General features: G+C 33.6%; 1 protein-coding gene and 2 pseudogenes across 4 annotated transcripts; all 3 read right to left on the reverse strand.

Moving 5' to 3' along the window:
* Positions 1-6894: 6894 nt before the first annotated feature.
* LOC141552665 (F-box only protein 38-like) lies at positions 6895-7672 on the reverse strand (annotated as a pseudogene).
* Positions 7673-8516: 844 nt separating this feature from the next.
* Positions 8517-11879, reverse strand: LOC141552666 (F-box only protein 38 pseudogene; annotated as a pseudogene).
* A 7639-nt stretch (positions 11880-19518) lies between these two features.
* Positions 19519-86026, reverse strand: EFEMP1 (EGF containing fibulin extracellular matrix protein 1). Of its 4 annotated transcripts, none has more exons than XM_074286969.1 (12): positions 85799-86023; positions 84278-84365; positions 83513-83539; positions 80902-80950; positions 80447-80719; positions 37219-37341; positions 33639-33758; positions 32534-32653; positions 30011-30130; positions 24687-24810; positions 24366-24561; positions 19519-20204 (listed from the first exon to the last, which is right to left on the reverse strand). In XM_074286969.1, the coding sequence occupies exons 2-12, from the start codon at positions 84356-84358 to the stop codon at positions 20043-20045; spliced, it is 1395 nt and encodes a 464-aa protein (XP_074143070.1). In that variant the 5' UTR covers positions 84359-84365; positions 85799-86023; the 3' UTR covers positions 19519-20042. The 4 variants fall into 4 exon arrangements, with proteins under 4 accessions (XP_074143070.1, XP_074143071.1, XP_074143072.1 ...); XM_074286970.1 differs by having other exon boundaries at positions 84278-84359; positions 85799-85895; XM_074286971.1 differs by lacking the exon at positions 83513-83539 and having other exon boundaries at positions 85799-86026.
* Positions 86027-144179: the final 58153 nt, after the last annotated feature.

Below are 144179 nucleotides of genomic sequence, written 5' to 3' on the forward strand. Positions count from 1 at the left end.
AACTGCAAAAATAGGGGGAAAATAATATCAGTACCTTTCAGGGATGTTGTAAGGATTAAATAAAATAATAGTTTTAAAGTGCTTAGCACATGCATGACATGACATGCTACTCTTAATACTTGTTTCCTTCTTTTTCTTTCTTTTTATGCTTTTATACATACATACATACCTATCTATGTATGTATAAAGCTTTTTATCTCTAAGTACTAAAACCTTTCAGAAGTCCTACCTCTGAGAAGATGTGAGATACTGCAAGTTGGTTAATAGAATCATATGGATCTTTCTCCCCATATCATTTTGTTATATTCTTGTCAATGAGGATATTTTAAACACTTGTTAAAATTATACACACAAGGGAGAGACAATCTTTCACCTTTTGTCCTTTCTGAATATTTTCCTCCCATCTTGTGATTGCCCAAAGTTTCTATGACAGAAAAACAAAGTCCTTCATCTTAAAATTAGGAATTACAGGCTGTAATAACATTGATAACAACTCACTTATAATGCACAATCAATCATTGTGTCAGATTCCTCTCTGATTTAGGGAGGAGGGGAATAGTGAACATTTGATACACAGGAAAGGAAGGAGTAACAGCTGGTATTTCTATGGTACTTTATAGAATCACAGCATTTTAGAGTTAGAAGCAGTTATCTAGTTTAGCCTGTACCAAAAAGTTTCCACTACAAAACACTCTATAAATAATGAAAAATCAATAAATGAACAAATATTTATTATGCATATATGTATATGCCAGGTATTGAACTAGATGCTAGGAATACAAAACCAAAAGTGAGATAGTTCCTGCCCTCAAGAGAAATAGAAGAATGTTATACTGGTGACATTCAATAGTTTCACAGATAAGAAAATCCAGGATGTACATAGCCTTTGCTTGAATAACTGTAATAAAAGGGAACCAATTACTTTTCTTTTCTTTTCTTTTCTTTTTTTTTTTTTTTCTGAGGCAATTGGGGTTAAGTAAGAGTCACACAGTTAGGATGTATTAGGTGTCTGAAGCCTGATTTGAACTCAGGTCCTCCTGACTTCAGGGCTGGTGCTCTATCCATTGTTATTTGGAACAACTACAAATCCATTACTTTTCAAGGCAGTCCAATGCCTTTTTTGATGGCTCTAATTGAAAAGAAGTCTCATTTGATCCTTACAATAATCCTGTAAAGTAGATATCATTACTAGTTTTTAGATGAGAAAAATGAATTGAAAAATGGATAGTTGATTTGCTCATTGATCAACATAAGTAAGCGTTGAAGAGAACATTCAAAGCCATTTTTCTCCTGGTTCCAAGTACAGCTGTGTGTTCCAGTACCCTGTGCTACCTTATGTTCACTCTGTTCCTTCTTGAACGTTTAGTTTATAATCCAGAAGATGTATTGGTAATTGACATGCTTCTCTGTGGTAATTGCAAGAAAGAATAATGGAAACATGCTAGATTCCTTTGTTCTCCATAGGGTAGATTTCAGTATTCCCATTTTGCTTTGGTCAGTTTCCCTTTGTCTGTTGCCTAATGTAGCCTGGCTTATTGGCACATCCTAAGGGATGAAATTGTGTTATGTGCAAGCGGGAAACTGCATATATGAAAATCTAGTCAGTTCTGACCAAACTGTGGTTGGAAACTTTGACCAGGAACTATAAAACTGTCAAGAACTAGAAACTGATTTTGCTGCCATACCAAATAGCTTGTTACGGAAACTATTGAGAAGATAAAGAGTCATAGATTTAATTTGCTTTGTGCTCAGCATTGTTTGCTACGGGAGCATCTGGCAGAGTTAAATAGCTTTGCATTACATCATTTTTCATCTCTTGCTTTTCATTTATCATTTCCATTGATTTATTTGACACTGAAACTGGTCCCACCCTCTTCTGAGCACGTCCTGTAGAATAAAAAATGTGCATCGATATCATTCAGTGTCCTCAAGATGAAATATCTTCTTTGATTTGGTTTGGCCCTTTAGAAAAAAAAAAGAGAGAGGTTTCTTTGATGCTTTTTTAGCAGATGGTTTTATTTCTCCATCTTCAGGAGCAAGGGTGAGCAGCTTGTACACTAAAAGTTTTTCAGAGGATTTCAAGTTCTATACTGGACTTTCTATTGTTCTGTTGCTGGCATTCACAATCCTGGGTGTCTTTCTTTGTTGTCTTGTTCTTGCTTTGGGTAGATTACATCCCTTACCATTCATTCACCTTGCCTCCAGAGCTAGATGGGGGCATTGTGAAAACAACACTAGATTAGGAGACTGGAGATCTGCTTTCAAGTCCTGATTCTGACACTTTGAACTAACTGTGTGTGTTCAGTCATATCAATTAACCTCTCTGAATCTCGATTTCCTTACTGATTAAATCGAACAATACTATTGATGTGGCTTACCTGATAGGGATACTGTGGCAATAATATTTTGCAAACTTTAAAGGGCAATAGAAATGTGTGTTATTACCATTGTCTTTGATCCTTTTTTTCTGCCTCAGGTTTCACATCTAGTCCTATCAATTCTGTTTTTGCAACATTTTTCTTCCTCTCTGGTCTAATTGCTGCCACTCAATAGGCCTTGATTAACATCCACATGCAGTATTGCAGTAGCCTTTTAACAAGTCTCCCCATTGTTTCTCCCTCTCTTTTTCAAACCATTCTACAAATTCCTGTCAGACTGAATCAGAGGTAATGGGATTTAATGGAAAGAGCATGGCATTTATCACAAGACCTGGATTTGAATTCAAGTTCTGGTAATAACTGGTGATGTATGATAAGTGGCTTAATCTTTATGAGCCTCAGTTTCTTCATCAGGAAAACTAGAATAATTATAGTCATGGGATATCTATATAACAATGTTGATGTGAGGCAAGCACTTTGTAGATCTTAAAAAGTGCCCTATAAATGTGTATGGTTATTATGTACATACCACATGTCCAAAAAACTTCATTGTCTCTCTTTTGCCTTAGTGATAAAGTTCAAAATGTTTTGAGATATTTTACATAGTTATTTGTGGACCATCTCAGCCATTTTCTTCTCCCCTCCCCCATTATATACTTTAAACCCATAGACCTCCTGAGTGCTTGTCCTGGAGGACTTTCTCTATTCAGCTTTGGAACTCCTGCTGTGGCCTGGAGCTGTCCTGATAATGACCCATTAGACCACGTTTTACATATAATCCAGCTGTCTTCTTTGGCAGTCTTCTTGACATCTGTTCTGCTTCTGGGCATCTTCCTTTTGCCTCACCCTATCCTCATACCCTTTTCACTTCTTGCTCTGGAAACAGTATTCAATCAAAAAAGTACTACCATGGCTTCAAAAAATGAACATCTCAATTCACTACCTCACATCTCTGTGACTTATCAGACTAAAACATCATTCTCTGGACATTATATTTTTCAAAATGATGTCTTATTTCATATTGCTTAACTTTGTACTCTATTCAAGTTGAACTAATATATATTTAAATAGGTTTCTTCCTTTGTAAAAATAAGATTTATGATTTTTATCTTTATATCATAGCCATTTCTGTATTTATCCTGCCCCATCCCCTCTCCCATCCTTCCCCAAACTGATGTTTCTTTTGTAATAAAGAAAATATAATTAAGCAAAGCAGTGATCAGACTGATAATGTATGCAACATCATGGCCCTGTAGTCCATAATTTCACTGCTAAGAAAAGAGAAACATTTCATTTTCTGGTCTAGTACAATGCTCTGAAGATAATAGGTAATTGCTATTTTATTTTATTTTTTCTGAAATGAATTGCATTGAATTTATAATTCATAATTTAATTGCAATCTTATTTTGGGGATGCTTCAGATTTATCTCTACTTTTCTCAAGAGGCAAAATTATTTTTTTCTTTTGGGAAAGGTGAGGAAGTAGAATAAGTTAAATCTAACCAAAATCGGATACTGAACTCTGCAGAAGTGGAGAATTACTGCTAAGGAAAACTCCAAGGTTCACTTTCAAATGGTCCAATCACAAAGAGAAGAATGGAATAAATCCCTGATGATTTGCAAAGTTTCTCCTGTTTGTATTATGCATGAAGCGAAATAGACTAGGCTTGTTATCTATAGATTTCCACAGGGCTAATTAGGCTTGTTCTTACAGATGGGAAGGATGCCAAATCTTGAACATGTTGTAATGAAATTTTCCCTTACTCTTCAACAGGTCTGAATCAATTATAATATAGTATCTTTTGTTTCTTGATCTGGAAATTTTATCCGTGTAATTTTATAGGTGTAGAAATGTTTTCTATTGATGCAAATGGGGACATTCATTTGAAATTTAGTCTCATTCTCTTTTTTCCACTCATATTATCATCCCCTTCTTTAGGCCCTCATCAACTGTTCCTTGGGCTATTCAAATAATGTCTTATTTAATCTCTTTGCATCAAGTCTCTCTCAGTCTCAGTTCATCTCCCATGAAGCAACCAAGTGATTTTCCTAAAATGAGGGTCAGACCTTGTTACTCCCGACTAAAAAAAGTCAAAACAAATCCCTAATAGTTCTAGGATCAAGTATAAAGTTCTCTAGTATGTAAAACTCTTCACAGTTTGGTTTTAGGCAAATGGACCAATTTGCCTGTCCTGTTTACCCTTTTTATTATGCAACTCTTTTGTACTGCCTATCTTCATTAATTTGGATTTTAAAATTATATAAAAACATGTGAGATTCAAGAAACTTCTATATCTCCATATTTCAATTACTTACAAATCTTTCTACATGCTGCTAATCTTCTTATATAATTACTACATACTCTAAACAAAATCAAGTTAGGAATCCTGACTTCTTTTTGAGAATTTGGTTTGAGACATTGGAGTACCCTAAGGTAGTCCAACATATCCTCTTGTTTTCTGCTAGAGAAATAACTGGAAAGTGGGAGTGATCAGTGGTGCGGACTCACACTCAATCCAATCATATGGATCTTCTATTGGTTCTCCAATGCTATTATTACCCTCATTTTACAGATGAGAAAACTGAAGCAGATATTTAAATAACTTAATAGAGGGTCACATCTACTGTGTCACCTATATACTGTATCTGTCTCTATTAGAAAGTGACAATATGCTTCATCATTGGTTCTTTGGAATCTCAGCCCCTCATTGTGTTGATCAAAGTAACTAAAGTTTTTGAAGTTTTTTTTGATAGCATTGTTATTAGTATATAAATTATTCTGGTTTTGTTCATTTCATTCATTCAAATGTTTCCAGGTTTTTCTGAAATCATTCCCTTCATCATTCTTACAACACAATAGCATTCCATCACATTTTTATGTCATGAATTGTTTAGTTATTCCTCAAATGATGGGAGCTCCTTACATCTCCAATTCTTTGATATCATATCTCTTTCTGAACCTTACACAAATTTAGGGCCCTTTGTTCTGGATTTGGAACTTCTTATTTGGTGGATAGCCTTTCCCTGTGAAAGGCCAAGGTCTCCCACTGCATGCAGATTGTCTCCAGTCCCAGTTCCTAGGCCAAGCTCCAATTGGTCATTGTTTGGGCCCTGATCGGAGCAGAGTGAAAGTAAATAGCAATTATTGTAGTTTGGGCCAGAAGACCTGAGGGTCTTTCCCTCCCTGATTATTATTTTTTTTTTTGTCTAAGTAAAAGAGGACACCCTTTGCATCATTTCTTACTTAGCCTTAATCACTGATTGGGGATCAGCTTTAAAAAGGCCAAGGTCTTTCATTGCAACCAGGGCCATCTCTAGTCATTCTGATCTGTATCTTGTCACTGGACTCAGATGGTTCTGGAGGTGAAAATGAAGCTGTTTACTTTGTACAGCCCTTTTAAAATTTAAATCCAATTTATTTGCATGTCATGGAATCACCTTTATGATATCATGGTCCTGCATGACATGGCTTTGGTTGGTAATCTCTGACTCAGATATGAGTGGTACATGGGAACATTTGCTCCTGGTTCTCATTAGAGGTGTTTAAAACTCTCAGATTGGGAACTTTATTTCTTGCTATTACCTGTGGCTCCATAGACATTCTCATTAGTCCTCTTGTCATTGAATGAGCTTGGAGATCCACCAGATGGGAGAGCCCTAAAGGAAAAATTCTGATCCTATGCCATTGGAACCTTTTACAACACAAAGTCTACTGACCAAAGGCAGCTCATTTTTATCAGAATATCTGCTAGTTCTGCTACATGGTTTCTGAAACCTCTTGTAGGAGAAAACTGAGTTTTCTCTTTCAGTGACCCTTGAACACTTAGTTTTACAAAGAGAGCAGATACAAAGAAAAGCTGGGATGGGTCTAGTCCTGTGGTGATGGGTTCACTAGTTCCAGTCACAGCTCTTACAAAGTCAGGGCTTTGAAAAGCAGTATTACATAAGTAGGAATTGCCCACAGGATCTGGACTATTGTCACAACTGGAATAAATATCTTTGTTTTTCTTCTTCTTGGGCATGTTACTGGCTATTTCATATTTGCTTTGATCCACTTGTGATTTGTCAGCCTTTCTCACAGCTATTTTTCTTGACAGAGATAATTTCAAATGGCCCTTTTGATGGGAGCAGTTGCATCTCTTTCAAAATGGCATCTTGCCTTTTTCATTTACTGGGAGTTGCCTGTGTTCTACTGGTTCTCTGATTTTGGCTTCTTTTCAGAGTAGTTCTGAGAATTGTTTTTTAGTAATGCAGGTTTCAAGGACTCCCATATTGTCTTCCTTATCTTTGCAGTCTGAATCAGGAAGGGTAATGATGTTGCTTTTGCAGTATGTTGAAGACTACAGGGTCCTGCTTGTTTTCCATCAACCTCTATGGATTGAGAGACTGATTGGGTTTTTACAGTCTCCATGAGAAAACCGCCTGTCTGTGAACTGGGCCTTCATTTCTACTCTATCACCATGAGGTACTTTTTATATGCCATTCAATGCTTCAGCTGCAATCTACTGCTCTTCAGCCTATTCATCCTGGCAAGTCTTGTTCTCCTCATTCTGGTCATTAACCTTCTGGGAATTATTATTGAGCATATGGAAGTTGATGTTTTGAAGAATGGCATTTTCATTGTTGAATTTCTTGTTCCTCACAAGGGCTGATGAAATGCCTATTCCTGTACCTGAATTCAGATCATAATATGCACAATTCTTGAATGGTTCACAAAACATCTGGTCTAAAGAGATAAATTGCAGGTTTGGCAAAAATTCAACAAACTGACTGAAAGATTAAAATTTTTCTGCATAATGTTTCACCAAGGTAAGATCAACAAATCCTATCCATTTTGAAAGGTCTGTGAGCAAATGAAGGCAATTATAAATGAGCAGGTAGTTGAGGAAAAAACCTTGTTATCTGCGAGGATGCCAGAATCAGCTAAGCCAAATTTCACCAAATCAGTTTGTCTACTTATCTCATGTAGAGGGTTTCAAAATGTGGGAACTTCAATTCTGCCATCTTTAGTGCAGAGAAGATAACATCTTTGGCTAGAAAGCTGAATTCTAACTTCATGTAACTTTTTCAAGTAGCATTTATAATGAGGTAGCAAAGATTTGTTTCAAGAACAGCTCTAAAACAAAAGCATACAAATTAAAAAAAACACAACCTGATCATCAACTATATTCAATTGTATGTTGGATGAGATCTCTTAAAGAAAGGAACTTGAACTAATTCTAATTGTTCCAAGTTTCAGGCAAAAGCTAATACTTCATATTTCATATTACAAAGAGTTTGTTGACTCCCAACCATTCCTCATGACAAAAGTGCATAAATTTATGCAAAATAAATCTTTAAAAGATTGAGATGTGATGAATCTCACTTCAAAATGAAGGGCCCAAATATTGGTGACTGGAGCTTGATAGAGAGACTAAATTACTGTAAACAATCTGGAAGCCTAAGTTCTCTTTTTGACAAACAGGAAGGAGCACTGATAGAAACATTGATGCCTTAAATGGACTTTTTATTCTTAAGTAGGTCTTTCTATTTCTTGTCTTGAATCATCAAAATTACAACCTCTCAGTTACTATATCTCAATTAGAAAACTATCGTGTCAATCCTGAAGATTACATGTCTCCCATAAAACATTTACTATACTGTAATTCTTTTGCTAAATTCTTTGTAGCGTTAGTTCACTTTCTGAGCCTCACAATAGCTAAGACCTTTTAGGACCCTAACTTCTTTTTAGGGTTAGCCTACCAATCAATGGCATAATTCTACACTTGCCAGGATTTAATGGAGTCTTCCTCCTGGTTAGTTGTGAGTTCTGATAGGAAACTTAGCTCTCATCTTTTCCTTGTTAGTTGCTAAACCCTCTCCTGCCCCTCCCCCCTCCCTCTCCCTCCCTTCCTCCCTCCCTTCCCCCCCCCTCTCCTTCTCTCTCCCTCTCTCTCCCTCCCTCTCTCCCTCTCTCTCTCTCTCTCTCTCTCTCTCTCTCTCTCTCTCTCTCTCTCTCTCTCTCTCTCTTTCTCTCTCTTTTTTTTTTTTTTTTTTTGCTAAAAACCCTTATGGATATAGATTTTTGCCTTTTGATTTGGATAAAATCTACTAAGGCTACAGGTTCTTTTGGGACAATCTGTGATACTGGCCTGTAACCTCAATATACTTTTGGAATAATAGCCCATACTCCAACATTTGGTGGCCAGTATAGGGAGATTCTGGCTGCACCTCCATATCCCATAGTTGGAATACAAAGAAGTTCAGAAACATTCATCCCACAGATGCAAGATTTGAATTTTGAATCCTATGGAAATTTTCAGCTTGTGTTCAGAAGAGATGGGAAAAGCTCCATTATGATTACAAAACTTCCCCAAAATATTAACTTGAGGCTTATACATCCAGATGGCTTCTACCAGCTCCAAATGTGAAGTAAGTTTGAGTAAGCCTGCAAAGTCTAGCACATCAGGAATGCTAAAGACCTCATGGCTATGGACCATTGCCTCTCAAGGTGAATAGCATAGAGCTGTTCAATGCTTGGCATCTTCTTAAGTGTTAAAAAACTGGAATTAATAAAGCCAGATGGCATGTATTCCCAGAAGGGATAATCAACCTTTACTATTCTCAATTTACAGAGTTATTGACTTCTTCAGCTTCTGGGAGAGGCATTCTTTATACAGTATTATATAAAAGGATAAACCTAAGAGCTGGTTCATGTAATCTTTTGTTTCATCTGATTTTGCCACCTCAGGGCTTTCCTTCCTTGGGAGACAGATTTTCACAGGTTTCCTTCAAGTAATGACTACAGGAGAAAATGACCAATTATAACTTGATTACTTGAGTTTAAAATCCATTCACCTAGGCTTCAATGGAGGGCCCATGGAGGACCATATTCTGGCTGCGGGGAGACACCAGGACAAAAATAATAAAGGTTCTGCATGAGGTCACCAAGAGAGAGGACTTCCTGAACAAGTGATGTGAGTTAAAGCTTGTCACACATATTTCTTATATGTAGGTCTCACTACTATCATGGCTAAGCTTACTCCTCCCATGGATGCTATATGTACTTGTGGGAAAGAGTGAACCAAGTTCTTAGGAGGTTTGGAGGTTTTGTATTAACTATCTTTACCATGTGATCCAACTTATCAATTGAAACAGAAGTTGGGAAATGCTATTATTTCTTTTCTCCTCCTCTTCTTCCTTCTCCTCCTCCTTTTTTTTTTTTTTTTTTTTGGCTTTTCTTCCTCCCCCTCTTCCTTCTCCTATATATATATATATTTTTTTCAAAAACCTGAGACAATTTACTTTTATCCTATACAGTTTTCATTTTTGTTTTCTTGAAATAAAGTTCTGAAAAACAGACTTAAAAAACCTCATTGTGTTTTAAATAGAGCTACTTAACCAGCCTTTACACCCAAATCATTCTGGCTTTTACTGAATGTCCAATAACCTTGCCTTAGTGGCTCACTGTTTAGGTTTTGATGGCTTAGAATGATTGTAAATAGCATTGTTTTCTGTTCTGGTGAGAAACTCTGAGGGTCTTCCCTTTCCAAATTGATAACTTTGGGATAGTAAATTGAGCTATCTTTTATCTCAGTTCTTACCTAGTCTTTATGCATTGAATGGATGTGACCTCAGATAAACTGAGACCTGGGAAAAATCTTTGTCTATCTGTCTGTCTATCTATCTATCTATCTATCTATCTATCTATCTATCTATCTATCTATCTATCTATCTATCTATGTATCTATCTATCTATCTATGTATCTATCTATCTATCTACTTATCTATCTTGGTGAAGCAGTTAGGATTAAGTGACTTGCCCAGGATCACACAGCTAGGAAGTGTTAAGTGTCTGAGGTTTGAATTTAGGTTCTCCTGACTTCAGGGCTGGTGCTCTCTCCAATGATCCATCTAGCAGTCTTGAAAGGCCTTAATTTAGAAAAACCAAAATCACTCACTTCATTCTGGGACTTGACTTTTATCTTGCTACTGGACTTTAATGAATAAGGAGGAGAGAACAAGGCTGATGATTTTGCTTTAACTCTGCCTCACTCAAATTCAATTCATGAAATCATCCTAATGATGTCATTGTTCTCTTTGAGAATGAAAGACCACCCTCACCACCACCACCAACAGAAGAAAATTGGACTCACAAGAGAGGCAGCTGTCATGGCCACACTCTGTCTAGAGACTCAGGAATCTCTGCTGGTACTTTCATGGTTACTTTTTAGTATTATTAACTTAGTATTATTTAGTATAATACTATTAGTATTTAGTATTAGTAATATGTAATATTTAGTATTAGTATTAGTATTTTTTAGTAAATTTTAGTATTAAATTTAGTATTATAAATTTGGTAATTTAGTATTATGCATTTTAATGAAATGTTATCTTAGAGAACATAAGCCAGGATAATGAAGGTTACTCTTATTGGACCCTGGAGAATAGAAGGGAAATTTTATCATACAAAGGTAGCTAACTACTTGATTAAGCTCCCCAGACTTCTTTGCAGCTAAATAAGGACCAGATTTGTTTGTTTGTTTGTTTTAGAGGACTGAGATGCTATACATCTTGTAAACTAGGAAGACTTAACAAAACAATTTCCTCAAAACATAACAACTTTTGTCTCTTTTAATCCTGCCAGCTTTGATGCAGGCAGAAGTTGGACTCCTCCCAGTTAGAGCCTGGCCTGTGTTTATGCAGCCTTCTTTAAATGTTTTCAGAAATGGAAAGAATTCTCTGAACCATCAATCAAACTTGTGTCATACCTAACTACAGAATTGTAAAAATTGGGCTCTTGGTTGTCATGGACTGCCTCAATTTGCTGATCTTTCTATTAGTTCATAGCTCAGTTCTCAAAAAGGAATTAAATCTGTTGTTGAGATTTTTATGGAAATTTTTTTTCCAATTAGGATGGCTCCACACTTCTCCAGGTGAAATAAAATGAACAAAAATCTATCTCATTTTGATGAGATTTGGAAAGGAGATAGCTTAAGATCAAAAATACCAACAGGAAATTCCTTTTTTGGGGAGAGACTGAAGGAGATAACAATAGAGAATTTTTGTCTTATTTACAATAATAAGAAAATTCTTGTCTTATTTACAACAACAGAGAATTCTTGTATTATTGACAAATATCTCTGAAACCTCTTGATAACATCTCTGTGCAAACACTGTTTTGATGTATATAAGGAAGGCTGAAAAATGAAATCTTTACATTTGGTGTATATCAGCCAAATGCCCATCAACTGACGTCCCCCTTTCAGGCAGTTTGGGTCTTCCTGAAGGTCAAATGCCTGTCTATCCCTTTACTATCAATAAAGACTTTGTTTCCATACAGCATTAAGTAGCAAATTCCTTTGCTGCCGAACCCCACTCTTGGTTACTTTGGGGAAGGAAGGAGAGAGAGAAAAGGAACTGACCCATGTCGGTTTAGAACCTCAGTTTACTCCTCATCAATTTGATTATTTTACCTTTGCTTACCTTTGCTTTTTCTAAACAAGGCCTTATGATAATTCATTTTCACTTCGTGCTTATAACTGAACCAGTCAGTATTTGTGGAATTCTTAAAGCCACATATCTTCTATGTTGACTTTTGTATTTGAAATAATACCAGATTTTTTGGGGGGGCAATTCTGACTGGCATTCCAGAGCAGGTAAATGTGACATATGCTACATATATTAAGATAATAACTTTTTAGGATTTATTTTTCTTCTCTCCCACCCTTCCCTCCTTCCTTTGTTTGCTCATTCATTTGTTCCTTCCTTCCTTCCTTCTTGGTTATCTTCCTCCCTTCCTCCCTCTTTTCCTTCCTCCTTCCCTTTCTGCTTTATTTTCTTCTCTTCCCTTTCTTTTCATTCTCTTTCCTTCCCTTTCCTTCCATTTATTTCCCTTCCCTTCCCTTCCCTTCCTCCTTTCCTCCCTTCCTTTCCTTTCCTCCCTTCCTCCCTTTCACCCTTCCTTCCTCCCTCCCTCCATTCCTCCCTCCTTTCTTTCCTTTCTGCTTTCCTTTCTTTCATATCTTCCTTCCATCCAGACCCTTTCTTCCCAAAACACAAAGATTCTTGGGCATGATGAAAAACTTTCAGCTATACCACATATATTAGAATAATGAAGATGGTTTCAGGAACAAGGTTTAGGCTTCTAGTGTTAGACTTAGCTTTTGAGTCTTTTAACTTACTGTCTAACCATCAAATCTTGGTGGGAAATGAAGGCAAGAAGACTTCTGATGGTAGTCAGTTTTGAAACACTTGAATAACTGTGTTTAGTCCATGAAGAGAGACTGATAGAAATATGGCTCAAAAACCATGCTAACTGAGATAATCATAGCTAGCAAGAACTTTAAAACTTGAAAAGTACTTTACAAATATCCATTTTTTGGATGTCCATCAGTTGGAGAATGGTTGGGTAAATTGTGGTATATGAAGGTTATGGAATATTACTGCTCTGTAAGAAATGACCAGCAGGAGGAATACAGAGAGGGTTGGAGAGACTTAATCAACTGATGCTGAGTGAAATGAGCAGAACCAGAAGATCACTGTATACTTCAACAACAATACTGTATGGGGATGTATTCTGATGGAAGTGGAAATCTTCAACATAAAGAAGATCCAACTCACTTCCAGTTGATCAATGATGGACAGAAATAACTATACCCAGAGAAGGAACACTGGGAAGCGAATGTAAATTGTTAGCACTAATATCTGTCTGCCCAGGTTGCATGTACCTTCGGATTCTAATGTTTATTGTGCAACAAGAAAATGATATTCACACACATGTATTGTACTTAGACTATATTGTAACACATGTAAAATGTATGGTATTGCCTGTCGTCGGGGGGAGGGAATAGAGGGAGGGGGGGCAATTTGGAAAAATGAATACAAGGGATAATATTATAAAATATATATATAATAAAAAAAAAAAAAAAAAAAAACAAATATCCATTTTTATCCTCCTAAGACCTTGCAAAGTAGATGCTATTATTTCTCTCATTTTATACATGAAGAAACCGAGGTACAAGACAACTGGTGGTCTGAAGCTAGTTTTGAACTTGTGTCTGCCTAACCTCAAATCCAACACTCAATCCACACCGTTGGATCATGTCAGTGCAAGGATCCCTCCATCTTGATTTTCAGCATCTGACTGGTATAGAATATTCTCCCTAATTTTCCCCTCTATCCAAAGCTTACTTGTCCTTTAAGTCTCTCCTGAGGTCCTTCTTCCATCAATTTTTTCTGTTATTTCTCATTTCTGAATTCATCTCATATCATCCATTCGACAATTAATCTTCTATTCTTTCCCCTTATATAACATTCTTACATTTAGGATGAGAAGAAACCAGTTATACTTTATGAGGTCAAGATTAGGTAAATTTATCTGATAGGACATCTTGGTTTTTAGCTGTAGAGGTGAGAGATCAACTGAATTTAAAGGAGGCATTATGGTTTCACTATATGTTGAACTTTACCATTTACAAAGTGATTTCATCACAAAAAAATCTCTGAAGCAGAAAGTCAAAGTATTTTTATCCTGTGTTATACAAAAGAGCAAACTAGGGTGCAGAGAAATTAAAACTGAACCCAGGGTTCAATGAAACAGAAATAGGATATTTTATTAGGCAGAAAAGTTTGATTTAAAAGAATTTTAAATTGCTTTGCTGGAGTGAATATGTGTTGTGTCCTCTTGTTAAATGACAATGCTTTGATATGGAGGAACATTTTCTTGTGGAAGGTTAAAATTGAGTTTCTGTATTCATATCTTAAAACTTCTCTTAAATCATATCTGTCTAATAAAATGGCTATGTCTTCTGTTAACAAGTATCTTACCGAGATAGATATTTTTATTGACCAAATAGAAGAAGTTTGTTTATTTATTTTTTTGCTCCAGTTTTGTTCAGTGGACCTGATATCTTGGTCTACTGGCTAGATGAAACAATTCTGATTTTTGATACCAGATGTATCATAGCTTAGGTTTGTGTTCTACAGGTGTTCTCCCAGCTGGGAAATATGGAACCTTGCCATGGTTTTGAGATGATGATTTGGTATAGAAATGTGAGAGTGTTAAAAATAATTTTACATGTTAACAGTGGGCTTTGTCCCTGGTGGGCTCCATATGCATAACATATGACCAGTCCAGCAGCTGTTCTATATTGTAACAGGATAGTTAAAAAGTTAGAGACATGTATGGTTATTCAAAACATAAGCAGTTTCTTGGAGTCATGGAAACAAGATTCAACAATTAAACTTGATTTGTGAAGTTTCCAAAGAAAATAATCTCATCATCCTATGCTCAGGTGGTCTTGGAGTGTTGAATGATCTTTCTTTCTATTTCCATATTTTCAGTTTGCTGAAACATTTACCTTCTAGAGGCAGTGTAGAAGAGAAGCTAACACCATTGGTTTTTTTCTTTTTCTACAATTTTCATTTAACATATCGAAAAGGAAGTAACCGATAGGTTGGGATTCTGCAATAGAATAGAATTGAGGTGAGGCAAGGCATAGTACAGTGGGAATGAAAAATGGAGGTGAAGGGACCATGGATATTGTAGTCATAAAAGGACTGGAGAGACTACTGAGAAATGGTTTGGGAAGAAGGGAAAATGAGGCAATTTAGGGTCAAGGGAATTATGGAGGAGATTTGAGCTTAAGGGAGGAGAGATGAAAATTTCACTTCTTTGTCACTAAGTGTAAAATAAGTGTATTGTAAATAGGAGGTGTTAAGCACATTACCTGTGGCTCATAACACTCTTAAGTGATGCCTAAACTTGATAAAAATGTAATTTGAAAATATTTAACAAATAAATATGCGGTATAGTAAAATGTAGATAATATTACATTTTTATTTTTTGAAAGAAAGTAAAGACAGTTTTATTTTTAAAATATTGTTCAATCTGCATTTAGAATTCATCAGTTCTCTGGAGATGGATAAGCATTTTTCATCATGGGTCCTTTGGAAAATAATATTACATTTTAAAATTAAGTCAATATGTGACTTTAGAGACCCTTATATAGGATTTAATTGTTCCTATTTCTATTTGAATTTGATACCACTGCTTTGAATGAACTCTAAAGTCCTTTCAATCTTTAAATATTCTATGTCTTATGTAGGATTATGATCCTGAGAGAAAGAAGAGAGGAAAATATGTATATTTCAGGCTTGGTTCTTTTGTAGACTTGACTCTGCTTTGGACTTATCTTGTGAATTAATTCTGGAGCTAGTTCAATGCCCTTTCTGTTCAATTATGGGTCTACTCCAAATTCAGTCTTGTGAAAAACCTTTATTCAGTTGTGGAAATTAGGAGAAAACCTTATTGCATTGTTTGAATCTAGCCCTGTGTTACTGGGAAACTGGACCATCTTTGCTATTTAGAAACCCTTAACCAAGGATTTAGGCTTTGTTGACTAGAACTCAAGTCAGCTCCAAAAAGTGATGCAAGTAGTTTTCTCACAATTATCTATCTCAAGCAACCCATATGTCTTATCTGAGAATTGGTCCTGTACTGAACAATCAGTTATTATTTCCATGTTCCTTTGTTCACAGAAACTTTGGAGAAAGTGGGATACCTCTTTTTCTGAATTCAGAGAATTTCATCTGTTTACTCTCCATCTCCCAACTTGGAAGTCTCTAATCTTTCAGTTTAGAAATCAGATCACCTAATGTTGTATTGTAGCTTTTAATAATTGGCTTTATTGAACTATTTGGTATTGGTTAAGAAATAGTCTAGCTGATCAGTGGAATAGGTTAGGTTCACAGGGCAAGATAGTGAATAAAAATAGCAATCTAATGTTTGACAAACCCAAAGATCCCAACTTTTGGGATAAGAATTCATTATTTGACAAAAACTGCTGGGAAAACTGGAAATTAGTATGGCAGAAATTAGGCATGGACCCACACTTAACACCACATACTAAGATAAGATCAAAATGGGTCCAAGATTTAGGCATAAAGAACGAGATCATAAATAAATTAGAGGAACATAGGATAGTTTACCTCTCAGACTTGTGGAGGAGGAAGGAATTTGTGTCCAAAGGAGAACTAGAGATCATTATTGATCGCAAAATAGAAAATTTTGATTACATCAAATTAAAAAGCTTTTGCACAAACAAAACTAATGCAAACAAGATTAGAAGGGAAGTAACAAACTGGGAAAACATTTTTACAGTTAAAGGTTCTGATAAAGGCCTCATCTCCAAAATATACAGAGAATTGACTTTAATTTATAAGAAATCAAGCCATTCTCCAATTGATAAATGGTCAAAGGATATGAACAGACAATTTTAAGATGATGAAATTGAAACTATTTCCACTCATATGGAAGAGTGTTCCAAATCACTATTGATCAAAGAAATGCAAATTAAGACAACTCTGAGCTACCACTACACACCTGTCAGATTGGCTAAGATGACAGGAACAAATAATGATGAATATTGGAGGGGATGTGGAAAAACTGGGACACTGATGCATTGTTGGTGGAGTTGTGAAAGAATCCAACCATTCTGGAGAGCAATCTGGAATTATGCCCCAAAAGTTATCAAACTGTGCATACCTTTTTATCCAGCAGTGCTACTACTGGGCTTATATCCCAAGGAAATACTAAAGCAGGGAAAGGGACCTAGTATGTGCCAAAATGTTTGTGGCAGCCCTTTTTGTAGTGGCTAGAAATTGGAAAATGAACAGATGCCCATCAATTGGAGAATGGTTGGGTAAATTATGGTATATGAATGTTATGGAATATTATTGTTCTGTAAGAAATGACCAACAGGAGGAATACAGAGAGGCTTGGAGAGACTTAAATCAACTGATGCTGAGTGAAACAAGCAGAACTAGGAGATCATTATACACTTCAACAATGATACTGTATGAGGATGTATTCTGATGGAAGTGGATATCTTCAACATAGAGAAGAGCTAATCCAATTCCAATTGATCAATGATGGACAGAATCAGCTACATCCAGAAAAGGAACACTGGGAAATGAGTATAAACTGTGAGCATTTTTTGTTTTTCTCCCTAGATTATTTTTACTGAATACAATTCTTCCTTTGCAACAACAACAACAACAAAATTCGGTTCTGCACACACACACACACACACACACATATATATATATATATATATATTGCACCTAGGATATACTACAAGATATTTAATATGTATGGGAATGCCTGCCATCTAGGGGAGGGGGTGAAGGGAAGGAGGGAAAAATTCAGAACAGAAGGGAGTACAAGGGATAATGTTGTAAAAAAATTACCTATGCATATGTACTGTAAAAAATGTTATAATTATAAAATTAATTTTAAAAATACTAAGGACCTAGAATCCAATAAAAAAAATAATTGGCTTTATTGGATAGTTTTTAATGTATAAAAGTCTATTTGCCCCAGTATTTGGGGTCCAGTCCTAAACTGTGGAAGTAGCCTAGTCCCAATCTGTTAGTGAACTAACATTCATTGCTTAATAAATTGATATGTTTGGAAGATGGAATCTTTGTTTTTTTAGTTATTTCAACTTTCACTTGCCACACTTTCTAGAGGAAAAGGTGATGTCTGGGCTCACAATGATGCTGATATAGAACAGCAAGAAGTTATGGCTGTGATACCACCATAATAAAAGATCATGTCTTGGGTGAAGAAGTTATATGACATAAAATCAACCTTTTGCCAATATTTATTGCTCAATCACATAGAATTTCCTTGTTCATCCCTGTAGTAACTAATTAAAGTAGGTTTTGATTTTTACTTTAAACTTCTACTTCTTGCTTAAGCCTTTGACAGGTAAAACTTAAATTTTGCATAGATTGATACTGTAATGTCACAGTAGAACTGCCCTACCTCAGTCATTCTGCCCCAAACCTCTGGCTATCATACCACCCTTCCCTCTTGATCATCAGAATAATTGATAAGGATAAAAGATCTTATATTTTAGAATATCAGATGCTGCTCCTCCCAATCTATTAGAATATCAGATACCTTTCCCCCATCAGAATATCAGATAATCTTCCTATCTCCAGTGCCTCCCAATCATGTCACTCCCAATAAAGAATCTCTATACCCCACATTCGATATTGGATACTTGGAGATGATAGTCTGATCCAGTCAATTGACTTATTCTCCAATAAATTAAATTATTATAACTCTCTAACCTCTATCTCATCTCAATTTCTCCGGCATTACAATATACAATACTCTCTCTCTCTCTCTCTCTCTCTCTCTCTCTCTCTCTCTCTCTCTCTCTCTCTCTCCTCCTCCTCCTCCTCCTCCTCCTCCTCCTCCTCCTCCTCCTCCTCCTCCAAAAGACACAGATTTGGAATACTTTTCTGATTTTTTTCCCTCAAAAACAAAATTGTATAGGCTACCAAAATTTCACATAGGCCAGAGACTAGATGATCCACTATAAGAATTACATTTATTCTTATAAAAATATATTTGTACATCAAAGTAAAAACTATTACATTTGAGACAAAGAAGAGGACACAAAAGTTTTTTTCACATATATAAATGGAAAGGCAATTTGATATTGGTCACTTAAATGTCAATTCTTAGCTCCTCCCTATTCTGGACATAAGGAATAAAATCTCAAGTCTTATATATCAGATCATTCCTGCTTTTTTTTTTTTTTTTTCATATGTCATGTACTACTTAAAAGTTATGGATAAGGCAGCAAACTTTTGGGACATAAATGCTATCCAGGAAGGCAAGTCCTTTCAGCAAAAGAATTCTGAAAAATGGTATTTTATCTTCATTTTGTTTCATGTCACATGGCACTCTGATGTCAGAAGGAGCTTTTCTGTTCCTTGGAACTCTATTCAGATCAATGATATCAGCTATGCCACAGGGCTAGAAATAGTCATATTTTTCTTATATGAAGAATACTGAAAATACCTTTCAATACTGATTTTCTGTTAAAAGTTTCATGCACTGTTGAACAAAATTTACAGTGCCTGGCACATAGTAAGTGCTTAATAAATGTTTAGTGAATGAATCGAATAAAAGAATGAATAATCACAGTCCATATTTTTTTTTTAAAAGAAAACTAGGATGTCCCTTGGAAATGAACATCATTGTATTGTAATCAAAGCTTCAATACAATCTCTCCTCTGCCATGTAATAAATAACCACCTCTAAGCCAGATGTAAAAAACAACACAAATATAAGATAGGTCTTTATTTTCTAAAGAAATAGATTTTTATTGACCTTTTCTCTTTCTTACAAGGCAGTTAAAAAAAAGAAATACATTTAGCCTATTAGATAATTTTTCACTTGTATGTTACTTAATATTAAAATTTTTGTTTCCTTTATGTGATTGTCAGCAGAACTGTGTTAAAATTGTTTTAAAAATCATTATAAGTATCATGTATTATCTTTTGCTTTGTCCTATTTTGATAGGAAAAAAACAAACCAACTCTGAAATTTCACAGGATAGTATATGTATAGGTCTTTTGAACCAGACCTGTTTAGTGGATTTTTGTCTAATTCAGATACAGCAAAGAAGGCAAACTTTGAATCTTAACAATATGTGACAATGCCCATTTATAAACACGGTGCTAATTTTTTTTGAATTATAGGTGAGTGTACAGATTACAGATGCAGGCTTACTAGATATATCTATAAATAAAATATTAAGTGCTTTAAGATAACAATATTCTTTGGCTGATTTAAGTGCCTATGATGGTTTCTGATGACTGACTAAAATGAGTATGGCCCTACTATTATTGTTAGTCTTAACAACGAACTGGTCCGGAAGGTTCCTATGCTGTTGACTGTCAACATCTCGAGATCTACAATATATTCTCTTGGTCCAGTTAGTGACTTCACTAACACGAGCATTGCACTTATGGCACTTGTTTGCTGAAATTAGAAAAAAAAAGAGAGAGTAAGAAGATGAATTTTTCTCAGTCTGCTACTTTTCTTACTAGGAATCTTTTAAAAGTTGTGAGAAAACCTGTAAATTGATTCTATGTTAAGCTCACTTTGTTCTTTGTTCACCTTCAACCATCATTCTTCCCGATGTCTTGACTTCTTGACAGTAAATTGTCTGGCAGGCTTCCAACAGTGTTTATAGTCTTCCATTTAATTAAACCCAACTTTAACTAAAGATTACTTAGATGAGAGGATCATTTTAAAAATAAATGAAAAGAATCAACATTGCATTATCATTGTCTAAGTAGGATGTTGTTGTTCCTTGTGCTTTGTTTTCAACATTTTGTGAGTCACATACTGCATTTTGTAAGTCACATACTGATTGTGAAGCTGGGCAAACCACCCTGTTCCATTGGGAAATGTTAGGGATTTCTGTTTCTAAGTCCTTTAAAAGTATTTAACATCTTTTTCATTTAGTGTTCAATGCCATAATACTAGTGTACTTCTTAAAATTTGTTCCTATAAATAACTTATGATCTTATGATATTTTAAAGATGATAAATTAAAAAGTTGTATAATATAGAAATGTTTCAGCATGTGAGGCTCTAGTTGGGAAATTTTAATATATTTAAATACCAAAGTTGGCAAATTCTCAGGCTGTAATGCTTACTAAGCATGGGAATTCAGTTAATGTCTATTAACTTTAATAAATAAATACAAATGATTTAAACAATTAATCTTTAGCCATTTTCTAGGGTTTCTATGCAGCATTTAAAAAATATTGGAAAATCACTTGTATTGAAGGGAGAGTATCATAATATCCCTTTATTCTTTATAATATTATGAATTTGTAGAATTGAATGACAAATTTTTCAGGACCCATAAAAAGACATTTATGGAGAAACTACAATATATCCTTAATATTTAAACTTTACTGTGCTTGGAATTTTTTACAATGTTTGAGAAAAAGGGCTTGGACTCTCTAAAAAGTCAGAAACAAATTATTTTTAGATGTTTCTGAGAAACAGGGTAAAACAGAAGCAAAATACAAAGCTTGTTAAAGAAAATGATGCTGAACAAATGCAAGATAGATAATTGGAAGGAGATAGAATGTTCAAGCAACTTATGTGATAAATGTTTACTTTATTTATTTTATTTATTTATTTTTTGTATTTAGTCAGTCATATAAATCAAAATAATTCCCTTCTGACTGAAAATAAGAGGTCTCAGTGTAGGGCAAGAAGTAATGGCTTTGAAGTCAGAGGACTCAAGTCTAAAATATTTTTCTCTTTGATTTTGGGAAAGTCACTTAACATTAATTCCTTGAACTTCAGTTTCCTCATTTGTAAAGTAAAAAAAAAAATGGACTAGATTAGGGATTTCTTAACCTTTTTTTTTTTGTGTCATTGGCAGTCTGGTGAAGCCAATGAAAGATTTATTTCAAAATAATGTTTTTAAGTACATAAAATAAGGATTACATGAAATAATTGTAATTATATATATAATGAATACATAACATATAATATATGTAATAAATTATTTTGGAATGCAGTTATGAATTAAAAACAAAACAAACAAGTTCAGGGACCTCGGATTAAGAACCCCTGCACTAGATGAGTATCATTGAGATCCTGGGAGTCTCCCTGTAGCATTTTAAAACCTTGTTTTCTGTTTATTGCAAAGAAAGCTAAAAGACAAATAGGACTAGAAGAGTGAAAGTATGAATGCATGTTTAATGCCAGTTGGCAGAGCAGAGTTGAAGATGAGGATTGAAGAAAATAATTTGTAGTGACTTTTCATGTAAATGTGCTGAAGCTTGGAAGAAATGGAGTGATAGAAGTATGTATGTATCATAAAATGCTTTTGTTATACAGTGTATAACAAGTATTTATTGATTGTCTACTGTGTACAAAGTACTCTGTCAAAAATTGTGAAGGATACAAAAACATTGCCCTGCCTCCAAAGAAAAATTTTAATACTTGATTAATATTTGTGATAAATTTAATCAGAATTTATTTAATAAAAAATGAAGAATGGCATCATGTGGTATTGTGTAAAGGCTAGCTGGTTGGGCTCCACAGTTACTGTTCATCTGATAGCACTTACTCAAACTGTGGTCTAAAGGGCACATCAAAAGTTCTGTATTTTTCATTTCCTTCTGGAAACTTTCTCTAACTGTAACAGTTCATACTTAAAAAAAAGTTTTTTTTAAAAATTTATTTTTAACACATTGCTTTATGAATCATGTTGGGAGAGTTCACATCTTTTTTTTTTTTCCCCCTGAGGCAATTGGGATTAAGGGACTTGCCCAGAGTCACACAGCTAGGAAGTAGTAAGTGTCCTACCTTCAGCACTAGTACTCTATCCACTGCACCATCTAGCTGCCCTGAATTCACACTTTAAAAAAAAGTTTTTAAAATTGTCTTTTTTCATTAATGGTATTGTCAGTACCAATTGCTTTATAATAGAACTGCTTTATGCTTGTTTTATATTTATTAATGTTGTCTAAGTATAATAAGCTCTCTGAGAGCAAGAATATATTAATAATTCTTCTTCCTCCTGCAATACATCTACCATGGAGGTAGAGCTGGGGCACACGGTAGTTACTGAATTTTTGGATTAAACTTTTGCACAAATGAAAATTCATTGGGAAAATTTTTGCAGCAATTGTTTCAGCTACTCTTTTGAATTATGGAATATGAAATGCTTTTGTGGGATGGTGCTTTTGTGGGATGTAATACTCTTCCCACAGTCATTTTAAAAATTCTTGTTGAATCAAATAATAAAAATGGCTAAAATTTAGAAGCCCAAAGTTGTCAGCATTTTATCTCATTCATGACAGGGAAAATTTATTATTTTCATTTGGGAAAACATTTAGTTTGTAAATAAGCAAGCTATGGCATTTATATTTGAATGAATTGGATATATAAACAATAACAAAGGATTTAGTTAACTTGTAAGAAGTACTGTAACTACACTCAGCTCTCAAAAAGTACATATTTATGTTTATATAAAAGGACAGATTGAACTGTGCCCTATTTTAATTGCTTGTTAGTTGTCCTAGGATTATTTTTCCTTAGATTTTAAATTATGCTTGCTTTAAACTCTAAAGTTAATTTTTCAAAAGGAAAATTGTAAGATAATTCTAGTCAACTACTTTGCACTATGATGATTATTAATGATCCAATATTACTGACCTAGCATTATTTGAAGAAGGAAAAAAATCACCCTATTAAATTTTATATCTGGCACTTTAGGCTTTAGATATCAAATATTGAATGAATCTGTGCTTCTCATAAGTAAACAAAAAGTATCAAAGAGTTGTAAGGTCAAACTTTAGATGGCCATTTTTTTTTCTTTTCAGAGTCAGTTATAAGAAATTAATCATATCTAGTTCATTGGCAAAGAAACACATACATCACAGAACTGTGTAAACAGGTAAACATTTAAAAAATCTGCAACCCTTACCACATAGTTTCCCCAGTTTATTTTTTCTTTTCTTAAAATGAAACTTTGGCTTTTAAAGTTAATTAAGAATAAACTATTCCTGAAGGGATTTTTGAGAAAGACTTAACTTCATGAATAAGGTTATTTTAGAATGAAATGGCCTCTATCAACTTATAACTGCTCTGTGAAGGGTGTTGATCTTTAAAATGTGCCAGAGTTAAGACCAAAAATAAACTCACTGAGATTATATAGGCTGGCACTCGGGGAGACTTGAAATAGGGAGAACACAGGAGGCTATTGCAATAATCCAGTTGTGATGTATTAAGTGCTTGAACTCAAGTGGTAATAGATGTTAAAAAAATAGAATACATTTGAGAGATACTCTAAGTCAGGACTCAATGACAGATGGAGGGGAAGGAGAGAAAATGACTTTAAGGTTTTTAGCTTGTAATTCCTGGAAGAGTAGTAATAGTAATAGTGGCAGAAATGGTTTATTTGGGAGGGAGAACATTTCTCAACCCATTTAAAGAAATAATATGCTTGGTTGCAAGTGAAAAATGAAAAATTTTTGAGATTAAAAAATAAACTTTTAAAGATTATTTTCTACCTTTTTTAAAAGATTGATTTGGTGAACTTGCATTTTATGAAGAAATAATACTGCCCCTCCTCTCCATAGTTGAGACATAATGTAAAAATACTTACTCGTAAGTAGAATTCTCCATTTTCATTTCCAGATTTAATCCTGAAAGTATTAATAGTGTTGGCATAAATAGTAGTGGCTTGGATTTGGAAGATATCTGATGGCACAGACCTATCTGATCGGATACTCATGTACTTATAGACTATAGACTGAGGAAGCTCTCGACATACGGCGTTGGATACAGGGCAGGTACAACGACTGTAAAACAAAACCAAACAAAAAAAACCTGTTCAAAATGGACATATATATTCATAAAGCTGCTAATTGTTTTGGCTTTCTGAGTTCTAAACAATGCCATCTTTGAAAGAGATGATTTTTCTTACTTCTCTGATGTCAGGATGTAGGGATCTGAGCAAGGATTTCGTGGATAACAGCGGAATCCACCATGGTAATTCCAACACATTTCCTCTTCCCGGCATTCATTTGCTATGTCACACTCATTTATATCTAGAGATGATGAGTCAAAATAATTTTTATATAAAAATAAGTGTCTAAATGTCAAATACTGACTTTGCAAAGGATTTCTTTTTTTTTTAATAACAAAGAATGGAGATGATTTAATCTTTTAAAATATTTTATAGAAGCTTTTTGCATCAACATCATAATAACTGCCCATGACAAAAAAATTAAGTAAAAGTATTAAATATAATAAGTGTATCTAGTAACAAATACAATAATAAAGTAGTTCTCTATCTTCACTATTTCTTCTCTGAGATATTCCTAGTTTTCCAGTTATTTTGGATTCTACTTTCTTTTCTTTCTTTTTTCTTTCTTTCTTTTTTTTCTTTCTCTCTCTTTCTTTCTTTCTTTCTTTCTTTCTTTCTTTCTTTCTTTCTTTCTTTCTTTCTTTCTTTCTTTCTTTCTTTCTTTCTTTCTTTCTTTCTTTTTTTTTTTTTTTTACCAAAAGATAGGGTTATTTAAGAAATGAGGTTACCAAAAAAAAATGAAGAGGTAAAATAGGCACTAGGAATGGTAGATATGAAATAGATTTGGGAGAGCAGTAGCGTTAACAAACAAAGGAGTTTAGAAGAATCCATTAAAAGAACATGCCTGAGTATGTCATCGACTGACAGATTAAATCCATTGAGGAGTTTAGCAAGTTTAAACAGAGTTAGCAATAGTGAGAAGAAACATGTCATCAAGGGGATACTATGAGGGAGGGAGATGTGTGTGTGTGTGTGTGTGTGTGTGTGTGTGTGTGAGACACACACACACACACACACACACACACACACACACACAGAGAGAGAGAGAGAGAGAGAGAGAGAGAGAGAGAGAGAGAGAGAGAGAGAGAGAGAGAGAATACCTCATAGTAGGCATAGTCCTGAAAAGGATTTAGCCTCCACTTCCTTTTAGTGAAATTTTCATTTACATTGTTGTAATTTCTATGTATATTGTTCTCTTTGTTCTGTTTTCTTCCCATAATATCTTTGAATTACTTAAATTATTTTCTTACTGAAAAAAGAACATTTCCTTATAATCATATAAAACAAGTTTTTCCAACTATCCCTAGATCAATGGCATAGATATACTATTCTATTTTTTTTTTTTTGTAACTACCATAAGGAGATGTGCTGTGAATTTTTTGGAATATATTGGAGTTTCTGTCTTTGACTTATTTTCCATAGAGTATATATCTGGTTGTGGCACTATTGGGTCAAAGGGTATGGACAATGTAGGAAACTTTTTTGAATACTTTCAAAATGATATGTAGAACTATTGGATCATTTCATAGCTCTACCAATCAGTATATCCCTTCCATACCCTTCCAAATCTAAAATTTCTATTAATAGATCCACTGAGTTTATAAGAAATCTCTCTTATTCATTGGCTCTTAAAAAGTTGACTTTTAGGTTCTTCTAGAGATTTAGGTTAATTATATACATAACCCTTCCAAAATTGATTATTCCCAACTTTTGTCATTTTTGCCATTTCTCACTGCATAAAACAAAATCTCAGAGTTGTTCTGATTGTCATTTATCTTAATGTTAATGATTTGGAGCAAGTCTTGAAATGATCATTTATAGTTTGCAATTCTTTCGGAAACTTCCCATTCATTTATAGTTTGCAATTCTTTCGGAAACTTCCCATTCTTATTTCTCTTCTACTTCTTCTTTCTTGATATTATTATACAAAAGTTTTAAAATATCATTTAGTTAAAAGTGCCTATCTTATCTTGCATGAGGTTTTCTGTTCCTTATTTGAGAATTCTTTCCCTACCATAGAGAAGTAAAAGTTTCTGATTTCATTATTTTCTAACTTTTTAATGGTATGACCTTTTATTTTATTAATCTTATTATTTAATTTGTCTATCAATTTTGAACTTATTGTGGTGATATGGTATATAATAGTCCAAATCAGATTTCTGCTTAATTACTTTCCAGTGTTCCTAGCACTTTTTATCAAAAAAGAGATTTCTTTCTCTATATAACTGTTTTTGATTATTTATGCTTCTTGCTTATCTAGTCTGTTCTACTGACCTACTTTTCTGTTCTTTTTAACCTGTGCTAAAAAGTTTGATTACTACTATTATATAATATAGCCTGAGATCTAGTAATGCTAAGCCCCTTCTTGTATTCAGTTTTTCCTCATTATTTCCTTTAAGATTTTAGATTTTTTTGAAATGAATTTTGTTATTTTTGTCTAATTCTAAAATGTATCCCCTTGATAATTTGATGGGCATAGAATTAAATATGTATATTAATTTAAATAGCATTGTCATTTTTATTACATTGGTATTGCCCACTCATGAGCAGTGAATCTTTTTAATATTTTGTCTCCCTTTATTAGTGTTTTATAATTGTATAAATCTTGTGTGTACCTGTAGTTTTTCTACCATATATTTTATTTATTTTGTAATTTAAATTAATTTCTTATAGCTTTTCCTCTTGGGGGGGTGAGTACTTTATGGAAATGCTGGTGATTTTATGCTTTTATTTCTGTTTATCACAATGAAACTATTAATAATGTTGATTAATCTTTTTTTTTTTTTGCTAACATGGAGTTATCTAAAAAATTAAAGGTCCATCATGTCATGTTCAAATAGGATAATAATTTTCTTTGCTGATGTTTATACCTTTGATTTTGTTTTGTGATCTTACAGCTATAACTAGCATTTTGGGAATTACATCAAATAATAATAGTGAGAGGAGGCAATTTTGCTTTACCCATTTGTACTGGGAAAGATTCTAGTTTTTACAGTAACCAATGATAACTTTTGTTTTTAAATAATTTAAAATTATAATTAAGTAATTTAAATTATAGTTAAGTAGGCTCCCATCTAATTTTGGTTTTTAGTTTTGTTTTTTTCTTTAACATAAATGAATGCCCATTAGATATTTTGAACTTCACAACAATCTAGTAAGGAAGAATAGGGTTATATATTAACTTCATCTAATAGAACAAGAAATGGAGATTTAGAAAGGTCACATGACTTGACCACATCATAGAGTTAGTGGTTAAATCCGGATTATTCTCTGGTCACAGTTTCTTCTATATCATAATGAATGGCACTTAACTGGATATCTTCCATTTCTCATTTTATTTTTAAAAAATTAAGAATGAATATTCTGAACCTCTGATTTATATGTAATTAACCTAAATCTCTAGAAGAGCCTAAAAGTCACAAATTTTAAGATCCAATGAATAAGAGAGATTTCTTATAAACTCAGTGGGTCTATTAATAGAAATTTGAGATTCCACCAGAGTAAATTTCAGGAGACTTTCCCCCTTGATATTTTTTTAAATATATTTTTTAAAGTATAAATGTGCCATTTGTTCTCTGGTTGCAACAGAAGCCAAGAGCAGTTTGTTAATTAAAGGCTAGCAACTGCTAAAAGAACCATTATACTGCAGTCTCATTCACAACTTCCAGTAATGTGAATTTTGATTTAACTCTTATCTATCTAGATAGGCTTTAAAGGATTGTTTTTGCCACAAAAGACTTAGTGGTACAGTATGATTTTGATGAGTTATGAAAATTCTAGTACTTGGAGTAAGAATACTGATGTGAAGAAGGGAGTTATTCAGCTCTATTCAATGAGTTGTTTGAGTATTAGTTAAGTCATATAGGCTTATAGAATATAAGATAAAAAGTAGGTTTTTCCTTTTATAACTTAAAAGAACTAAGCTTCATTAAAAAATACCCAGGTCTGGTTCTTTTAAGTTCTTTTTAGGAGTTGGACTATAGGTAAACAAAAGAATGCAGAATAAAAAACAAATCTTAGCTCCTCACACTTAATGTTAATAAGGTTTATTCAGGCAGAGTCCAAGGTAAATTCAATTCATTTAAAAACCTAATATGTTAAAGTCACTGTGCTAGATCACAGTAATAGTGTTTATATAGTTCCTATTAAAATCAAGGCAATGTGCTAAGTGCCTAATTTATTATTTCATATCTCATATTGATTAAAATATCAAGTCTTGATCCTCATGACAACCCTGGAAGGTAGCTTCTATTATTATCCACATTTTACAGCTAAAGAAATTGAGGTAGAATAAATGATTTGCCCAGAATTATATAGTTAGTAGCTGACTTGAATCTGGAGCAGGATTGAAATCAGGCCTTTCTGATTCTGGACTCAGCTCTCTATCCATTATACCTGCACTTATTTCAATCCATGAGAATTGAAAGACAAAAATGAAAAATGGTCAGGGCCATTAAGGGAATAACATTCACCTCCTAGCATATTCTTGGCCAGTAAGCCTTTTATATTAAGAACTTATTGTTTGATGGGCACTGTTCTAAGCCTGAAGGCAAAAATATAACCTTCAAAGACCCTACTATAATGAAGGAGACAAGACTTGCAAATAAGCAAATATATATAAGATAACTGACTTCATCCAAATTTTGCTTTCAAGAAAGAATCGATACTTTATTAATGCCTAAGTATGCATTTAGTATATGCATTTTGAACTTTATCACAGATGACCTTATTTTCATATTAATGGAATTTTTCTTCCATTAATAGAAATTAATATTTTACAGAATAGGTAAGAGAGACATAATTTTTAGCCCAAAGATTTTTTTTTCCTGAACCCTTGAAGTTAAACTACTTAGCTGGTTTCTTATTGCTTGTAAGCATAAAATTTATTCTTAAGTATAAGAAACAGAGATTGAGATTAATAGGATTTTTTCTTTCTCCAAAAACACAAGTTGTGTCCAGGTAGATAGCAAGTTCTATGACAAAAGAAGTCCTAATTTCCTGGAATATAAGTGATTTCCTAATTTAAAACATTGGTATCCTTAAAACAACTTATTTATATAAAGAATCTAAATAATTTATCTAAAAATCAAGTTCACAACAGAACTTTGGTCTTTTATGTATAACAAAGTTCTATAATGCTAAGATTTGTATTTCATAAAAATTCCATCCATAAAAAGCTAAGAAATGAGTTAGAAAAAAAGGCTCCAAAATCTCAAAAAAAGTTCATGTTTTAACTCATTTGTATATTTAGACAAAAGCTTTTGATCTGATACTTTTCTTGTTGAATGAAGGAGGAAAGAGCTTGAAATGTGACATGAGTTAGCATAGTGAAATGAAGGTCAACATTAGAAGATTCAATATTTTTTTCCTTTAATTTTCCCCCATGTGAAATTCCCAGCTAATGCCAAATAATTTAAAAGTACTGAAATAAGAAAACTTACCTTGACAGGTTCTACTCCCAATGACCTGGTATCCTTCAGGACACACACAGGAGAATTTTCCCGGTTCATTGACACATTGATATTGACATAGGTAGCTTGAAGTTCTGCATTCATCAATATCTATAGACGAGAACAATAACTAACTCCATGCAATGAATTTACTGTAATCAATCAAAGTACCTATTTTGTGCCAAGCATTTGCTAGGTGATGGTGATATAAATACAAGAAGTAAAATAATTCCTCCTCTCAAGAGCTTACATTCTAATATGAAAGCAGGGAGAGTTCCCTATCACTTGAATGTGTTCAGAGACAATTTGTTGGAAATGTAAAAGAGATTCATATTATCATATGGATGATAGAATAGACAATAATAAGTTAACATTTAATAATACTTAACTATGGGTCAGGCATTATGTAAGCATTTTATAGTTTTTGTTTTATTGGGTCCTCATTACTCTGGGATGTAACTCTATTATCACCATTTTACTTTTGAGAAAACTGAGGGAAAACAGAGGTTGAATCACTTGCTTAGGCTCTCGAAGCTAATTTCTGAGACTGGATTTGAACTCCAATCTTCCTGACTCTAGACTTGATACTCGATCTTTTTTGCCACCTATTCACTCCTAGATGGTCTCTGAATTCCCTAAGATTACATGATTCTATTTAAAAAATAAATATGTATAACAAGAATACAATTCTAATATTTATGAAATGCTTGGTGAATACAGGATACTGTGTTTCTTGTTGAGAGAGAAACAAAGTATAGATAAGACACGTTCCTACTCTCATGTAGCTTACAGTCTATAAGAAAAATAAGATAAAGTCAAGAGACTTATATTGGGTATTCAAGATGAGCAATAAAATGAAAACAAATATATAACTTTTTAAGACACAAAGAGAATTATAAGAAGTAAAAGTAAGTTTTAGCAAAAACTAACAATATGTAAAAAAGCTAATTATATTAGGTACTCTTCAGAGCACAAAATGAATTGAATGGAAATTTTTTTTTTTTGAAGGTGGGGGAGTTTCTAATACACACTGAATGAGCTAGTTAATAAAGTTACAACTATCTCTCTTGTTGAGTAGGCAGTCCTAAAAGCACACTATAAAAAATTAAATTTCTCAGAAAGTGGGTAAATTTGTCATAAAAATGATCTGAGGACTGAATAAAAAAGTCCCAGCGCTGGCAGGGTGGGAAGGCCTGGCAGGCTTTGGGAAATGGCATGCTCAGGCCTGGAGGCAAGGAGTGCTTTGCATTTCTTTGTGGTGATGTCCCTCTCACTTGCTTCGATGGGGCAATGACAAGTTCCAGGGAGCAACTCTCTTTCAGTCTGAAGTACAGTAGTCATGATGTGGGGTTTGTAGGGTGGGGTATGACCCTTATGGCCCCAAGTGAAACTTGGAGGATCCTTTGGGTGGAAAGGGAAATGAAATGTGGATGATATCACCCTCAGGAAAATCTCATGCCTTTCGAATTATACTTGTGGGACTCTGCACATGCATGCTTTTCAAGGGATGAGTTACTTTTCCTCCCCATATCAACTAAGTAACAAAGAAACAAGTCTCAGTTCGGTGTGTCTGTGACTTTAGATTATATAAGATTCTATCTTTGGAAACAGGAGATCACATAGTCCTACTTCTTCCTTTTACAAATAAGGAAACTGAGGTATCAAACAATTAAGTCACTAAGATAATGAAAAGTGTTTTGGAATTAGAGTGCTAAGTTCTGAATTTGAATCCACTCATTGCCTGTATGTTCTGGGACAAATTGCTTCACTTCTCTGAACCTGTTTCCTCATCTGAAAAATGAGGGGACTGGTCTGGATAGACTATGTCTAAGACTATGGCACTGTGACACAGGTAGTAATAGAATTGGGAACAGAACCTTCTGAATCCAATGTTCTCTTTCATTTTTACAGCTGTAGGAAATGAGGCCAAGAATTTAAGTGACTTGATTAGTCATATCACTGCACAAATGATGTCAGGGGATCTAGTATCTGAGTATCTATATCACATTCTTCTCTTAAGAAAGTTAAATGACTTATTATCTATCAAATGACATATTATCTATCATAATTTATTTTGATATCTTCTCATTGACAACTCATACTATAAATCTGATTTTATTGGTTTTGTTTATTCAGTTATTCAGTCTGACTCTCTTCATGGCCCCATTTGGGGTTTTCTTGGCAGAGATACTATACTAGCCTGCCATTTCTTACTCCAGCTCAATATACCAATGAGGAAATTAAGGTGAACAGGGTTAAGTGATTTGCCCACAGCTACTGAGTGTCTGAGGCTAGATTTGAACTCAGAAAAATGAATCTTCTTGACCTCAGGTCTGATGCTTTATCCAGTTGCACTATCTAGCTGTTCCACTTTAATATACTATATTAATTAGAATTCAAAGTTGAATTTCTCTGAGCAGAAATTCATTCCATAAAAGGTAAAGGACATCTCCCTACTCCTGGCCACCTCACTTTTGTACTATTCAAATTGCACTGATTTGAAAAATAACTCACCTTCACAGTTGAGTCTGTCACTGCTTAACTCATATCCCTGGTTACACTGACAGATGAATGAACCAAGGATATTGTAGCATTGCTGAGCACATTGATTGCTGGCATCACATTCATTGATATCTGAAAGGACAGGTTTCACATCTTTAAACATATTTTCTTTCTTTGTACCAGTTACGTCAGCTGATGACAAGTGGTTGATTTCCCTAGCTGAATCTTTTGCCCTGCAGAAGCTCATTGGAGAACATCAAGTTAGATTTCATCGTCACTGGAACAATTTCAGATCACTTCTTTACATTTCTTTTTAGAAACATTGGAATATTTTTTCGAGGAATGACAGCTATTCTAACATGTGATGAACTTTTCCAAAAACAATTTAGTGCTGCTATTAAACTGTACATTCCAGCATCTTTCTTTTTTTCAGGTACAAAATGCCAAGTCTATAAATAATTGATATAAGAAACACACACTGATATGGTCTCTCAGCATGCTGTGGTGAAGATTTATCTGTGCTATTTATTACTTTTTAAATAGGTTCTGTTAAATTCCATTACAATTATAACATGGGCCTTTGAGACTCATACAGAGTTTTGCAATGCTCTGAGGCACTGAAAATATTGTGAAAAGGCATTTTTCCTGTGCTAGATTCTTTCCATGTCATGCCAATCTTAAAATTGTGTGCCGTGACAGTGCATTCTGAAAAGAGAGAAGCAGCATGTGAGAATTGGAGGTGCTGTCAGTGGAAAGTTTATGTACATGAACTTGCAATAACCCCCTATCCCTTTGGCACCTCCAACCCTTATTTCACACGCTATTGACTAATTGGTGTGTGTACATTAACTGTTCTGTAGTTTTTTTTAAATGCATACACAGAGGAGAAATAAAACTGAGAGTAAAAAAATTTTCCATTCACATCTTGATATGTTTTGGAAAACAGATTGGTTATTGTCTTTTTCAGTTTGGGGATTGCTTAAGGGATCCTGATGAAAACTAGTTCACAAAAAACCCATCAAACTGGAAATAACCATGCTATGATGGGAAATTTGCTTTTTTTTTTTAAACCTCATTAAGCTAACTAAGGGGGTTATTCCTTCATGAAAAGGCTTACCTACACAGGTGTAGTTGTTTGCTGCCAACTGAAATCCAGCACTGCACTGACAATAAAAGGAACCTGGTGTGTTCACACATCTTTGCTGACAGTAAGGAGGGATGCTGCATTCATCTATATCTATGATATCACAGGACAAAAATATTATTATTTATTCATTTTTCCAATAGTTTATGTTTATGCCCCCAGTTTAGAATTATGAATACAAATAAATCTTAAGAAGAAGTGGAAATTCAAAATTATTTTTTTCCTATACCTGATACTTTGGGGATATAGCTAAGTACCTTGAACACTTCTTGGTTTAAATTTCATCATGATGTTAGGAAGATGGCAAGATGTCTTTCTCTTTATCACAAACTTCTAAGAAGAGTGATGAGTTATTTATTCAAATCAGTTATAAGCAATATGTGTGATTAAAACTTAAAGAGAATACAATGATTACTTTCAAATCATAGCACTTTCCTTCAAAGGCTTTTCTGGGGAACAAATGAGATAATACAGAAAATATCTCTACAATATGTAACACATGAGTAAGGTAAACCAGAATTCTAATTTCTGGGTGATATCATTGGAAAAATTCCAGGCCCAAGGGCTCAGAACCCTAAGTTTTAGATCCATCAATGAATTTTTGGGAAGTCACTCAGCCTTTCAGTGTCTATTTTCTTATTCTGTAAAAAAGGAACTGATACAATTATGTTTTACAAAAGTAGCACTTCATCCTCTCCCTCCTATGTCAGAGAGTTATTCCTCCTCTTAGCTAATGCTAATAACTTTATCTCTTACCATCTTTTAAGAACTTTGGTCCAGAAATCCTTTCTCTCACATACTTTTCAAACTAACGTTCTTACCTATTTAGAGCTTCCCAATTCTTAAAAAAAACCTTTCTTTGACCTTTATACACTATGTAGCTATCATCCTATTTCTCTCTGCTTTGAACAGTTAAAATCCTCATAAACCCTATATAAATTGCTGCTTTTATTGCTTCACCATATACTCTTACCACAAAACTTCTTGAAATTTGGCTTTTGCTGCCACTCAGCCACTGAAATTTTTCTTTTGAGGTGGCATGATGAATGAAATATTGGGACTTGGGTTAAAATACTCCTTCAGACACTAGGTGGATCATCCTAAGGAAGTCACATAAGTTCTTTTGACTTCCGATCCCTTATTGGTAAAATGGGGATAATCATAGCACTTCCCTTCAAAGGCTTTTCTGAGGAGCAAATGAGATAATACAGAAAATATTTTTGCAAACCTTGAAAGATTAGCTATTACCAATAAAAATAACCAAGTCAATGAGAACTTTTTAAAAAGTCCTCATTCCCTTTGATTTCTGTAGCATTTTATTCTTCATACCTTCCCCTTCCCCTCAAACCCCAAATACTTCTAGAAACTTTCTCCTCCCTTGGCTTCTGAGATACCAGGCTTCTCTGGTTCTTCTATTTCTATCACTGTTCTTTCCTTGTTCCTTTAGCTGTCTCCCCTTCCTTATCTTGATCTCTTTAGGTGGGTAGTTTCCAAATTCTATTCTTGGACTCTTTTTATATCTATAATCTCTTATCCATTTTCCTGCTTCACTTAACACCTTTATATTGATGATGCTGAAATATGAACTTCAGCCAAGATGTTTACTGAGTTCCACATTTTCAGTTTTGAATGAATTTTTAGCATCTCAATTTTAAGTATTCAGATCTAAATTTCCAAACCTTCTCTCTCAACCTGCTTTTTCTTCTGCATTCATTATTTCTGTCAGTGGCATCAATATTTATAAGCTGTACCTTGACACTCTCTTCAACTTTCTCTTCCTGTAACCCACCCCTCATCCTTTTTTAGCCAATAAATAATCTAAGTCCTATTGATTTTATCTCTGCAATATCTCTCTACTCTTAGTGCTATACTATCTGCTCATTACTATTTGCCTAGATTACTGAAATAGCCTCCTAACAATTCTTCCTGCTGCCATTCCTCTTTTCTCAAGTTAATCTATTTCCATCACTGCCTGATTAATTTTCCTTATTAAGTCTGGTCAGTCCATTCCTTTTGGCAAAACATTGTAAAGGCTTTCAACTACCTACTGAGGAAAGATAAGCTTTTGTGTTTATCATATAAGGTCACCTACAATCTGGTATCACTATATATTTATCTTTTGTAATCACCTTCCATATATTATATTTCTTAGCCAAACTGCTTTACTGCCTTTCCTCATAGTTATTTTCAAGTTTGTTTGTCCTTGACAATGGTGTTCCCCACACCTGAAACCCCTTCTTTGAATTCTACCCATTACTTAAAGGCTAACTCAAATGCCCCCTTATGTATACCTTATATGCTAATAAAATCCTAGATTGAAAAATGCAAGGGACTCCAGAAGTCATCTATGCAAACATCCTTATTTTAGTCCATAAGAGGGCTAAGTGACTTGCTCACAGTGTCACACACATTAAGACCCAGTACTTGAACCCAGGCCTCCTGATTCCAAGGGCAGGATACTTTCCATTCTCCAATGAAAAACATCATGGTTCTTTTGTATTTTAGACATTTGATTATATCATATAGTTTTACTGGACTGCCAGTTATTCAGTGTTATGCATCATGTCTTCTCCAAACATTTTATCTACCTAAGATACTAAGCATAGTGCTCTGGACCTAGTAAGTATTTAATGGTATTTCCTAATATATAAATTTACACTAAAGCAACACAGAGAAAGGCTAACATTTTCAGTTAACATCTAATTAATTTGGAATTGTGTTATATATTGAATTTTTATGTTTTTGATAGTACAATGTGTTAGAGCTATGTAAAGGGCTGAAACTCTTGAGTTAATGCATTGAAGTTGGACAATCGAGCACTTGAGGTTAATTACTAATTGGACAATACTCTATAAGAATATGCTTGGAAAATGGCCCTTCCCACAATCCTGTGTATATGTTATGCATATTTTGTGCACATTTAATAGATATTTGTCAGGTCAGTCAATTAGCATTTATCAAACATTTACTCTGGACCAAACACAGCTAAGTGCTATGAAAAGAAAAGAAAAACAAAACAGACCCTGCCCTCAAGTAGCTTATAGACTCTTCTTGATCTACTGTCAATATTTATTCTGTCTTTGAGAATATTTATTCTGTTCTTGAAAAGACTTTGAGTGTGATTTTCTATTTTTTCTTCAGCAATAAGGATTTTTCTATGATCTTCGTATTCAACAAACTGCTATTTGACAAAGAAAGAGCTGTGCAAAAGCTGAATCCCTGCTGATTTTTTAGACTGTTTTTTTTTTCTAAGCATAAGGCTTAGTCAGTAAAGTCAAAGATTAAAGTCTAAATAATGGCCAGGCACTTTCCATAGTATTCAAGTCCAGGCTGATGGCAGGAAAGTAGATAGCATTTGTCAGATACTTAATATAGTATTTGGTTTACAGTTAGGTACTTAATAAAAGCTTTTGCTCTTCCTTTTTCCTCTCTTCTTCCCCCAGTTAGCCACCATTTTTTAGGAATATGGAGATGGTTTAACATAAGAGCCTATACACTTAAAAAATGCAATGTCATCTAGAACCAGCAAAGCTTTATCCCCCAGAATACTTACCAACACACTGATCTCCCCGCTTTTGATAACCAGGGCGACACTGGCAGCTGAAAGATCCTCTTAAATTGATACAGACTTGATCTGCTCTGCAGTTATGAGTCCCTGTAGTGCATTCATCGATGTCTTTCAAAAACAAATAGGACACAAAGAAGTAGTTTTAGCCAGTTGTGAAAGATTGCCTTTCTATCTTTTGGTCTTGAAATTTTCTGTTTCCATTTTATTCAGAAGATATTGCTACAAAAACTGGATAAAGAGCTCCACTTCATTGGGTGGATCTTTCTTAAAGGACTTAAGGAAAGACAGGGATAAGTAATGAACAGCCTGAGAAAACTTGGAAGGACTGCAATATACATTGATGGAAGGAATATCCCCAATGATGAAGTCAAATGATGAGGACATAACTTCTGTAAGGTGCCCTTTTAATCAAATTCTATTGAACTCTATCAATATTCAGATTTTTAAAAACCAGTTTATGTTTCTTGACCTACAAATACTATTGTTTTTTACAGACTTTATCATTTGAATATAAAGAAAAAAACCATTGCAAATTTCAAAATGAATTGAAACACATTTGACATATCCTAGTGGGGTACAACAGAGTACTATAATTTAAAATGTTTAATTTTTCAAAATTTCCTGGTTTTTCTGACAGAATAATTTAAAATGTCAGATTATGTACTCTTCCTTCCCTTTCTAAAAGCATATATGTGTGAAAAATCTCATATTAGATTTGATACAAGAGAAAAGGACAGTTTTTTTAAACTTCAGCTCTAACACATGAAGTCACTTGAAAGAATTTTAATTTGACCTTAATGTGTGATTTTGTGTGTTTTTGGATATATATATATGTATATATATATATATATATATATACACACACATGCACAAGCACAAATATATATATATATATATATATATATATACAATGTGCTATATGTTGTAATTTGTATCCTAATATAAACAATATTAGTAATTTATGCAATTTAATCTCAATTTTCTTTGCCATGTCTGATGATCCTTATTTTAAAGTTGTAAATGAAAGGATTATGCAATCTTTCAGCAACTGGAGATGGTAAACTGCATCAACAAATTCCTCAAAACTTGTGATTTCTGGTCAACCAATTTCTTAGCTGAACTGGCTACAAGCATTGGGGATTTCAGAACATCACGGTGGCAGACTCCGGGTGGTGCTTTGGAAAAAATGATGAACTTTTTAATGTATTAAATGGAAATGATTTTGACCAAAGATTCAGTAGAAAATAGAACACTGTTAATGTGAATTTAATTCTCAATACTTGCCTCTCTCCAAACTCATAGAAAGTACACATCTCCAAATCTGGCAGGTTTAATTATGGTTCAGGCTTTTTTGTAGACTTGTCTTTTACATGTCTATATTTTACATGTCTATGTGGATTACTAAAGCATAAATATCTTCCTGAGTTGCCCTATTCTGCCAGTAGAGCAGTTTGAGTTCAGGCACAGGGTAGGATTTCAGACATCAGTTCAAACTGACTGGACATTGAAATGAGATGACAGATTCTTTCCCTGAGGAAGAGGGAGGGGCAGGTGCTAATAGACAAGAGTAGACATCCACCTGTTTCATATCAACTCTCAAAAGATTAACTTTTAACCTTGCATTGGGCTTGTGAAAATGCTCTGTCAGATTCTTAATTTAATCAAAATTATATTGCTAGATAAATATGCTTGACAGACAGATGTATACCACTGTGATACCTATGGACACATACTGACTGACATATTCCTCTGAATGTGCTGTAAAATTCCTTGACTGTTCAATAGCCTCCTGAGAGGCAGTAATTACCAGTTATTTTCTTTCTATGGATTGTGCCAGAGGTGGAGCCTACCTCCCCTTGGAAATCTGTGCAATTTTTATGCCTTCTATTATATTCTCGTTTGCAGCTGATGAAAACATTCCTGTAGGGATTTCTTCAGTGCTTTATGACTCTCTCATGCAAAATGACTGAAGGATTCCTATTGTTTTAGGTCAAGAAACTTTGCCAGGACTTACAGTGATAACTACCCTTAGAGATACTGAAATGCTAGATTCAGATATGGCAAGATTCCCCATTTAGCAAGTGCTGGCTGTCAATTATGGATTTGTGTTTGTATTGCTCCATTTTCTAAGGAAACCTCATAAATGACTGATACTTTTCCAAGACTTTTCTATTCATAATGTCTCCACCCCATTCACATTTTGAATAGTTTGGGACTCCCATATATCATCTTTTATTTTGCATTCCAAAATCTTCTTTGATAAAACTGATTGAGATTTTGAGATTTCTGATGAGATAAGTTTAGAATTAATTAGCTTTCATAAATAAATTCAGTGTTGCCTAAACTTTTGACTTCTTGAATATTATATCCATTCAACTCTAGGGAAGTTCATTCAGTAGGGAAGGATTTGATATTAGATAAACACTACTACAATTAACTGAACTAGTGCTGTTAACTACACTTGTCCCTTAGAATTTGATACAACATATATCTCTACTTACTCCTTCCTCTTCTCTCTAATCCCATAACAGAAACATGAAGATCCATGAGGGTGTTTTTATTTTGTTTCTGCATTTTCAGTGTAGTGATATCCAAGTATTCATCAACCTCTGTAATCAGTATTTTACTTTGTATAGGCAGTAATACCAGAGAAGTTACTTGAAGGTTTAGGAAGGAGCTTTAAACAATGTCTTGCTCTCAGCAAACAAACTAATTATTCAGAAAGATTAAAGCTAATTTGTGAAATTATACATCAAAGTTAAATTGTGAAAAAAAATCCTTTGTCACTTTAAAAGAAGGATGTGTGGAATACAATAGTAGCATCAAATTTAAAAAGAAATCAGGGTCACCAAACTGTACAGCATAAAAGAATTCCTGAAGAGTTGCATATTGACTTAGAAATCATTATATATTTCTTTTTAAAAAATTAATACACCCACATATTAAAATTAGGTGAGGATTATGTTTTGGTCTCCCTCAGGCAACACTAGGGAGCATTATGGGCTGCATGCAACTCATGGGCCAAGGGGTCTCTATGATACAATAATATTGTTTCCAATATACTTCTAAACATTTATTGTGGACCATGGGTACTAGGTGAAAGGGGCATCAATGAATCATTTATTCTGTCAATTCTTTCTTTTACTTTTTATTGCCTTGGTTCGTATTGTTTACCCAGACCCAAATGTCCTTATTTATACTCATGGCTTATTTAAATATTTATCTGTTGGGTATACCCCTTAATTCACAGGATGAGTTCCCCAAAGAATAGTTAGGCATATTCAATGTACTCAGTCTTTATTTCTAAACCTTCACCAATATGTTTACTTTAATAATCAGAGGATGCAATAAATTCAAAGTAAAGGCATTTACTGAAAAATTAGGGCAAGAAAAGGAGAAACAAAACATCTCTTCCCATGTGGGGTGTCTTCTCCCACAAAAAATACTCAAGATGAGTACAGAGAATAGACACACATAAAGGTCATATAAAGGAGTAGAAAGGCGGCATGTATGGTCAGTATGTGCCTGGAGAGGGGCATCTCTTAGATCTTATGCAATAAAAACTCTGACTTTTCAATGCTTCTTGCGACCTTGGTTTCCAGTCTCCAATACATGCTGCTGTATTGAGTGCTGCCAGACATTTTGATATCGGACACTGCAGGATGTTGCCTTGTTGGACGCTGCCAGATGCTTCACTGCTATGGCTTCCACTGCTTCCAACATCTGGATAAGTTGAAAATTTTGGATAGCTTACCATGATGCTCTTTTAGAAAGAGCAGGAACTTGTATCTGGCTTTGTGTTTGAATCAGAACACTTCCCTGGACCATGTGGATTGTTGTCTTTTTTCTTTGAGGAGCAGAATACTCCTCTTTCTTTAGAAGATACAGGGTCCAAGTTTAGGAATTCTTGAATTTGGAATGACCTAGGAAATAACTCTTAAAGTTAGTACTATCTTGCAGATAACATGGAAAAATGAATAAAGTGCCAGATTTGGAAATATGAGGGTTCAAATTTAATCTCAGACACTATCTAGTTGCTTTTTTGAAAGTCATTTAAATTTTTTCAGTTTCCTCATCTAGAAAATGAGGGGGCTAGATTTAGTAACCTTTAATACCTCTGCCAGCTCTAAATGTATATGATCTTATGATCAGAGGATTAATCATAAGTTTTGAGGAGGTATAGAATAAGTGGGTAGGATTAACCATGAAAGGTTTCTTAAAGAGTTCAATTTTGGATTGGATTCTGAAGATTAGATTTGTTGTAAAAGAATAGGGAGGAGCTTCCCAGGAAGAGGGAATAGTATATACACAGAACTGAGGGCCAAGAACAAATAAGTTGTCTATGGAGAACAGTAATTAAATTGAGTCAGCTAAAACAAATAGTCCATGTAAAGAAGGAATTAAGGCGGGTGGTAGAAGACTTAGAAGGCCAAGCTAAGGACTATGGCTTGGATACATAACATGGGAGAAAAACTAAAATCAGCTACAAAAAAAATTATAAAAATAATGCCACTTTGTAAAATGTTATAAAATGTCAAGTTACATTTTCTTATTACCCTAAATACTGCTAAAGGTGATAGCTAACAATTCCCTCATTTTCCAAAAATGTGGCAAACTTCTCTCTTTTCTCACCTTCTCCTGACCTTGGTGCCTTTCATTTCTAAAATATTTCCTATTTATCTTGTAGGTATATGACTGTTTGTATGTTTGTTTGCATATTGTCCTCCCCAAACTGAACTCCTTGAGAGCAAGGGCTATCTTACCTTTCTTTGTGTCCCTGTGCTTAGCATGATTCTTGGCACCTAGAGGTGCTTAATAAATGCTTATTGACTATTTCATGGCATTATATATTTTAAATTTCTCTCAGAGTTTAATGGGGACAATTGTATCCCCATTTCACTTATGCCCATTCAGTCTTTGCTTAGTTTCTCATTTTCTAAACCATGAGTTTGGCAAATTTTCCTCATTCTGTGACTCATATTTCCCAAACCCCTGACTCATGCTGCTTGCTCTCTGTCTTATGCAACATTTTAATCTCTGCAATGTTCTTTCCACAACTTGATAACTTTGCACTGCACATGGGCATTCAGTGAGTTCTCAGCAATGTAAGAATTAACTTCACTCAAAACATTTCTGTAAAGCTTCCCTGAGGGCCTTTTTTTGATTTATGAAGATCCTCAGTGTTGAATCTGTATTAAAATGAAATAATTCATGATAATTTTTTTGAGAGGCTACAGAACAAAGGTAAAATTAGTACTGGAAGCAGGGGACTTGAATTCTTTCTGGCTTGGCTTCTCATTTTGTAGCCTTTGGCAGAGATTCCAATATTTTTTTCCCTCTCTCTCCCTATCTATAAAGTAGACATACTGTTTACTCCAGCCCCTTTCATGATGATCATTAGAAAGATTTTAAAAAAACCTATCATTTTCCAGGAGGACAAAGACCATATCTTTGGCATATGTTTAGTTAGGGCATATAGTATCTGGAACAATGGTTTGTTTTTGTTTTTTACAATTTTTATTTAAAAGAGACTTTTTTTTTAATACCGGCAGGGAAAATGTCAGGTCTTTTTTGATTTGTATATATTCAAAAACTTTAGTTTTTGCTTGTTTTCCAATTAGGGCCTTTTCACATTGAGAATAAATGAAAGAAAATGGCAGGAAGGATTTATATTTGATATAAATAACAACTGTCCAGTGTTTAGTGAGTATCAGACACAACTCTTCTAGTTATTCCTTCCTTATAATATTTTGAGATTTGGATATATGCCAATATGTCTGGGATTGTTTAGGCATAGCTCTCTCCTCGGGGAGAAAGGGCTGAATTGGTTTGACCTCTAGGGCAGTGGTGTCAAACTCAAATAGAAATGGAGGCTATGTTCTGTGTCAATGAAGGAAGTATGCAGACTGACAGAATCCCAGATAACTGCATATCAATGGTTCTTATCCTCTGAAATTTATTATAAGTTTCTTGAGGATTGGAACTATAGGTACCACGAAGCTTTTCTGGTATCACCACACAGTTCCTAGATTGATAGGAGATGCTATACGAATATTGTTGAATAATTGAATGAAAGGAAGACCTCAGAGCTACCTAATATCTCATGTTCATGCAGCTTCCTTGAGATGCATTTTCAGAAGATGAGTTTAGGGAATATCTAGCTTTCTTGCATTGATAAATCTTTCTTCACTTACATAAGCTCTGGCTTCATTATCTACCTATCCTTAAAAGTCTACTTCTTGCCTAATGGTGTTTTGAATTTATTTGATTTGTTTTCACAGATGTGTTGGCTTCTTTCCAAATATTCAAAGTATTTTAACTTTTTATTTTCTAATTAAACACTCTTAGTTTAATCTGATTTTTGCAACAGCCATTTCATTATCATTATCTTTAATGTCTCTCTAAATAGTCATGATCCTTAAATATAGTTAGATAAGGCAAAAACTCTATATAAAAGAGGCAGTTTAGATGGCAGCAGGTAGAGCACTGGGCCTGCAGTTAAGAAGACTTAAGTTAAAATCCAGTTAAGTTAAAATTACTTGTTGTTAAATACAGATAATAATGGTACCCACCTTCCAGGGTTGCTGTGAGGATCAAATGAAATAATATCTGTAAAGAACTTAGTATAACTACTGGGCTTCTATCCCAAGGAAATACTAAAGAAGGGAAAGGGACTTGTATGTGCCAAAATGTTTGTGGCAGCTCTTTTTGTAGTGGCTAGAAACTGGAAAATGAACGGATGCCTATTAATTGGAGAATGTTTGGGTAAATTATGGTATATGAATGTTATGGAATATTATTGTTCTGTAAGAAATGACCAACAGGAGGAATACAGAAGAGGCTTGGAGAGACTTACATCAACTGATGCTGAGTGAAATGAGTAGAACTAGGAGATCATTATACATTTCAACAACTCTGTATAAGGATGTATTCTGATGGAAGTGTATATCTTCATCATAGAGAAGAGCTAATCCAATTCCAATTGATCAATGATGGACAGAATCAGCTACACCCAGAGAAGAAACACTGGGAAATGAGTGTAAACTGTGAGCATTTTTTGTTTTTCTCCCCAGGTTATTTTTACAGAATCCAATACTTCATTTGCAACAACAACAACAACAATAAAATTCGGTTCTGCACATATATATTGTACCTAGGATATACTATAAGATATTTAATATGTATGGGAATGGCTGCCATCTAGGGGAGGGGGTGGAGGGAAGGAGGAGAAAATTCGGAACAGAAGGGAGTACAAGGGATAATGTTGTAAAAAATTACCTATGCATATGTACTGTCAAAAAATGTTATAATTATAAAATTAATTTTAAAAAAATAAAAAAAAAAGAACTTAGCATAGTGCCTAGGACATAGTAGGTGCTTGATGCATACTTATTCTCTTTCTATAGAGGATACAGTACAGTACATTAATAAACTTCTGTTAATTAAAAAAAAATCATTGACATGATTCTTTTTAAAAAATTGAATACTTTGAGTAAACTTAAATGTATATTCTTAGTCCATGACAATTTGACATCAAATCAACAATTCAATAAGCATATAAGTACCAATGTGCTAGGCCTTGATATAACACAAAGGAAATATTTTTAAAGAGCTTGCTATTCAAATCGAAATTCAACAAATCTTTACTAGTTGAATTCAGTCAGTCTCATTATGTAGTAATTGCACATCTAACTAGAATGTAATTGGAAACTATTAGGTAAACAAAAGAGTACTTACAAATAAAAATGGAGGTCAAATGGGATAGAACTGATGTAACTTACTCAAAACAGAACCTATTATGTCCTTACCCAGAAACTATTTACATATATATATATATATATGTGTTACATATATATTTATATCTTTCTAATAAGTGTGACAGTCTGATTTTAAGGTCCACAAAGGTTAGAAATAACACAATTAACAGGGAAATAGATGTTATAGGTATGCTTTCAAGAAATAAGAGCTGATAGCAAGAGGAGAATAGGAAAAACTATAAAGAGAAGACACAAGAATTCAAAATTCATGGCAATCTAGCCTGTTTACGGTAGGAACAAACAACCTTATGTAACCAGAAGACCTAAAAGGCAGTACTGTATTACAGCCATATAATAACGATATTCATAATGGTGACTGTGAGTCATCAAGAAAAGGTTTAATTATGCTCAATACACTCTAAGAAGGTTTAGTTGAATATGGTGTATTTCAAAAGTGCATTTTACAGAATGGTGAAAATAAAATAAGGTTTGGTACTTCATGGGGATAAAACTTAAACTCCCTGGAAAACTTTACAATAAGAACAACCCACTCCTTAAGAATTCCAAAGAAAATGTATTGCTCTTCTCATTTGTCTTATTTTTCCTTATGAAGGTTGTTACTTTGTAGTTTTTTGGTTCCTCCCTTGATTCTTCCTTTCATATTAGAATAACATTCATAATGTTCCAAATTTTCTGGGTTCCCTCCCCAGTTCTCAGCCAATTATCAATGATTTCTGTCAAAGACTTTTTATTTTCCTTGCTTCTTCCTTCACAATACTGGGATCAAATTAATCTGGGCCTTGTGCCCAGTCCAAGTTAGCTTTTTCACCCTTTTGAAACAATAAGCTAGAATTTATTCATGCTAAACAGTCATGAGAGAGAAAGTGAATGTCATTAAGTAAGAGAAGAAAATTATCTTTACTAATGTCCAACAAAAGGTTAATAGTTCCTGTTGCTTATCAGTGCTGCTAAAGAGATGGTAAATAATTCATTGTGCCCTAAATTAAAAACAAAAATCTTTCCCAAATTCAACAAATAGCACTCCAAAGTCCTTTCAGTGTTCCTGTTTTAAACAATGGGACTTAAGTTTTTGCACAAACTGCCAAGTCAACTGTCCTGGATTTCATAACGGAATAATATGCTGTCATTCATATGTAAAAATGATGCTACTGCATGTGTTTTCAGTTGCTTTTTCCAGTAACCCTCTCTTGACTTGTCTCCCTTGTGACTAGCGGCACACATCTGTGAAATGGTCAAATGAGGGTTAGAGGTGTGGTCTATGGCTATGGAAGAGAGAAAAGTTAACTGGCTTATGTGGAAATTGATTCCATGACTCATCAGAATCATTCATTAAACACGTGAGTCAATTAGCCAGAGACTTTTAGAAGAGAGAGAAAAGAAACAAGGGTACTCATTATAATTCTTTGGTTGCCTGCACACTACCAAAGTGAATACTTCATGAAACAACTTATAGGGAATAGAGCACTATTTTGTAAAGAAGCAAATTAACTTCAGGAGTATATGCTGGCATTTTTATAAATAACTTATTATATTAACCTATTAATAACCTCCCTATTTCCCTTCCCATCTTATTCAGTTATTGAAATTCGGTTTTAAAAAAGGAGGAAAAGATAATCCCAGAAATGAGAGATTTAAATTTGATCCTTTGGAAGGTAGTAGGAAAAATAAACAATTTGCAACTATTTGGAGGGAAAGAATGTTCAATGAAGCAAACATCTTCATGTTTGTGAAAACTAAATAGTGTTAGACCAAGTTAATCACTCCTATTTTCATCACTGCATCAAATTCTAGAAGCTTTTGGCCAGACAATTAAATAGAAATATGTTACCTAATTTACTTATAGAAAACAGAATTGGTAATTTTTCTCCAAATCTCTGTTGGTTTCCTAATATTTACTAGATCAGACTCAAATGTGTGGTTGTTGCTTTTTGAGCTTCCTACCCATTCTGTTTATATTTTCCTGATTTTGTCAGCAATAGAAAGAATATCAGTGACAATCTCTATTGATGTACTATCTCCTTCCTTGTGTTTAAGTCAGAAGAATGCCAATACTGGAAAGCTGTACCAAGACAAAAAGAGAGGCTTTGACCATGGGGTCAAATAGACTCTCTGTTGGCTGTCCAAGAATCAGTCTAGTTAAATTCACAGATGTTTCTTGCTAGATTAGTTACAATATTAGTGATTAATATTTTTGGTCACAGAAACTCTCAAATACTTTCATGTCCTTGCAGAACATTTTTGCTTTTTTTCCCTTTGTATCCTTAGCCCTTAAAAACAGTGCCTGGCACCTAGAATCTATTTATTAAAATGTTTGTGGATTGATTGCAAACTGTATCATGGTGAAAGTATCCATACTGGTGAAGTAATAGATTCTTGAAATGTTAAAGCTGGGAAAACATCTGTTAAATGTGCTGATTCTGAAGTGGCATATGATTATGAGATACATTGAAGCAAAAATGAACAATAATGAATTACTGGTATTTCTAAATTAGCTCTGTTATTTTGCTTTGGCAGTGTGAATGAATAGGTAGAAGCAAGGGATGAAGCGGGATGAGATTCTTAGGTTCTCAGTCTTCTTTGTATTGGTCCTGCTGTGATGCTCATTGTATAAAGGAAGTTAGCATAGTGTGTTGTGTATATTCCTATGAGCATGTTTTACTTGTTTAATTCCATACATGCCAACTCCTTGGAGGGAAGATATAATTGCCTTCTATCTGACATTTTCCTCTGAGAGAACTTTTTCTTTTCCTTAAAATTGTTCCTCTGAAGAAATGCTCTGGCTTTCCCCCTTCATTTCAACGTCTTTCTCTTGACCTTGTGCAATTTCCCCCTATGTAACCTGAGTTCTGATGGTTTAAGTTAATTTATTAGGCAAAGCATGGCTGGAAAAGATTTGATCTTCAATGATCATGCAGGGTCCTCTAGTCAGGTGGGTGTGTAAGTCTGATCTGGACAATGATTGTTGAATGTATTTTTAAATGACATTTAATGAGGGAAAATCTACAACTCTCAATATGCTTTAAGGCATTTCATATTTATTGATTGAGATATTTTAGATAAATGATGATTTCGTGCCTTCATGCCAAGAAGTCAAGTAGGAAATGACTCCATGCTTTGGTTCCATATTGGGATCATGGCCATCATTTCTCTTAAGGCTCTTATATTTTTCAGTTCTATGTTTTGATCATCCATCTGTGATGATGATCCATAATTCTCTGGTTGCCTGAACACTACCAAAGTATATACTTCTACTAATGCAAACTGCAAACTTTCACATCCTCCTCATTTAATGTGATTTTTGTTTGTTTTCCTATATCCTCTATAGACAATCTACTTAAGGCTTTCACTTTATTATGGTGTCCAAGTATCCAGCACCATGCCCGGAAACAGAATCACTTCCATTTGAATTATCGTAAGAAGATTCTGAAGATTGCTTGGCAGGATAAGATACCAGATACTGAGGTCTTCTCTTAAACTAAATTGCATAGCATTCAAACTCTACTGAAAGGAATACAACTCCATTGGGCTAACCAAATTGTTCGAATGCCAAAAATATTACTTTATGGAGAGATGCTGATTTAACGATCTGAAAAAATGTCACAAGGACACTCTCAAGAACTTGGTTGTATGACATGGGAGATACTGGTGTAAGACTGCCCAACATGGCATGTCTTCATCAGAGAAGGTGCTGTGCTGTATGAGCAAAACAGAATTGAATTAGCTCAGAAGAAATGTGAGATTTGTAAAATTAGAAAATTCACCCCAAATGTTCACATGGACTATTTGTGTCCGACCTGTGGCAGAGCATTCTGAGTTTGTATTGGTCTGATCAGTCAGACACACCATAGCTTGATTCTAACATAGTGGGTCTTTTTTGAGAACAAAGGATATCCACCACCATTATCAACCACTGTGATGAAGCAAACATCTTCATGTTTGTGAAAACTAAATAGTGTTAGACCAAGTTAATCACTCCTATTTTCATCACTGCATCAAATTCTAGAAGCATATTCCTATTTCCCACAGTGAAGCCATAGATGTATTCTTTCTTAAGTGGAGAAGTTGCATAGGAAAAAGTGATCATTTTAATACTTAGTATTCCTTTAGTAGTCTGTTTCCCCTGATATATTCTGTGTTGAAAACTTGGGCTTGGACTCTTTCCATGAACTTCTTTAAAATTACATATTCCCTTGGATTTATTTACCCTTTGAACTTTGGCTTGACCTGGCATAATATTCTATTTATTTTGTCAGAACACAACTTGAACCATAGCTTCTTTCTGGATAGAAGGTCTCTTCCTTAGGCTCTTACCCAAATACACAAAAGAGCTGTTCTGATTTTCTCAGTTTAGAGAATTCTAGGTGGTAGTCCCAAGGAAATGCCTGAGGTAGGATTTGCCCAGGGTCACATGGAAAATATTTAGAAGCAGAATTTGAATGTAGATCTTCCTAACACTAAACTTAGCACTCTATTTTCTCTTCCACCTTTGCCCTTTTGTTTGTTGAACTGGTGTCTTAATCCTCTAGAATATGAAGTATCACGCTAGCCCTGGGGCTATCCATCTAAATCTCTTTCTTGCTAGGTGACTTTCTAACCTATTTTTCCATTTGATGTCTCTGAAGCTCCTTTTCACATGCAGTCATTCTTAGTAACATGGTATAATTCCAACCACCAGAAATTTCTCCATTGCCTTTTGGGTTCCTGGACATTTTACATTTTTCATGATGTTGCATTATTCTCAGACATAGAAGTGTAGTGTTCTAGTAAGAGCACTGTCCTCCAAAGCCCTGATTTCTGACATGTTGGGTCACCACTTTGTGCTTAAATTTTCTCATATGCAAAGGAGATTATGATATATGTACTATCCCTATCTTACAGGGTTGTTATGAAAAAAAGTGCTTTGTAAAATGTAGAAGACTATTATTTCTATTACTAGAAGTCAGATAATATTAATGTTAAATAGCGTTTGAGACCATTAGAAGGCAAGATTGTCCTCTTACCAATTTCAATTTTATGTTGTTATCAGATACTAATGATTAATGCCTTTGTATCTTATGTTGGGGGGGTATCTATCAGATTTGCTACTAACTTTTGAAATAGCAGCATTGAAATAACTGTCTAAGTCTTTATACAAAATACCTAAAAGCAAGATGGGAAAAAGGGAAAATTATTTGTTTAATGAAAGTACTTAAGGAAGTTGAGTGTTTTTATTTCAAAAAGTTTCTCAGGAAGAAGCAACATTAAAAATAAATTCTTCTGCTCCAAATATGCTTGTGACATTTACCTGAAGTTGTCAGAGGAAGTTATCTTTCTTAAATTCCCAATCCAGAGTAAAATGAAATTTTGGGTTTTTACTTTTAAAATTTCCTCTGCATTTAAATTGGGGAGTTAAGGCAAACACAAATGATAAGGAGCTCCCTCACAGGGCAAAAAATAGTATAGAAATGATCCGTCTTTCTGAACTAGATAAATGACTAATTTCTCCAGGATGGCTGACTTTGTACAAGTGTGTTAGAAATAATTTTCTCTTTGAGAATTAACTGTGCAACTATCAGTCAGCAAGCATTGCTTTGACTGGCAAACCTACTGTTTGCCAAGTATTCTGAGAGAACATTGAGAATCTGGAAAAAAAAAGAAAAAGATACAATACCTATTCTTAAAGGAGCTACAGTGTTGCTGGATTGTCATTAAACCACAGAACTGCTTAATTTTTGTAAATTCAGAAAAAATATGAAAGGAAACAATGGGAAATGAACACAATGAATAGAAAATAAAGAAGAGATGTCACACATTTGATTTAAGAGACAGCCAAATTAAATAAATCCCTAAAGTAAATTTTTAGCATAAAGTAGCATAGGTCAAAAAATCTGCTCTACTTTAATTTCCCTGGAGTTGGTATATATTCCTTAAAATAATTATAGTATGAAGTCCTCCTATGGACCATGTAATATTCTGTTTTCTTTTTTCCATAAGAAAAGGAATCAATTTAAATTTCCAACCTGAAAATTAGCTTTAAGTTATTTGCTCTTGTTCACTATGGTTTATTTGTGGAACCCTCTTAATAAAGACTTTTGGCTTCAGGCACAAAGATTTGGGTAACTTTGTTTATTGTGAAGCTGTCAGACTTGGCTTAAAGGTACCAATAAGTGATCTTTAATTGTGAAAACTCTTTTCACAATTTCCAGCGGTAGCTAAGCACTGTAGTTCTCTTAATATCCTGGAATTGTGGCTTTCAATGGACACACTGTTGCCTTTTCTTAAAACTCCTTTCTCACTTCTGATGTTAGTTTTTCCTACACTAAGAATATATTGAAATATAAATGTTAGACAAAAACAAAATGTGTTGATAATTTTTTAAAAGGAGAGAATGTAAAACCAGGTACAAGGAATATAGGATTTTTTTGCATTTAATAAATTCTGTGTTCTGTGATCTTGGGCTAATCTTTTAAACTCTCTGTGCTCCAGTTTTCATAAAATGAAAGGCTTGACCACTGAAGTTTCTTTTAGATCTAAATTCATTTGACCCTATTAATTTGAGAGAGAATACAGTACAGTGGATAAAGAACTAGTTTTGAAGTTAGGAAGAACTAAATTCAAGCCTCACATTTTCATATATCCTGGCTATTGGTGGTTGCTGGAGGTTCAATAGATAGATTATTGGGCATGGAGTCATGAAAGTTTGAGTTCAAATTTGACCTCAGATACTAATTAGCTTAGACACGTCTTTTAACTTCTGCCTGCCTCAGTTTCCTCAATTGTAAAATGGGGATAACAATAGCATCTACTTCACATGGTTGTTGTGAGAATCAAATGAAATATTTGTAAAAGTGCTTAGCACAGTGCCTTTATTCTACATAACAGGTACTATATAGACACTTATTTCCTTCCCTGTGTGACTCTAGGCAAGTTGTTTAACTTTTAACTGTCTCTGGCAAAGAAGGCTATAAATTGTAAAACAGATGCCCATCTGCTTTTTAAAGGAAATTTTATACTAATAAAAGCAAACAGAATGAATCTGTTGTTGATGCTTACTGAAATTTTTCATAGCAATAAAAAGGTATTTTTATTATTAAACAATAAATTTTTTAAAAATTATATTTCAAATATAATTTTCATTATGGTGAATATGTCATGTAAGTAATGAGGGAAAAAACCTTATTATGAACTAATTTTTGGGAAAAATTTTTCTGATGAGAACATTGTGACCTTTTCTTTAATGACCTGAATATATAATAAGAAATTATTTTGGTGTTAATAACCATCATTGTTTGCTGAATGAGAACCAGAGTATAAAAGGTCATTTTTTTTTCAAATGAATTTTTCCTTGATGAAAGAGCAGCTATTTTAAAAAATAGAATTCCAAGGTTGGGTTCCTTTCCTCCCATCTGAAGCTCCCAGGAAATACAATTAACATAAGTAAAAACCTATCATGCTATGCATTGATTGAGCTACTCTGTTGAATACATAAGTGGCTAAGTATTCCCCTCAATTCTCACTAGCCTGTAAAGCAATTTTCCTCAAGATTAGTGTTCTAGAATAAAAGTATTAACTCTGACCTCAGACAAAAGGCAAATGGTGAAATTATAATTCTTAACACAGAGATACTGCTGTAATGTTTGTGCTTCAAAGGTCAAGGTATAAAGAGACGTAGATGGAAGATTACACCTTTATACCTTTTTTTTGGTCATGGTAGGTAGAAATTTGGCAATGAAAAAATGATGGTAAATTGGCCATTTTATAGAATAGTAGGTATATTCTTTCATAACCCAGGAGTTACAATATTAAAGAAATTAGAAATATATAATCACTCTTTGAAGATATGATGGTATATTTAGAGAATGCTGGAGAAAAAACTAAAAAAGTACTTTAGCAAAGATACAGGATATAAAATAAATCACATAAAAACCAGCATTTTTTTATATTACCAACAAAGTCTAGCAGCAAGATATAGAAAGAAAAATTCCATTTAAAACAACTACAATATAAACTATTTGGGATTCTACTTGCCAAGACAAACCCAGGAACTATATGAACACAATTACAAAACATTTTTCACACAAATAAAGTCAGATCTAAACAATTGGAAAAATATCAATTGCTCATGGGTAGGTTGAGTCAATAAAATAAAAATGATAATTACATCTAAATTAATTTACTTGTTTAGTGCCATACCAATAAATTAACAAAAATATTTTATAGATCTAGAAAAATAATAAAAAAATTCATCTGGAAGAACAAAATGTCAAGAATATCAAGTGAATTATTGAAAAAAACTGGAAAGGAAGGTCGCCTAGCCATATCAAATCTAAAACTATATTATAAAGTAGTAATCATCAAAATTATTTGGTATAGGCTAAGAAAAAGAGTGGTAGATCAGTGGAATAGGAGATACACGAAACACAGTAGGAAATGACTATAGTAATCTACTATTTCATGAACCAATTATATTGAAATAGAATTTTCAAAACAAAAAAAAATCATGGACCCTAGGTTAAAAAATTCTTATCTAGTCCAATCAATCTAAAAATGGCTTATATGAATAAGAACAAATTAAGTAACTTGCCCAGGGTCACAGCTAGGAAGTGTTAAGGATCTGAGGTCAAATTTGAACTCAGGTCCTCCTGATTTCAGGGCTGGTGCTCTATCCACTGCACCACCTAGCTGCCCCTTAAGAATAATTTTTAATGAAGAAAAATTATTTTCTAGGTCAGAAATAGCTCATCATTTTCCAATGCATGTCCATGATCACTAATAGGTAAGTATGCTGAACAGGAAAGAAATACTATTTTTTTAGATCAAAGCTCAGGGTCATATTCATTGTGGGTATGTAAGAAATAGAAAAATCAGATTGACTGTCTTCTGATGAGCAAGCCTTGGAAGACTCCTCTAAATTGCTTGTTGATCAATTCCGTATGCATATAATGAAGGGACATTTAATCTTAGTATCCATATGACTCTGATTTTGGGCTGAATAAAAAAAAAGTCATGCTGTATGAATCCAAATGCTCAAAAAGTATTTGACTGAATGTTAATATTAAAGGTTGCAAATAAAAATTGAAAATAATACAATATTTTATTTAAAAATTAACTTAATCTCACATGACCTTCTATAGAAGAAGGCAAAATAAGTGCTCAGAGATAGGGGATGTATTCTGTGGTATTTAAAGTTAATAGGAAAGGAAAGGAATTCACATTTATATAACATCTACTATGTCATAGGCATTGGACTAAGCACTTGTCCAAATATTATCTCATTTGATACTCATAATAAGTCTGAAGGTAAGGTGTTTATTTTACAGTCAAGGAAAATGAGGCAAATCTAGGTTTAGTACGCAGGGTCATCCTAATATTAAGTGTCTGAGGCCAAATTTAAATTCAGGTCTTTCTGACTTCAGGCCAGTACTTTATCTCTTATTAGCTTCTTCTTCTATGCCACAAGCATCTCTAAAAAAGGAAAACTTGAAATAAGATCACAGATTTTCATGTATTCATAGGATCATAACTATCAGGTCAGAAGGACCCTTAAAACATAGTGTCCAATTCCCTTACTTTGCAAATGACAAAACTGAAGTAAACAAAGGTTAAATAATTTGCCCAGGCTCACATAGCTAATAGTATTTGAGGCTGGATTTGAACTCATCCTCCTCGTTTGAAGTCTAACACTTTATTCAATGTATTTATTCCCTGCTGTCTTTTTCTTGGAATAAAAGGTTGTCCGGCTACTCTGACAAGTGGATTGATGTATGTTTTCTTATTGTTACATTCCTTGAGAATAAAAACATGTATATATTTCTCTTTTTTGGGTCCTCAACATTTGCATTTTATGTTGTTGAACTTTTATAGGCCATTTCTATATTACCCTTCACTAAATTCTCTGTGGTGATTATGTGGTACAGTGGATACAGTGTGAGGCTTGGAGTTAGGAAGATCTCAGACACTTCCTTGGGCTAGGCACTTAAACCTATTTGCCTCAGTTTCCTCATATGTAAAATGAGCTAGAGAAGGAAATGGCTTACCACTCCAGTATCTTTGCCAAGAAAATCCCAAATGGGGTAAAAAAGAGTTGAATATGTCTGAAATGACTGAATGACAAAAAATTCTCTTTTGATACTTCATTTTTGTGCTGAGGGGACCTACAATTCTTGAAAGTAATGCCATTGAACATAAGCTTCTTCAGGTTGAATCACTTTAAAAAGACTTCAAGAATAAGCCCTATGTTATGCTTTATGCCTGTCATCTGAGAGACTGCCCAAGCATGGAGGAGATTGTGGTCTACATATTTGGACAGAGCACCCACAGGGACAAACCATATAATGAAACTGAGGCAAATAGGTTTAATCTCCAAATCATAACTGTGGGGGATCTAAAGATCTTGCAAAAACACTCATTTGATGGGTAAAGGATTAGTGGTTCTTAATAACAACTACCACTTGTAGTGGCCTAAAAGGAAATATGTCAACTAAAAAAAAAGACCAGTTAATATATAGGAATAAGAGATGAATAAACTAGTGTTTCACTGGTACTGTCATAAAGGCACATTGTGGGGGGATTCCCTTTAAAGGATTTATGTGAGGATGCAAACTAGAATCAAACTCACAGGACTTAGACTAGATTGTAATCTGAAACATTAGTAGGGGTTCTAAATCTGTGGACCATGAACTTGTTCTGTAAAATATTTTTATAACTATTTTTTAATACAACTGGTTTCCTTTATAAACCTATGTACTTTATTTTATTTATTTAAAGATATTAATCTGAGTTCATAGAGAAGTTCATAGGCTTCCACCAGAGGTGGAAGGGGTCCATGACACAAAAAGGTGAAGAATTCCCATGTTGGAGAGGATGCAGTGAAGTTCCAGAGCATCCCTGATGCTTGTATGGTTGTTCGATTCTCGTTCTTTATTCCTCACTAATCCCTGCTGCTATGGGGACATATGTATGGCTGATAGGTCATAGTAAAACTTAGCTTTAGAATCAGAAAACTTGAGCTTATGTATCAGTTCTGTTATTTGTAAAATTTCAATGCTTTGGGCCTCATTTACTTAACCTGTAAAATAAAATCACTACACTATCTGTAAGGTCCCATTTGGCTGCAGCATTTTCGGGTTCCCTAATTCTCCAGTTGTAGGTGACACAAAATTCCAGATTGCTGATGTGTTCATTAATAAGTAGGCCAGAATGATAGGCTAAACCTAAGAACATAAAATTTCTTATATGATATTATAGATTGAAAATGCATTAAGAAATGAGTTGTTGGATTTAGAAAAATATGGAAAAACTTGGACTTATAAAGGATGGCAAACAGAGGCAAACAAGCATAGTATAATCTTATATAGATGCAGTAAAAGTATATGTGTATATATGTATATGGTTATAAATATCTTTGTATATGTATGCACAAGCATGCATATATATTTTGTGTGCATGATTATAAATATCTATGTATAATCATGTGTATATGTGTATGATTATAGATATTGACATGTATTAGTTAGTATATTTATATGTATATGTGTATATATATACATATATATATGTATATTCATTCTTAATTGTAGCCTTTTTGGAGAAGAAAGGGGAAAAAAAGAATAAAGTAAAGCATGCACAGCAGAGAACAAAAGAAAACCTTCTTAGGTTTTTACATTATAACTCTATAATAATAAATTCATACTTTTAAAAATGATGTGCATCTTTATTTATATTTGTAGCACTTACAAAACAGCTCCCATTAATTATATAAAAAGCCCAGCCAGTTTAACCTATTTGTCAGAAATAGACTTTTGAAGAAAATAAATATATTTTATGGAGCAAAAACTACATTTTGTAGGGAATGAAAGGCTGTCAAATTTGCCTATTCAAATTTGGTCGTTAATCACAGTAGAGGGAACTCTTTGAAAGATTTGTATTTGAATATGATCCAAGTCATTATATCAACAAATTATATTCAGCTGGGCATTCAAACTAAGTTCATTTCTACTTCGAAGTGATTTTTATAGATTTTGAAGTCCTATATGTGTGCTATTCTCTTATGCTATTTCATACAAAGAAAATTCTCTTCTACATGTCAGGATTTAAGATTCTCTAATCTAATGGGAAATAATAAAGGGGAGTCTATACAGTTAATACAGAAAGTCTCAAGCAAACCTTCACCTCTGAAAAGTATGAGTAAAGGCATACTCCTTATTTATGAGGTGTTCCAAGATGGAAATTTAAATTGGCCCATAAATGGATATGCCAGGTGTTTTGCCTCTGCCAAATTTTGATTGTAGGGAGGTCTTCAAAGAAAAGCTGGAAAGTCAAGATTGAATGAAATGGGATCTAAACATAGTTAAAATTCCTTTTGTGTGTACCATAAGCTTGTCAATATATTCTCAAATCTCTAAACTCTGTTTCTATCCAATTTTTCTAGATTTTGTTGTCTCACACTTTCTTCTCTTACAATTTTTTTTTCTAGGAAAAAAAAAGAATTTTCCATAGAAGCAAAAGAGAAAATGGATTTATCTTCTTTGCTCATTCCCATGGTTTTCCTTATAGAAGGGTTAGATCAATTAACTGTTGGCAGCAGAAAAATCTCTTGGGGACTCAGTTTTATTATCTTTTAAATGGGGGGATACTTACCTTACCTACCTGAAAATCTTATTTTGACCAAAGTACTTTGTAAATTTACAAGTTCTATATGAATATGAGTTCTTTTTGCCTCCCAACTATCATAACCTGTAGCCTCAAAGCACCTTATTAAAAGTAGGGTGGCAACTCTAACTCTAACTTGAATTCATTGCTCCCACATAGTCATTGCCTAGGAAAATGCAAAAAGAATATTAAAAGAATATTGCTATTAACTTTCTATTTACAAACCACATATGGCCAAGAACTTGTTCCCAATCACTTCAACTGCATTATGTTAAAATTAATAATAAATGTTCTATAATTTACTAGGTGTAGGTAAGAGTCAGAAAACTGTAGTTTAAAAGATTGTTCAAGAGATTATTTAGACAGCATATTGTTTCATGGAAACAAATTCACAGTTAAAACTTGCGCTAATTTGGAATTTGTGATAAGTAACTCATGTTTTTTTGAAGTAATATTTGGATTTGTCTTTATCTAGAGTAAATATGATTGCTGAATAATTACTACTATTAACTGGAAAACATTTATCCTACTTAAGAGTAAAAGTATTGTTTGTAAATGGCATTTATTTTATCAATGGTATTTATATTCCAAGTATGAATGGGCTTATTACAAGTTATTTGAAACTATTTATTAAAGTTTTAATAAAGACCTCCATGATAGAGACCTAAAGTATTTTGGACTTTCCTATTGATAAAGTCATGAGTATATTTGAAATTAGTATCACTATTTCTTGGGAAACATTCTTAGTTTTTACTATCAGACTGACAAGCTACAATGAGGGTAAATGAGCAAAATCTAATTATGTACATGCAATTGTTTTGCTTCTTACACTAAAAGTACTTGAAATTAATGCTTTAATTATGTTACTATGGTTCAAAAGTATTACATGGCTCCTTACTCCCTCTATCAATATAGAACTGTAACAAAAAATGAATTTTGCAACTCATACATAATCTTAAGAAAGCTGACTGGAACATGGAGAAATTAGTTTATTTATTTGTATGTTGAGGGAAGTTGGACAAGATGACTTCTAAAGTCTCTTCCTTTAAATCTATAATCCTATGATTTTTTTTTCAGGTCACAAAGCCAGGATGTGCCAGAAATAGAACTTGAAACCAAGTCTTCCTGAACTATTTTGTCCCATCATCATTTTTGCCCATTAGTTATAAAATAATGCCCAAAGTTCTTATAGTGGCACCCCAAAACTCCCTTAATCTGGCTACAAATGAACTTTTTTCAATATCATTTCCCATTTCTCTCATCAAAACATAGTAGATGAAGCAATGGAATTCAAGCTATAAAGGCTTGGATTCAACTTTTCATTATCAACTATATGGTCAAATGTTTCTGAACTTTTAGTAGTTTCTGCAAATAGTAATTTTTAATTGTTACATGAAGAGAAATACTTGTGCCTACTTCATAAGGTTGGGGAATATAGAAGGATTACCTTAATAATTAGGACTTAATGAAAGTGGAATAGGATATATTGGAAAGTTAGTAGGTTTTCCACAATACGCCTGCTTCCTTAAGCAGAGACTGTATGACAAGTTGCTGGGGATGTTGTCAGATTCCTAATTAGATCTTGGTTAGATTTCTTTCAGGGCTTCTTATAATCCTGAAATTCTGTAATTCTATAAGTTAAAGGTTGGCTATTAAAAAAAACTCAAAACATGGTCCTTGATACTGAAATTTCCACTTAGAATCTGTAGAGCAGGAAGCTATAGAAAGTGACTCCATAACAAAATATTCCTTATTGACTGTCATTCTAATTTATAATTTCCAAAGTAGTCTCTACCTGTTTGGGTTCTGAGTGGATAGATAGTATCTTAGCCACATTTAATCAGAGTCAAGAGCACAGACTGTGACTTCATTGCTTAGGGAGTAAATAGGCATCCTTCCTTCCCAGAAATTCTAGGTGGATTAAGTTCAATACTAATTGGATGGTGGGAATTGGGGTGGCAAGGAAGGGGCAAGAAATAAATCTTATTTATAGAGTCTATTAAATTTTTTTCTTTCTGAACTGTTGAAAAGATCAACTCTGATTTTATTTTATTTTTTTAAAGAAACATATTTGACTACTTCTTCAAATTTGTTCCAGATGGAGTTAGTCATAAGATGATTGATTATCCACTCAGCTTTGCAGCTATGTGGTTAAGGTAAAAAAACCTAAACCAAAATAGTTTGGATCTGTCCTTCATAGTAAGTGGCAGAAAGGGTAATCCTTAAACTATCAATCCAGCTTTAGTGATGAGAGGAGATAGGAATTCAGAGGGACTACTTATGTCAAGGAAATGGATTCACAAATATTTAGGTAGATACACTGTGCAATCAAAGTACAACACAAAGAAAACCAAAAGAAATAAAGCTTTTCTTTTCAACCTGGGGGCTTACCCTAGTAAGGATTGTGTTTCAGAGCTGCCACTTTGAAACTAACTAGAATCCCTGGTTATAGCCCTGGATCAAGCTCACCTCCTGGGAATCCTCTTATATTTGAGCCAGAAGCTGGCATGTACCTGGCTTGCATGGTACCCATTCATCACCTAATTGCTCTTTAATAGAGCTGTATATATATATTTTTTAAAACATTGGCATCTAAGAACTGAACAAGCATGGAAAAACCCAGATGAGAGAGTGAATAGAAGAGAAAAATGACTGTCCTTCACACAGTACTGTATTATGTGGTTTCTAAAGTCACTTAGGAATATTTGATTTCTTTCCATTTTCTCTACAGAATCCTCTTTGGTCACTTTTTAAATACTATAGCATTTTTCTTGTTCTTTCACTGATGCCAACTGTTTTTCTTGTAACTGATTCAAAATAGAGCTGATTAAATAATCTCCCCTTTTTGTCTGCATACTAAGATTTTGCTTAAACTTCTCAACTTGAACCATTTTCATTCTTCTTTGTGCTCATCTCAAATTTTTTTTTTCTCCTAATAATAAACCATTGTTTTCCTTAACAATATCTAGCATTTGTATAGAACTTGTAAGATTTGCAATATGTTTTACAAATATCATCTTATTTAGTCCTCAAAAACTCTAGGAAGTAGGTGCTATTATTATTCCCAGTTTACAGATAAGGAAACTGAGGCAGACAAACAGTAAGTGGTTGCTAGGGCCTCAGCTTATAAGTGTCTGAGGCTACATTTGAACTTAAGTCTTTATGACTCCAGATCTATATACACATTATCTCCTGTACTACTTGGTTGCCTCTTAATATGAACTATTATGTAGGGCATTGGATTGGTATTGAACTTAGAAGCTTCTGAATTTGCTGTCATATTCTAAGTTCCTCCAGAAAACAAATTACCAAACTGAACAGAAAATGTAATTAATATGAAGCAGAAATGATTATCAAATTTCCTTTATACAGTGAAATGTGGGAACAGGCCAGTCTGCACAGAATAATTTAACATGTATGTTTTTCTACTTTCTTTTTGCTTCACGAATATTTTTGATGTGTAGATCCAAATAAAAGAGTTTTTTTCTAATTAAAAAAAAACAAAACAGAGAACTCAAAGTGTATAACCATGATTATTAAGTGATTTAGGAATAAATTGATACTGCTTTTAGAAATTTCACTTTCATGGGTAAAATAGATTAGATTTATTAAACCACCCAGAAAGATATTAGAAGCAACCCAAATCTTCTTTTGGACAATACACTGACTATTCTGACCACACCCATTAGGCTGTGTATCTGAATCATCCAGGCTCCTGCCCTTCGGGGGTTATAAGTTTTTCTTTTAACTCCTACTTAGTTTTTTGGGGAAAAAAAAAAATCCAGATGTAATTAAAAAGATCTGGCTCAAGACAAATAGAAATAATGTTGATAAGCATGAACCAAAAATTAGCATCTTAATTAACCATAGTTCTATTTGTAATTCTTTTGTGAAAGAGAATCATTTATTATCTTAAGCAAAACCTTGAGCTTGGGAAACAGGGAAGCATATTGTTTCATATTAATAAAGACTAATAATGTCTCTGATGTAGACAGGAGAGGTTAGTCAAGCAAATATATTATAAGGATTAATAAATGAGGTACAAATAAATTCCTTTTTTTAAAAATTAAGTTGATGTTCCTTTAACATGGCCTATTTGCCTTTTTTCATACTCCAGAGCTTATTAGTACAATGACTGAAAGACAGTAGATGCTTTAAAATGCTCTTGCATTATTTTTGAAATTCTGGATTAATCATTGCTCTTTTATTTTCTTTTTAAGCAGGATCTAAGAAATTATTTTCCCATGCTAGATCCTCCTTTTGGGGGAAATGGAGGAAGAATTACTCAGGACTTATTACTATCTTGAGTTAAGCCTAGTGTCATAATCACAAGTAAACAGTTTACCCTAATCTCTGAGATTGTGTATCAATTGTGTATCCAGAGTGCATAAATATTTGAATTGAGTTAAAAATCTTTAGCTCCCAAATATACTATGGGATGAAAAATTTCTACTCTTTTAAAACTTGAGTGTTATGGTCCAGATAGAAAACAACTAGTATTGGTTGCCATAGATTTGGGAGGAACTCTAGAAGGCATTGAGTCCTAATTCTCTCTTTTCAATTCTACAGAAAGAAAAGGGACTTGTCTCTGGTCACACAACTACTTGGAGTTCAAGTGTAAACTAATCCAAGTCCAGCACCCTATCTACATCATACATCACACTTCCTGTTTTACAATAGAGTATCAGAACATTAAAACTTTCAGGTTCTTGTCTTAGAATCATTTATGTTATGGTTAAAGATACACATGAACTCTTCTGAGGGTACATTTTAGTATGGCTTGGTATGTTTTCTGGATAAAGATACCCTCCAAATAATAAAGAAACAATCTATTAATAAAATTATAGATAAATGGTATGTATCAGTACTAGATATTTAGAACAAGATTCTAAAGTTTTATAATTTAGGTAAATGTCAATAATTAGAAAGTTAAAAAAACTAATATCTTCATCTCTTTTCATCTTCTCATCACATTAAAGGACAAAGTCATATTAATTACCAAATAGTTACAAATAATATCTCTTATAGTAACAGTCACATTTTAATTTGTATTGTAAAATACTGAATGTACAAAACAAATTGCCCTGTGCAAAGCTGTTTCCCTAGTTAAAACTCATACACACACACATATACAATATAACAATATGTTGTTATTTTGATTCAGATCTGTCAGCACAAGGAACTCCTTGTATAGGGTATTGTAGATTAATAACTCCATTGTAAATCATTGCCTTAGACAATAGTCCCAGAAATTTATCAGGTGATCTTCAAAGTATTGACTATGATGTCATCCCAAGGGATATGTGATCAACCAATCACAGAATAGTAAAATGAATCACATCTCATCCTCCTCTCAACAGATAATTCTAGAGCTTGCTAAGTATCCCCTGATACTTCCCTACTCTCTTTTCTCCCTCTCTGTATAAACTCGCAACCTGTTTCACTTTCTGAACTGGGCATTGCACCCTCAGTAGCAATTATAATCTAAAGTGTCTAGGTACTCCTTCCTCAAATCCCTCCTTTCTCTATTTCATATTCCACACAAAATGATGTTTCTAAAGGACAGGTATGACCATGTCATTAAGTGATCTCCTGTGGCTCCCTATTAAATCAAAGTTCAAATAGGATTTTATCTTTATCTAATACTTTTTATATTTTCATTTTTTTGGTATATAAAATAGATACATTAATACTACATTTAATTATTAGTATTGTACTATAGGTATATAACTTAAAAATAAACAAATATGCATACACACATATCTATCTATCTATCTATCTATCTATATATTGGAGAATATGTTACAAAAATTTTTATGCTATCTTTTCACCCTAGAGAAAATTCTAATCTCAGGCCTTTCTCTCCTTACTGGTGACTCCATTTCAGGAAGGAATTCAACCATGCTTTGCCTCATTCATGCCTTGAATTTCCATATATCTCTTCATTCTTCTTGTTAGCCACTATGTGCCCCTCCCAGGTCCCTTATTTGTGTTATCTTCATTAGAATATAAGTTCCTTGAGGAATTAAGTTCTTTGTCCTGTTTTCTTTTATTTGTATAAAAATACCTATACATAATAAGTGCTTATTATATACTGTACCAATTTGTCAATATGATTAAAAAATTTTGAAGACCTCTGGATTAAATGACTGTTGATTTGCCCACAATCACTCAGCTGGTCTATGTCAGAGGAGGAATTGAAATGAAGTCTTCAGTCTCCAATGTTAGTGCTCTATTATCTATGCCATCACAATTGCATAACATCTCTCTTCTCTCTGCCTTCTCTCACCTCTATTCTATACATCTCTTATTTTTCATCTCTTTCTGTGTACAGAAAACAAATAAAAAGGTTATCAAATCTGGTCTCCATTTTCAAATGGTTCTTGACAATTGAATGCAGAAATAAATGTCAGTTCCTAACAGGAATCCTAAAGTTTATTTGGTGTTTTAAAAATGGCACAAAACAAAGTATAGATGTTGAATAAGTATTAAATAAGAGAAAACATAACATATTTGTTAATCATTGTTTTCAACCTTCTTAGCCAGTCAAATTTTAACAACAGTAAAATCCATTTATTTAAGATTTATGCTTTTCCCCCTTAGCTTGTTTCCTTGAGAAATATTTTAAGTAGGGTCTGCCTCTTAAATAGGTTTCTCCATGAAAATGTGGATATTGATAATTCTATTTTAGTGGAATATAAACTTCTTGAGGGTAAATGTTGTTTCATTTTTTAAAAATTTCATATTCTCAGCACCATGTGTGGCATGAATTCGGCATCAAATAAATGCTTGTTTAATTGAATTATCATAAGATTATTTGATAGATCTTATTTATAGCTACTAGAGATTTAAGATCCGTTACAGCAGGACAATATTTCTTTCCATGATTATCATAGTACTACTCTTTCCTCTTTGTAGTATTTTTTTTCTTTTTCCTATTTTCTTTTTCTTATTTTTCCCATTCTCTGTGCTGTCATGTTCCAAAGTAAGGAGCCCACACTAGGTTATAATACAATGATTTATATTTTATATTTTGCTTCTCTCTAGTTCCATAGATTGCTAACACAATGGTGACCATTTTTTTCAGCTTCCTTTGTCTTTTGTCTACTAGCCTCTGAATTTATATTTCTCCAAATCAGTTCAATTCAGCATTGCAGAAACCATTCAGAAGAGAAAAGAGAAGGAATTTGTATAGTTAGATATGAGACCTTATAATGCCATCAACACAATATGGTATATATATTTATCTATCCAGCTTGGCACTTAAATTTAGTTACCAGAAGAGTTTGATTCTCCTGCAAAAACTTTTAACTCTTTCCAAATGTTGCTTATATAGTTAAGGGATTTATCTAACTGATAGGAGATAAAAGAATTCTTTTTCTTTCCCACTTGGAAAATTTAATGAAATTTCTTTCCTAGTAAGCAAAACTTTGACCAAATGATGTGTAGCATCTCCTTCAATAATTTTAAAGTTTAAAGAAATTTATCTAGTTTAACCAGAAAAGATGCAAAGCTTTCCCTGTTGTTTCAATCAATACTATAAATTCCTTCTTTAATTTTTAAAGAAAGCAAATGATTAAAAGGAATCTATAATAATTTATGAATTTAGTAATTTTAGAACATTAATGAAAGAACAGGAAATATTATTTTAAATTTATTACATTCCAAAAATGCTAAACAATGAAACTAGCATAAATATGAGCTAATCCCTAAGTAGGATGAAAAAAAATCTCATTGATTTTTCTAATGAAGACAAAAGGGGATCTTGTCAGGCAGCTAGTCTAATAGTGTCCAATAAATTGAGCTACCACAGATGGCTAGTGACTTTAGAGTGGAATATTGCTTTATTAGAAAATCCTCATGGGATATTGGTATCTACTGTAAAGTCAAGCCATAGAGGAAAATGCTGTTAGCATTCTAAATTTAATATGGAGGTTAAATTATTCATAAATTCCTTAAAAAGAGTAAAAGAAAAAGGCAAACAAAATGTTTTCATAAATTTTCAAATAAATTGTTTACAACTGGAGACATTTTGTAAGTAAAATTATGAAACATTAGGTATTTTCTTGGTCAAGATTAAGAAAGCAGATTATGTCAGATAAATAACTTAATAAGGAATGAGAACTGCTTTGGGGCTAGGTGAGTTTGTGAGCTAGATGTTGCTAAAAAACCACAAAAACAGCAAGAAAAAATAAGATCCTGGTGAGATTTTGGAAATGGACAAAGATAAGTACATACCATAAAACTTTGTGATTAATAGTTCTTCTGCTTATTCCTTGACCTGAAACTTGCAGCAGGAAAACAGGGATCATTGCATACATAACTGAACAGGAGGATTAAATTATCATGAATGACTAGATTTTTCTACTTATGCTTAATGAATGGAATTCTGTTCCTAAATGTCTCCTGATGATTAAACTTTTATAAGTCCAAAGAATAAAAGAGCTCTGAAGATATCAGTTCTCAGAATATTATTTTCTATTTTATTATATAAAGTTTTACCATAATTTCAATTGTTTGATTAAAAAAATATTTTGCAGGAGGAAATACACGTTTGCCTGTGAGGGTTGAAGTTGGATATTTCTTAAGGACAAAATTAAAGAAATTGGATAATAATGTTTCATTATTTGAGATGAGACAATTTGTCTTCAGAGGTAATATTTCTATTTTTGCCTCTATCTAAACCTGTTTTTAAAGTTATTTTACATTGGATGACCTTTCTGACATTTAATAGGAATCCTTGCACTGGTTGAGAAAAACTATATGGTAGCTGTCCAAGGTGCCCCTTTTTCTTTTGATAGATCATATTACTTTGGAGTTTTAACATCATATTTAGCAAAAAATACAATTTAGAGAAAAGTTAAGTTGATTACCATGTACCCATTTATTATATCATTTTAGTCAGTATAATTTCAGATAATATAAGTTCTTTGTGCATATAAATGAGTGTGTGTGTGTGTGTGTGTGTGTGTGTGTGTTACATATAAATGCGACTGTAAATAAGCTAAATTTAGGCAAGGAAAGAAGGCATTAATCTTGAATGAATAAATGGTCTTCTAAAATATTTTATAAAATTTTTTTCTGGATAGATTCTGAGATCAGGGATCTTTTGATACCAGGCCTTGAACTAGCTACTCATGAAAAGGTACAACATATCCAGTCTTATTAATGTGGCTGTGGATATTTTAGACAATAAAATCTATGGAAAAGCCCATGTATGCTGAAACAATAAGGATTAGAATAACAGGTATATTTAAATAATACTACAAGACTGGGCAAGTTAAATTTTGTTGAAAGCCTGATTACTGAATAATCTTCCAAGAACTGGGTATATGGTTTGAAGTAGGGTAGCCCTCCCAAACAGAATTAATTAGTAAGATTACCTATTATCTCTTTCTTTATGGTATTTAATATTGTTGACTATCACTTCTTCATAGATTCTTCTCACATAGTTTTTGTGATACTGCTCTGATATGAATCTCTTTCTGTCTGCTAGATTGATCTCTTTTCTGGCTTTATCATTCTCACCTTATCTTCTCTGCATATGTTCATCCAGGGCTGTCTTGAGCCCTCTTCCCTTTATACTTCCCATGATATCATCAGTACTCATGGTTCAATACCTTCTTTGTAGATATTACTTAAATCTACATATTTAGTCCCAATCTCTCTCTTAAGGTCCATTTTTATAACTCCAACCATTTGCTGGATTGTCCAACTGGATATCCCAAAAGCAAACCAAACTCAATATGTCCAAAATAGAACTCATTGTTTTTTCTCCTTAACTTATCTTTTCTCTTAATTTTCTTAAACTTGTCAAGGGCACCAGCATTCTTCCTACTTAGGAGTCAGCTTTGACACTGACTCACCTTCCTTTACCCAATCAGATTCCAAGCCTTATCAATTTTACCTTTTTTTTTTTCGGTATTTCTTGCATGTGTCTATTTCTTTCTAATCATATCATAACTGCTATAGTTCATAGTCTCATGACTTCTCATCTATTTCAATAATCTCCTAATTGGTCTCCTCTTCAGTTTCTAGTCTCCAATTTATCCTCCACACAACTACCAATTGATATTTCTAAATGAAAAATCTAACCATGTCATTCCTCTTTAAAAAGCTTTAGTGATACCCTAGGGATTATAGACTAAAATAGAAACTTTAAGGTAAAAATTTAATGTTAAACAAAACGTTTAACTCTTAATACCCTTCACAATTTGGCTTCAGACCTTTGCTAGGCTGACTACTTATTATTCTTCCTCATATCATATACCTTTTGTTCCAGCCTACTTGCTGTTCACTCCATACATTCCATTCCAACTGCTGTTGTCTGTCTCCTAATTCCTAGAATGCTTTCTCTTTTGACTTCTACCTCTTGGAGACCTTTAGTCCCTTCAAGACTCAGCTTGAGCTACCTCTCTCAAAAGGCCTTTCCTTATTTCTCCACTTTGTACTGCCCACCCCCTTCATTTTGTCCTTATTTTTCATAGCATCAGAATGTAAAATTAAAAGAGATGATAATATTTCACTGTTGTCACTATATTTCCAATGCCTGGGATATAGTTGTCATTTAATAAACATTTATTATTGATGGACATACACCAAATATTTATTTATCTTTGAACATGTTATGTTCTTCAGTGGAATATTAGCTCTTGATGGCAAGAACAATTTCACTTGTTCATTTGTATTATTAGCACCTAGCACAAAACTTAGTATATATAGTGTCCATAGATAATAAATGTTGTTTGGTGACCTCAGAACTAAAGTAACAATTTTAAGAATTCTATAGCAGATTTTTAAAAATGGAGTTTGTACTAGTATGTTTACAGACTTGGAAATATTAGAAAATATTATTAGTAAGATTAGAAAATTGAAATATTGTGGAATATTGTTGAGCTGGATCTGCTTTCAATGGAGATATCATAGAAATACTCATAGAATGATACCTTTTTTTTTTTAGGAATCTAGGATGTAGACAGCAAAATGTTTTACAAATAAATTAGAATTAGTTACCTAAAACTATTTATATATAGGAGATTCAGATTGTGTCACAACATGACTCTAAAAAGCAACCCTGAGAAATTGTTTTAAGGGTTCCAAGTGAAGTGGAATAAGAGTAATCTATAATCTCTTCTCCTTTTTCTTTACAATATGCTTTCCCTCCATCAAGCAGAACAATTGTTTGGAATGGGAAAAAATGAATTTACCTGTGGAGATTTAAAGAAGAGACTATACACAAAAAAGTGATGGCAAATCCTCTCCTTGTTCACTTCAGTGTGGCCCATGCAAACCTACAGTGGTTTTGTTTTATTTTTTATTTTTTTTACAAGTATCAACCCTATTCTAGGTCTAGAATTCTATTCCTTTTGGCTTCTTTGGTCCCTGAGGAAAGCAGATCCCATCTATCTGGGCCCCAGGTCATTTGTTCAGAAGTAGATCAAAACTGTTCTCCTTACAGTCAGATGAATCTTAATTAAATAACTTCATTGGACTTTTTTCACCAAAATTTCCATGCATTACTTTATTTCACATTCTGTGATCCAAGAAAAAAAACCAAGATCAGCTACTCCTATCCATTTCTTCTTATTTCTACTTTTCAAAGATTATTATGCATATTTTCTCTCAAAGCTTGAAATGATTTAACAATTCTCTTAGAGTTAATCAGCCTTGTGAATGGCATAGAGAACAGTGAATTTCAAAATCTCTCTCTCTTTAGTTCAAACACTGGTATAAATTATAGGTATAACAAAAAAACTTGCCAGCTTCAGCTGGAATGGGACTATACACAGTTCTTCTATGATGGGGATAGAAAAAATTTTGGCTATATAGATCATTTATTGAATTTCATGATTTCCATAAGTGGCTTATCTGAAACACAAAGGAACATCCATTTTTTCCTAATTTCTCATCTTGTTCTGGGATGCAGATAGATTTTATCATAGCATATTAGAATTAGAAGAGACCTCAAAGAGCATTTCACTTTAGAGTTTAGAATACTAAATTTTACATAGGTTAGTTAAGTCATTCCTCTATCACACATTTATTAGTGGTGAAGCAAGAATTATAATTCAGATCTTTAAACTTAACAATCCTTTTACACTTCCCTAGTTGATTCACTATGTCACTTCCCATTAGCAGCTTTTCCAAATCATTTAATCCTCCTTCAAATATTTTATGGCAAAATCTCCCCCCACCTAATTCTCTTAGTTGAAGTGTTTACTTCATTCATCACCAAAAAAGTTGAGGCCATTTGCTAAGAATCCCCTCTTTTCTTCTCATCTCACATCACTCAGATATCCTCCCTTTGATATTTCTTCCTTCATCCCTATGTCATATGAAAAGATGGTTTTTCTTCTTGCCAAGATTATATACATGTTATATATACACACAAGGTTATATATATATTTACATACATACATACATACACACACAATATTTACACATGTATCTTTGATCCCATTCCATCCTGTCTTCTGAAAAAGATTTTCCCTTCTATCATCCTTACGTTTTCACTAATCTTCAGTCTCTCCCTGTCTACTAGCTCCTTCTCTCCCACTTACAAGTACTTTCATGTACTATCTTGTCAAGGCCTTTCCTGATCATCTCTCTACCTCCAATTATTAATGCCTTCTGATTTTATCTAATTTTTACACTGTACATATGATACGTACACATTGTATTTGCATGTTGTTTCTTCCAATAGAATGTGAGCTCTTTGAGCAGAACGACTATGTTTTTTCCTTTTTCTATATGCCAAGCCCTCAGCACAATATCTGGCAAACAGTAAATGCTTAATGTATGCTTGATGACTGGCTAATAATACATTCTGTGCTGTCAAAATGAATATTTTTGCATTGTATTTAGGCTACTTCCAAGATGCTCTCCTAAAAGTCCTTTCTCTGCTACAAAGTACTGCCAACATATGAAAGTTACAGGAAATCAGGACTCAAAGGCAATAACACAGTTAGATGATGGCTTGGTCCTCTCCCCAGACTTGTCCTAATATAAATGGCTGCCCAAAGCAGATTCCTGGCTTACCTCAAAATTTCAGGATGTGCTTTCCTTGTTTGTCCCAACTCAGGCTTTAGGTAAGAGGAGTAGAGCCCGTTTCAGATACCAGGAGACAACATATAATTTTTTTTTTGTATTTTTGTGTAAATGTGTTACATCTTATACATGTCATTTCTTATACTGTTCTATGTAACTGTTACTTAACTACTGTATTAACATTTTAACTTTTTTTTGTATGTTTATATTATTTCCCCCTTATAAATAATAAATTCTAACACAGCATCTTATCTTTAATAGAAGTTCAATTAGTATTTGTCTTTAATTGAATTAAGTTCTTCCATGTAAGTCCCACTGCAATGAGACATAATGGTGTAGTAGCACTGCACTTGAAGAAAGAGCCAGATTCAAATTCTGCCTCTGACTTACTATATGAATAGCCTTAGGCAAATAACAACCTCCCTCTACTTATCTTCTTCATTAGTAAACTGAGATGTTTGGACTAGGCCAAGTCTTCTGACTAAATCTATGATCCTATAATCCCATGAACACAACATGCTAAGGCAAAAAGGATTGTAATTTGCATACAAGGAATGAGTATACATACCTACAAAATCATGTATCCTTGAAATACTGCATTAATTAAAAAAATGACAATCTATCAGGATTTCATCCAATGCAGTTGATCTTTTTTATTCTTGAAGTTAACTTAATCATCAGTTATTTAGCATCCAACAGCTTTTACTAGATGCATATTTAACAATCTTTTTATTGATTCTATTCAAAAGCTTCTGAGTTTGTTCAGGATATGATTAAATGGCTTGATAAAGTGTTTTCTTCTCAGTTTAAATTTGTAACCATATGGAAACTATAGCAATAAACCATCCATGCTAAGACTAGGATCTGTGCACTGTGACTCCCTTTCATATAATTTCCTCACCCTCAGCTTTATTAAATGTTTGCAATCATTTATTTAGGTTATACTACAAGGCTATAATTATGTCTAAATGTTTTGTAATGACATGATTTCTTCTGCTAATTTTGGAGCAGCTTTATTTTTCAGCATGCAATTTATAGTTACTGCCTGGAAAAAACATGCGGATGAGTTTTAGAAGTAGAATAAATTATATGTTTGTGCATTTGTGCAAAACCAAGCACATGTGGGAAAAATCCAGTTTACTTTTTGGTTTTAAAGAAGAAAACTGCCAATAATTCAGCAAGTGCAAGGGTACTTCTTATAGGCTGGACCACTTGTTGATTTCTAGAAACAAAATATTGAGGCTTTCTCCTAGAGAAAGTAATAATAAGCAAAGACCACTGCACATTCCTGAGGTTATCCAGGCTTGCAGTTTTTGCTAAAATCTGCTTCTCATTGCTACTATTATATGATGAGATTTCATTTTACAGCTTATGTTAACTAGTTTTAACAAGAATTTTCTCCCATTATTAGAAAATAAATCTTTTAACAAAACTGAACAGATGATATAGCAAATGAAAACGCTTCAGATACTTGACAACTCAATTGTAAACAGTCAATCATAATTAAACTAGATATCTCTTTTGTTCTTTGAAATTAGATATACTACACTGACAAGATGAAAGGTGCAAGGTTGAGTTTGAGTTCTCCCTGCAGGCTATTTGCCTTCCTTAGAATAATCAGCATAGTATAAAGCAAAGATTACTAGATTTAGTGTCAAAGAAGCAACTTCAAATCTTTGCTCTTTCACCAACTCCTAGTGCAACATTTTTTTGGGTCTCAGTTTCTTCATCTGTATAAAATGACTGTTTTGGGTTATGTAAGTAAGGTTTCTTTCAACTCCAAGTCTATTTCTGATGAATAAAACACAAAAAGAGATCATCTCATTGTATCATTTATCTTAAGGGAAAGAGTTGAAAAAAAATTCTATTACACAACTCATCAGCATGACTAGAAAAACAACTAAGAAATGAAAACCCAACTCAAGTCACATTGCTCATGGAATACAGAAAGATGACAACACTTGCTGGTTTGTGAGATGCCCATTTTTGTGGCTTACATCCAAAAACCTCATTCCCATGATTCAGGGAGTAATTACATGCTTCTAACAAATTCTCAGAATATCTATGCTGTAGCTCAGATTTTAAAGTCAGACTATTGGCAATCAAAGCCAGTACTCAGTAGCCAGGTCAGAGAATCAAACAGGATTGCTAATTGACTGTTCAGAGGCAAGGAACAGTGAATAAGCAGATTATGCCAATATTCTTTGCTCCTCTTTCCTAAACCAACTGATGATAGAGTTTTTACCTCTGATCTACTTTTTAAAGACCTGTTTATACCTTCCTGAAGTTAAGATTGGTTTGCTAGAAGGAAAATAGCAGGGTTTTTTTTGAGAATTGTGCAGAAATGAGACATCCTCTTTATGTCTTTGATATTCCTCCTTTCTACTGAAATCACCAATGTCCAACTTTCTGATGAAAATTCCCAATTTGCTTCCATGTATAATTATATAATAGTTCATCACTAAATAAGCACAAATATTTTAAAGCAAAAGAACATTATAAATAAAAGAAATTATAAAATTTACTTTTTAAATATGACATCAAAATTTTAGAACTAACAATTGTGACTTAACATTCCATGTTTAATAGCTATAATCCTAAAAATTAAAATCTGTAATACATAAAGTTTTAATGAATTTTTAAGTTCAGAAAGATTTAACCAAAAAAGCACTGAGATGCTTTAGGTAGGCTAAACACTCATTTTATTGTATTTTTCAATACTTTTTTTGGTTAATACTATAATTTACCCAATTATAGCAGAGAGTTTCTCTCCTTAGTATATAGTTTCTAATTTCAAAGCTCTATGCTATACTATGTAATTATACATACCAAAAATTAGGTATTTTCCCTACAAAAAATGAACTGAGCTAACTAGACTACAACAACATTATTGTGGATCAACAGTAAGGCAATGTAGAAAGCTATTTGGAAATGATAACCTCAGGTATGCTAAACTACTTGGGTACACTGTAATTTTAAAAATCCTTTCTGTATTGTTAGGTAACTTTAAGTTGCAAATTAAAGAAGTCAAAGTGGGACTTTTTCAACCTCTAAGAAGTACCATACATGTTAGTTCAAGTTTCTTTCTTCCTTTCTTTTCTTTTCTTTTCTTTTTTTTTTTTTAAGAGTAGAACAGTGGCTAAGATCTTCTTTCCTTTACAAAACAATATTTTAGCTTTCTTTTTGTCTGTAAAGGAAATATCACAAGATAATAGATGATCCCAGAAGGCATAAAAATTTAATCACTGAGGATAATCTCCTTAACATCTTAGACTTTTTACCAGAGGCCAGCCCTTTTGAGCTTTCAGATTGTTCCTTAGTCACAGATGGTAAAAATCCACCAATCAATAAATATTCAACTGAATACTATGTATGAAGTTGGGGGAATAAAAACTTCATCTAATTGGAGATTTGATAAATAAATCAGAATGTTCATTTTGGAAATGTAAAATTTTCATGTGTAGCAATCTGAAATGGTAGTGCTAACTGAAGTTTTACATGTATGTAAGGAGATATTACTACTACGATATCCTGTAGGCATGAAAGGATCCATTTGGAATGGCCCAAGTATAGATTAATTTATTTCAGGGCTCAATAAACCCCCTCAACAATGAAGTTCATTTAAACAAAAATGGTGTTAAAATAATTATATTGTCAGATTTTACTTTTAAGTAATGAAGAGGGTTTTTGTTCATTTTAATGAATTCAAAATTTAAAAATCATTAATTAAAGAAAGCCTTGAATGAAAGCTTTGATTTACTTTTCCCTGGATGGTAACATAATATATTAGCTTGCATATAGGCTCATTTATTAACAAGCAAGCTTCTCAGAAGTATAGTTTTCTTTTATATTTTGAAACTTGGCAATATTTTGTATTTGTACTCTCATGCTCAGTTTGTTTATATTTCCTTAAAAAAACCCTTAATCAACTTTGATTATATGACCTGGAGAAGGAGTATAATGGCAAACATAATAAGAAATGATAGACATTAGAAATCACTTCTATTTTGGCCATAGAATCTCTTCTATGTAGATTTATAAACAGAACATCTGATGTTTAATGAATTTATAACACTTTCAGCTAAACATGAAGAACTGACTTAGGAAAAGAGAGAAAATTGTTCAGCATGACCTATACTTTTTGCTTGGAATTTTTTCCTTGTTTCATACTCCAGAGTGACAGCTAACATAAGTTCTCAGATTGATGCAAAAGACTAGTACAAATTAAGTTCCCTCCCCCCCCAATTTGTCATGTTTTGACATGCCTTCCCTGGTTGGGAAATGAATCTAAGTATTTAAGTTTAAGAAGGTCTTTTCTGGATTGTAGCCTCACAGGGATGTGTATTAAGAGAAAGTGAATCATGGCAACTGAGAACTTTGTTACTTAATCTGTCGATTTATTTCAATGGGGACTTGAAGCATTTCTATGAGCAGATAGATAATTTGAATGGGTGATATGTGCAGTGGAGAGAGATATGGGTTTGGAGTTGATAAAATCTTCCACTATACTAACTGTGTGACTCTCTAAGCCACATATTCTTCATAATAAAATTTACAGCATCAGCTCAAAGGGTAATTATGAGAGTCAAACGAGAAACTTTAAAGTACTACATTATAGCATTTCAAATAAATATAAATAAATAAATAAAGGTGCTTTAAATAATTGTACTATAAAGTACTATATAATTCCATGGAAGATCTGACTAGGAGCAGTCCAATATAATTCAGATAAAACTGCCCATCATTCTATCAAGTAGCATTGTAATTCCTCCAAAAACAGTGCCTTCTCTTTTTTGGTGAACACTTAATGTACTCCAAGTTTTCTACCACTCCCCAGGCTGGCTTTCATCTCTTTTATATGCTTTTCCCTCCCATAAAAATGTAAGCTGTTAAAAAAATGTAAGCTGTTTGAGGACAAGAACTATCTTTCTCTTGTATTTGTTGTGCTTAGTGCAGTGTGTGGTATAGTGCTTAATAAAAGTCAACTATTTGACTTCATTATAGAGCTTTCTAGTAAATCCTCATCAAGACATTCAAGAAATTTATAAGCTACTCATGGAAAATCAGGGAAAGATTTCAGGTGGGGTTTCAGGTCCTGAGGAAACTACTGTGGTCTACCTAAATCCAGGGACTCTGGGATTTAGAGAAAATCAAAAAACATAAATGGTACCAGTCATTTGGGTCAAAGGCTGACTGGTGCCAAAATGAGGCACTCTGGGCCTCCAGTCCCTAGCCACCAGGCATTACATTTGGAGAGGTTAAGCCAGGGAGCATCTAGGTTATTAGGTTGATCAAAAGGGTTTCTAATTGCTGTGGACAATGGATGACTAATGTATGAAGCCCTGAGTACCACCAACTTTAGGCAAAACTGTGGCTAAGGTGAAGTTTTTCTTTGGCATTCTCCTTCTTTCCTTTTCAGGGTTCATTTATTCTTTACTCTCCAGGTGGCCTCATGCTGACCAAGATCCTTGGCAGCAGTGCCTCCCCCCCAGGCTTGCTCTCCCAAGTGACAGCGCCAGGGCTCAAACCTAGTTTCTTGAATCTAAGGACAGTAGTCTTTCTATTCAAAAGCTGCTTGCACATAGGAACAAAATTTAAATTGGCCTAATTAATTATGTAAACATTTGTTTTTAAAATTAAGTCATTAGATGAAAGAAATCTGTAAACATATGTAGATCTATCTATCTATCATCTATCTATCTATCTATCTATCTATCTATCTATCTATCTATCTATCTATTTTTCTACTTGTGTATTCCCCATATTCCCTCCACCCCTACTCCCTAGTGGTCAGAGTCTATTTTTCTCCCACTGCCCAGTGGTTTGATAATTTTATTTCATTTTTCACAATCAAGCTTCTATCTTTTGAAAAAATTATGAGTAACACAAAAAAAGAGACTGAGAACAAACATTTTTTCCTAGTCTTAAACTGGGTATTTTCAATTATACAGAAAGGGGTACATTAAGATAATTTATATATTGCAAAAATATTGAGAACTAAGTAAAAGTTTAGATATAGAGCAAAATTAGCATAATTGGCAATTTTCCTTTACTTTTTGATTCATTTAATAGCAAAGTTGTTAAAGCATCGAAATGGGTCAGCTGGTAGAGTACTGGACCTGGAATCAGGAAAACCTAAGTTCAAGTTCAGTGTTAGATATTTAGAAGCTATGTGATCCTAGGCAAGTCATTTAACTTGTTTGCTTCAATTTCCTCATTTATAAAATAGGGATAATAATAGCATCCCTCTCCTAGTTTTGTGAGAATAAAATGGGATATTTGGAAAGTGCTTAGCAAATCTTCAAGTGATATATATATATGTAAAATATATATATACATATATACAATATATATACATATATAATGTATATACATACATATAACATATATAAAATATATATATGTATATATGTCTATATGATAGCTATTGTAATATTGTAATATAAACTAATTTAGTAAAAGATTTTTGTAATCTATATTAGACATGTGTCGTTAAATTGTATAAATCTTGCTTACTTCCAAAAAATTAAAATTTTTGCATGGTTAGAGAATAAGCCATTATTTCTTGGGAGAGTTTTGTTGGTTGTTGTCATGGAACCTGCACTGTACAAAAACAATTTGTACATGGTTGTATGTACTATCTTTTGCTTCTTTAATTTCATTTATTTAAACTCCCTTTTAAAACTAAAAATTTTGTAAAAAGATTATTTACATGTTAAAAGTACAATTTGTGGTAATGGAAAGTTTCATTTTCTTTATATACATAGTTTTTCTCATTGGAAAATCTTTCTGTGGGTTGCTACTGTACATTCTTGTGGTGAAAGTTTGCTCAGGAAGCCAGTGAGAAATGTTATTCATATTCTACACTGTGTTAAAATTCTCTTATTTTCCCATGAAAACTAAAAAAACTGGAAAAACAAAATAAAGGTATTAGAAATTCATAGAGCTCATTTCACTATATATTCAGATTTTATGACTGTTTTTCATTCAAATGTTAATTGTCAGTAAGAAAATCAATGACTAAATAAAAAAAGTATCTCAGATAATTTATCAAAAAGCATATCAATACAATTACCTTATTAAATTTTATTTTTAAATTGCTAACTTAAAATTTAATAGAGAATTCATTTAAGTAGGAAGCTAATATGGACTTATCAGCATATAACTTATAAAATGTTCTTAGTTTTAAGACATTTTGTGCCAATGAACTCCACCTGTTGAAAAATTCTATGGGGAAATGAGAGATACTTTTAATGCCAATGTGACTCATCTTTAGGCATTCATTCATTCATTTATTTGAAGGCATTGGCTCATGGTAAATGTGCTTGCATTACCAGATACGACCAGGCAATACTTAAAAGGGAGTGGGCATCTTTATTAAAGCAAAAGGCTCTTCAAACTCCAATATGATGTCAGTAATATAGGTCCTCAGAGTGTACTATTGTTTTAAACAAAGGTCCCCACACGTTCACATTGGTTATAAAATATTATTTAGTGCTGCTGGACTGGAATGAGAATGTCATACATCTGTAGGCAATTAGAAGAAGCTGGATTGCACGTTTGATTAAATAATAAGACAAGCCTAAGTGTGACTCTTCTTAAGTTAGTCAGATTCCCTTGACAGATTAGCCAGTTGTTATCATATGAAATAACCCCTTTTTAACAACAATTAAGTAAATCCACATTTATAGGAGCTTTGCAAAACTGTAAAGTGGGAAGAAATCCAATTTAAGCCTTAAGTCATCCCAAAGATTTTTCATCTTTCTTGAAAATTATACAGACCTTATTCTTCCCTTCCCTATTACAAAATGGATTAGAAAGAAAATCATTTTGGTTGGAAATACTAGTGTGCACTCAATCAATCAACAGTTATTTATTAGGTTCATGCTATATGTCAAGTATTTAATGGTCTAGATTACAAAATAATTTTTCTCCAAATTGAGTTTAGTGAGAGTTTTTTTTTAATTCTCAAATAGTAGGGAATAAATTTTTAGTACTTGAAATTTTTCATTGAAAAAATATGATTTCGAGGTATTCTCAATAATGTCAAATGGTGACCTTACAATATAACTGATGGATAAGCAGAGTTTTATACCAGTTTTATTCCTAGTTTTAATACCAGGAATGCTTGATTATAACCTCCTTATGTCTCTTTTCTTTCCTTTGGATTCTAGGCCAAAGTCTTTATGTACCTTATAGATCACTTACCAATGGTATCAGTTGGAATGAGTGATTGTATATATCCTTGAAAATTATCACTTTAAAAAAAACCCCTGTAGTTGATACAATGATACAAACATACCTAAAATTCAAGGCATTGAAAACAATTGAGCACTTATAAAAGTGAATTATACTCTTTGAAAAAAAAGTTATAGTAAAATCTTCATTAAACCTAACACCAAGCTTACCAAATTATGTATTTAAATAATAGAAAAAATTTATATGTTTGCAACAAACTCAGGACACTTTGTCAGATGTTACTATAATGTACATTATCAGTTCATCAACTTAATTTCCATCCCATGTGACATAATCTTTGAATTAAATATACTGGACACCATGCAGATGTTTAAGAATTCATCATCAATATCTAAATACTGACTCATAGAAGTAACAAAAAACAGATGCTAATATGAAGAATCCTCTGAAAAGTGACACAATCCCATTACCAGTCAGTACATGAAGTGGGAATACTTTAGAATAAAAAAAGGCAGATGATGATGGATTTTACAGATGTTGATCCTTCACTGAATGGGGCATTCTAAATTGCAGTATCTTTTGAGTAAGATACATACATTAAATGAATAGTCATAATGACCAAATACTATTGAATGAGAAATAATTTCATAGGTGGCTCAAGGGGATAGGTTTGAGAATGCTTAATATGTTGGCTGTACTCTCACTTTCACATTTAGGACAATGCAAAGCAGTGCATTTTCACAAGGAGTAATAGTACTTTACTATAGATTACTGGAAAGTAGTAGTCCTCCTGAGTCCATGTTGGTAGAGAATGGAAATGGAAGTACAGTATCACTAAGTCACAGACATATCTGTGTAAGGAGACTTACATTGCTATGGATGACAAGTAGTTAGGCACTCTTTAGCTTGTCCTGACTTCAGTCATGCTCCTATCATGTCTATACAATTAATGATTAGGTTTATTGGAGCAGTCAATCTCTAAGGCACTGTTCAGATGAGCAATAACTTGTGTGTGGCAACAATTAAAAGAGTTGTTCTTAGGAAGGGAAAGAGGGGAAATAGACATAAAAATCTTTCATCACGGACTTATTATTTGGTAAATGGCCTATATCTCTTCCAAACACCAGGTTCTTATCAGCTTTGTAAGTTTAACTTTACTATTGTTGCCACAGTGACACAGAGATAAATGCTCTTTATAAAAATAAACAAAAAACCAGGGAGACAATGCCAATGGTGCAAGTGATACAAATGAAATGTGGTCAAATCAAACTTTTAAAATACATTCATAAATATGGGTGGGGTAAGAGGAGATCATTCAGTGGAAATATGGAACATGATTCCTGTTCCTGAGATTCAAAGGAAAAAAATTAATAACTAATGAAAAAACAACATCTTACAAATATAAGGGTGACACTGTTGAATGGCACTATATCAAATTCCAGATGGATAAATTGATAACTACTAATAAAATAGTTGTCTATGTGACCTAGTCTTATCAAAAGTAATGATAAATATTTTAATATTTAAATGTAAATATTTAAAAAGGAATACACACTTACCCTGGCACACATTCTGCTCACTTGGTTCATACCCTGCCACACACTGAATCTGATGAGGAGGATGGGAAGTCATGCGTTGTGGATCAGCTGGGGTCCTTCGAATGACAAAGTTATTTCTTCCTGCAGGGACTTCTGGGGTTCTTTCAGGCTGTGAAGGCTCATTATTGACAATAATTTGAGCTGTTCTAGGTAAGCAGAGGTATCCACCATAGTGGTTTACACATTTCATTCCTCCTTTGCAGGCATCTGGGACAATTTCACATTCATCAATATCTGTAGTCAATAATGATAATAATACAAGTCAGGAAAGTGGGGAAAAGATTTTTTCAAGCATGACACTTTTCAGGTACATGTCATACTTTTTCTCAATAATAAACTTAAAAATAAAATAAATTGCTCATGAAAAGAAAAATGCAAAATTAAGTTAAAATTTAAAGCTTTTAGAATTCATTTACCTTTGCATTGCTGCCTTATAGGATCCCATTCATATCCATCTGTACATTGCTGTGTATGAGACATCAAAAAATGAGTCCATAAAATAGTTAATTACTGCATACTTTCCTTTAAAACATTCTGAAACACCATTCTTCTGTTATAGTGATTCTCTGTCTTTGTCAAGAATCTATGATAAGATGGGTATTTTAGGAAGAACTTTTGGGAAGAAGTCAGGTAAGCTTGCAAAGTGGGCTTGCCTTTTAATAGTCAAAGTTAACTTTCTTTTCAATTCTAATCATTTTTCTGTTGTTTCAACTTTACTGACCACTTTCTTAGAGTTTTCTTCATTTGACCAAAATGACACTAATGACTCAGATCTAATTTTTTGATTCTTCTTTCTGACCTTTTTGTTGATTTTTCTTTCTCCCACTGTGGAAATTGCCCCAAAGTTCATTCTTTCAGAGTTTTTTTTTCCTCCTCTCTAGAGTTATATTTTTGGAGAGCTCATCTACTTTTATGCATCCAGTGACCATTTTTATTAAATAACTGCAAAATCCATCTAAACTCAGCTTTTCACCATCTCACCATTTACCTATCTGTAGTCACTTACAGGTAAATATCCTGTAGATGGATATGTTCCTAATACTGATAGTTTAATAATGTGAAAATTAACCATATCATTGACCTTCTAAATCTGTCTCCCCCCAATATCAGTGACTTCATTTGTCTCTTGGTATTCTAGAGTTATTGTGACTCTTCCTCAAACTCCAAATTCCTCTATTTCTATAGAACTTTCTAGATCTGCTAAATTTTTGGATTTCATTGTCTCCTATTCAAATATATTCCATTTCTATAATCATTGCATCAATCATGAGTCATCATACCTGAACAACAGATTCCTAGCTTGTAACTCTATTTCTCAGAGTTGTAGGACTCAAATGAGGTATCTTTACAGCACTGAGCAATTTTTAAAGTTATTTTTTCTTTAAGGCTCTAGGTGGCATTTTGGATAGAGCACCAGGGTTGGAATCAGGAAAACTCATCTTCATGAGTTCAAATCCAGTCTCAGACATTTACTCACTCTGTGACTCTGGGCAATCACTTAACCCTGTTTGTCTCAGTTTCCTCAACTGTAAAATGAGCTGGAGAAGGAAATGGCAAACTACTCTAATTAATCTTTGCCAAGAAAACCCCAGATGGGGTCACAAAGAGTCAGATGTAACTGAAATGACTCAACAAAAACAACACCCTTTATATACTTGCCAGTAGAAAAGTTCCCAAATAACAAATCAACTCTTTGTCCAGAAACTTGTGAAGTGCCATCTCAATTTATCATTTAATTCACCCCTTTTAGCCTAACCCATTCATCCTATCCAACCTCCTTTCTCTGCTATCTTTAATACTCTACATGAGCTATTCTGCTCTCTTCATAATTTCTTGTACATTTTGTATCTTTCCATTTTCATGCCACTGCTCATGCTCTTTCTAAAATTAACTCATTTCTCAACTCTTAATTTCTTTCATTTACTCCATTCAAAAACCAGATCAAATCCAATCTTCACATGTTCTCTAACCTGAGATTATTATCTTGCTTTAGTATGTATACTGTTACACTATTTGTACAAGGGACATGAAGTATATTCTTCCTAACCCATCATCCTCCAGTAGTAGCTAACAATAACTGCTTATCGAATGGAAGGGAATGTTTGTCAAAGCCTTTTGTTAAGTGTCCTCTTAATGAGAGAAAGCTGATTCACACAAGTAATTGGTATGATATTTAAAATTTAACATGGTAAACATGCTTTCCCAGTTAGTTTTAGGTACTTAATATGATCTTTTATATAGAAATACTTGTGAGCATATGCTAGATCAAATCTAGTATTAATATGAGCCATGAACAAGTACAGGCTTAGTATAACAAGTACAAAAATTGTTGTACTTAGGAAGTCTTCTATTATGCATGAAGAGTCAATTCTAAGTCAAGAATTTGAAATTACTATATACTCTTTAAAAATCCACAGATACGGCTGCTAAGGTTGAAAAAGATTTAAATGATTAGTAAAATGAGACAAGATAAATGAATTACAAGTATTCACTTACAAGACAATCATTCTTTAGTTTATGTTAACTAACAAATTAAAGCAATAGTATTTTATTAAATAATTGGATAAAGGGAAATAAAATTTAATTTTAGCTTTCTGAAAGAATGACTTTGGGTGAATTAATAAGTGAATATTAAGGTTTAGAGATTAAGAAAAGGAGATGCATTAATTTAGTATTTTTCTGACCTGGCTTAGGCCCAGGAGAGGAAGAAATTATCATTTGATTTATAAAATTAATAAATCATTCATATTAAATTGTGTTTCATTAAAATTAACCTAAATATACAAAGATACCTTGCCAGAAAAAATTAGCATTTTGAGGATTACATGGTATTAAAAATGGTGATCTTTATTATCATATACTTACATTAAAGAAAATTTTTAAAATTTACAGAATATTTGGAATTTAGTAAATTTGCAAGTTGGAATGAACTGTTTTTGATCATTTTAAGCCAGGGCAAATGTTATTATTTTCTTCATAACACTGATTATTAGAAAGCAGAATACACAAGCAGGGTGAAAAACTTACCGGAAGTGAGGCAGTCTCGACCCTCCTCTGTTCTTACCACATCAATTTCCCGGCAAAGGGAGGAGTGAGAAGATATTTCCAATATTTTATTAACCATTGGTCATAGCCATACAATTATTTTCTCAAAGAAATACTGGAAATTTTATGCATTATGACAAAAATTTCATTTAACCTATTTATACAAAATATATTTAAAAAAAACTTTTTACACAACACTAGTTTTGACTAACACAAGTTTTTCACAAAGGGGAGCCTTTAAATGCATCAAAACATTTGACTTTACTGTTGGCATTATTAAACACACATATCCCTTAACATATTTAATAAACTAGTTAGTGTTCCTTCATCTGAGAAATGCAATTAGATGAACAAATTATCTAAGGAGCTTCTGTAATATTTTATTTGGGAGCAATCTGTGACTAAATTTTTGGTTTTACCAGTCAGTATGTGATTTCCTACTTACCCTTTCAAGTTTTTTTTCTGGTTTAATGAATATGTCTAGATAGTATAAATACCTTTCCTTTTAGTTTATAAATCAGTTTTTTTCTTGCGTTGCTAACATATTTTGTTCTTATCTCATTTCATGATACAAACACACATTTGAAAGGTCTGCCTCCATGCTGGAGTATTGTTTAATTCATTACACACATTATGTTAAAGACTGCAGGGAATAATCCCACATCTGTTGCCAGAGGTAGGTAATTTCTCTCTTGTATTACAAAATCTCTCTAAACTGAAGTTATCTGGAATTCCATCAAACCTTACCGTGTATGTGATAGTCTCCTCAGTTTCCTGTGACCTTACAAGAGCAAGAGTCAAAGTGGTCAGGACCAGTATTTTCAACATCCTGAATCTCAAAGGAAACACAAGAAAAATGGATTTTTTACTATCTTTGCTGATTGAAAGGACAAGAGGGGATATAATGTAACTTCTAAATTACATAGAGAATAAAAGGCAGAAGAGACTGAGTCTACTATACCGAATTGAGAATTAGATTTTTCATCTTCCCCTACTACACCCTTCCCTTTTCCCCAAATAGACATTCACTAGCATAAAAGCATCAGAAAGCCTTTGTACACTGTGTAGTATCCATTACCTGACAGACAACATATATATATATATATGTATATATATATATATATATATATATATATAATGTATGTACACTGGTTATTACACCTAGAGGGAGAATTAACCACAATCTATTTCAAAGGAGATAATGTGAATTATTATTACTAGTCTTTTGGAGAAAAGAGGTGTGAGTGTAGGGGTATTTTTAACCCCTCAGGTTTCTTAAAGCTTTTCACTATCTTTCTAATAACTGGCTGCAAAGCCAAGCAAAGTCCCTGGGGGGGGGGGGGGGAAGCACCACATTTCCTTAATTTGGGATTTTTTTTAGAGATCTCCTAAGCATTTTCTTCCCTCCCCCTACTTGTTACTCACCCATCTTGATAGAGCCCTCCCTTGGCAGCTCCCTCCTCCTCCGCACAAATTCTCCCAGTGGAGTTTCCACAGAGATTCCCAGCTAACAGCTAACAGCCTTACAAGCCCCACGCAAAGCAGATAAGAAACCCAGAGGGCTGTTCTCCCTTGTTCACCCGAGAATTCGACCGTAGCCTCCAAGCAGAGGGCACATTAAAAGGCATTACAAGGGTATCCCCCGGTTGGGGGTCGGGAGGGTTGCGGGGTCGACTGGATGAGATCTGGGCGGGCATGCGGAGGTGTTTTCCAGCTTCTTTGGGGGAACCAGTTTAACTTCACAGGGCAAAGTCACAGAACTAAGCGCTCCTACTTTTAATTAACTCAGTTCTAGAAGGACAAGAGTACTCTCACATTGATATGCATACATAACCTACAAGCACATGCATACGCAAGCAATCAGAAATATGAAAACCGTTTTTACATCCGCGCAAACTTGCTGATTTACATGCACACATATTGTATGAAAAAAAGCACACTAATGTACATACAGGCTTGGGTGCACAGATCAATTCCGATGTATGGATTCGTAGTCTGAACTACCAGCTAACCCTAAACACCTATAAATACAAACACACACACACATGCGCGCGTGAACACACCTGATACCTAAACTCTTAACTTGTGCAGAAAGCTACAGGGATCTGTGTGCCAGCAGAGTGGCTCCCACACATCCGCAATGCAAATCCCAATTTCTCACCAGTACTCCACCTAAGAACTGGGGCACACTCGGATGTTTGTGCTTTGCAAACGCTCGGGAGCTAACTAAACACTAAAAGCCTGATGATTACTCCAGGGGGCTCTTACCTGCAGGGGTGCGTTTTCCCCTCCAGCCCGGGGCAGGAAAGGTGTGTGCGATGCAGGGCGAAGTAAGATGGGTCTGAGCTGATGAGGTCTGGCAGAGCAGAAGGAGGAGGAGGAAGAGGAGAGAGGGAGGGAAAGGGGGAGGGAACGGAGGGAGGCGCAGGGCCGGTGCAAGTGAGGCAGCCCTTACGGGAGACAGCGGCTCAGTTCTCCGCGCGCTCTCGCCCCGGCCGGCGCGCGCCCTCCTCCTCTGCCTCCTTGGTTTCCTCAGACTCGCCCGCTCCGCCTCCCCACACCCTGCTCCTGGCGCCTCAGCTCCTTCCCACCATCCCCCCTTCTCCCCCCTTCTAGTTCACCTTCGGCTTCTTCCCACTTTCCTTCCCTCCCTTGAGCTTTGCCTTTCGGGGAACTATAAAATGTAGGCTGGACAGAGGCACATTTGGCTATGTTTTCTCGTGGTTTGAAATAAGACCTCATTTTTCTCCAGTCCTTCAGTTAAAAACATGCCCATGTATATGTGTGTGTGTATGTATACACAGGACACACAAGATTTTAACAGTGATCACCTCATTCCTCTTAATTTTTTTTTTTCTTAAAGAATAAATTACTCTCAAAATTTAGAAGATGAGCATCCAGTAGGTTGGCCCTTTTCCTGACCCTCCCCTTTCCCCTTTCTGTCTTCCCCTTCTTTCTCCTTCTCTTCCTGTCTTCCCTTCCCTCATGTAGAATTTTAAGCATTAGCAAAAAACACCCAGAGAAAAGTATTTTGGGGAACGGGAAGTCTTCCCAGCCCTGCTAAATGGTAATATTTATTCTTAAAGTTTTCATGATAAAGTCATTCTAATAGTTTGTACGCATCTGCAGATAGCATCCGACTATGCCTTCTCCTACTATTCCTATTTATTTATTCATGCTCATCTCATAAATTCTTCACAATGGTCTATCCTGGATGCTGGGGTCCATTGGTCTTTTGGGGGCTATCAGTGGGGCACGGAGTCTATTTGCTATCTTTCCCTCTCATAGGATCCACTGCATTTACTTTTCATTCTATACTTCTCTCTGATGACATTACACCATTATGCAATTAAATAAGCCTCTCCCCTTTTGGGTAACTTACAAATTTAATTGTTTGTATTCTGGTATTCCATGATTTGCAGCCATACACAATTACCAGAAGTACAAACATCTCATAGAAATAGAACGTTCAGGGTCATTAAAAGCTCTGCGAAATATCCTTTATTTTTATTTCGAGCTGAATAGCAACATGGGCAATTCTGTATCTATAGATATAGAAATTTATTTATCAAAATCATAGAAATGAATAAAATATTATGTGGTACATATATACCATTAGTATAGCTAGTTTTACTTTTTTAAGTATATAATTTAACCTGTAACTTTTAAAGATGTTATGCTTGTCTGTTCTTTCTTTTCATTAAAAACAAACAAACAAATGAGTCTTGTCCCATTGATTCCAAGGCTGGTGCTCTATCCACTCTATCACTAGTTGCTCTTACACAGAGTTCTTAAAAAGCTTTGTCTTTACACTTTTGCTACTGAATAAATTATTCTTTTGGTTCTGTTCACTTCATTCTGTATTTGTTTCTACTAATCTTCCCAGGTTTCTCTGAAACATTCCTTCTTTCATTTTTATGGGCATAGTGGTATTCAATCACATTCATGGTGATACATATTCTGGTAGCCTAACTTACTTTGTCATCCATTCCTTAATTGATGGGAATCCCCTTTGTTTCCAGTTCTTTGTTACTCCCCCCCCCCCCAAAAAAAAAGGAAGGTGTAATTAAGTGTTTTTGTATAAACAATTCATTCATTTTAACAGCTCTAGTAAGTGGTAGTTAGGCGGTAAAATGGATGAAATGCTGGTCCTGGAGACAAGAAGAATCATCTTCTTAGAGGTTCAAAGACAGCCTCAGATACTTGCCAACTCTATGACCGTGGGTAACCCCAATTACCTCCAAAAATAATATGAACTTTTTGCAATGGTCAATCACAATTTCAGAGAATCATCAATGAAGCAGGTTATCCATCTTCTGACAGAGAGGCAATAGATTCAAAATACAGAAGGAGACATATATCTTTTGACATGACTGAGGTTGGAAATTGTTTTATTTAATTATGCATATTTGGTACCTCATGTTTATTCCAGATTTCTTTTTTGTTTTTTCCCTTGAGGTTGGGGTTAAGTGACTTGCCCAGGGTCACACAGCTAGGAAGTGTTAAGTGGTAGCTCATGTTTATTGACTGGAAAAAAATATGCCTCAATGCCTTCCTTTCCTTTCTCTCTTTTCTCCTCTCCTCTCCTCTCCTCTCCTCTCCTCTCCTCTCCTCTCCTCTCCTCTCCTCTCCTCTCCTTTCCTCCTTTCCTCTTGCTCTTCTCCTCTCTCCTTTCCTCTTCTCTAGATTAGAGTTCTCAAGTCTTTCATTCTTGTTTTTCTTTACGATGTTATTATTATTGTATATATTGTTTTAGCTCTACTTATTTCACTCTAGATTAGTTCATATTTGTCTTGGAAGATTTCTTTGAAGCATTCATTTCATTGTTTCTTAGGGAACATAATTTGTTATCCTTTTTTCAATAAATGGGGATTTCTCTGTTTTTTTCCAGTTTATTGCTAATATAAAAGAGCTGCTGTAAATATTTTTGTACATAAAGGTCATTTCCCTATGGTCTTTTTTTGGCTGTATTGAAGGATATTCACATTTTGGTAATTTGCAAAATTCTACTGTGTTTTTTTTTTAAGTCATTTTCCTTTTTTTTTTTTATTTTTTTTATTTTTGCCAATGTGATGGGTTGAAATAGAGCCTTAGAGTTGTTTTAATTTGCATTTCTTTATTAATGATTTTTGTGTTTGTTGTAACTTTGAAAACTACCTGTTCATATTCTCTGACCATTTATTAATTGAAGAATGGCTCTTGTTCTTATAAATTTGAATGAATTCCTTATATATTTTTGGTATGAAATCTTTACTAGAGAAATTTGCTGCAAAAATTCCCTCTTTGACCCTAGTTATCTATGTCCCTTTTAATTTTAACTGTTTTAATTTTGTCTGTGTAAAATTTTTAATTTGATGTCATCAAAATTGTTCATTTTATCTTTTGTGATCCTTTCTATCTCTTGCTTGGTCACGAACACTTACCTTAGCTACAGATCCAAAAGTTAATTTCTTCTTGATTCCACCAATTTATTTATGGTGTTATTTTTTATATTTAAGTCACACATCTATTTGTATCTTAAATTGGAATATAGTGTGAGATGTTGGCCTATACTTAGTTTTTGCCAGACTCTATTTTATGTTTCCCCAAAGTTTATGTTGAATAGTGAATCTTTACTCCAGTATTTGGAATCTACCAGTTTACTGATCCCTAATCTAATGTATTCTATATTTTGTCAGCCTAATCTGTGCCCTAATTTACCTCTCTGTTTTTAAACTAGTATCAAAATCTTTATATTTGTACTGCTTTGTAATATAATTTGATTTATGGCACTATTAGCTTTTTTTCTTTTCTAGTTTTAAAAAAATTATTTCTCTTGACCTTTTTTTTTTCTACATGTGAATTTCATTATTACTTTTTTTAGCTCTAAAAAAACAATGCTTTGGTAGCTTAGTATGACACTGAATAAGCAAATTAATTTGGGTAGTATTGCCATTTTTCTTATTTTGGCATGGCCTACTTATGAGCAATTAATGTTCTCCATATCTTTAGTTTTGTAAATTGTTTCCCTTGCAATTTTGAAAAAAATTAATTTAGCTTACTTTCTTCCTCTTGTTCAATTATGATTTCAGTTCGTGGTCTATCCATAGCATCTATTCAACATGTATGAATTAACATTTCCATATCCTCCTCTTTCCATCAGTTAACAATTTTGTTGATTCCATTTCTATGACATATTATAGGATCATAGATCTAGAATGGAATTTAGAGGTCATCTATTTCAAAACCTTTGTTTTGCAGATGAGAGAATTGAGGACCAAGAAGGGGTTAGTGTTTTCTCCATGATCCATAGGTAGTAAAGAGCAGAGGCAGTGTTTGAACCTGAGTCCTTTGACCCCAGAGGCAGTATTCTTTTTACTTTACCATAATGCTATTTATAATATCTCTTTTCCACGCACACATCCATCACCCTGGGGCATCAATTCTCATCAGAGTTACTGGAACAACTCCTAATTTGGTTTCTAGTCTCTTCATCTTCATCTCTGCACCTAGCAAGATAATTTTCCTATAGCATGAATCTCATCATGTCATTCCTCTGCTCAGCCATAGTGGGTGGCTTCCTATTGCCTATAGGATAAAATAGGAACTCTTTATCTGGGCATTTAACACTTTTTATAATCTTGTTTCATTTCACCTTTCCAACACTATTTTACATTATTTCCCTTACTGTACTATACATTTAAGCCAAATTGGCATATTGACTGTTCTCTGAACTGGGCATTCTGTCTCCTGGATGTGTCCCATTGCACTGGCTATTTCTTAGATGGAATACACTTAGCTTTTTTTCTGCCTCTTAGAATCCTGAGGGAAATATGTCCAGTTGTAAGTGCTTTCTCCCTCCTCATATTATTAAATAGACACTTTTTTATTCACAAGTTGTATCCTCTTAGTGTAATGTAAGCTTCTTGAGGACAGAGACTTATTTCTATTTTGGCTTTGTATTCCCATCACCTAACATAGTAGACATTTAATGAATGCTTATTAGATTGGAATGGATCGGATGGATCAACTCTATGGCTTTTCCATCTAATTATATATCACGAATTGAAAAATATTCTTTATGCAAAATATCTTGAACCTGTGTAGATAGTTAGGTTGAACTCTTTTGAGTTAGAGATTAGATTGTAAACTCCTTGTGGGCAGGGACTATGTTTTTCCTCTTTTTGTATCCCTAGTGCTTAACAAAGTGCTTGGACATAGGTAGTTAATAAATGTTTAGTGATGTTTGATACAATGAGCAAAATAGCATTAAAATAGGACTTCATCATTTATAGGGGATTCCATTTCCTTTTAAATTCTGTATTTGTCATTCCATATATTGGGGGCAAACATATCTAGTGAACATAAACTTGTATATTATCATTAGCATATAAGCATATATATTTATATATATAGCATTATTATATGTACTTGTATATTCTATTTTATATACAATAATATAGAAATATGTATTATATAGTTGTGTATTATTTAAATGATATATATTCATATAATTATGTGATATATAACAATATACAATTATATAACATTATATAACAATTATTATATAACTATACAATAAGTCTTAGAACATCAAAATTTATTATATACTCATATAGTATATAATCATAGTATTAAGTTATATATAATTATGTAATGTATAGCATAGAGTTCATTAATAAGATACAATAAACACTATTAAGCAATTATAACAAATAATATATTATATATTTATATATATATAATTATAATTGCATATATTGAGGTAAATATTATCCACATATATTATATAAAATTATTAGTATTTCTTGATATTTCCTGACATATAATAATATCTTAGATCCTTACAAATAGAAATTTTTTCCATCCATTATATTTGTATCCATTGAGCTCATGTACAGTGTTTGGTATGTAGTAGGTACTTAACAAATACTTATTAAATGAAAAAAAAGGGATAATGGGATTTTTGCCATTTCCTTCCCTAGTTCATTTTACAGGTGAGAAAACTGAAGCAAATAAGTTTAAGTGAGAGTCATATAGTTCAGAGTCATATAGCTAGTAAGCATCTGAGACCACATTTTAACTCAGGAAGATGTCTTAGATCTAGATCTGTGATTCTGTTAAAAGGCAAGTACTTGGTTGAGTAAATCAATACAGTCACTCTGTCTCATTTAAAGTTATAGATAAAAAGATATACTTAATACTTTAATTAGGTGAGAGCAGGTTTCAATCAATCAACCAGTTAATTATAGTCTTATAAGTCAGAAAAAAAAATTCTTTGATCAAGTAGTCGTTTACATGTTGAATATTTAGATTGGTTAAGGAAAATGTAATGTCTTAGGGAACCTGTCTTAAACTTGGGAGCTAGTTTAGAACCAAGGAGAGTCTCTAAGAGAGGTGAAAGCACTCTAGCTAAGTCCCTGTGAAAGAATCAAGTGGAGAGAAGAGCAGAGTTCTCTTCTCACTCCCTTGAATGTAAGAGGATCTTGTGTACTTCAAAGGTCCAGATGACTTCCCATATTCCTATGGGTGTCCTGGCAGTGTCCCCAGATCAGTTGTTTCAAATGTAGAGAGCATATGGAACACAGATTGACAGCTCTGCAAAGAACTGAGGCGTGAAGCAACACCATAGCTAAAGAGAGCACTGCAGGGCTCTAACAAGTGGAATTTCAGGAGCTATGACTTCCACCATTGTTACAGATGATCTCTAAACACCAAACTACCAATCCTTGGACTTTGCATTTGTGGAAGACTGTATCAACAGATTTTATTTTATTTTTAAGGAATGGGCTGCTTTATACCAATTGTTCTTCCTCTTTTCAGGCATTTCTGATATTTTGTGACTCTATTTGAAGTTTTCTTAGCAAAGATACTGCAGCAGTTTGCCATTTCCTTCTCCAGTTCATTTTACAGATGAGGGAATAGAAGTAGAAAGAGTTAAATGACTTGTCCATGATTACACCAGTTTCTGAGGCTACATTTGAATATAGGAAGATGCTTTTTCCCTGATTCCAACCCCAGTGCTCTATCTACTCTATCATTTACTTACCTTAGTAAATAGCTCTTTCTAAAAACTAATTAAATGGTTGGTTAATTGACAATCAACTGATAATTACGGCAAGAAGCACATTGGTAGGGGGCTCCTGAGCTATGCATTAGGAAAGACATCAATCTTTAAGAGTCATTTCTAAATCCCCAAGTCTATGTAATAGTTATGTTCTGGGGACCTGACTTATCAGTGGGAGTTGGGATAATAATAATAGCGATAACTAGCATTTATATATTTCTTTAAAGTTTGCAAAGTACTTTATAAATATTATTTTGTTTTTACAACAATCCTGGAAAGTAGCTGCTTTTATTATTCCCATTTTTTTTTCAAATGAGAAACCTAACACAGAAAGCAATCAAGTGACTTGTACACTCATAGAGTTAGTGTCTGAGATCACATTTGAATTCAGGACTTCCTGACTTCAAGCCCAACATTTTATCTACTGTAATACCTCATTATCTATTAGAACATGCACTTCACTATGATTCTCTAAAGGAAACTCTGAAAGCTTCTTCTATAGGGACTTGAAGAACTTAGGAAGATAAATAACATGCAGCTGAGTTGTGTGGATAGAGAAGCCTTCAGTATTATGAACTATGGAAGTTGGGAAATTGTGTGTGTGTATTTGCGTGTGTGCGTGTGTACACATGTGTAAGTATATATGCTTGTGAGTCAGGCCCCTTGGATAATTTTTCATATTCTGTTGTTGTCAGAATATGAGCCATTGGGGGTTGCCTTGAACTTTTACCCTAGAGAGGTTGTGACAGTTTTGTAAAGTTTTTGAGGCAGGTTGAATGCAGAAGCTCTTTTCTGTTTGGAACAGCCTCCAAATAGAGTTATTTTTGTGACCTTGCACATTCACATCTTCAAAGTTTTAAGGCACTAATTCTTGCTTTCACAATCACTTGATGATGACAAGCATAACTCCTTCAGGAATCTGACTTTGGCTTCCTTTCATGTGGTTTAAGGAAGGAGCCAATGAGCAGTTTTTAAACAGGTTCCCCTGTTAGCTATTAGTGTACTATTTTCAAAGGCAATCTTACATTCTTAAGTCCTTTTTTTTTTTTTTAACATGTTCTTTTCTTTTAACTCACTGGGCATACATTCCAAGGAATAAAGTTTTTTTTTAATTGTTAATAAAATCTTTAAAAAAATTTAATGGTATTTTATTTTTCCAAATATATCCAAAGATAGTTTTCAACATTCACCTTTGAAAACTCACCCTCTCCTCTCCCCAAGACAGCAAGCAATCTGATATAGATTAAACATGTGCAATTCTTCTAAACATAGTTCCATATTTGTCTTGTTGAATGAAAAAAACAAACCTCAGATCAAAAGAGAAAAAAAAAACACTAGAAAGGAAAAAACAAAACAAAACAAGCAAATAACAACAAAAAGGTGAAAATGCTATGCTTTGATCCACATTCAGTCTTCATAGTTCTCTTTCTGGATGTGGATGGCACTTTACAATACAAGTCTATTGGAATTGTCTTGAATTACCTCATTGTTGAAAAGAATCAGGTCAAAGAATAAAATTTTAATAGGCTCGTACTCAGATTTAATTTCATCAATCCTTTTGCAAATAATAGAAATCATAGGATTTTAATGCCTTAAATTCTGAAGAAGGATGTTCATTAAGATAGTCTTAATAATAGTCTGTAGTGCTTGTAAGGTGGAAACAATGCCAAACCAAACTTGACAGGAAGTAAAAAGGAAGCAAGCATATAAAGGTCTCTTCTACCTCAAAGATATTGTGATGCTATGGATTTAATCTTTCATCCCTAGAGGAGACCTACATTGAATCCAGGATTAGATGAAGAGGAAAAATTACTTTGTAAGTTTACCTGAAGTTGTAGAAAATTATCTGTTGTATAAGAAGTTCATGAGTTTTGTGTTCTGTAGATAGTTGTTTGATTTCTTTGAGAATTCTCTACATTAACCATTATAACTAGGATGGATTGTGATGTGGAAGTCTCAGATGGGGAATGTGGAGGGGTAGCTGTAGATCAGGATTAAGGAATTCATTTGCCTGAAGCCTTTCATTGCTGTGAACACCAAATCCACCTTTTAAAATATGCTTAATACTTCTTTCTTGTCTGCAAAATGGGCATGAGGAAACTTGCAAACTTTTATTTCAAACACAAAAAATAGTCTCAAATGCCTGGAATTCCAATGGAGGTTTGATTTCATCATAGAATTAGAGGCTATCTTGAATGATCAGAAAACAAATTAATCAGGAATGACTAGAACCATTAGAGAGATGAAGTTGTGTTTAACAAATTTACCACTATATATATATATATATGTATATATATATATATATATAAAACAGAAGTAAACAATGACAACAACAAAACCCAAACCCTTTAACATGACACTAAACCTAAAAGCTTTCTCTATAGGCATAATTGTATTTTGCCTTCTGCATCCGACCTACTCTACACTTTGCATCTCTTTAATAAAGACCACTGTGCATCTTAAATGGTTGAGTTCATAGATGCTAAACTTGAATTAAGAATATCAGGAACAGGGGGCAGATAGGTGGCATAGTGGATAGAACACTGGACTTGAGTTCAAATATGAGTTTAGACACTTAACACTAGCTCTGTTCTGAGCAAATCATTTAACCCCAATTGCCCTGCCAAAAACAAATCATGAAATTCCAAAATCTTGGTTGTTATTTTGTCATTTTTAATTATATCTGACTCTTTGTGACCTCATTTGGGGTTTTCTTGGCAAAGATAATGGAGTGGTTGGCCATTTCCTTCCACAGTTCATTTTACAGTTGAGGAAACTGAGACAAACAGGGTTAGGAGTTGCCACACTCACACAGCTAGTTAAGTGTTAAGTTCCTGAAGTTACATTTGAACTCATATCTTCCTAAGTCCAAGCCCATGATCTATCCACTGCTACACCTAGCTGTCCCTAATTTAATTTAAAGTAATTTAAGTATATTATTAATATTAATGTTATACATAGAATTATATGTAGTACACATACACACACACATATATATAGTACAGTATAGTATATAGTACAATATAGATAGTATCCTATAGTTAGTATGTATATAGTATTGCACAATATAGATAGTATGCATAGATAATATATGTATATATATCATATAGTATAGATAGTATGTGTATATATATATGTATAGTATAGATAGTACATTTGCAATATAGTATAGATAGTATATATATAACATAGTGTAGTATAAATAGTATAGATAGTACAAATGTACCATAGTATGGATAGTATATACTTATATATATATATATATATATATGTATATATATATATTATATATGTAGTAAAGTATAGATACAGTGTATATAGTATAGATAGTATATATAGATTATATTACAATATAGATAATATGTATATATAGTATTGATAGTATGTATACAGTATAATGTAGATAATACATTTACATACATAATATAGTATAGATCATATATATAGTATAGTAGAGATACTATATAGTATAGTATAGATATAGCTATATATAGTATAGCATAGATACTATATATAGTACAATATAGTATAGATTATATACATATAATATAGCAATATAATGTATATATATATAATTATATTAAAAATTAAATCTCTGCTCCATTACTTTATCCTTTTATAGTGATGGAAGTGACCAAAGATTTAGGTAGTAAATCACAAAGCTTTTCAGTTAGAAATCTTCACACCTGACCTGCTGTACTAGGAACAATCTAACAAAGAGATGATCATAGCCAGGATGGCCAATTAGGAAGGGACAGGTTGTGATATCACTGGCTGACAATAATGAAAACATAGGATAATAACTGGATAATAACTGGCTGCATTTTCAGATTTGTAAAACCTGTTGTGTATATTGTCTTACTTGAGCCCAACAGTCCTGGGAAGTAGGTATTACAAGTATTATTATTATTGCTCACTTTACAGATGAGGAAATTGAGGCTCAGCGACATTAAGTGATTTGAGCATATCATACATCAAGTAAGTGTCAAGCAAGATATCAAAACTCCAGTTTACTCCAAATACAACTCATATTCTATTTTACTTTGCTTCCTCTCACATATCCTTGTGGGTTGGAAATAAATCATTAAAATAGTTTGCCAACATTTTATTTTTTGCCTATTTTCCTCAACAATTATAATTTTTTTTTTTGCAGTGGCTCTCAAAATATCTTGAATCTTGTCCTATTTTTTTTCTTCCTTATTTTCATGAAAGGTCAATCATAACAAAAATATTTAGTTCTCTGTACCCTTTGTGGATATTTGGACCTGCATTTTGATACTAAACATAAAGAAGATGTGTAATAGTTAGATCAGACCTAGAGTTAGGACAACTCAAGTTTTGCCTGTGATACATACTGGCTGTGGGACTAGACAAGTGATTTCACTTTTCAGTGTCTCAGACAACTAAAACTATGAGTTGGAAGGAAGGGTCCAAACTTCACTGGTTATTTTCTCATCATTTCCCAATATCTATCAAATTCCAAATATGGAACCTCCTCCCCAAATTCATTAAAAAAATTAAAGGTCTGATACTTTAGTTATGTGTTGAGTGACAATGTAGAAACAAAAAAAAAGATGATTCCTTATGTGTATTTAAATCTGACTTTTGAACATTGTGCTATGATATTAGGGTAATTTATGATTCTTCCCCATTATGTTATGTCATATAGCAGTGAAATTGCTGAATCTAAGCCCAAAAATGGAATGGAAGTTATGAGTTTTTTCTCTGCACTTAGAGGAATTTCAGAACATAAATTATTTTGATAAAGTTGCTTTGAATGATTTTACTTTCATTATAAAACACAGAAAAGCTGAAAATAAGACTTTCCACTTGGAATTTATAGTATGCTGGTAAAGGATGAATTATAAGAAATGACATCTTAGACTTTTATTATTTTAAAAAAGACAAACATGGAAATTCTACTTAAGATAAGAGGTTGAAAGTTTATCCTTATAATATTTCACTTGGATAAATATTGCTTATATTTAATTTATTTATGGAATCTTTTAAAGATACTTAAACTATAATCATATATATTTTTAAAGGGACAATAAGTACAAAAATAGTTGAATTCAGTTGGATTTTAGGGACAAAAACAACTTATTAAGTTTAATTTTAATTTCCAGTTAATTTTTAAAAATTGTTGACAGCTTTAGAATTCACTTCAGGTGGAAATGGAAAAATAGAGAAGAGACATTTATAGAATGATAGAGCTAGGAAAAACTTGAGAGATGAGTTAGTCTAAATCCTTCATTCCCCATTTCTCATTTCTTCCAGGAATCCAGATTCACAACTTTTGAAATCACCAACAAGCATTTAATCAGTCAACAAATATTTATTATCATGTACTATGTGCTAGACTTCCTTCAGGTTCTGGGGCTACAAATTATAAAAAATCAAAACAATCTTTGCCCTCAAGGTCCTTGTAGTCTACTGAGTCATCCTTAGCTCTTCACTAACTCGGTTCTTTGTATCTAATTATATCTAATAAGGTGCTGTCTTGTCTTGTCTTCTAGTTCCATTTTACTTTTTGCATCTAACTTCTTCTCTCCACTTACCTGCTACCATTCCAATTTAGGCTCTTTTTACTTGTTCCTTAAATTACAGCCAGTAATCCCATTTTGGTCTCTTTGACTTGAATCTCATATCCAAACTATCTTCCACATGGCCACTAAAATGCTATTCCTAAAGCACAGGAGTGACCATGTCACTCTCCTGTGTGAAAATTCTCAGTGACTTGGTATTATTTCAAGATAAAATACAAACTCCTCTGTTTTGTATTTAAATTCCTTCACAATCTGGTCCAGTCACTCCCCTTAATAACCCTGATCAGTTCCAATTAAGTTGTTCTATTTACTAATTTCTCCACATACAGTATGCCATCTCCTACCTCTATGCCTTTGTATATACCCTTACCTGGAATATATTCTCTTTTCCCCTTAGTCTCAAAGAATTGTTATAGAATTAAATTAAATTAAATTAAATATTTCAAGGATCATTTCAAATGCCTTGTCCTACCAAAGGCCTTCTCTGGGAACTCTCATTTGTTAGTACTTTTCCTAAAGTTTTAACTTTAGACATATTTTGTATTTTAGCTCCAGACATATTTTAAACAACTGCATTATATATATGTGTATATATATGTATACACATAATTTATAACTGTGTATATCATATGTGATATTTATTACTTTCTTTTCCCCATCTCTTTACTCCTTGTTCTAGAACTATGTGAAGTTCTTGAAGGAAAGAACTATTTGGTTTTTGCTTTTTTATCTCCAGGGCCTAGCACAGTTCCTGGCACATGGTAGACACAATGCTTATTGAATGAATTCAATTCAACAAACACTTATCAAGCAAATACTATAGGCTAGTTACTTTGCCAGGCACTCTGTTCATCCTACACTAGGCGTGTTACTAAAATAACTTCTGTCTATTGTATTGGGATGTAATAATAAATATACATATAAGAAAATGTTGACTCTATGCAAAGTGATTTCTGCAGGTACGACACAGATCTAATATTTAGGACAAGTTAGGACATTAATAATAGACCAAGAATTCCACAGAGCACAATGACAGGTTAGCGGAGAGTGGATGGGGACAGCAGAAAGATAGAGTTGACATGGAAGGATATGAGGGAGAAGTGATTTTTGGCTTTGAACACATCTAATAACTCAGAAGCATAAGGTTACTGACTAGATCCATAGATTGTTATCTCTTTTACAGTAGCAAAAGTAATACTGATTTGACATTAGTCCCAGTGAAAGAATTGGAAGATGGAGTTGTAGCAGAATAGGATTGTTGACAGAGGAAATGTCCAGTCCTTGGTCCTGCTTGATGGTTCACATTGAGGTTGATAGAGTCCTAAAGCCATTTTTTTAATGGAGTGGTGAAGTATATTTGGAGTACTCATCTTCAGCCAGATGAGTTCATTTTTGCATCAGGACTTATTATATATGATCCAGAATATTATTATGATACTGAATAGATTTAGACTATTTCTACATTGTTTAGAGAAAGGAGACAGTTCTTAGACTGGCATCCAGTATGGAATGATTGGTAGGAGAAGCAGAACATCTGGCCTATTCCTGATGAAAATTGGGCCTAGATAAGTTAAGGACAGAATTTGCCCAATAGCAAACAGTTAGTGAAAAAGCCCCTAGGAATATAACACAGATTTACTAATTCTCAGTCCAGGTTTCACCCTCCTAGACTATTTATACAACTCTTTTTTGCCCTTAACTCATTTACTTTCCATCCTCCAGAAATTCTTACTTGCAGCTCAAGTCCAAGGTATCCTAAATTAGAAGAATAAATGATAATTATTTTAAATTCTGAACTGTTAAAATAGTTGGCTCTGTGAATAATTGGCAATTCTCTAATCTATTCTGTGTAGTATGGTCTTGGCCTGAGTAAGAATTTCTATTGTTTTAAGGTTTTGTTTTCTATTTATCGCCAAAGAATAAATTATTCTACATTTTTAGGAATAATTTTTGTTATAATTACATGGGCATTACATATTATGGTACATGATTTTCATTTTTAGAATTTTTTTTTTGTTGTTGTTGAGGCAATTGGGGTTAAGTGACTTACACAGGTAATAAGTGTTAAGTGTTAAATGTAAGTCTCTCCAGGTTTTTTTTGAAATCATCCTGTTGATCATTTCTTATAGAACAATAATATTCCATGACATTCATATGCCATAATTTATTCAGCCATTCTCCAACTAATGGGTATCCACTCAGTTTCCAGGTCCTTGCCACTACAAAAAGGGCTGCTACAAACATTTTTGCACATGAGGGTCATTTTTCCTTTTTTATGATCTTTTTTGGGATACAGACCCAAAAGAGATACTGTTGGATCAAAGGGTATGCACAGTTTGATAGTCCTTTGAATATAATTCCAAATTGCTCTCCAGAATGGTTGGATCAGTTCACAACTCCACCAACATACATTAAACTTATAGAATTCATGGACTGCCCTTATTGATTTCTCTCTATATTATTTTGTACACTTTTATTTATATCACAAAAGAAGTCATTCTCTACAATAATATAATTGATAATCCATTCATATTGCCTCATCCTATGGGATTCTTATTGTTTTTCTCTCATAAATCCTGCATTAAAGGCCTGCACCTTATGATGGAAGACTTTTCATAAGTCTTTTAACATCCCATGAATACTAGTGTAACATTTTAACCTTCATCCTTGTTACGTGACTAGCACATGTTCTTTTCTGATTATACATTGTATGAAAATGTAGAGATAATAAACAAATCAAAAATAGAACAAATCTTTCAGTACTGTATGAGGAAGTGAAAATAGCTGTGAGGAAGAAGAAAATGAGAAGAACTGGAACAAATAAAGTAAGATCATCATGGTTCTTCTAGTTTCATCTATTTCAACCACCTCATCCTTTCAGATAAGGAAAATCAGGGCTAGAGAGAGTAAGTGACTTGCTTATAGTCATAGAGTTAATAGAAAACATGTTGGGATTCTAACTTTCAAGTTTGTTGCTCTTTTCACTGCCCCATCTGCCTCCTGAGTGTGTGTATTGATGTATGCGTATGTATGTGTGTATCTTTCTGTGTGTATATACACACACATATATATCTTCACACCCCCAAACACTATATGCTATTTATATATTTATATGCTTTAAGACTAATGTTTTAAAGTCAGCTAAAACAGATAAAGGAACTCATAGTGAATAAAATGATAAGTGGTATTATTATTCCCAAAAGGTAATTAATAGAATATCAACAACTACTGACTTGTCTGCCAATCTTTTCATCATTATAAAATTTATATGAGAATGATCTGAATACAGAGTTGATAAAAATGGGAGTGGGAACAGGTAGGCTTTCAGAAATAATTTTTGTATAGTTATAGAACTTGATTGAATGGTACAGAGAATATAAAATCCCTCTATTTTTTGCTTATTTATGTATAGTATATATTTTTTACTTACAACCTTAAACATTTTCCTCCAATAAGGTTTATCTGAGAAATATATCTTATGCAAGATAATTATATTTCCTGGAAGTTCTTTTGGATCTATTTTCTTTTCAAGTCCTTGTCCAAAAAAATCCATTTCAACTGAACCATCCCCAACCAACATCAAAATTTAACAAATAGTATCACAGTATAATGCCTCTCTGAGATCATCACTTTTTCAACCTCAACTTGCACAGGCCATTCGGATTCCCAAAGGGTAGATCTCTATTCCTTTCCTTGGGTTTCTAGAGATAACTTCAAGGAGTCTGGTGTTTCTGACATTATCTCTCATGAGCCCTCATTTGTTTTGCTAATATAGATAAGCTTTTATATCAATTATCTTTGACAAAAAGATATTTTCTGAGAAGGTATAGCAAGGGCAGAAGTTATTAAATACACCCCCCAAATCAGAGGTGCCCTCTCGCTTATGTAACTATTGAGATACTCAAGGAAAGTGAGTTTAAGCTTAAATTTACCAAATGCAATCCAATTAAACTTTTTGTTTCTATTCAGTTATGGGCTCAGCTTATTATCTATTTATAAATATCTTTCTGATACACTGCTGAATTAACTCAATAGATTCCTTATCACTTGTATGTATAGTCTAAATGATAGATATTTTTCATACTTTTGGGTTTTCTTTTGAGGGATATTATGATATATTTTCATAGACCATAGATCTCATTGTGGATTATTCTTCATCACAGTGGCAAATATCCTTAGCAAGCTTATATCTAACTCCATTTTATTTCTCATTCAATATTGATAATCAGGTAATTTTTGTAGTGACATCCATCAAGGAATCTTATTTGACATTAATATGTATGTACTAGTGTAGCGAGCTGTCGTCTCCAGAAGCTGCTGGATTGTAGCGAGCTGTCGTCTCCAGAAGCTGCTGGATCACTCTCTGGGAAGAGATCTGCTGTGTCTATTCAAATCTCTCAGACAGATTCTTCTTCCTGTAGCGAACCGTTGTCTCCAGGCAGTTGCTGTTAACTCTTGTCCAGAAAAGTGACTTCCCTTCCTGCAGAGAGCCGACTTCCCTTCCTGCAGAGAGCTGCGTCAAGCCAGATGTAGTGCAGAGTCTTCTCCTTGAATCCTGGCTCTGAATCTCCTCCAGATCTTATCCTTCTCCAGGCAGACTGACTTTCCAGGCCCACTGTTGTCTCTTTTATCCTCCCAGAGAATGGGCATGGGATAATGCAAGGGCTTCTGGGAAGAACCACTTCAGCCAATGAGCTTGCTCCTTCTATCAAGTCAACCTGAGTTCTCACCTTGTAATTGTCCAGACAACCTGAATTCTCACCTTGTCACTGTCCAGACAACCTGAGTTCTCACCTAGTAATCCTAACATACTAGGAGACCCCAGAAATAACTTTGCCATCAGTAGATCCTTCCATCAAATTTCTGACTTGTTCACAAGTTCCAAGCTGCACATCCTCTAGCCTGAAGATGGTGTCAACCATGTAGCATGAATGCTGGTTGGATGTACGCATGGATAGTATGTCCACTCCTGGAAAAGATCTCATGAGGAAGATGTGAATTAATAGATTTTGAGGTAGAAAAACTAGAGCTGGAGGAGCAAAATGTATGCAAAATCTTAGAGAGCCATGAGAAGAAATGGCTGGAGTGCAGATTCAGAAAGATCTGGCTTCAAAGCCCACCTCTGCTTAAGAGTTGTGTGACAATGGATAAGTCATTTGACTTCTCTGGGATTTTTTTTCTGAACCTGCAAAGCTAAGAAATTGGACTAGATGAATTCTAACTTTGTGATCTTTTGAGGGTACCCTCCAGCTATGTCTAACTCTTATCCATTCTATAGTAAGCAGAAGCAGCTGTGGTGCCAGGACTTCAAAATGAAGTATTGAATCTTTACTCTAGATTATGAGCAAAAAGGTTGAGCAAGAAGCTCACATATCCAAGACATGATATTGCTATTTTGAGCAATGTCAACAAAAGATTTCCATGGTATTCCCCTAATTACAATTGCAAGAAATCCTATGGAAAAGGAAGTACAATCAGATTTTCTAGCATCTTCCTGTTAGTCTACTGAGAAGTATTTCTTCTCTTGTGTTGAAGATACAATGGGGCAGTGTATACGGAGGGTCTCACACATATTTCTTCCAGTTCCTTTAGCTTATATCACTGGGAGGATAAAATAATTCAAGAAGCAGACATGAGTTTGTTTGTAACTTTCAATCCTGAGAAATTAGGGAAGTGAGTGTACACTGCTTGATTTAATTCTTTGTTTTTTACTTTGCTTTTTATATTCAGTAAATCTCCTTTACTTACCAGCATAATGGAGAACTGGCCAATGAAGGTCTTGTCTTTAAAGCATGCACAATATTTCCTTTCTGGTTTCAATAGGACACAGTATAACTTTAAGGAGCCTTCTCGAGATAAATTACTAAGAGGTTGGTACCACATGGCAATAAATAGTTTCATTGCTGTCTTTGGAGCCAGAAAGACTGATAACAAAACTGGAATTGAGTTCATATACAAAAAGATTGCTATACCCCTCTGTCATTCATTCCTTTCTTGTGCCTCTTTCTTCCTTGTTTGCTTTCAACTGAAGAACTACTGTAAACCCATAAGAAGAAATTAAACTGGATTGCATTAGGGATATTGTGTAACACTTGTACAGATCATCAGTTATTTCCTGAAACTCAACTCCATTAAAAGAAAAAAAAAAAAAGATTACTTACCATGGAATAACACATTTTCCAAAGAATCAAAATTGTGGGTAGCCCAAATGCCCAGGAAGCATTTATTAAATGCCTGCTATGTGTTAGACACTATGCTAAGTTTTGAGAACACAAAAAAAGGCAAAAGAACCTCTGTTCTAGAAGAGCTACTGGGGAAATAGCATGCAAATAAATGTGAACAAAAAATAATATGTAGGATAAATAGGAAATAATCATTAGAGGGAAGATACTAGAATTAAGGGGAGTTGACAAAGGTTTCTTGACATAACCCAAAGCCTATTGATATGGGACTCTCTCTTCAATGGTGAATATGAATGCCAGAGTTTGTATTTGATCTTGGAGGCAACTGGGAGTGACTGGAGTTTATTGCCTGAGGGTGGGAAGGAGGTGACATGGTTAGACCTATACTTTAGGAAAATCACTTTGTTGGCTAAATAGAGATGGATTAGATTTGGGGGAGATTTGAGTTAGGCAACTCAATTAGCAGGCTATTGCAAAAGATTAAGCATGAAGTGATGGGAATCTGCACCAGGGTAATGGCAAGGGCAAAGGAGACTAAAAGTATATTTGAGAAATGTTGCAAAGATGAAATAGATAGTCCTTGGCCATCTATTGAAAAGGGGTGGGGAGAGTTGGGTGAGAGGGAGTTGAGTCAAGGATAACCACTAAATTGTGAGCCTAAGGGATTGGGAGGAGTAAGGTACTTTTCACAGTAATAGGGAAGGTAGGAGGTTTTTTCCCCTTAATAATATTTTATTTTTCCAATTACATGTAAAAATAGTTTTCAACATTCCTTTTTGTAATATTTGAGTTCCAATCAGTGGAATAGGTTAGGTTCACAGGGCAAGATAGTGAATAAAAATAGCAATCTAGTGTTTGACAAACCCAAAGATCCCAACTTCTGGGATAAGAATTCATTATTTGACAAAAACTGCTGGGAAAATTGGAAATTAGTAATGGCAGAAACTAGGCATGGACCCACATTTAACACCACATACTAAGATAAGATCAAAATGGGTCCAAGATTTAGGCATAAAGAACGAGATCATAAATAAATTAGAGGAACATAGGATAGTTTATCTCTCAGACTTGTGGAGGAGGAAGAAATTTGTGTCCAAAGGAGAACTAGAGATCATTATTGATCACAAAATAGAAAATTTTGATTACATCAAATTAAAAAGCTTTTGCACAAACAAAACTAATGCAAACAAGATTAGAAGGGAAGTAACAAATTGGGAAAACATTTTTACAGTTAAATGTTCTGATAAAGGCCTCATCTCCAAAATATACAGAGAATTGACTTTAATCTATAAGAAATCAAGCCATTCTCCAATTGATAAATGGTCAAAGGATATGAACAGACAATTTTCAGATGATGAACTTGAAACTATTTCCACTCATATGAAAGTGTTCCAAATCACTATTGATCAAAGAAATGCAAATTAAGACAACTCTGAGATACCACTACACACCTGTCAGATTGGCTAAAATGACAGGAACAAATAATGATGAATGTTGGAGGGGATGTGGGAAAACTGGGACACTGATGCATTGTTGGTGGAGTTGTGAAAGAATCCAACCATTCTGGAGAGCAATCTGGAATTATGCCCCAAAAGTTATCAAACTGTGCATACCTTTTGATCCAGCAGTGCTACTACTGGGCTTATATCCCAAAGAAACTGGAAAATGAATGGATGCCCATCAATTGGAGAATGGATGGGTAAATTATGGTATATGAATGTTATGGAATATTATTGTTCTGTAAGAAATGACCAACAGGATGAATACAGAGAGGCTTGGAGAGACTTACATCAACTGATGCTGAGTGAAATGATCAGAACTAGGAGATCATTATACACTTCAACAATGATACTGTATGAGGATGTATTCTGATGGAAGTGGATATCTTCAACATAGAGAAGAGCTAATCCAATTCCAATTGATCAATGATGGACAGAATCAGCTATGCCCAGAAAAGGAACACTGGGAAATGAATGTAAACTGTTAGCATTTTTTGTTTTTCTCTCCACGTTAGTTTTACCTTCCGAATCCAATTCTTCCTTTGCAACAATAACAACAACAACAAAATTTGGTTCTGCACATATATATTGTACCTAGGATATACTATAACACATTTAATATGTATGGGAATGCCTGCCATCTAGGGGAGGAGGTGGAGGGAAGTAGGGGAAAATTCAGAACAGAAGGGAGTACAAGGGATAATGTTGTAAAAAATGTTAAAATTATAAAATTAATAAAAAAATATTTGAGTTCAATTTTTTTTCTCCTTTCTTCCCTTCCTTTCTCCCCTCCTGAAGGTAGCAGATAATCTGATAAAAGTTACACATGTACAATCATTTTAAATATATTTCCATATTAGTCATGATGTGAAAGAAAAAGGGGAACAAAAGGGAAAAACCAGGAGAAAGAAAAAGCAAACAAACAAAAAAAAAGGTGAAACTAGTATGTTTCAATTTGTATTTAGTCTTCATAGTTTTCTCTCTGGATATGTGTGGCATTTTCCATTACAAGTCTATTGGAATTGTCTTGGATAGCTGTGTTACTAAAAACTAAGTCTATCAAAGTTGATCATCATTTAATTTTGCTTTTATCGTGTACAATGTTTTCCTGGTTTGGCTCACTTCATTCACCGAGGCCATGGTCTTTAGAGTTTTTATTTTGATACTTATTAAATTTGTGTCAAACTCAGATAATATTCCCATATACTCTCAATGACATTTCCCCCCCAAATACATGTAAAGATAGTTTTCAGCATTCATCTTTTAAGACTTTGTCCTTCAAAATTTTTCCCTCCTTTCCTTCTCAAGATAGCAAGCAATCTGATGTATGTTAAATTTGCACAATTCTTGTAAATATATTTTCACATTTTTCATGTATGCAAGAAAAATCAGACCAAAAGAGGAAAAAATACAAGAAAGAAAGAAACAAACAACAATAACAACAATAAAAGGTTAAAATACCATCTTTTCATCCTCATTTAGTCTCCATAGTTCTCTGTCTGGATAAGGATGGCACTTTCCATAAGAAGTCTGTTGGAATTATCTTGAATCACCACATCGTCAAGAAAAGCCAAATTCATCACTGTTGATCATGACATAATTTTGTTGTTACTGTATATAGTGTTTTCTTGGTTCTGTGTACTTCATTCAGCATCTATTTATGTAAATCTTTACAGGCTTTTCTGAAATCAACCTGCTCATTATTTCTTACAGAAAAGTAACATTTCATGTCATTCATATACCATAACATCCAGTCATTCTCAATGGATGGGTATTCACTCAATTTCCAGTTTCTTGCTACTACAAAAAGAGCTGCTAAAACATTTTTGCACATATGGGTCCTTTTCCCTTTTTTATTATCTCTTTGGAATACAGGCCCAATAGAAACACTGATACTGTGTATGCTGTGTATGCAGAGTTTTAGAGCCCTTTGGACATAGTTCCAAATTATGCTTCAGAATGGTTAGATCATCTCACAACTCCACCAACAAGGTATTAATGTCTGTTTTCCCACATCCCCTCAAAAATTTATCAATATCTTTTCCTGTCATCTCAGTCAGTTTGAGATGTATAAAGTGAAACCTCAGAGTTATCTTAATCTGCACTTCTCTAATCAGTAGTGATTTAGAGCATTTTTTATATGACTAGAAATGACTTTAATTTCTCCATCTGGAAATTGTCTGTTCCTATCCTTTGACTATTTATTATTTGGGGAATGACTTGTGTTCTTGTAAATCTGAGCCAGTTCTCTCTCTAGTAAAAATGAGGGCTTTATCAGCCACAACTGGTTGTAAAAATAGTTTCCCTTCTAATTTTGGTTGCATTGGTTTTGTTTGTGCAAAACTTTTTAAATTTAATGTAATCAAAACTATCAATTTTGCATTCATAATGTTTTCTAGTTCTTCTTTGGCCATAAATTCCTTCCTTCTCCACAGATCTGACCAGTAGACTATCCCTTGCTCTCCTAATTTGCTTATACTATCCTTTATGTATAAATAATTAAACCTATTTTGACCTTATCTTGATGTAGGATGTTAGCAGGAAGTTGTATTTTTGAGCAAAAATAATGAGTATAGTCTTGGACATGTTGAGTTTAAGATGTCTACAGGATAGTCAAAGTGTCTAATAGGAAGTTAGAGATGCAAGATTGGAGGTCATCAGACAGATTAAGGATTAGATAAATAGATCTGAGAATCATCAGTGTTGAGAGATATAATTGGATTAATGGAACTGATGAGATCACCACATAAAATAGCAGACATCAAGATGAGAAGAAGCCTCAGGATAAAGCCTGTGGAATACCCATGTTAGTGGGATAATTTTGATGAAAATATTGAAGGTAGGAGGAGAACCAGCCAAAAGCAGTATCCCAAATATTTGGGGAGAAGAGATTATCTAGGAGGAGATGCAAAGAGATCAAGAGAGATGAAGGCATTGAGAAAAGGACATTGGATTTGATAATTAAGAGATCACTCATAGCTTTGGAGAGAACAGCTTCAGTTGAATGATGAGTAGAAATTCAGATGATAAAGAATTAGTTTAAAAAAGAGTGAAAGGAGAGAAATTGGAATCTCCTATGTAGACAATCTTCTTTAAGAATTTAGCCATAAAAAGCATGAGAAATATAGGATGATACTGGGGATGACAGAGACAGACTCACAGAGAACAAAGCTATGTGAAAATTGTCCAACATCACACACAGCTAGTTAATATCAGATGCAAGACCTGAATCTATCTCTTGCCTTCAGGAATATGTTGGTAAATGTTTCAACAATTGGCCCTCAGGAGAAAAATGTATGTATAATACATTTTAAAGTTTAATCTTCCTTAATAATATTTTCCCTATCATATTCTTAAGTCTAGACAATGAACAAAATGATAATTCATATAATTTTCTAGTTTCTGAAGCATAAATATTTATATTGAAAATTTAATAATTGTCTATCCTGCACTGGTATGAATGGCTTTCACTGTTGCCTGAATTCCAATCCAGTATGCTTTCTGTTGTACAATACTGATTCCTATATTTGGTCTGCTTTTATTTCATGGACACCTTAAAGGTGAACTAAACTTTTTTTTTATGATTAGATAAAAAATTAGATAATCTTTATGAAAATAGTTTTACATGAACTGTTCTTAGAAAGAGCAGTATTTAATGTGTTGTTGAATAGTAGTGGCAGAAACTTTGCAAATGCTTTTGATTGAATTCTTATATATGCACGTTTTGCAATGTTCTTTTTATCAGTTAGATATGAACTTTAATTTTTTTCCTTTCAATAGTGGGGATAGGTTTGTAATTTCCATTCATCCTCTTTTCTATCATCCCCCTTGTGACTAAGGACATAGATTTGCCATATTTAGTCAAGTTGAGGGATTTAGATAATAATAACCAAATGAAGCAAAAGAATCAAGTTAAAATAGAATATGATTTTAAAAGCATAATTAAAATTCCAATTAAAATATCCATATGCTTATGAAACTTAAAGGAATTTCAGAAGGCCTTCTTTTGTCTTAGGAAAATGCCATCTCGAAGGAATATGATGAACAGGAAAAATTTTGGAGAGTAGAAATATATTAATACTTACATTTTTTAGAATTGCCCCCTAGAATTTCTTTCTGCTGAATTTCAACTACATATCTAAAATAATTTTTTAAAATGTACTTCACTCCCCAAAATCATATATGTGTGGTTGAGGCAATGAATGGGATAGGAAAAAAATAACATATATGATCCACTCCTCAAACAAACCAGGTTAAAAAATGATGAATGTATAAAAATGTTTCAGAGTTTAAACAGATGTGGGTAGAAAGGTTTAAAAGTTAAAATACTTTAACTATGTTTCTACATAGTGTGAAAAAATATTCAGTGTGAAGTTTTTGTCTTCACCATATTGATAACAATGTTTTTAAAAAATTGAGGTATCTAACTCAGATCTATTCTGCCTTATGTTGTCATTCTTTTGAACAACATTCTCTTCAAGGTTGCCAAACAATTATAAATTGCTAAATCCTATGACCTTTTCAAAAGCCTTGGCTATGATGACCTTTATAATGTTTGACACTGTTTATTCTACAGTAGTAATATCAATCACATCTCCCTACAATTAACATATACATATCAATCTTTCAACTGCTTGATTTTTAATACTTTTCTAGTTGGTCTCCTTGTATCCAGACTCCATGCATCTTTCACATAGTTACCAAAACAATCTTCCCAATGAATAGATATGGTATGTCATTCCCTTTCTAAAAAACAGAAAAAAAGGCCAAACCACTTTAGTAACTCTTTCCTACTGCCTCTAGAATGAAATAGGATCTTCTGTTTTGTTTAAGCTTTATTTTTTCCAATTAAATGTAAAAAAACTTAAAACATTAAAAAAATTTGAGTTCCAAATTTTCTTCTTTCTATATTTCTCCTGGCTTCTTTTTTGAAAATACAAGCAATTTTATATAGATATATGTGTAGTCCTACAAAACATACTTTCATATTAGCCATGGTACAAAAGAAAACACAGACCCCCCCAAGTAGAATAAAACAAAAAAAGATATCCTTTGATCTGTATTCAGATTCCATCTGTTCTTTTTCTGGAGGTAGATAGCATTTTTCATTAGAAGACTTTTGGAACTGTCGTAAGTCACTGTATGGCTGAGAATAACTAAGTCATTCGCAGTTGATTGCTGTATAATGCTGCTGTTACTACATACAATGTTCTCCCAGGTCTTCATTTTGCATTAGTTAATATAGATCTTCCCAGCTTTTTCTGAAACCATATTGTTCATCATTTCTTATAGTACAATAGTATCCCATCACAATCATATACCACAAATTATTCAGCTATTCCCCAATTGATGTGCATCCCCTCAAATTTTCAGTTCTTTGTCAGCACAAAAAGAGTTGATATGAATGTTTTTGTATTCATATCTCTTTGGGATATAGACCTGGTAGTGGTATTTCTGAGTCAAGGGGTGTGCACGTTTTTTTAATCTTTTGGGTATAGTTCTAAAATTGTTCTCCAAAATGGTTAGAATACTTCACAACTACATGAATTAATATCCCAATTTTCCCATATCCCCTCCAAAATTTATCATTTTCCTTTTCTGTCATATTAGCCAATCTTATTGATGTAAGGTAGTACTTCAATTGTTTTAATTTGTATTTCTCTAATCAGTATTGATTTATAGCAGAAATAGGAGTTTCTTAATCTGATATTTAAGGCCAGTCTGACTCTAACTTATTTTTAGCTTCTTTTCCAATCTATGTTTCTAGTTAAATGGACCACTTACTGTTTTATTTTATCCTGTTTTTTCCTGTCTCCATGCATTTTCAGACTATCCCCTGTAACGTGCTCTCCTGGCAGTTACAATTACTAGTCTGTCCTAGACCCACCAGAGTACCTTTGACCACTGTGCTTAGCAGTGTGAACTCTACCCGGCTCGCCTCCTCTGAGGCCTTCAAAGGTCTCTGGCCACAATCTCTTGAATCTATAGCTTAATAACCGGTAGTGCACTCAAGAACAGCCACATGTAATCTTAAAAGCCTTTATTATACCTACTCACATAATGCCCTAACTGATGCCCTGACTTGTTGGTTCCCGAGTGAAGACCTGGTCAGAAGACCCACGTGTTCACTACCAAAATCCTTACCTCTTTTGGCTATCCATCTTGGCTAGGCCACCCAGGCTAGGAAGCCAGGGTGAAGAACGCCAGGTTAAAGAGAGCCACTGCTGCCTGCAGTGGGCTTACATAGGGCCTGTGAAATCACACACACAGCCAATCAGTGAGAGAGTCACCCATTACGAAGCTATCTCAAAATGGACAGGATCCCACCTACAAGGCAGTCCTAATATCCACAGAAATTACTTCCGGGCCTCAATGATGCGCTGTGGTGCAGCCCATTTAAAGGGCCCTTACAATGCCCTATGCTCATGTTTACAGTCAGCACAGACCAATGTCTGACTCTATGCAGGAGTAGGAACCCAAGTAGTCAACCAAGTCTGCTATATATACTTGGCAGCAAGGTCTCTCTAAATTAAGAGGTGCTAGTTTCTTCTCTTCTTTTAGCTCTATCCTCCTGTAGGTAATATTTCTCTTTTCTTCAATATAGGAATGGTGTTCTGTGTGGATTATCCAATCAGATCTTGGTTTTGCCTACCCCAGGAGAATTAATCCCTTGTCTTCTTCTAGTGCTTTCTAATTACACAATCTCTATGCAGTGAATATAAATGTCCACTGTTAACATTAACTTGTCCATTTACCCATCTTAGAAAAAAATAAACAAAAAACTTTCACTAAATTCTACTATGTGCTTCAATGATTATCCTATATCTCTGCTCTCTTTAGATGAATTCCTTGAAAACACTATCAACATTTGTGATTTTTAAAAAAAATCTATTTTCTTTACCCTCACTTAAAAAAAAATCCCATGCAATTTGAGTTTCAATCTTATCATTCAATTGACCCTGCTGTCTCCAAAGTAACAAGTGCTCTCTCAGTGGACAAGTTGAATGGTCTTTCCCCCCTCTCAATCATCATTCGTTGTCATATCAGCAACTTTGATGTCATTCCTATCTCCTCTCTCTTATTTATATTATATTGGAATTTTTTTTTAACATCTAAAACATCCTTTGCAAATATCTTTCCATTCACAAGCCATTACTCCAATACATTTTCTCATCATTTTTTGTTAGATTACTGCATTAGCTTTCCAATAAAACTTCCTCCCTCAAGTCTTTCCTGTACCTCACTCAACTATCAAAATAATCTTTCTAAAAGGTAAGTCCTACCATGTCACCCCCCCATATTTAATAAACTCTAGTGGCTCCCTATTCCATTTAGAATTAGCTGTTAATGTTGCCATTTGTAAATTAGATTGTTAATTGTGAATTAGATGTTAATGTTGCCAATTGGCTTCCCTCCCTTCCCCCTCCCTCCCTCCCTCTCTCTCCCCTCCTTCCTTCCTTCCTTCCTTCCTTCCTTCCTTCCTTCCTTCCTTCCTTCCTTCCTTCCTTCCTTCCTTCCTTCCTTCCTTCCTTCCTTCCTTCCTTCCTTCCTTCCTTCCTTCCTTCCTTCTTTCTTTCTATACTTTCAAGCACTTCATGTATGTAGGAAGCATTTAAAAGTCTATATTAACTTGAATTGCACATTATCATTTTTATTTTTATCGATTGTGTTTCATTTTAACATTTTAAAAACAGACATAGGCTGAGATGAATTTTAAAGAGATTAGTATTTTCCTTTCTTGACTTAGAGGAGTGGCTATATTTGTGATTGGTTCTAATAGCTGGTGCCTGAAAGATTATTTGTGACTTGAATTTGTGACCATTCTATCTCAAGAATTAGAAATTCTAGAGGACCCCTCATTTAATGATCTTTATATGAGTCCATGAGACTTCAAATTTCTCCATGATGATAATTGTCTTCTAATTTTTTTGTATTTTTAAATTTTTCCCAATATAGTATTTTGTATATAGTTGGTATTCAGTTATTGCTTTGTGGGTCCTTTTCTCCCTTTTTTTGTGTGTGGTATACATTCTCACAGAATTCTGGGGTAACTTGTCACTAGAAGAGGGAAAACTATGCAAATCACATAAAAGGCCTTTATGAGATAAAAGAGTTATACAAATCTGGAAAATGAATCAAAATGGGCTAAATATCTCTTTGGAGATAGAATCCAAGTGGTGCTATGGGACTTAACTGGCTTCCCTGGAAAGTTAACATCTGTGCCTGGTCTCCTTGGAAGGAAGATTTAATGAACTCCTAAACTGGACTCTTCTGGGGAATCTATGCCAGATGGCTAGTTTCATCTAGTGAATGACAGGCCTTTTGAAGTTCGACTATCCACATTCAATTCTAGCTTTATTCCACCCGCCAACCAAGATCAGCCAACAGTTAAGACTGAATGATTACCACAGTGAGAGGAACTTGTGAACAGAGAAGAATACTGACGAGAAAACCTTTCAGGAAGTGGTACTTTTTTCCATGAAGGAAAAAAAATATGAATGAAGAATTATAAATTATTCCATATATATATATAAAGTAGGGGAAGGAGAAATAGCTAATAAATATAAAAGTAGAATTTGGGATTTAAGGAGAAAGAACAAAAAGGACAAACCAACCAATAAAATAAATTCAAATCTTAAAATACAATTTTCTTAAAAAAATATAAATATGAAAAAGTACATATTTAATAGGAAGTCAGTTATAACAATAAAGGAAGTCAGTGTTGACCTGGCTGGAACCAGAGTGCATCATGAATTCGCACAATGTTAGAACTGGAAAGTGACCTTAGGGAATATCTAATCTAACCTCATTTTATGTGTAAGGATAGATCTAATAACAAAAAACTCCAAACAACTAGTGGTCAAAATAACTGTACCAATGTGTATCATAACCTTTAGGGCAGGTGGTGTAGTAGCTGTAGTGTCTGATCTGATGTCAGGAAGGCTCATCTTTGTCAGTTCAAATTCAGCCTCAGACATTTATCAGCTATAAGTGGACTTATTAGTTTGAGCGAATCACTAACCCTGCTACACAGTGACCTGGAGAAGGAAATGCTAAATCACTCCAGTGGTCTGATATGGCAAGAAAACCCAAATAGGTCAGGAAAAATTGCACATGTCTGAAACTGAATAACTGGATAACCTTTAAAAATCAGTCTGATGAGTCAAGGAGAGAGACTTTGAAAGGAATTCACTCTTGGACAAGATTGGTAGAACCTTCCATGAAGGTGGAGAAGGTAAAATTATAAGAAGCTATGTAGACCTGGGAGAGCAACTGCCACGAAAAGGGGGCAAGGACTTTGGAGTAAAGTTTCCTGGGCTGATCAGTGTGTAGGACAGAAACTATTCCACTGTCCACTGTAAATCCCAAGGTGAAATGCTCTATCACCTTTTTCTCATTAGAGGTTCTTCACAAGAACCTGAAATCTTTTTTTTTTTTTTCTAGGCAAGAGAAAGTCTGTTTGTTTCTTTGTTTGAAATATTTAGTTTATGTTTATAAATACTATTGCCTTCTATTTGAACCCAGCTGCTCTGATTCTGAATCTCAGCCTACAGTACTGTACTTCTGGAAAATGTAAAAGGAACAATTTTGCATTTCAGGTTTTTTTAATGAATGAATTCTAGTTTATGGTTTCATAGGTACCTAGAATATAGGCGGGACAGTCACCATCATTGTTAGGAGTTCTTACAAGACGAGTGTTTGATAACTGAGTAACAACCTCTTCATAGAAAGTTAACATGTCCAATGGAACTATACTAATTGAATTCCAGAGATAGGGAATTCCTTTATGATGGGCCATAAAGGCTAGATAGTTAGTCTCATTTTTTTCAGAGCTTCTTCACTTTTTTGGTGCCTTCCTCTTGAGTATAGCAGGGAGGAGGAATAGGATTTTTCTTTTTGCTACCTTTTCCCCCTTTACTGGAACAGTTAATGGTAATTTGCAGGGGAGGCATATGGATTTACTACATATGCTTACATGTGCTCTAAGAAGAAATTGAGAATAGGCTTTCTCAGTTTCACAGATGGTAGGAACCAAGGTCTAAGAATTTTTTTTTTGCAAAAGCACATGGAAATGGTAGGTGTTTGTCCAGTTGGACTGAAATGGGAGTTACCTCATGGGAAACTCAAATTCAAGGGTTCCTGTGTTTGAGAATTTGGGCCCTAGGCAATTTAGAAAAAACATTTCTTGAGATAGTGGGTTCTTCAGAAGAAGAAGAAGATAGCCTGTATCATTCTTTTTCAGTTTTCTACTTGGAGAGCAAAGCCAGTGAGTTACTTGGACTATGTGGGTCCAATGGAAAGGAAGCTGTTCAGCAGACTCCCAAATACATTTATTTTCTGGGAAATCCAAATCACAGGGTACTACTGATTCTGGAAGAGACTGTGTGTGAACCTATGAGACAGAGAGATTTCAATGGAAATTTGTATTGATAAATTAATTTAGCTCCTTTTAAGGTAGAATATTGTTAATGGGCTCTTTTGAGCACTCTTTTTGTTTCCATATCTATTCATAGGTTCTGGTGTGTTCTTTAAATTCTTTGGTTTCTTTGTGATGAAATAACATCTGTCCTATACCCAAACACCTGTATTTTATCTTGAATACATATAGGTGTTCCAGGAATCCCTTTTACTTACATTTGTGGAAACTTAAAAATAATTTATACCAAGAATATACTGGGATTTTTATCTGGAGCAATTCCAGGTTGGGGCAATGAGTATGAGAGAAATTGGCCCTATTAGGGTCATGTCCTTAGATTTTATGAGCTCAAAGTGTAAGAAGTGGTATAGTTACCTGGGATGTATGTAACATTTTAATACTCTTTAAAAATACCTAATGTTTATGGAATATTCTAATAAGAGAATTTTTTCCAAATTAAATTTAATGAATATTTCAATGTATTTTAGTGCCAGGAAACCAACTCTGGGTAGCATCAAATTTGAGGAAATGATGGTTAGAAGAATAAACTATAGCAATAAATGTGAAATTATGTAATACTATATTCCTTAATTAGAACAACATTTGTTATGGAAATTATGTATCTACAATCTCCAAAGAGACAATCAGATTAAAAAATTCAATGAAAAATTTGCAAGTGAAAGCAATAATTTTTATTAATGCTGACAAAATAACTGGATAGTTTCACTGTATCTTGGAAATATAGCCTACCACATAACTTATATGCTGATAAAGCCTAAGTATTTATTTTTAATGGATAGACAGATATTTAGGACATTTAAATTTATTAAATACATTTTGCCATGATATTAAAAAACTATTCACCAGCACTAGAATCCTAGGCTCATTCTAAAATGAGGAAATTTCATAGGAACAAATAGTTTTATGTGAATTAAAAAAATAAATCTCACAACCATGTCAGTCTTAGAAGACTCAAGATTAAAGACATCAAATCCACTTTATTTCAATCCACTGAATTAGTTTCTTGTCACTATATAAAAGTCTGCTTTTTGCACATATGTGTTCTTTCCCCTCTTTTGTGATCTCTTTGGAATACAAACCCATAGAAATATTGCTGGATCAAAAGATATGCAGAGTTTGATAACCCTTTGGCCATATGAACTCCTTTTGAAGGCAGAAGAATTTGATTTTCCCTATAGGATTTTGGTCCTTAGGATCCTAATTGTTCTTTCTCCAATCATTTAAAATTCTTAAAACCTTGGATATGTATTTAATTCTGTCTTACTTTCAACTCCTAATTTTGAATTATGGTCATTTGAACTTTATGAAGGCAAAAGGGAACCATGTTTTATTTCAGTTTTGTGTCTCCTCTAGTACAATGATTAGCATACACCAATAATAAGAGTTTTTAAGATCTGAAAGGTTTTTGAAAAGACATTTATATTTATATATAATCTCATTCGATCCTTCTATGGGATAAGTTATTTTCCTCTTTTACAGATGAAGAAATGTTTTAAAAAATTATTTTTTATTAAAGTTTTTTATTTACAAAATATATGCATGGGTAGTTTTTTTTTTTTTTTTTTAACATTGATCATTGCAAAGTGTTCTGTTCCAAATTATTCCCTCCTTTCCCCCACCACCTCTCCTAGATGGCAGGTAGTCCCATACATGTTAAATGTGTTAAAAAATGTTAAATCTAATATATGTATATATATTTATACAGTTATCTTGCTGCACAAGAAAACATTGGATCAATAAGGAAAAAAAAGTGAGAAAAAATGCAAGCAAACAACAACAGAATGAGAATGTTATGTTGTGGTTCACATTCAGCTTTCATGGTCCTCTCTTTGGGTGTAGATGGCTCTCTTCATCACTGAACAACTGGAATTGGTTTGAATCATCTCATTGTTGAAGAGAGCCATGTCCATCCAGGTGAAGAAATTAAGGCAGAGAGTAAATTAAGGGTCAGACAACTAGTAAGAGTCTAAAGCAGGATTTAAACCTCAAGTCTTTCTGACTGCAACCTCAATACTTTTTCCTCGGTATCCCCTTTGTGTCAGAAAAAGCTTTATAAATTGTTTGGTGACAGGGAAAAATCACTGAATTTGTAATCTAAGGGTTGGGTTTGATTGACAGCAATTGCTGTCCATGAGACTTTAAGCAAATCATTTAACCAATTAACTCAGTTTCCTTAGCTACAAAATGAGATTGGATTATATGGTATATAAAGTTTTTTTGCAGTTTTAAATGCTATGACTCTGTGAATCTATGAACCAGGTTTATTGGACTAAGTTAGTTTTATTCAAATGTTCATTTATAGTGCTATTCCATTCATACTGTTCCATGAAATACCATTTTCCTCAATACTGTGTTTTGGTGTTACCAATTAATGGTCTTAAACAGGATATTTCTCTATAATGAACCACAGAGTCTTAGAATTATGAGAAACTTTAGACGTCATATGGTTAGCTCCAAAAGGAAGCATCTCAGACTATTTTTATTCATCCAGTCTTCACATTATTTCATTTTAGTGTCTTTTTATTCTCCCCTTGAAAACATAATATCACTCAAAAATCCATTAATAGCCTGAAGACAGAAATATTTATAAAATGTTTGAAAGGCTATGCTTATGTTTGAAAAGTTATTAGGAAATTGATTTTTAAAAAAAGATCAGATAAAATTGGATTTTTACATTAGTAAATTAAAAAAAAAAGATTGCTTAAATAAACTATGGCCATGCTAGGGTAAATCCTTGAAATATTAAAAAAAAAAAAACCCAAACCTATCTTCTTCCATAGGCTAATTTATTAACCTGAATTAAACATATAAATAAACTAAGATATACTTTGCTAATAAAGTTCTTAGCATATGCAAGACTCATAGAAGAATTAGTAAAGTTTATGATTTTAGAGTATTCCAAACATGTCCATTGGTACTTAAGGAACACTACTTCTTTTTATTTAAACTCTAGGCAAATAATATTTCCAAAATGGTGTTATGTTACTACTCAGAAATTACTCTGAGAATATGTTCAATTGAATTATCCTTATAGTAATTAAATCCTTTCTTTCTCATCTGTCAAGTAAGAAAGAATCATGTAGTGGTGAAAAGCTTTGAGATCTTTTGGAATTCTGAATGTGAGCCAAGAAAAGAGTTAAATTGTCAATTATAGGCCTTTTTTGTACTATTAAAGGTTTTCTTTTATTAGTCTGTTTTTTGACTTTTAGGAATACTTCATTTGGATGTAAATTTGAAACACTAAGCAGTTTGTTTTATTTTTAGAAATACAAACACCTAAAAAAAGTTGGCACCAAATTAATAAATTATCTGATTTTTAGACAGCATATTAAAACAATCATGACTAGACCTAAATCTAACCAGAGGGACTGTGTTTTTTTTTTTTTTTTTGTATCATTATTTTCAATTTTAGCTTATTTCTTTCTCTTTCTTCTTCCTATTCTTCCCTGTATCTGAAATTTATCTCAAATGTTCTAGCAGAAGAGAATTAGAACTAGATGAACCAGAGCCTACAATTCTAGGACACATTTTAGGGGATAATGGGTGAGAATAAAGAGAAATGGAAAAAACCCTCACTCTTAATGTGATAGCTCAGAAATTCACTATTATATTATTGAACACAACTGTTTTTAAATTTCTTCCTAAACAACCCATTTTCTCCCCTAATTACCTAATAAATTTGCTTTACTTAAAAATGAATTGAGAATATTTATAAGTAGATTTTATGACAACTCTTAGGAACTTGGAAATGTACTTCCCTGAAATTTGCATTTCTATAAGTGATAGTCTTTGTCAGATTTGGAGATCTCAGCCATCTATATTTAACAGTATGCAATCATCCTTCAAAATCATATTTCTAAGAGAGAACAAGTCTCATCATATAAATCCAGCCTCCGAAAGAAGGCCAAAAGGAACAGAAAGACATTACTGATTGGGACTTCACTGGAAGTTATCTTGACTCAACATTTTGTCAGCAAGTTGGGAGATAGCTAGTGATTCATCATGTGATGAGAAATTTTGAAATTTGTTGGGAAAGTGTTTGATGTGAAAATGCCAAATAAGTGTTTTTAGATTAGTTACTGGAATGTTCAAATGAATGTTATAAATTTAACACAAAGCATAAGAACTACACCAGTGGGAAAGCAAATGTTACTATATATGATCTGATAATGTAACAGTTTTTTTTTTTGGACAACAGAGTATGACTATTGAATTTTAGCATAGTTCAGAATATTTATTCAAATTTATTTTTAAGGCAGTAATGATATTTTTCTAAATTTGACACATAAAACATTCTCACTTAGAAAAAAAGGAACTAATTTCATTAATAAAAAGATTTATAATAATGAACTTTAGAATTAAAATTCTTTCTGTTTTCATCTCGTACACAGGAGCATTCTTTCCTTGTTATAGAGAAGGTAAAGTTTGCTATTAACCTTTGGTCTTTGGTATTCCTAACGTGGAGTCTAATAAAACGTGCCAACTCTCGTATGCATTTTTTATAGGAATACTTTCCCCATGGAATGGAGGTCCATGCAACAACTAGGGACATAGGAGGTAGTATGACTCTTAGTCACTGCTGATTTAGGCTAAATTCCAAATAAAGATCTAGAGGAGAAAGGTTCTTATTTCTTGGGCTTTTCTGCTTGTTTTTCTTTTCATTACATGATTAGATTGACTTATTAACTCTCTGTTGTCTTGCCTTTTACCAAACTATAATTTAACATTGAAAAAAATAAACTAAAAAGAATTCACAGTTTGGTTATTCTTAAATCTACAATCATTTAGTTTATTTCAATTTTGAACTATAAATCACTTTTCCCCAAACTGTGAGATATAAGATTTTAAAATTTTATTATTATCTTATTTTCACTGGTGGATTTCATCATCTTCTTATTCTTACTTGCCTAAATTAGTGAGTATAAACTAAATAGCAGAATATTTGTTTTTCTTTGATTCTCAAGTTACTTTCTCTATGATTTTTAGCCCAACTTTCAAATGCTTAGGTAATCCTTGCTATTTTCCCCTTGCCTTCCCTTTAAACTGTCAGACCTTGTATGGTTAAATTTGCTATAAAAGACTGAGGAAACAATTAGATGTTTTGGGTCTCAGTTTTCCTCATCATAAAGTGACCTGTCTTGCCAAAATGAAAAATGTAAAGTTTAAAAAGGGATATAAGAGTTTGCTATTATGCTTAATAATACTGCTTAAACACAAAGATTATTAATATATCAACTGGGGAAGCTAGGTGGCACAGTGGATTGAATACCAGGCCTGGAGTCAGGAATATTACTCTTTCTGAGTTCAAATATGGTCTTAAACACTTCCTAGCTATGTGAAAGCTTAATGTGATCACTTAAACTCTGTTTCCTCCTCTATTAAATGAGCTGGAGAAGGAATGACAAACCATTTCATTACCCCTGCCAAGAAGATCCCAAATGGGATCCTAGAGAGTCATAATTGACTAAAAAGCAACTTAAAATATACCAAATAATAGGGTATATTATAATATCATCACAGAATCTGTGAGTTAGAAGGAATTACAGAGGCTTTCTAAAGTCATCCACACCTGAAAATTATCTACTCTAAAACATACTCCCCAAATCCTTTGGATACTTTCCTGTTCATCAATGTCCTTCTTAAAATGTGATATCAAAATGAATACCAACTTCTAGAAGTGGTCTGGCTATCACAGAGAACTAATTCTTTTAACCTATTCCTGGTCTTTATAATTCTCTTAATGCAGTCTAAAATCTAATTATCTTATTTTTGGCTGATATTCCATACTATTGTCTCATATTGAGCTTTCTTATCATAGTTTTTATATGTCCATTAATTCTTAGATTTCCTCTCTCTCTCTCTCTCTGTCTCTCTCTCTGTCTCTGTCTCTGTCTCTGTCTCTCTCTCTGTCTCTGTCTCTGTCTCTGTCTCTCTCTCTCTGTCTCTCTGTCTCTCTCTGTCTCTGTCTCTCTGTCTCTCTCTGTCTCTCTGTCTCTCTCTCTCTCTGTCTCTCTCTGTCTCTCTGTCTCTCTCTGTCTCTGTCTCTCTCTCTCTCTCTGTCTCTCTCTGTCTCTCTATCTCTCTCTGTCTCTCTGTCTCTCTCTGTCTCTCTGTCTCTCTCTGTCTCTTTGTCTCTCTCTCTCTCTGTCTCTCTCTGTCTCTGTCTCTGTCTCTCTCTCTCTCTCTCTGTCTCTCACAATTGCCTTAGCCTTGTGACACAGTTAGGAAATGTTATGCTAATGAAATCAAATTTGAACTCAGATGCTCCTGATTTCAGGGCTAATACTCTATCTATTGCACCACCTAATTGCCCTGTCCCTTCTTCTTCTTCTTCTTTTTTTTTAGTATTTATTTGTTCAAAACTTAAAATATAAAATAGAAGAAAACATTTTTCATGTTCACAGCAGAGCATGAGAGAATTCAAAATTGTAACAAATTTCCATTTCAAGGAAGTATATATGATAATAGGATACATTGTATTCAGAACTATCCATTTTTTCTTTGCTTTCTTGTAGGTTTTCTTTTGTTTTTTGTTGTGCACATTTTACTTTATTCTTTTCCCCCTTTTCCTTCTCATCTATCTATCTATGTAGATACACACATACATATATATACTCACATATAGCTACAACATATTTGTATATATACATATACATGTGTATATGCATACATGTATATATACACATATATATATGTATATGTATATAATCACTATATATATAAAATCACACTTATATCACATATTCATTCATATAGATTTATGAAAGGTTGTATTTTGTTCTCTGTTTCTCTGAAGGTGAATGACATCAGCCTTCTTAGGTCCAAGTTTTTTCATATTTTTTCTAAATCCACCAACTCATCATTTCCTATGCCAGAGAAATATTCCAGCCTTATATTATCTACTTGTTTTGAACAGTCTAAAACAATATTAATATGGCTGATTTATAATAATGTAGTTTCCCTAGTTTTTTCTTTTGATTGAATTTATTTTAGCTTTAACTTTGTCTGAAATCAATGATTACTGCTCCTGTTTTTTTCTAATAAATTCTACTGCAGATCATTATCATTATGTTTGTGTGTAAATATTGTTTCCTTTTCCTAATGACTCTTCTACTTTATTTCTATCCCTGGCTTGTTTTGCCATTACTTAACCTCCTCTCCTCCCTTACCAAGGATCCCTCCGTTATCCTTTTTCTTCTATCCTTTTCCTCCCTGTTCGTCAAATTCCTATTAATCTACCACATATCCTTCTTTATCTTGCCTTATCCTATTTCCTTCCCCTCTTTATTTCTTTATAAATTTTGAAGAGTTTTATATCTTTCCAGTTATATATATGTATGTATGTGTGTGTGTGTTTTCCTCTTTAACCCATTCCTGATATGAGTAGGATCTCAGAACTACTTGTTGTTCTCCCCTAATTCCTCTATATCAGTTCTTGCTCTCACACTTCATTCATAATAAAGCTTTTTTACTTTTTCCTAAGATTTTTAGAATCACACCCCAATCTTTGTTTTGAATTATCCAATTACTGATGACAATTTTGGACATATGGTTTACATTTCCATGGTTAAAACAAAGCAGTTTGTCCGTATTGAATTCCTTGAAATTAGTTTTTGACTTTTATCTTATATTTCTCATTGTGTCTTATTTTTGTATTTGTATTTTATTAAAGCTTTTTAATTTTCAAAAATATGTTTGGATAATTTTTAACATTAATCCTTGCAAAACCCTGTTTTTTTGGTTTTTTGGGGTTTTTTTTGCTTTTTGTGTGTGTGTGTGTGTGTGTGTGTGTGTGTGTGTGTGTGTGTGTGTATGTGAGAGAAAATCCTGAAAGTCTGGAGATTTGTTGAATATTCATTTTTCCCCCATTTAGGATTATGGTATTCAATATATAATATCCCAAGACTTGTGGAACATCTATTTTTATTATCGCTATTGATAGCTCTTGTGTGATTCTAATTGTGGCTCCAGCAATTTGAATTGTTGTTGTTGTTGTTGTTTTGATTACTCTTTTTGCTTGTAAATTTTTCCATTTGATCTGGGTTTTTGAAATTTAGCAAAGATGTTCCTGTAGGTTTTCCTTATAGGATCTCTTTTAGGTGGGATTTGTGGATTTTTTCTTATTTCTACTTTCCCCTCTTGTTCTAACATTTCAGGACTTTATTTATTTATTTATTTTATATTATTGTATCAAGATTCTTTTTTCAATCATAGCTTTCAGGTTGTCCAATTAATCTTATGTTTTCTCTTCTTTATCTGTCCCCCAAATCTATTGTTTTTTTTTTTCTTATGACATATCTCATGTTCTCTTCTATTTTTTCATTCTTTCTATTTTGTTTTATTATTTCTTGATATCATAGTTTTGCTGGCTTTCCCTTTCTAATTTCCCAATTTTAAGTTTCAGAGTCATTTTCTTCCTTAAGATTCTGGATCTCTTGGGAGCTAAGTGGCACAGTGGATAGAGCACCAGCCCTGAAGTCAGGAGGATCTGAGTTTAAATTTGGTCTCAAACACTTCATACTTCCTAGCTATGTGACCTTGGGAAAGTCACTTAACCCTAATTGCCTCAGCACACACATGAAAAAAGATTTTGGATCTCCTTTTATAGTTGGTTGCTTTTCTTTTCATAATTTTTAATTTCTCTTGGATTGTTTTTATTTTTGAGTTTCCCCTTAGTCTCTCTTATTTGATTTTCAAAGTTTATTTTTTTTTGAGTTCTATGCATTCTTTTTTTTTTTTTTTTTTTTTTTTTTTTTTTTTTTGTGCAGATTACTATTTGATGATATTGCTCTTTGGGGATAGATGAACTCCCCTTCCCAATATCCATAGTAACTTTCTATAATTAAGTTCTTTCTCCTTTGCCTGCTTTTTTTTTTTTTTTTTTAAATAATAACAACTCTAGACCTGGGGTAAAGGTGGGGGGATGGTGTCTTTGGTCTCAGGTCCTCCTTCAGTTCTCTTCTCTGGTATGGAAACTAAAACCAAGAACTTCACCCTCCTATAAGTGCTCTCAGGGACTCATTGGGCTTGTTCCTTCTCACTCAGGGTGGTGATGGCAACCCAGGGGTACATTTGGGCCTGGTGTTCCTTATCGGCAGAGATTCCCTCAATCTTCCCCAATCAGACAACTGCTCTCTCTCCCCCACTATCTGGAAGGTGAAAGTTCCTCTGACTGAGGCCCAGGCTATTTCCCAATCTGGCTAATCCCACGGCTCCAAAATAGTTGTTTCAGTGAAACTAGCCTGGAATTGTTTAGATTTGGAGAGGGGACAAACCTCAGTCTTGATATGTTTCTTCAGATCTTCTCAGATTATTCCAAGAAGACCACTCTTCTGCCTTAAATTCTATTTGTTTTTAACTGTTCTATGTTTGCCATAAGGCATAATTTTGTCTTGTTTTCAGGAGCCATCTGGAGAGCTTGGAATTTTTGACCTCCATCATCTTCCTAGAATCCTTCTCAGCTTGTTGCTTCTTGATGTTTTTCAGGTTAAGGTACTTTTGATATTATAATTCTTAGACTTTTTTTTTCTTTCACTTTTCCAATTTTTTTGGATATTTCTTTTTTTTTTATTGAGTCATTGTTTTCTGGCTGTCCCATTTTAATTTTCAGGGTAATCAGTTCTTGGGCTACTGATGCTGGGCTGCTTCATTATGAATTGATTGAAGCTGCTTTTTCTCAAAATGGGTTTGAGTTCTGTTGGCCCAGCTCTGTTTAGATTAAGGTAGGAGTATTACATTTAACCCCAAACCAATTCTCCTATAGAAATGAGTCTGGGATGTGTTTGGTTGGGCTGAGCTGGGGTCCTGCCAGGTCTAAACAAGGAGTGCTAAAACTGCCCTGGAGCTTCCAGGAGCTGCTGCTCTTAACCCTTTGCTTTTCACTCTCTCTCCTTGTCTATCCCAGAATCTCTGCAGGATTCCAGAGATCCCTCTATGGATTCTTTGATTGGGTGAGAGTCAAGAGATTTTTTTTTTGTCTCTTAATAGAGTGGTGCATCTCTAAGGCTCCCCAGAGTGTTTGTGGAAGGGTCTGGAATCCTCTGGGTCTTAGTTCTTTGCCATCTTTTCATATGATTTCCTTTAAAGATTGGAGATGGCTGTGTGGTCACTGTGTTGGAGTTCAATGACTTAGTTTGGAGTTTCAGCTCTGACACTTTCAGTTCTGTGATACTGGATCAGTCACTTAACCTCTTAGACCCTCAGTTTCTTCATCTCTTTATTCATAGAAGCAGCTAGATGCCACAGGGGAGACACCAATGAACATGGAATCAGAATGATGCCTTTGTCTGGCCTTAGACATGTACTAATTGGTTTGATTCTGGGAAAATTATTTAATTTTTCCAAGCCTCAGATTCCTCACCTGTAAAATGGGAATAGTAATAGCATTTACCTCCCAAGATTGTTTTAAAGATAGAATGAGACATTTGTAAGGTGGTTTGCAAACTTTAAAGTGCTTTATAAATGTTTTCATTATTAATATTAGTAGTAGTGGTAACATGAGTCAGGAAGACTAGGTGATCTCTTCTAGTTTAAAAGGTATTATCAATATTGGACTGGGGGTTGCAGACTCTATGGTTAGCATACTTTTGAAATATCTTGGGAACTTTATTATGAAACAAATTACTGGCACCTTTGAAAAAAACAACAACTCTATTCCCTGGTGATTATTGAGTTGACTGGTGGCTCACTCTCTTTTCTTAGTGAACAGTCAACATTTACTAATAAATAATAAACACTTTTTATATGCCTGATGTGCTAAATGTTAAAGAGGTTCCCCCTCCAAAAAAAAAAAAAAAAAAAGACAATCTCTGAAATTAAGGAAGGATAATTTAATAGAGGAAGACAACAATACAAATGAAGCTGGAAAAGTACCCATGTGGGGGCATGAGCCAAAATGTAGCCAGAAGAGAAATGAAATGCTCTGAGCTTAGTGTTCTTTTCAAATGGAGATTTTGGAGTTCATGGCTCTGCTCTATAATTACAGAGACAAAGGATGGTGATGAGGTAAGAGTACCAAGACTGATGAGATCTTGCAGGATGATAAGGTTTCTGAATAATGAACTTGTAGTATGGCGAAGTCAGAGATCTCCTAAATTAGTGCAGCCAGAAGAGAAATAAAGAGGATGCTGCCTTTATAAGTAAAGGATTTGTTGAATGGTACAATTCCCTTTTTTTCTGCACAAAGATTTGTAACTTCATTCTATAAAGACTGGTATATTTATTTAGATTAAGGAGAAGCTTATGTCAGCCAGGAAGTAAAGAAAAAAATCATTTATCTTAACAGACATAAGATTAATATCTATTCCCTAGTAGATATTAACAGTATTCTTAAAAACAAACGGCAAAATATTTAGAGTGGTGTAAAAGATTAATTCAAATGCATAAATGGAAAAGAAGTGAAAAATCAAAATAACTTTGAGATTTCATCTTACACTCAGCAAATTTGCAAAGATGACAAAAGATAAGAATAGTTAATGCTATAGGATTATAGAAAGAAATATTAATACACTATTGGTAGAGCTTTGAATTGGTCTAATCTTTCTTCTTCTGGAAGGCATTTGGAATTATGCTATGGAAATGACTAACATTCATGCCTGTTATTTTTTTTAATCAGAAATTTTAATCCTAGGCAAAATTTCCCAAAGAGGTGAATGCTAAAAAGAAAAGTTCTCTCTCTCTCTCTCTCTCTCTCTCTCTCTCTCTCTCTCTCTCTCTCTCTCTCTCTCTCTCTCTCTCTCTCTCTCTCTCTCCCATTCTCCTCTCCCTCCTTTCCTCTTTCCCTCCCTCTCTCCCATACATATACACACATATAGATATATTACCAAAATAGAAAATATTCCAAAATCGTCATGCATTTTTAAACTACTAAAACTTCAGATTTTAAGAGATTAAAGTTAAAAGCTATTTAAGCTATTAGCATTTTTTTGAAGAAGCAAAGAAGCCCACTGATTTGGAAATGGCTAAATTGTGGTATATGAATATAATAAAATATTCCTGTAATGTAGGCAATGATGAATATGAGGAATACAGAGAAGTATGGGAAGATTTACATGAATTAATACAAAATGAAATGATCAAAACCAGGGAAACCATATACAAAATGTCTACAACATAGAAGTAGGAAACAATGAACTAAATACTGCAAAATTATAATAACCAAACTTGGACTCAAAGAAGAAGTTTGAGAATGCATTTCCCTTTTATCTGTCTAGCCGTCTGTCTATCTATCTATTTACTTTATTTTATTCATTCATTCATTCATTTATTTACAGAAATAGTGGACTATGTATGGTTATGGGATACTACATAAATGCTGGACTTGGATGATATGTTGATTGATCGGACATTTTTCATTCTTTATTAAAGGGGATGGCTCTCTGGAAGGAGACAGTGTTAAGAAAGGAAGACTTAAAAACATAAGATGTTACTAGAAAAAAAGAATAATGGGAGAGAAGGTTATACATGTAGCTAGATGAAGCTCATTAATAAAGTACTTATAAGATATGTTTTTATATAACCACAATGTGATACATAGATTTCATGTACACATATTTATATGTGCCATATATAAGATTGTGTTCTGGGTATTATATGTGGTCTAATGCAACTCTAATATCAATATGATGTCCAATGTATCTGCCTATGTTTTTCATATTTGATATGATTATAATTAGCTGTTCTAAACGCCATATGATAAATACTTATAATTGTTTACCTGTATAAATCAATTATGATTATCAATGTGATTTGTAGAAACTTCATATTTTTAAACAAATGATACATAAATGCAGAGATGCCTGTTGCCTTCAATTTTTGGAGCCAGTAGACCCTTACTGATTAAAAAAACTTTTCTTTAAATGACAACTCCTAGAAACTTGTGCATGACATTTTCCATAGGGGTACATTATCCAGCACTATGAGTGGATACATTTTTTAGCATGTTCAACATAAAACATTGGTAATGGATGAATTTAATTTAGATGATAATTACACATACCACTATGGGGAAAGAATCCCTTAGAATAAATAAAGGTCAACATAAGGGCGAGAAAAGTAGTCCTAGAGTATAATCTCAAAATTGAGATAATGATATCTGTTCTAATCCAAGACAATTCATTCAGCATTATCGTAGTATGGTAATATAGGTTTTTGCTCCAATACTTAATGCTGAAGAGACTATCATGACCTACAGCATCTTCTGGGAATAACACCAAAAAAAGGTCACATTTATCATAAGGGATTAGAAAGTTAAAGTTGGGAAATCAAAAGATAATTGGAATAACAGGCAAATTTGGCCCTGGAGTACAAAATGAAACAGGGCAGAAACTAATAGAGTTTTGTGAAGACAACTCTTTTTCAACAACCCAAAAGATGACTTTATACATGGACATTACCAGATGGTCAATAAACACTTTGTAGCCAAAGGTGGAGAAGTTGTATATTGTCAGTTAAAGCAAGACCTGGAGTTAACTGTGGCTCAGATCATGAGCTTCTTACTGCAAAAATCAGACAAATTGAAAAAAGTAGGGAAAACCTTGACTGTATAGTTATGACCCAAATAACATCCCTTATGAATATGAAATGAAGGTGATAAATAAATTTAAAGGATTAGATCTAGTAGATAGAATGCCTGAAGAATTATGGACACAATATTGTATAGAAGTCAGAAACAAAAAGCATCCCAAAGAAAAAGAAGAATAAAAAAAAGTTATCTGTAGAGGCTTTATAAATGGATGAGGAAAGAAGAAAAATGAAAGGTAAGGGGAAAAGATATATCTTACTTAATGCAGAATTCCTGAGAATATCAAGGAGCTATAAGGTTTTCTTAAATGAGTAATGAAAAGAAATAAAAGAAAACAATAGAATGAGAAAGAGAAGAGATCTCGTCAAGGAAATTAGAAATATTAAGGAAAGGTTTTGTGCAAAAATGGGCATGATAAAGGATGAAAATAGTAGGAACTTAAAACCATAAGAGATTAAGAAGAGGTAGCAAGAATACACAGAAAAAACTATATAAGAAAGATCTTAACATCCCTGATAATTGTGGTGGTATGGTTATTGATTTAGAGCTTGACATCTTAGAAAATGAAGTCAAGTGCAAACAATAAGTCTAGTAGAAATGATGGAATTCCTGCTGAGCTATTTAAAATACTCAAAGATGATGCTGTCCAAAGTATTGTACTCAATACTATCGTAAATTAGGAAAACTTAACAGTGGTTATTTTATTGGAAAAGATCAGTTTACATCCCAACTTTAAAGGAGAATGCCAAAGAATGCTTTGATTACCAATTGTGCTCATTTCACTTGCTATTAAATATTTAAAATTCTGTGAATTAGGCTTCAGCAGTATGTGAACCAAGAATTACCAAAAGAACAGGCTAGTTTTTGAAGAAGCAGAAAAACTAGAGACCAAATTGCCAACATTTACTAGATTATGGAGAAAGTAAGGAAGTTCCAGAAAAATATCTATTTGTATTTCATCAATTACACTAAAGCCTTTGACTGTGTGGATTAAAACAAAATTTGGCAAGTCATCAAAGAATGGTCTTATTTTGTTTCCTGAGGAGCCTGCATATAGACTATAAATGTTTTTTTAATTTAATTTTTATTTTATTTTATAATTATAATTTTTTTTGACAGTACATATGCATGGGTAATTTTTTACAACATTATCCCTTGCACTTACTTCTGTTCAGATTTTTTCCCTTCCTCCCCCAACCCCCTCCCCCAGATGGCAGGCAGTCTTATACATGTTAAATATATTACAATATATTCTAGATACAATATATGTGTGTAGAACCGAATTTCTTGTTGCACAGGAAGAATTGGATTCAGAAGGTAAAAATAACAGTTTATACTCATTTCCCAGTGTTCCTTTTCTGGATGTAGCTGATTCTGTCCATCATTAATCAATTGGAATTGGATTAGCTCTTTTCTATGTTGAAGATATCCACTTCCATCAGAATACATCCTCGTACAGTATCATTGTTGAAGTGTATACTGATCTTCTGGTTCTGCTCGTTTCACTCAGCATCAGTTGATGTAAGTCTCTCTAAGCCTCTCTGTATTTCTCCTGTTGGTCATTTCTTACAGAACAATAATATTCCATAACATTCATATACCATAACTTACCCAACCATTCTCCAATTGATGGGCATCCATTCATCTTCCAGCTTCTAGCCACTATGAAAAGGGCTGCCACAAACATTTTGGCACATACTAGGTCCCTTTCCCATCTTTAGTATTTCCTTGGGATATAAGCCTAGTAGTAGTATGGCTGGGTCAAAGGGTATGCACATTTTGATAACTTTTTGGGAATAAGTCCAGATTGCTCTCCAGAATGGTTGGATTCTTTCACAACTCCACCAACAATGCATCAGTGTCCCAGTTTTCCCACAGCCCCTCCAACATTCATCGTTATTTGTTCCTGTCATTTTAGCCAATCTGACAGGTGTGTAATGATATCTCAGAGTTGTCTTAATTTGCATTTCTCTGATCAATAGTGATTTGGAACACTCTTTCATATGAGCGGAAATAGTTTTAATTTCATCATCTGAAAATTGTCTGTTCATATCCTTTGACCATTTATCAATTGGAGAATGGCTTGATTTCTTATAAATTAAAGTAAATTCTCTGTATATTTTGGAAATGAGGCCTTTATCAGAACATTTAACTGTAAAAATGTTTTCCCAATTTGTTACTTCCCTTCTAATCTTGTTTGCATTAGTTTTGTTTGTGCAGAAACTTTTTAATTTGGTGTAATCAAATTTTTCTATGTTGTGATCAATAATGGTCTCTAATTCTCCCTTGGACACAAACTCCTTCCTCCTCCACAAGTCTGAGAGGTAAACCATCCCATGTTCCTCCAATTTATTTATGATTTCGTTCTTTATGCCTAAATCTTGGACCCATTTTGATCTAATCTTAGTATGTGGTGTTAAATGTGGGTCCATGCCTAGTTTCTGCCATACTAATTTCCAGTTTTCCCAGCAGTTTTTGTCAAATAATGAATTCTTATCCCAAAATTTGGGATCTTTGGGTTTGTCAAACACTAGATTGCTATTTTTATTCACTATCTTGCCCTGTGAACCTAACCTATGCCACTGATCAACTAGTCTATTTCTTAGCCAATACCAAATGGTTTTGGTGACTGTTGCTTTATAATACAGTTCTAGATCAGGTACAGCTACACCACCTTCACTTAATTTTTTTTTCATTACTTCCCTTGAAATTCTCGACCTTTTGTTGTTCCATATGAATTCTGTTGTTATTTTTTCTAGGTTATTAAAATAGTTTCTTGAAAGTCTGATTGGTATAGCACTAAATAAATAGATTAGTTTAGGGAGTATTGTCATCTTAATTATATTCGCTCGGCCTATCCAAGAGCACTGATTAGACTATAAATGTTAAAACTGAACATGGAACAAACGATTAGTTTAAGATTTGAAAAAGGAATACAGTGAGGTTGTATATCATCCCCTTACTTATTTAACTTATGTGCAATATATTATATGCAACTTATTCAACTTATATGCAAAATGCTACTTATTTAACTTATATGCAAGCCAGGTTGAATGAATCAAAACCCATAATTAAGATGCCAAGAGAAATATTAACAATTTCAGATATGCATATGATACCATTTTGATGGAAGAAAGTGAATAAGAAGTCTCTTGATGAGGGTGAAATAGAAGAGTATAAAAGTTGGCTTGATCCTTAATGTAAAAAATGAATATCTGGATAACTGGTCTCATCACTTTCTGGAAAGTAGAGGGAGGAAAAATGGAAGCAGTATCAGATTTTATATTCTTTGGCTCAAAGATCACCTCAGATGGTGACTGCAACCATGAATAAAAGATGCTTGCTTCTTAAAAGGAAAGATATGGCAAATCTAGACAGCATATCAAAAAGCAGATATGTCATCTTGATTACAAAAGTCTGTAATTGTCAAAATTGTGGTTTTTCCAGTGGCAATGTATGATTATGAATATTAGACTATAAAAAACTATAAGCATCACAGGATTGAAACTTTTGAATTATAGTGCTGAAGAAGACTTGTAAGAATCCCCTGGATAGTCAGGTGATCCAATCAGTCAATGCTAAAGAAATTAATTCAAACTATTCACTGGGATATAAAGCTGAAGCTTACCTATTTTGACTACATAATGAAAAGACAGGAAAAGATTCTGATTTTGATTTTGGGAAAAATCAAAAATCAAAGGAAACAAAAACAGCAGAGGATGAGAAGAATAGCATGTGTCATGTCAACTAATATAAGCTTGGATAGACTTTTTGAGATAGTGGATGATAGAAGCACCTAGTGTTCATGGAATTATGAGGAGTTGGACATGACTGAACCATTAAACAACAACAATATCTTATAAAGGAAGCCAGCAAAGAGGGGTGGAGAAATCAGGGAATAATAGTATATGTATCTAGAACAAGCTGTAATCTAATGCTGTGGCTAAAAATATTTGCTCCATTGAAAAATTTGCATTAGAAGAAATTAATAGTTATCTCTATAATATTCTCTAGATATATGGTACTATGAGTTATTTGGGAATGAATACTAAGACTGTTCAGAACTAGGTTTAGTTCTGTGTTAATTCTGTTGTCATTCTTTTTTAATGAAATGTTTTTGTTTTGAATTCACATGTTGGTTGGTCTGGTAGAAAGAGAGATATCAGTGGGGGCTTAAACTATGAATTGGAAAAGATAGCTATAGCTATTATGCAATGAACCTGGTTATAACTGAGGGAGAACCCATCAAAGAATACCTCAGTTACACAGTCTTTCTGTTGACATTTCAACAAAGGATCTTGAATGTCTTAATATATATCATGGCATATAATAACTGCTTAGTTTTCATGAAATGGAAAGTGAGGCAAAAAGGAATGAAATAAAATCATTGGATTTTGACTACTCCAGAAGAGACAACAGTTGCAGAAGAATATTTGGCTTTATATACATGGGTTAATTGAAATATCTTGTAAGTCTATCATGTGTAACATATGGAGTCACTCTAATGAAGATTGGAATTTTCATGATACTTGAAAAGATATAGAATGAAATCTAGTTCAAGATGGGAAAAAAATCACATAGCTTCAAGCATGGGAAGACCTCTATACAGAAAATATGGCATTGCAATAAACTAAATTAGTAAATTAATGGGGGCCTCCTGATTTTAAGACACTGTGCTAAGAGGTATATGGGTGATTGTGTGGCAGTGGCTCATGTTTGAAGAAGTCTTTATCAGGAAGGCATTTAAACACATGGCCTATTCAAAATGGTTAGGAAATGGACTCTTCTTGCTAATTTAGTATTTTGATAACCTGAAAAATATCACATATTGCATCAGATTAGTCTATTTTCAAAAAAGTGGAACAATAAAACAATTAGAATTACGATGAATGTAATTTAATTTTTCTTTGAGAATTCAGAAAATAGTTCAGATCTTATTATTTTTAAATTCATCACTGTAAACATTAATTATAATTTCATACTATAATAAAGAGACACGAGAGGCAACAGGTTGAAGAGACAATCATCTCATTGTTGAAAAGAGCTCTGTTCATCAGAATTGATCATCATATAATCTTGTTGCAATGTACAATGATCTCCTACTTCTGCTCATTTCACTTAGCATCAGTTCATGTAAGTCTCTCCAGGCCTCTCTGAAATCATCTTATTCATCATTGTAAAAGCATTTTGAAAATCTTAAAACTCTACATAAATACAAGCTATTAATGAAATTAAATGTAGTATTATAGGAAGAGTATAGGATTAGAATGAGATGATCTGGGCTTGATTTCTTGCTGTATCATTTGTTCTTTGTGTAACTGGGAAAATCATTTTACTTCTGTGGTTTTCAGTTTCATCTGTAAAGTGTGGGGGCTGGACTACAGTACTCTAATAATATTTACTCAACCTCCAAATTGAGGATCCTACTTCTTTCCCACCCTCATCCTCAATTAATAAACTTTTATTTTGGAGAGAAAAAAACAATTTTGTGAAGAAGTAATAGGCAGGTTTGTTGGGAAGTTTTTCTTAGGCTAAAAAAAAAAAAAAACCAAGAATAATTTAAAAAAAAAAAAAAAGACCTGATGAAAGTAGTATGTATGGAAGTTGCTTTATAGAAATGTAGGCAGCATAAAGAAGTGGAAGGAATGATGGATCTGGAAGCTGCAAGACCTCAGTTATACTTATTAATTATGTGATTTTGAGCAAGTCATTTAATTGACTTCCCCAAATTTCAGTTTATTCATCTGTGAAGACAAGAATAGTATAGCATTTATCTTCATTGGATTTTGATGAGACTCAAAGAAAATTATGGGGAAACTATTTGCAAACAACAAGCAATATATAAGATGTCTCAAAAGTATTAGTGCAGTAGGTTAAAACTGCACCAAGATTTTTTGGGACATTTTGTATAACCTATTATTGCTAAAAGCCTGATAATTATTTTATGTATATTTTCCCCCATTTCTCACAAATAAGAAATGACAAGATTTAAATTCTTTGATAATTTTACCCCTGTGCCATAAGGTCTACCAACAGTGTGAATCAATAAATATTTGTTGATTGATTGAAAGTTAACTATCAAAAAAAAATCAGTTATTTGAGGTTTTTGGCCATATAGCTATAGCAATGGAAAGAGATCTCAGACATAAATTAATCTTATCCTTACAAATGAAAAAAAACAAAACAAAAAAAAACAAAAAACAAAGCCCAGAGAAATTAAGGGCCTTGCCTAAAGCTACAGAGTGAGTTTTCTGATTGGTATAAATAATGAATCCTATGGAGTTTTCACTATTTAGTTATATGTAAAATATGACCATTGCTTCCAGCCCAATAGAAACATGCAGACAAATTCAAAGAAAGTGACTTCTTTACAGGATTTATTATTCACTCTAATTGCAACCCAGTTTATAAGGAAAAAGAAGGCTTGATGTAATATAAGCAAGACACAAAGAAGAAAGGTTATTCAAAAGGCCAGGAAATTTGAATCTTTGATCAAGAGTACTAAGTGATCAGCTTTCTTAACTTTACATGGTGCTCACCCATAATTGGTTTTAGTTTGTTTTTGTATGTGAACTTCAACTTTTGGGTGGTTTCTTGACTAGAGCTTTTTTATTTGACATCTTTTAAAAATGATTTGCATTTTATTTCACAACATCTGCCTGGAATATCCTTGAAAAAGGGGGCCGTGTTTACCTTTAATACTTAAAAATCACTTGGAGGCAATTCAATTGAGCGTGAGAGTATGTGTTTGTGAGAAAGTAAAACATCGCCAGAATGACTATCCTCTGTTTTTTGAGGCTTATTACATATCATTTATGCTTGAAAAAACAGAATGAATTTATTTGTTTTAATGTCCAAAAACGTTGACCCATGAGTTGAAAGAAGTTGGCTGGATGAGATAGCAAAAAATAGCAACTGATTTACTTTTTTACAGTGATGATATTTAACCTCATATCCTTCATCTTCAACATATCACATGCTGAAAACAGCTTGAAGTCATTCTTAATATCAGAAGCACATTTAGTCTGTATCTGCATTGGTACAATGAGTGTATGATTGAGGAAATTATTTGGATAACTTAGGACCCCAAACTACCATGAAATAAAGCAGAGAATTTTCTCTGGTCTAAATTATTTCTTTAGTTTATCTTCTTAGTTTTATAATCCTTGGTAATTGCTCAATATTCGTCTTTTGTTTGCTATCTCACAGCCTGCGATTTATTAATAACATGAAAGGATTTGAGAAAATAAGATTGCTGAAGCCCAATAATTTTTTTTACATAAAATTTAATTGCTAATTTAGGATATATTCATGAAAGTCTAGTAGAACCTAAAGCAAATTTCATTTATTCAAGGTAACCTAAAAGTTTTATCACTAAGACTTTTTGGCCATTCTGCCCAGGGTTGTGCTGGAGATAGCTTGTGCTGATTTGATTGTTAAGCATTTGAATCTCAGAAATTAGCAAATGATTGTTTAGACTTAAGAAAGTGCTGGAGAAAATGTTATTAATGCAGATTAAACTTAAAAGTGTGTCATGTATACATTTTCTTTTGAAAGTTAGTTGTTAAACATTTACTACTCCTGCTATATATTGATATATCCATATAATTCTGGACACTTCTGAAAGCTTTCTTCTGTTTCCAATTTACTTCTCAAAATAATAGGTCATAGACTTGATTATCCAAGTCTTCAATAGAGACTAATCCATTTCAAATGACTTCTTTTGTATACCTGCTTCTAACAGTATGAATATTAATTTCTTCTTGGTGTTGCTACCCTGTTCTACCAGGAGTAAAGCTCTTAAATTATTTAGAAATTGAATTTGCATCTATTTCTCCTTTCTTTCCAAATGATTACATCTCTACTTTATATTTGTTATGACATTGGGCAAATCCCTTCCCTTTTCTAGATTTGTTTTCTAAAATGAACAGGTTTCACCACATGACAACTAAATTGCCTTCCAGCCCTAAATCCCATGGTCCTATACTATTCGAAAAGTAGTAGATCTTAATAGAGACAGTCAAAGAACTGGACTTACTTCACTCTTGAGTATCTAATGATACTGAGAGAAAATTTTAATGACCAAAAATGAGAGTCATCTCAACTTAAGATATATTTGTTAAAGGCATATTATTTGACCAAGACTACATTAGAGACAATGGGATAGAGACAGGGAGGATAATCTATTTATCTTCAACAAGTTTAAATTTTAGGTAGAGACATATAAAGCATGCACACATGAAACAAATAAAAATAAAGTTGGTAGATGTTGCTTTAATGAGTGCTTTAAGAATAGAAAGATCAATGTATAATTTGGGGATTAATTTTCTCCATTATTTCTGCCTTTTCTGTCTTCCATGTATTTAGCCCTAATTTCTCTTGAGCTTTGGTTTCATACTACCATCTGTCTGTGATATATCTCCATTTGGATGTCCTATATGTACCTTAGACTCCATATGTCTAAAATGACACTCATTATCTTACCTACTCTCCAAACTTGCTCCTTTTCTAAGCTTCCCTATTTCTTTGAGAACACCACTATCCTTCCATTCACTTAGTTTTGCAACCAGAGTCACTATTGCCTCTTCCTTTACTCATTCTCCCATATATATTCAGTAGCAAAATCTTATCAGTTCTATCTCTGTAGCATTTCTTATATCAGATTCCTTCTTTTTATGTACATGGCTGCTATGCTAATTTTGGTCTTTATTATTTCTCATCTGGACTATTGTAATAGCCTTTTTATTGGCCTCCCAGCTTCCAGTTTTTCCCCTTTAATTCATTCTTCACACAGTTGTCAAAATAATCTTCCCAAAGCACAAGTCTTACCATGTGACTCTCATGCTCATTAATCTTGGGTGGTTTCCTATTACTGGTAGAGAATAATAAACAACTCCTGAGGTTGAATTAAAGTCCTTCTCAATTTGGATCTGGTTTGCCTTTACAGATTTATTTCACATGATTTCTCTTCACATACTCTGTCTTGCAGCCAACCTAGTCTACTCGTGGAAATGGGCATTACATCTCCTGACTCTATCTGGATCTTTGCACAGACTCTTTTCACCTTTGTTTCTTATTTTTCTTAGCTTACTTCAAGTTTCAGATTGCACACCACCTTGCAGAGGAAACCTTTACTGATTCCTTTCTAGTGCTTCCTCTTTTACCAAATTATCTTGCATTCATTTATCTTTTTATATTTTGTAGCCCACAGTAGAGTATAAAATCCTAGGGGTTCTTTTTTCATTTTTCTTTATATAGCTTCACTGCCTAGCTCATAGCTTAATAACTACATATGGAATTAAATTTAATTCTTCACAGATAATAAAACTGATGAAAACTGTGGCACTTTTAGGTGAAAAGTTATTTACTATATTTTAAATATCAAATATTTATTACAGAGTAGTCTACCGTGTAGCATAGTATTTATTTATAAAAAGTTGAGACCATCTGTTATGAGCTTCTCCATATGGATATAGAAAAGTTATTCTTTGACAGTTTATTATGGCAAGGCTGTGGGTTCTCAAAGGTTATGCCAGCAGGTTTCAAGCTATAGCTGACTCTATATGCTAATAAGATTTAAAATTGTGGTCCCAAAGAAAATTATGTCTATTTTTCAACACCGCTAAGATGAGAAGCTCACTACCAATAATCTGGGCACTAGATAATTTAAGAATCTTTGTTCTCGACAACCTGTATCAACTCATTTTACAGAACTTCACTCTAGCATGAATATGATTATAGTTTACATGCCAACATAAGTTACAAAGATTGAGGAGAAAAAGATTCTACAAGGAAATTGGAGGTCCTCCAAATTAAATATAACTTTATATTCGTTACTTTGATATGTAGGTAAGCATGTGGGAAGATGGTGAAAAATATATTGGAAACAACCCCAGATTAAGAAATAGGAAATCCTATACACCTCTCAGATTGGCTATAATGACAGGAAAAGATAATGATAAACATTGCAGGGGATATGGGAAAACTGGGACACTAACACATTGTTGGTGGAGTTGTGAACTGATCCAACCATTCTAGAGAGCACTTTGAAACCATGCCCAAAGGGGCTATTAAACTACCCTTGATCCAGCAGTGTCTCTCCTGTATCCCAAAGAGATTATAAAAAAAAGAAAAGGACCCCCATGTATAGAAATGTTTGTGGCAGTCCTTTTTGTAGTGGCAAGGAATTGGAAACTGAATGGATGCCCATCAGTTGGAGAATGGCTGAATAAGTTATGATATATGAATGTTATAGAATATTATTGTTCTGTAAGAAACGACCAGCAGGATGATTTCAGAAAAGCCTGGAGAGACTTACATGAACTGATGCAAAGTGAAATGAACAGAATCAGGAGATCATTGTCTAAGACAACAACAGCATTATACCATGATCACTTCTGATGGATGTGGCTCTTTCATGAGATTGATGCAGTGATTCAGTCCAGTTCCAATGGTCTTGTGATAAAAAGAGCCATCTGATCCCAGAGAGAGGACTGCGGGGACTGAATGTGTATCACAACATAATATTTTCATTTTTTGTTGTTGTTGTTTGCTCTTTATTCATTTTCCTCCTTTTAAATCTGATTTTTCTTGAGTAGCACAATAAATGTAGAAATATGAAGAGAAGAACTGTACATGGTTAACATATATTAGATTACTTACTCTCTAGGGGAAGGGGTGAGGGGAAAGGAGGGAGAAAAATTAGAAACACAAGTTTTTGTAAGAGTGAATGTTGCATATCTTTGCATATATTTTGCTAACAAAAAGCTATAATTTAAAAGAAAAAAATGAAATCAAAGGGTTGTGTACTACACAGAAGTATGTACTAAATACCTTGTTCAAGAAGAGAATCAGGAGGCATTAGAAATGATGAACACTAAAGAACATCAAAAAATAAAAAGGACTACACACACACACACACACATATACATACACAATACACATATGGTATTGATCATTTTGGAATCATCTATTTATGTACACTCAGACCATCAACTTAGAGCAATAATCAAAAACTCAATTAAAAGAACCATATTTGATAAAAACAATGAAAATATATTTAGTTAAAATTTTTAACCAGATCTAGTTAAATTAACTATCATATCATATGCTGAAAAGGGGGCAGTAGATATAACAACTAGTAGAGCAAAGACTAACATAACTTCCTAAAAAAAGTTTAATTGTCATGCATTAATTATTACAAATGAAAATTAGCACTTTAATTAGTAAAATCTTGTTTTCTTTGCCAATTGAAGAAAGATAGAAGCCTGGAACACAAAACTGATTCAGAACACTGTCATTTATTTTGTATCCATTTTACATCTATCTATCTATCTATCATCTATCTATCTGTCTATAATATATGTATATATGTTGATCCCCGTCTCTCCCCCAATTAAATTAAGCTATTTGAAGACAAAAAAATAAAAATAAAAAAATAAAACTAGACCAAAAAAAAATGATTCAGAGAATAAAAACATTTGGAAAAATCTTATGTTGAATAGTAGAAGATTATGAGTAACATTGCCTCTTATAATAGTAAGAAGCAGTGGAAAAGATAAGTTTGCAAGACATCCAAACAATTGTCAAGCATTTATATAGTATTTTAAAATTTGCAAATATATTACATATATTATCTCATTTGTTGCAACAACTCTTGGAGGTACTATCACTCACATTTACATTTTTAGGCAGTTATGGTTAAATGATTTGCCCAGGGCCACATAGCTCATAAGTGGCAGAAGCTATAGTTGAAGTCAGATCCTCCAGATAACCAGGGCCAGTGCTTTGGAAACAACCCCGTTTTACAAATGCTATAGCTGAGACTGAGCAAGACTGAATGCTCTATCCAGAGTCATAGTCATCAACTAAGATATGTCTGATATAGGATTAGAATTCAGGTGTTCTTAATACTGTCTAGCATACCATAACTTATGCATACCAGTCTGTCTCAGTAGAAAACCCATACTTAGTCACATCATCTTAGAGACACTTAAGGATGAAACTGGAAAGAGCTTACAAACTTTGAATGATAAAAAAGTTCTAAAACAAATTACTTTCTCAATCAATGAGAGTGTAACAAGAATATTTAGGCTTTAGTATCAGTCTGTAATGTGCTCTGACAATAAATAGAAATGACACTAAAGAAACATCAAATGTCAAGTTAAGAAAATCTTTAATATTTGAAGAAAGATTAGATTTCTGATCGATTTAAATTTTGAGTATTTTCAGCTAGTCACTAACATCCTCTTTTTCCCTATAAAATATTCATGATTTATCATAGATTTTATATAAAGGGAAAGCACTTAACAAAAAACACAGAAAATTAAAAGTTATAACAGACTTAAAATCAAAATATAGGAATTGGGGAGGGGATTCCCTGCTTTGCAAAGACAAGATAAAACAGAGGAAAAGGAAAGGGTTAAAAGAAAGAGTTAGTTCCAGCAGTTTTTGTGGAGAAATTCCTTCCTTCATTAAGCTAGTATGGAGTGGAGAAAAGCTCTAGCCACATCAGTGACCATTGTCAGTCTTAATTTAAAGCATCTGCCATTGCACCTTCTGTCTGAGTAATTTCCTCTACTGAGCCATCCTTAGAGCAAACTGCTGGCCTCTCTCTGACTCTCTCTTAGCTGTCTCATTGGAGATTAAGTCAAAGGCTCCCTGGGCCTGCATCAATTCACCTCTTAAAACTGAAACCAAATTTCACCTATCGTGAGTAGGGCTCACATCTTAGGGCTCAGGACTCATTCTTTCAATCAGAATCCAAAAAGCTTTGATCAGATTTACCAAATTTCAATACCAACCTTCCACCCCCATTGTACATTTCTCTCTGTCTCAGAAGTACTCAGGTTACATAGAAATTGCAAAGGAGTCCCAGGAGTGCATAAACAATGCAAAAAACACACAAGTGTCTCACAATTATAGTCTATAATTTAGCTGTTCTCAAAGAGTGTGTAGAGTTTCACCAGGTGTGCCCAGAATTTTATGGAATTTGAACTTGCAATGGACTCTCCCCAGTGGGCTGTGATTCCTCTTAGCAAAGAGTAATAGTGCAACTGAGAAAAGATGCTTTGAGAATCATGATCATAACCAATCTATATAATTTTCCTTTCTTTCTCTCCTGAGTTCTACCTTCCATAGCATCCTTAAGTTTTCCATACTTACTAATATCCTGAGGGGATGGATTTATCCTATCTACTGCTCCAGAGAAACTCACCTGGGTTTGTAGCTAGAGAGATAACCCATTTCCTCTCAGATCTGCATTTGCCCAAATAACTCATAGTCATAGGAGGGATCAAAGTTCAGGTCTTTTGCTTTAGAGTCTTGCCACAACTTCTCCCCAGTGGGGAAGCAGGGTTGGCTATGTTTCTGATTCATTTCTCTTGCCAAGAGCCATGCTGCCCAGGATGCTCTCCTTCCAATAGAATGCCAGATTCCTGAGTTCTTCAATTACTCTGAATTACCCATGAGGCAACCCCTGTGGTTGGTGCTGCCCAGAAAATTTACTTTCACTTGTGAGATGGTTAAATTCAAGGATCTCTCTGCCAAGGAATTCCCTTCCTCATGATAGAAGGCTGTGATTCAGAAATTCTCACCACTTGGCAATGGGGCTCTCTTTATGGCTGCTGAGTGAATCAGAAGGAACAATCATTGCTCTTTGGAGGCCAGGGCAAGAAACTCTACCTTTCCATTCAGTCTACAAAGGCAGAATCCCTGCAATCCCAGTTCATTTGTCCCAAGGCAGTCCCTGAGTTTTTGAAATAGAAGGAGGATCTTTTAGGAGAGTATATTTCTGTATTGTTTTCTAAATGAATGAAGGAAAGGAGAGAAATTATGAATCATCTTCTCAGCTCTGATAGAAACCTGGTTCCAAATTCAGGATTCCTATGGAAGGGAATGATCCCCTGTTCTTTTGATACAGGTACAGTAATATCCCATCCAAAATCCTCACATGGCTGACTTGTTGCAGTGCCATCTCTCTGGTTTGCCAATTTGATTTAGGGTCTTTGAACCCTGACTGAATGAAGCATTTCATCCAGTATTTTCCTCTTATGCATTCCAATCAGTCTAACAATTGATGACTTTTTACAATAGTCTGAGCTAATCCTTTATAGAAAAGTTATTTAATATTCAACTACATTTCTAGGCCCTGTCAGGTATTCAAATTAAAATATAAGCCTGCTGAAGAAGTTGTTACCTTAGAAAAGGGCTCACCAATTTAATAAATGATAGTGTTCTTGTAAGTTTATAGGTGGATCTAATCTAACCCAATGATTTGAAAAATGAGGTAGCCTCAGCTGTGGTAAATTAGCTTGTTCAATATAGCACAGTTATGTGGGAGTTATAATCATGAAATCTGTATTATAGTCCTGAATCTAACATTTTTAATGATCCTAGTCTCTGTGAGATACCTAAT

Source organism: Sminthopsis crassicaudata, chromosome 2 (assembly GCF_048593235.1).
Source record: "Sminthopsis crassicaudata isolate SCR6 chromosome 2, ASM4859323v1, whole genome shotgun sequence".
Classification (NCBI taxonomy): domain Eukaryota; kingdom Metazoa; phylum Chordata; class Mammalia; order Dasyuromorphia; family Dasyuridae; genus Sminthopsis; species Sminthopsis crassicaudata.

Excerpts from the sequence above, each read along its gene's own strand:
- EFEMP1 (XM_074286969.1), bottom strand. The coding sequence starts at position 84,358 with ATGTTGAAAATACTGGTCCTGACCACTTTGACTCTTGCTCTTGTAAGG. Across the intron at positions 83,540-84,277 it reads AGGAGACTATCACATACACG|AGGAGGGTCGAGACTGCCTC; the intron begins GTAAGGTTTGAT and ends TGGTAAGAACAG. Across the intron at positions 20,205-24,365 it reads ATGGAGAATTCTACTTACGA|CAAACAAGTGCCATAAGTGC; the intron begins GTAAGTATTTTT and ends TTCTAATTTCAG.